General features: G+C 37.6%; 6 protein-coding genes across 6 annotated transcripts; 1 reads left to right on the top strand and 5 right to left on the bottom strand.

Annotated features, from left to right (window-relative positions):
- Nucleotides 1-5,345: 5,345 nt before the first annotated feature.
- Nucleotides 5,346-14,703, bottom strand: LOC131940628 (uncharacterized). Its single transcript, XM_059299335.1, has 3 exons — nt 14,626-14,703; nt 6,214-6,326; nt 5,346-5,582 (listed from the first exon to the last, which is right to left on the bottom strand). The coding sequence occupies exons 1-3, from the start codon at nt 14,657-14,659 to the stop codon at nt 5,427-5,429; spliced, it is 303 nt and encodes a 100-aa protein (XP_059155318.1). The 5' UTR covers nt 14,660-14,703; the 3' UTR covers nt 5,346-5,426.
- Nucleotides 14,704-16,146: 1,443 nt separating this feature from the next.
- Nucleotides 16,147-23,135, bottom strand: LOC131940632 (angiotensin-converting enzyme). The gene is made up of 6 exons (XM_059299339.1): nt 23,050-23,135; nt 21,893-21,976; nt 20,758-20,863; nt 20,383-20,505; nt 19,308-19,657; nt 16,147-17,330 (listed from the first exon to the last, which is right to left on the bottom strand). The coding sequence occupies exons 2-6, from the start codon at nt 21,948-21,950 to the stop codon at nt 17,071-17,073; spliced, it is 897 nt and encodes a 298-aa protein (XP_059155322.1). The 5' UTR covers nt 21,951-21,976; nt 23,050-23,135; the 3' UTR covers nt 16,147-17,070.
- An 8,530-nt stretch (nt 23,136-31,665) lies between these two features.
- On the bottom strand, nt 31,666-74,479 carry LOC131940626 (angiotensin-converting enzyme). The gene is made up of 38 exons (XM_059299334.1): nt 74,418-74,479; nt 73,027-73,303; nt 71,960-72,121; nt 70,352-70,439; nt 69,589-69,732; nt 67,187-67,378; nt 66,589-66,686; nt 65,012-65,184; nt 63,440-63,564; nt 60,387-60,485; nt 58,863-59,007; nt 58,491-58,589; nt 58,005-58,127; nt 56,406-56,745; nt 55,946-56,104; nt 53,156-53,243; nt 52,652-52,789; nt 52,163-52,351; nt 51,590-51,681; nt 51,235-51,392; nt 50,738-50,862; nt 50,205-50,297; nt 49,675-49,813; nt 49,281-49,379; nt 48,575-48,697; nt 47,667-48,003; nt 46,283-46,435; nt 45,453-45,540; nt 43,987-44,130; nt 42,824-43,015; nt 41,864-41,961; nt 41,406-41,578; nt 40,748-40,872; nt 40,093-40,191; nt 38,054-38,198; nt 34,362-34,460; nt 33,117-33,239; nt 31,666-32,478 (listed from the first exon to the last, which is right to left on the bottom strand). The coding sequence occupies exons 2-38, from the start codon at nt 73,294-73,296 to the stop codon at nt 32,178-32,180; spliced, it is 5,538 nt and encodes a 1,845-aa protein (XP_059155317.1). The 5' UTR covers nt 73,297-73,303; nt 74,418-74,479; the 3' UTR covers nt 31,666-32,177.
- An 11,360-nt stretch (nt 74,480-85,839) lies between these two features.
- LOC131940644 (large ribosomal subunit protein eL33-like) lies at nt 85,840-89,700 on the bottom strand. The gene is made up of 5 exons (XM_059299354.1): nt 89,618-89,700; nt 89,004-89,058; nt 87,608-87,760; nt 87,369-87,516; nt 85,840-85,895 (listed from the first exon to the last, which is right to left on the bottom strand). The coding sequence occupies exons 2-5, from the start codon at nt 89,048-89,050 to the stop codon at nt 85,872-85,874; spliced, it is 372 nt and encodes a 123-aa protein (XP_059155337.1). The 5' UTR covers nt 89,051-89,058; nt 89,618-89,700; the 3' UTR covers nt 85,840-85,871.
- LOC131940643 (dynein regulatory complex protein 9) lies at nt 89,666-97,693 on the top strand. The gene is made up of 10 exons (XM_059299353.1): nt 89,666-89,799; nt 91,983-92,117; nt 92,947-93,191; nt 93,882-94,010; nt 94,781-94,904; nt 95,488-95,607; nt 95,789-95,863; nt 96,402-96,533; nt 96,981-97,082; nt 97,267-97,693. The coding sequence occupies exons 2-10, from the start codon at nt 91,983-91,985 to the stop codon at nt 97,399-97,401; spliced, it is 1,197 nt and encodes a 398-aa protein (XP_059155336.1). The 5' UTR covers nt 89,666-89,799; the 3' UTR covers nt 97,402-97,693.
- A 4,526-nt stretch (nt 97,694-102,219) lies between these two features.
- On the bottom strand, nt 102,220-105,639 carry LOC131940649 (uncharacterized). The gene is made up of 5 exons (XM_059299367.1): nt 105,516-105,639; nt 104,304-104,480; nt 103,688-103,879; nt 102,899-103,030; nt 102,220-102,464 (listed from the first exon to the last, which is right to left on the bottom strand). The coding sequence occupies exons 1-5, from the start codon at nt 105,565-105,567 to the stop codon at nt 102,352-102,354; spliced, it is 666 nt and encodes a 221-aa protein (XP_059155350.1). The 5' UTR covers nt 105,568-105,639; the 3' UTR covers nt 102,220-102,351.
- Between the last annotated feature and the right edge of the window lie 6,437 nt (nt 105,640-112,076).

The following is a 112,076-nucleotide window of genomic DNA, read 5'->3' on the forward strand; positions in this document are numbered from 1 at the left end:
GTTCATAATTACAAACTTTTAAAAATGCACTAAAAAGAGGATATTAATACAATTTTTATTAACAATAAAATAATTTTTAAAAATATAATAAATCTGCGGTTAATTTAAATATAAAAAAATACTTTCTTTAAATATAATAATAAGTATTTAAACAAGCGGCCCACGCTTTTATTTATAGTAATATAATTAGTAGTGCATTAATATATTTAAAGAAAGTAATTATTTTATATTTAAAGTAACCGCAGATTTATTATATTTTTAAAAATTATTTTTTATTTAATAAAAATTGTATTATTTTCTTCTTTTTATTGCATTTATAAAAGCTTGTAATTATAAACGTTTATGTATTTATTATTACATTTCGTTTAAATTCTATCAGTCAGTCAATCATCCCTAAACCCAACGGGGTAGTTGGGCCACCACAGTTGATTTTTAAATAATTTTCTGTCGTCTGTCTCGGTCTTCTGCTGCTATGGTCAGCCCAGTCCAATCTCTGCTGCTCTGAGTAGTTCTGCTATGGTCAGCCCAGTCCAATCTCTGAGTAGTTCTGCTATGGTCAGCCCAGTCCAATCTCTGAGTTGTTCTGCTATGGTCAGCCCAGTTCAATCTCTGAGTAGTTCTGCTATGGTCAGCCCAGTTCAATCTCTGCTGCTCTGAGTAGTTCTGCTATGGTCAGCCCAGTCCAATCTCTGAGTAGTTCTGCTATGGTCAGCCCAGTTCAATCTCTGCTGCTCTGAGTAGTTCTGCTATGGTCAGCCCAGTCCAATCTCTGAGTAGTTCTGCTATGGTCAGCCCAGTCCAATCTCTGAGTAGTTCTGCTATGGTCAGCCCAGTTCAATCTCTGAGTAGTTCTGCTATGGTCAGCCCAGTTCAATCTCTGCTGCTCTAAGTAGTTCTGCTATGGTCAGCCCAGTCCAATCTCTGAGTAGTTCTGCTATGGTCAGCCCAGTCCAATCTCTGCTGCTCTGAGTAGTTCTGCTATGGTCAGCCCAGTTCAATCTCTGCTGCTCTGAGTAGTTCTGCTATGGTCAGCCCAGTTCAATCTCTGCTGCTCTGAGTAGTTCTGCTATGGTCAGCCCAGTTCAATCTCTGCTGCTCTGAGTAGTTCTGCTATGGTCAGCCCAGTCCAATCTCTGCTGCTCTGAGTAGTTCTGCTATGGTCAGCCCAGTTCAATCTCTGCTGCTCTGAGTAGTTCTGCTATGGTCAGCCCAGTTCAATCTCTGCTGCTCTAGTTCTGCTCTGGTCAGCCCAGTCCAATCTCTGCTGCTCTGGTCAGCCCAGTTCAATCTCTGCTGCTCTGAGTATTTCTGCTATGGTCAGCCCAGTCCAGTTTTGATGTTCTCCACTATCTACTGACGTTGTTGCCTTCCCCTTCTTCTCCCTTCTGGCACAGTGCCCTGCAGTACAGTTTCGGATAGGCCTATGGTTTGTGACATGGTCATACCATTTTAATGTTCTTGTTTTGACAATGCTCAGTAGACTCTCAAATGACCAGTGACGGCCAGACATGACCAGTGACCGAAAGCATGAGTTTGAACTTTTGACTTCTTGAAAGTATTTCTTCTTTCGTTCCCGCAAAAGACAGTATGGCGACAAGAAACTTGATGGAGTGAGCTTCGCCCAGTCCTTGGCCATTTACCTGTCTGTCTGCTACTATGCCATTTGGGTTTTTTGTGATCATTGTCTTGTCGGCATGCAATGTCTCGTGGATGTTCTATCCAATAGATCTACTAATTCTATCTATGTCATCAGCGATGGTAGATTAGTAGGTAGATTTTGAAAAAGGCCTCATCAGCCCGAGGGTTCGAACTCGAGACTTTTCGGTTAAGCAACCATGAGCTTTACCGACTCTACCGAATCCCTAGTTTCGTACAATTTATGATAATTTCGCATTTTTGCATTTCGTTTTAATTGGTTTGTTAATTAAGATCCCAATAACTATATAATTTCAAGAATATTGGTGCGTTTCAGCTTGTAAGCACACTACTTAACGTTATATGAATCATTTGATGTACTACATGTAACAAAACCAAAATATACAATCCAATTTTAAATAATTTATACATAACAAAACAAATTTCAAACAAAAGTTGAAAATTACGCGCATGGAAAGATTCTTACATGTCTAAAAATAGATTTTTATTTGTTATCACTAGGTGGCTTAGCGATAGCACACCTCTAGTACGCCATTCTGATGTAATACTGTCATAAAATTGTCAGCAGTTAGCTCAGTTTGGTTCATATCACTCAGGAACTTTAGTTTGTATCGGCCTGGGTCCTGTAGATTTTTGAAGTCGAGAATTCTTTGCTTGATCTGGAATTAGACAAAAATAAATATTCACACCTTCATTTACTTAGGTCTAGAATTTTCGTCTAGAATAAGACTTCCGAATTTTATAAATTTAAACCATTACTAGTTTTGAAAATCACAAAGGTAACATACAAGATTATACCACAAATATGTGTTGCTTTAAGGTTTTACAGTGGGGAAATGAGCAAGGCTTCGGTGGGGATAGCTACTGCAATTACAGATAAAAAGATAAACAGATACATGTTATAACTGATCAGAAAATTAGATAGATTTTGGACAAAAGCGATAAATTGAAAAAAAAATTCAATGATAACTTTAGAACATGTTAATTAATTTTAATTAAATTGTTTACCACTCCAAATTATAAATGTTCTCCATCGTCATCAGTGATTAGGATAATCTCACAAATCTCATCAGATATATAGAACGTGCTAATTAAATTTTAATAATTTAATTACCACATCAAATTCTAGATTGTCCCCGTCGTCATCAGTGATGGGGATAATCTTCTCCTTAGGTTTCACGTCCCCTGGGTACAGGACCTTGACCGCTATACCCCCGGGAACAGCCTCTACATGTAGAAATATAACATAAAAATTAACACATGACAGCAATACTTTTATGCACTAACTGTTATTCAACAACAACATATTCAATACATATGGGCCTATAAATTAAGTCCGTGTAAACCTCACTACATATAAGTTTAGGTTGAACCTAGGGTTAACATCACCTGGTTACCTAGATAACTTAACCTCACTACATACAACTTTAGGTTAAACCTAGGGGTCATCCATAAATGACGTCACACTCGTAGGGGGGAGGGAGGGTCCGTAATTTTGTGACGATGTGTGATGAGGGGGAGGGGGGGGGGGGTTCAGATGTTACGACGTCACATTTTTGCATTATAAAAAAGCAATGTTAGAAAACGAATTTTAGACGTTATTTCGCGTTTTAGATAACTGTTTTAATAAATTGTAATAGTTTAGACAAGATTTTGGAAAAATATCGATGTTTTAACAAAATTCAACTGCAATTTTGAGGGGGGTTTTAGGTTGAGGTGTGACGTCATTTTAGGGGGGGGAGGTCTGACTTTTTGTGAAGACGTGTGACGGAGGGGAGGGGGGGAGGTAAAAATCGTCAAAAAAAGCGTGACGTCATTTATGGATGACCCCCTAGGGTTAACATCACCTGGTTACCTAGATAACTTAACCTCACTACATATAAGTTTAGGTTAAACCTAGAGTTAACATCAACTGGTTACCTAAATAACTTGGTTTAACATCCGACATGTCAACAGTTCAACCTGTGATGTAAAAATATTTTTTAAAAATGAGCTGAAAATGTACAGTTCTTTTTATTAACTCAAAATATCTAGTTTTTTATTACTAATTAGTAATTTTAATTACTAAATTAGACTATAGATTTTTATTACTAATTAGACTTCTTAGTTTTTAAATTGTTCTATAGAACGAGGTACAACAATTTTATAGCTCGGCATAATTAAAAAAAATTATAAGCGTTTTGTTCTATTTAGGCTAATTAAATCAATTTTTTTTTAATTAGAACAAATCTGATACTAGACTTACGTTCGATTGTAAAATTAATTTAAAATCGGGGAAACCCGCGAATTAATAGAAAAAAAAATTTAAAAAAAAAGAACCTTGCATTGAATATTGTGCAACAAATGTATGTTAGAAGATAATTTTATAAATTAACTTTTGAAAGCAAGTCGACATGAAAGTAGGTCTATTTTGTATTACTATTTTTTTATATATTTATTGTTATTAGTGTTATTCATTAAATAGCGGTTAGAATTTAAAAGATGATTTATAAATTTTAGGGCTTAGAATCTGTACTGTAGGCCTATCTTTAAACTTTAAAAATCCCCAATGTATTTTTTTCGATCACTGCACCCACCACTAGACTCCCAAATAGTAGAATACACCTACGTCATTTTATTAAAGAATGTCTAATTAAAATTCGGTAATTTTAATACCTTAGGCAGCTTTTTAATGTATTTCACTGTCACAAGAATCGCTATTTCAGCCTACTTATTGGCCAAAAGAAATAAAGTTTATCTGGACACACTTTTTTTCAAAACCAGGTCAAACTAAAAATTCTGCATGTTCGACGTTAAATGTTACCTCGTCAGACATCTTGATCAAACTTTTAATTTGTGATTCGTTTTTTATAAAATTAATCGGTAACAAAAAAAAAAATTTCAAAAAATTAAATATAAATGCTAACCACTCACCAACTATTCTTTAAAAGATTTGAAAAACTGGGCTCTGTTGTAAATTAGATGTTATTTAAGACACCAGGAAAACCCAATCATTATTCAAACTATTTTAAGCAACGGAAATTTTTAACGTTTCATAAAATCACAATTTTTTAAATTTTTTTTTAAATATTTAAAAATTATTACAGTAGATTTAACTAACTAAATATTGCATGTAATACAGTCAAGAAATTTATCTGTAACGCTTTTGGACAGCTATACATAATTAATAAACACTTGTAATGAATTATTTAAATTATGCAACTGTTTTCTTTAGTTTAGTTAGATCTAGATCTAGTAATTGACTAATTGTAGTAAATATATTTTTGTTATTTATTACAATAATTACATGTAATCAAAACTCATTTGTAATCATTCAACAAACGAGTGACAAAAAATTCAAAGACAATGTTAATTAAATACATAAAACTTTTATTCTCCAACCTTACAAAATTTTAAAAAAAATTAATAAAAAATGAATTCAACACAACACCAACAAAACCACATTTTTTTAGTCTAATATCAGCTGACAAAATGAGAGGATAACACAGCTTTAGTTAAAGTTGCTGACACGCTTGAAATCATTTCCTTCTACACACAAGTAAACTTATCAACACCAAGCAAGTTGTTAACACGCTTGAAACCATTTCCTTCTACACACAAGTAAACTTAACCTATCAACACCATGCAAGTTGTTAACACGCTTGAAACCATTTCCTTCTACACACAAGTAAACTTAACCTATCAACACCATGCAAGTTGTTAACACGCTTGAAACCATTTCCTTCTACACACGAGTAAACAAATCAACACCGTGCAAGCTGTCAGTAGAACTAGTTGGCGTGATAGACCTCTAGTACGCCCGGCTGTTGTAAAATGTCGATGATGTTGTCTTGAGTTAGCTCAGTTTTATCTTTGCCGATGTAGTACCTCAGCTTGTAGTTATGGACGTCAGTTAGACCTTTCGCGACCAGAATACGACGTTTGATCTGCGACCAGACGAGAAAAGTTCAATTTAACTGTATAAAATAATTGTAAAAAGGTGTGTGACATCGCCAACCATCAATACATTAAAATTAAGCAACGACAACATTAAAAATATAAATATTTTGGATTAAATAAATGTTTTGTTTCGTATTATTTATTTACCTTTTTAAAAAATCTAACACAGAAATGTCTTGTGTGATTTTCTTTTATTTAAATCTTAGAAAAAAAGAAGGATGGGTTATGGTGTTTGTGTGTTGCGGAGGGGGGGGGGGGGGTAGTTATAATACTAGCTTTTATAACTTATAAATTACGGTAAAGTATATATATATAAATATATATATATATATATATTTATTATATATATATATATATATATATATATATATATATATATATATATATATATATATATATATATATATATATATATATATATATATATATATATATATATATATATATATATATATATATATATATATATATATATATATATATATATATATATATATATATATATATATATATTGTTTCTTTTGGGGGGGGGCTGACATCACGAAATGCCGCACCGTTGTGACACCCGACCTAGCGATGCCTCTGCCACTTTCTAAGCATCAAACAAGCATTGTGTACCTCATCAAAATCCAGATCATCTCCGTCTTCGTCTGAGATTTCAACTTTTTTATTCACGGGTTGAAGGTCGCCAGGGTAGAGAATCTTGACCGCCAGCCCGTCTCGACCAGCTTCTACATGGAGGCAAAAGTAAAGTTCAATTTCAGACCTTCGTGATCAATGGGGCAGGTGGAATAGAGTTCATCTGCTTTCGCGACAACGACATATGGAAAACATTGTGGGTCCCTGACAATGTCCAACCGCATTTACTTTCCCTAACTGGAGTCGGGAACTCATTACGGCTGGGTTAGGGCTCTATTCCCGAGTTTCTACACAACATGCGGATTTCATGAGCATAGCGTGCGGATCTTTGTTAGCTTGCGCAAAGTACTGACGAGTTTGTCTACAGCAGTTTTTTCTGATTTTTCTCGGGGGGGGGGGGGGCGTATGTGTGTAAATCATACGTTTGCCAACCCCCTCCCGGACTAATTTATATATAAAATATGTAGTGTAACGAGTTCCCTACCCCCCCCCCCTCATTTTTATATTTCGTCCCCGAGAAAAATGTCTGAAAGAAACCATGATTTTCAACCCAATGGAAGCCAACTTAACGAAGAACCCGCCAGGTAACGAATTTATAACGAAGAACCCTCCTTCTGTGTGTATTGTGGGCTTAAAGGTGAAGCCCATATGCGCTACAAAAGCTGGTCTAAAATTTCATACGACATGTTGAGACCCGAATAAAAACTACAGCATTCATGTGAAATGTGACACCTAAAACTATATATTTATTTATATATATATATATATATATATATATATATATATGTAACTGGGGTAGGCCTAACTACCAGTTACAAATGATAACGAACGAGAAGCCGAGACACAGTGTTGGTCTGATGCAACCGATAACAGGTGGCTTATTGGGTCGGGCTGATAACAACCTCAAAGCCGGCGCGTGCTATTTTGGGAAACGGTATTCAGACGGCCTGTCAACTTTGATGGATAGGACGCAGATGTTATTTTACGGTCTGTACGTTTGAACTACGCAACTGGTGGTCGGAGATCGAGTACAAGTATCGATTACGGAGGAATACAAGTACAGAGACGAGTACGGATACAAGGCATAAATAGGAGGGCACGGCAGGACTCGTTCTCTCTCTCTCTCTTCCCGTTTCGAGGCTCCTGCCTCCTTCATCGCTCGCTTAGATCAGTCAGTCTGTGTGACTATGTCAAGTCGGTTATAGAACGGGTTAGCCGTATTGTGTTAAGAAGGATTATAGACATGTGGATTCAGTTATATAAAGCCTAGTGAAGGACTGTTAGGGGTCAGTTGATTCAGACTATTATTGAGAAGCATTCCTGTTGATTTATTGTGTTATTATGAAGCATTTCTTGATTCATGTAATAAAGGATCAATAGCGAACCTGCATCTTGAGTATCTATACTGTGGTCAATGTTGTCTAGAATGAGTGGTTAAACTCGTTAACACGTGGCACTACAGGCAATTAGGTCTCATTACATGTGGCGTTGCGAGCATGGTAACTGTTGGCTCGTTACAATTGGCGTTGTCGGCAGGATAAATGTTCGCTCGTCACAATTGGCGCTGCGATCAGGATGAATTCAACTAGACTTGCCGTTTAAGGCACCTATAGTCAACCTTGTGCATAACTGTGTTTAGTGTGTGTGTGAATTCGGACATTCAGGAACTGTGAAAATTGAGGAACGAGGAAAAATTTTTCATACACACACGGTAAGAAAGAACTCTTTTTTTTTAGTACTTAAGGAAGAAAATGTCTACTCTGGACGAGAAGCAGACCCATATAGTGGTCCTACCCAGAGAGTCCCATATTAACAAATTTTACGGGGACGGAGATCCAACTTTAACCAACAGGTTCAGTGAAGAGGTCAAAGCGGCCTGGGCCTCGAGACATATGTCACCAGAGGAAAGATTAAGACTGCTGATGGGCAGTATAGGTGAAACGGTTAGGGCAGAGGTTAAGTGCCACGATAGGACCGTCCAATCAGATCCAGATAAGGTGCTAGATCTGATTATGGAGACCTTTGGGGAGAGACGGTCGGGAGTGCAACTGCTATCGGGATTCGTGGGCTTAAAGCAGAGAATGGCGGAGAGTGTGATGGAGTACTCACACAGGATGAACAGGGCCTTTGATTTGGTAAAGGGCAAATCACCGGACATTGATGTACGCCTACTGAGGGACCATTTCATCGAGGGGCTAGCAACCCCGATCTTAAGAAGAGAGTTGAAAGAGGAGGTCCACAGAGACCAGCAGTTGACCTTCCTTCAGGTCAGGAACTCAGCGATCCGCAGGTCCGAGGATGAGGACCAATCGAACTGTTCGGTGGACAAAGTCTCTGTGCCTCAACAGAGACAATCCCCACCCACAGGGGCCGACACGATGGAGACCATGATGGCTCAACTGTTGGCCCACCTAGAGAAGGTTGACCAACGCTTGAAGTGGTTGGAAAGCAGGTCAACAGCTGAGAATCAGGAAAAGAACGGTACAAAACAGGGACGGGTTGGACGGCCGCGTCCTGCCAAGCCATCACTCCAATGGACGGCAGACGGTCGACCAATTTGTTGGTCTTGTTCACAACCCGGACATATGGCACGGTACTGCCAGGGAAACGGTCGTCCTCTGTAAGGCAGGGCCAAGCTACAGAGGGGCGAGGTTATGGCCCAAGAAACAAAATGATGGGAGTCTGTCCCGAAATGGTGATTACGATTGGGGACATCGCGGTGAAGGCAATTGTGGATACAGGCTCCCAGGTGACGACAATCACGGAAAATTTTTACACCAAATGGATGAAAGGAAAAGACCATAGGTTGAGGTCTGACACAGGCATGCGCCTAACGGCAGCTAATGGACTAACCATTCCATACTGTGGTTATTTTCTGACGGATGTCGTGGTGGCGGGACATAAGTTGAAGCAGGTTGGGGTGTTCGTTACGAAACACAACCTAGAGACAAATGTGTCAAACATACCTTGCCTATTGGGCATGAATATTCTTGGTCAGTTGCCAGAATTTCCTACAAATATTGTCGGATCGACCACACCAGGTCGGGGATCCAAGTTGGCCAGGTTTGCCAAGACCAGAGGAAGGACAGCAGTCCCGGCAAACACGGTCAAGGCAATCACATTACAAATTGGTGATAGAAGCGTGAATGGTGATGTGATGATAGAACCATGTGGCGCCGCACTGAGGGCAGGCGTCGTGTTACTGCGGACATACACATCAGCGGAAAACGGACTAGTTCAAGGGTTGGTAGCAAATGTTTTGGATGAAGAAATTTTTATACCGCCTAATACTCTGGTAGGAGTGCCACAGAACGTCGAGGTACAAAGGTCGGCACAGTGCATCGAACTGATCAATACCAGCAGTAATGAAGTAACAATTAGGTCGGTCAATGTGACGGCCGAGGTGAAGAAAAAGGGTGGCCGATCATATATATTCCCGGAAACTGAAGACCCAAAATTAAATGAATTACTGAATAAATACAGGGATGTATTTGCCTCGTATGAGGGTGATTTGGGGTACACGGAAGTAATCAAACACCAGATACCCTTACTACAAGACAAGCCGGTGGCGCAACCTTATCGAAGATTGCCACCAAGTCACTACTCGGCGGTGAAAGCACACCTGAATGATCTACTAGAAAAGGGAATTATTACAACTAGTACAAGCCCGTATGCGGCACCGATTGTAGTGGTAAAAAAGAAGTCAGGGGAGATAAGACTGTGTTGTGATTACCGGAAATTGAACAATATCACAAGAAGGGATGCATTCCCCTTGCCTCGTATTGATGAATGTCTTGATGCGTTGGGGGGAGCAAGATTTTTTTCTACCTTGGATTTGGCTAGTGGCTACCACCAAGTGGCCATGCACCCCAACGATCAACATAAAACTGCATTTATTTCTCCACTGGGACTGTACGAGTGGACCCGTATGCCGTTTGGTCTAACTAATGCACCGGCTACATTCCAGCGAGTAATGCAGAGTGCTATGAGTGACTTTCTATTTCAAATAATGTTGGTGTATTTGGATGATATTCTAGTTTACTCAAAAACTTGGGAGGACCATCTAAAAAGATTAGAACAAGTGTTTCTCCGTCTTAGGGAGATAGGAGTAAGGCTGAACCCAGACAAATGCTGCTTCGGTCTGAAATCGGTACATTTTTTGGGTTACGTGATTTCGTCGGATGGCATCGCCACTGACCCAGATAAAATTGCAGCTGTTAAAGAATGGCAACAACCAACAACTACGGTAGAGGTCAGATCATTCTTGGGCTTTGCTTCCTATTATAGAAAATTTGTGCCGGGTTTTGCAAAAATTGCCGCACCATTGCATGACTTGGTAAACAAAATGACAAAGAAACACAGTAAGGAGAAAAAGAAAGGTAAAACACAACTGATAGGTGAATTATGGACTGATGAATGCCTGAACTCGTTTAAGCTCTTGAAAAAGGCTTTGACAGAGGCACCGATATTGGGATACGCGGACTTTGACAAACCATTTCGGTTAGAAATTGACGCCAGCTCTAAAGGTCTGGGAGCTGTGCTATCACAACAACAAAAGCAAGGTTTCAGGGTTATTGCGTATGCCAGTCGAGCTCTGAAGGAATCAGAGAAGAACATGACAAATTACAGCGCCATGAAACTAGAACTTTTGACATTAAAATGGGCTGTGACGGAAAAATTCAGGGACTATTTATTAGGTGCTAAATGTGTGGTATACACTGACAATAACCCCTTGAGCCACCTAAAGACAGCAAAGCTAGGATCCATCGAACAGCGATGGGCAGCAGAATTGGCACTCTTTGACCTGGAGATAAAATATCGCCCGGGGCGGTCCAATGGCAATGCGGACGCTTTATCAAGGAATCCTTACGAGAAACCGGGTAATGAGGAAGAAACGCTGACAGGAATATGTGAGGTCAGAGCGTCAACAGATATCCCTCATGGGGTACAAGTGATGCAGAACGGGCAGACCGGGGTGGAGCACATATCCACGGAACCCGAACATATGGACAGTAGTGATTTTAATTGCCTTAATCACCAAAAGATAAGAGATGCCCAGAGAACGGATAGTGGCTTACAACCGCTATTGAAACACGTCCAGGAACAAAAATTCCCAGGAAGGAGGGAAAGAGAACAATTTGGTCGAGAAACAAAGAAAATACTGAGTCAGTGGAACCGTCTCAGTATAAAGGATGGTGTTCTCATGCGGAGAATTCATGACCAAATTGATGGCACAATACACCAGGTGGTGGTGCCGGGACAATTACGAGGAGAAGTGCTAAGGTTGGCACATGACAGGGCAGGACACCAGGGTCAGGACAGAACCCACAAAATATTACGACGGAGGTGTTACTGGCCCAATATGGAAATGGAGGTCAAACGCCATTGTGAGGCTTGTGTGAGGTGTCAGCATGCGAAAATGCCAGTTGTCAAAATGAGACAGCCATCAGGACACCTACTAGCGACAAAACCACTAGAGATTGTGGCTATGGACTTTACGTCGTTGGAGCAATCATCGGATGGGACGGAACATGTGTTGGTAATGACTGATGTATTCACCAAATGGACGGTGGCGGTGCCCACGCGAGATCAGACCGCCAAAACAGTGGCAAAGGTCTTATTACAACATTGGTTCATCGAATATGGCATACCAAGACAATTACACTCTGACCAAGGAAGGGCTTTCGAGTCAGAAGTAATTAACCAACTGTGCAGCCACTACGGGATCAACAAATCTAGAACAACCACATTTAATCCGAAGGGAAACGGACAGTGTGAACGGTTCAACCGCAGCATGCATGATTTGCTGCGTACGCTAGAACCTGAACAGAAAAAACGTTGGCCTGATTTTCTCCCAGAGTTGGTATATCTATACAACTGCACACCACATGCCACAACCGGCTTTTCGCCATACATGTTGCTGTTCGGACGAGAGGCTCGACTCCCTCTTGATTTGTTCCTAGGAAAAAGGGAGAGTATGACTGGCTCATACACCGCACTGGAATATGTGAATGAACATATGAGAAGAATTAGAGAAATGTACAGGGTAGTACAGGAAAGACTAGAACATGAATCTCGGCGAAGGGAACCGCCGATACAGACGAAGGACCCGCCACTCAAACTGAATGACAGGGTATTACTGCGTAGCCACCCGTTAGGCAGAAACAAAATCCACGATCTCTGGGGACAGGAGATATGGCAAGTCGTGGAGATGCCTAAAGTAGCAGGTGGCCCCTTTAAGATAAGACCCATCGATCACGCCAAACCGGATCGGTGGGCGAATATTGCTCAATTAAAGAAATATTGGAATAGGCAAGAAGAGCAGTTACACACAGAGAAACCCAAGACAATTAGGGAACCGGAAGTTATAACGGAAATTCACATACCCATTCCGGAACCATATCACCATCAACAGAACAAACGCGATATACAAGTGGAGGATACCGGCAACAATGAGGATCCCGGTCCCTCCAGAAGCAGAGAGACAGTAGACCATCAGATAAGTGGTCCGCGGAGAAGTTTAAGGAACAGAAGGAATACGAAATTTTTTGTCAGCAACCATCAATTCTTTCATGGTCGCGCTGGTATGAAAACAGACTGTTCAAAGAGCTATAGAAGTGAACTGGTGAAGGCACCAAATGGAAAGGGTGGATGTGAATTCTAGAACTGTTTTGTGTCTCAGGAAGATGATGTAGACACAGTTGATATGTGAAATAGGTAGAACTGTCAATCGTATACGAATGGAACGTCGTGGACAGTGAGTGGAACAATAAATTTTTTTTTCTACGATTATGCGATTGACTTTGCAGGAGTGCACCTGCCAGGCGTTGTTTGTGGTTGAAAACACACAAAAAAAGCAGGGGTGGATGTAACTGGGGTAGGCCTAACTACCAGTTACAAATGATAACGAACGAGAAGCCGAGACACAGTGTTGGTCTGATGCAACCGATAACAGGTGGCTTATTGGGTCGGGCTGATAACAACCTCAAAGCCGGCGCGTGCTATTTTGGGAAACGGTATTCAGACGGCCTGTCAACTTTGATGGATAGGACGCAGATGTTATTTTACGGTCTGTACGTTTGAACTACGCAACTGGTGGTCGGAGATCGAGTACAAGTATCGATTACGGAGGAATACAAGTACAGAGACGAGTACGGATACAAGGCATAAATAGGAGGGCACGGCAGGACTCGTTCTCTCTCTCTCTCTTCCCGTTTCGAGGCTCCTGCCTCCTTCATCGCTCGCTTAGATCAGTCAGTCTGTGTGACTATGTCAAGTCGGTTATAGAACGGGTTAGCCGTATTGTGTTAAGAAGGATTATAGACATGTGGATTCAGTTATATAAAGCCTAGTGAAGGACTGTTAGGGGTCAGTTGATTCAGACTATTATTGAGAAGCATTCCTGTTGATTTATTGTGTTATTATGAAGCATTTCTTGATTCATGTAATAAAGGATCAATAGCGAACCTGCATCTTGAGTATCTATACTGTGGTCAATGTTGTCTAGAATGAGTGGTTAAACTCGTTAACACGTGGCACTACAGGCAATTAGGTCTCATTACATGTGGCGTTGCGAGCATGGTAACTGTTGGCTCGTTACAATTGGCGTTGTCGGCAGGATAAATGTTCGCTCGTCACATATATATATATATATATATATATATATATATATATATATATATATATATATATATATATATATATATATATATATATATATAAAAAGATGCTAACTATATATATATATATATATATATATAAATAAATAAATAAATAAATATATATATATATATATATATATATATATATATATATATATATATATATATATATATATATATATATATTTATATATATATATATATATATATATATATATATATATATATATATATATATATATATATATATATATATATATATATATATATATATAAAGAGAGAGAAGGAGAGAGAGTTTTAGGCGTCATATTTCATTTGAAAAACCTTGGCAAAGTATGTAGTAGCGAAGGTTTTCATCCTTTGTCTAAAATCCACAACCATTCAAAAGTAGGTCAGGTTAACCGTTTTCAAATTTTTTAGGGAAAAAATGGTTAATATAACTCAAATTTGTTATCTAATGATATTATCTATTGACATTATCTAATGACATTATCTAATGACATCATCTAATGGCATTATCTAATGACATTATTTAATGACATTATCTGATGAATTCATTTATTGACATGATTCAACTAGATTACTTCAACTAGATTCAACTAGATTATTAAATACAATTATTTAAAGACATTATTTAATGAGATTATAAAAATGAAATGGTATTATTCAATGACTAAAATAAAGTTAATACGCCTACAGTTTAGTGTAGGTAGGCCAACATGAAATTACCTAAGCTAGTTGGTACAGCCCCCGACATGTTCATCCACTGATCTGAAATGGAAAAGCTGACGTCATGGTATCAAGTAGTTAATTTTAACAGCTAACTTTCATTATCGATTTTTTTTAGTCACTATAGTAAGCCCTTCAATAAAATTCAGTGACTAAATAATATAACAACTAGATTTAGTAAAGATTACTGTAAAATGTGCCTTACTTTAAATATTTGTTCTGATGGCTAGGCAGCTTAACACGGTTTTAGAATTGTTAACCTGCTTTGTGCACGGTAGTGTAGCTAATTAGTGTTAGCTTTTACACACCTTGTGGAATAATATACTCCAATCATTTACAACAAATCTGGCAGATTTTAAAAATTATTGACACGTATAAATGAACAAGATCTAGGTTGAAAATGTAATTCGATGTACAGTTAGGGATAGTATTTTCTAAAAAAAAAAAAACAAGACAAAATAAAATAAAATCGGAAAAATCCAGAATGTTTAAAACAAAAATCCCACATAGCTAAGAGGAAATAGAAAAAAACCCACAACAAATAAAATATTCGGCGTCTTTCTAATTATTAAAAATAATAATTAAAAGAGACTAAACTTGGTCAATATATTTAATTCATAATTGACTCCTAAGGGATGTAATATTAAAAAGCATACATAAGCTTACACATACACATACGCATACAGATTAAATTGCTCCTGGGCCATTACAACTCCGGGTTGTGTGTTTGCTGCTGAAATCTGTTGCTCCATAGTGAGGAGTGGTCTAAATATGATGTTCTAGGCCCCGAAGGGCAAGTTTTAGTACAATGAACACAATAAACACTATGAACCTTTTTTTTTTGCTTCTGATGAACGGTTGGATGAACGGTTAGGTAACTGTGTGATTCTGATTCTATAAAGTTTTGTTCGAAAAACATATACATATACATTGTACATATACATATACATGTACACGTACACGTACACGTACATGTGTATGTATATATATATATATATTGTATATATAGATCTGTATATATAGACATGTATAGTCAAAAGTTGACATTGTGGCTACCCATGGCCAGAAACAAAAACGACCGCTTGAGAATAGTTGCTGTTATACTCATACTGATCTATCGTTCCATTTTCATAACGAACACAAACATTATAGGGAAAAACACAAAGAAAATACTTCATACTCTGGTCAAACAAAAACTACAATCACTACACAATAGAATAAAATGGGCAGAGAACACAACACAACATACATTGGTCACACCTTTAGAAACTTACATACACATCACACCCAAGGGACGTAGGTTACAGGTTTATCTACAATACAACACCCATCTCAACAATCACAAGGGCAAACTGAAACAACAATATAACATGGAAAATATGTAGAATATACAAGTTACAGAAAAACACATTTTTATAGTACCCAGCACAATACAGCACGCTAAACAAATCTAAGCAACAATTCTTACGATGAAAGAGCTTTTTTATTTATTTTTCTGATGGTTAAAATGTATTATTTATACAAATTTACATCTTTAAATAATAATACAAATAATAATAGAAATAATAATAGAAATGTTCAACCCATGTGAATTAAATATAAATACTCATATTCATGATTCAGTGAAAAGGGTAAAAAAAAAAATTATTATGACAAATTTTACCTCAATGTTTAATATTACAGAAGGCAATGCAGTAAAAATTTAAAATGTTCTCTACAAAAAAGTTTCGATTGATTTTATTAAGTGCTCATTCAAATAACAAATGTTAAGATTTATTCTTCATTCATCTTTACAAATGATACAACTTATCCATGCCATACTTGATGTTAGGAAACCGTTGTCAGGTAAATCAAAAATTTAGAATAACTTGTCACAAGATTAGCAAGAAATTTACTGCTGATACATTTTTAAAATGTATGACTCATGATGCAGTATTAATACCATTAAAAAATAGTAGGTGTAAAATTTGGAGAAGTTAATGTGACCCCAATTAAAATTCATGGAACGTTACAAAAATTCAATAAAAATAAGCAAGGCAAAACAGAGTTGTGCTTTTTTTGTGTGCCTTATTATGATTTGAATAAACAGAGAATGACTAAATTAATACCTTTATATTTATTGAAAGACACCACATGAATATTTTACAACCTGCTTATCTAACTGTTATTAAAACATGGCATAAGATAATTATCTTACCCATATTAAAAAGCTTAACTGATATCTTTGCCATTCTTTTAAAGAAATGCAAAGAATTTTAAGAAATATCAAACAATCTACTAAAAGTCTCTATACACAGCAACGTTATACCCTGCATGAGATTTAAAAATTTACATTTCATAAAACTGTTTCTAAATTTATTTATTTTTATTTTAAGATTCATACATGAATCATTTTACGTAGTTGTAGCAATTGCAGGAACAATACGGCTTGCTATTCTTTTGATTTTAAACATGTCTCGTATGTTTATGTGCATGAAGGTTTGCAGTGAAGGTTATGTAATAAATCTGACCATTGCTGTCATCTTTTTCAAATTCCAAAGCATCAAATGGAATTGTGTTTAGTTGGCTTTCTTGTAATTTCCTCAATCTTAATTCAGCCTCGTTGACACCATCTCCAGAGAGGTGTTGGGGAGGTGAATTATCTATCTTAACTGATTTATCAGTCTCAACGGCCTTGTTTGATGGCTTAAATTCTGGAACAGTAACTGTTGACAAAATGTCAATGATGTTTTTCAACTCAGAATCCTCTTGACTTTTACATCTGCTATCAATCCCGCTGTAACAACCTTATCCCACCCACCTGTCTAACCCACCCACCTGTCTAACCCACCCACCTATCTAACCCACCCACCTGTCTAACCCACCCACCTGTCATAACCTTAACCCACCCACCTGTCATAACCTTATCCCACCCACCTGTCTAACCCACCCACCTATCTAACCCACCCACCTGTCTAACCCACCCACCTGTCTAACCCACCCACCTGTCATAACCTTAACCCACCCACCTGTCATAACCTTAACCCACCCACCTGTCTAACCCACCCACCTGTCCTACCTTAACCCACCCACCTGTCTAACCCACCCACCTCTCTAACCCACCCACCTGCCATAACCTTAACCCACCCACCTGTCATAACCTTAACCCACCCACCTGTCATAACCTTAACCCACCCACCTATCTAACCCACCCACCTGTCTAACCCACCCACCTGTCATAACCTTAACCCACCCACCTGTCATAACCTTAACCCACCCACCTGTCATAACCTTAACCCACCCACCTGTCTAACCTACCCACCTGTCTAACCCACCCACCTGTCCTACCTTAACCCACCCACCTGTCTAACCCACCCACCTCTCTAACCCACCCACCTGCCATAACCTTAACCCACCCACCTGTCATGACCTTAACCCACCCACCTGTCTAACCTACCCACCTGTCATAACCTTAACCCACCCACCTGTCTAACCCACCCACCTGTCATAACCTTAACCCACCCACCTGTCTAACCTACCCACCTGTCATAACCTTAACCCACCCACCTGTCATAACCTTAACCCACCCACCTGCCATAACCTTAACCCACCCACCTGTCATAACCTTAACCCACCCACCTGTCTAACCCACCCACCTGTCTAACCCACCCACCTGTCATAACCTTAACCCACCCACCTGTCTAACCCACCCACCTCTCTAACCCACCCACCTGTCATAACCTTAACCCACCCACCTGTCCTACCTTAACCCACCCACCTGTCTAACCCACCCACCTCTCTAACCCACCCACCTGCCATAACCTTAACCCACCCACCTGTCATGACCTTAACCCACCCACCTGTCTAACCTACCCACCTGTCATAACCTTAACCCACCCACCTGTCTAACCCACCCACCTGTCATAACCTTAACCCACCCACCTGTCTAACCTACCCACCTGTCATAACCTTAACCCACCCACCTGTCATAACCTTAACCCACCCACCTGCCATAACCTTAACCCACCCACCTGTCATAACCTTAACCCACCCACCTGTCTAACCCACCCACCTCTCTAACCCACCCACCTGTCTAACCCACCCACCTGTCTAACCTACCCACCTGTCATAACCTTAACCCACCCACCTGTCTAACCTACCCACCTGTCATAACCTTAACCCACCCACCTGTCATAACCTTAACCCACCCACCTGTCTAACCCACCCACCTGTCCTACCTAACCCACCCACCTGTCTAACCCACCCACCTCTCTAACCCACCCACCTGCCATAACCTTAACCCACCCACCTGTCATGACCTTAACCCACCCACCTGTCTAACCCACCCACCTGTCTAACCCACCCACCTGTCTAACCTACCCACCTGTCATAACCTTAACCTACCCACCTGTCATAACCTTAACCCACCCACCTGTCTAACCTACCCACCTATCTAACCCACCCACCTGTCTAACCCACCCACCTGTCTAACCCACCCACCTGCCATAACCTTAACCCACCCACCTGCCATAAACTTTACCCACCCACCTGTCATAACCTTAACCCACCCACCTGTCATAACCTTAACCCACCCACCTGTCTAACCTACCCACCTATCTAACCCACCCACCTGTCTAACCCCCCCCCCCCCCCACCTGCCATAAACTTTACCCACCCACCTGTCATTACCTGACCCCACCCACCTTGTAACTTAACGGCTTCCGTCTGCAGCTCCACAAACTCAGCATACATGTCCTTCATCTTGGGTCCCGTGGCGTCTCGCCATCCCTCCCACGCCCTCAACAGCTCCTCGTAGTCCCTGGACTCAGCCATGCCGACTTCAGTCTCGTTGAAATCTCGCGCCAAGTTGAACCTCTCGTCCATCTTGGAGCACGGGGGCGTCCAGCCGAAGCTGTAGCCGTTGGGAAACTGTAGGGTCGCGTACAGCTGCTGGAAGAACTCGAGCAGAGGCCCAGCGTCCAACGTCCTTGAACCTGTCAGCATCTCCAATATATCTGGCCAGGGACGTGAGTTGCCAAGTTGGAGCATTTTTCTGCCAAATTAAATTTTAATTTTGTTTCATCTATCAATCAAAACGATATTTATTTAAACTTTTAAAGAAATCCACAGTTGTCTGTTAAATAAATACACAACTAATGGGTTGTGTTTGTCTAAAAAAGAGCATTGGTTTGATTTTCGAGGTCATATTATCAAAATTGCTTTTGTGTTGTTTTTTTTTTAACTAAAACTTATTTTTATCTAATTTGTGTATTCAAAATGATAAATAATGGTGTAAACCTACAAACCCCCCCCCCCCCCCCGAAGAAAAGTCTACCGCCCCCCCCCCCCCCCCCCCCCCTCCGCGCAATGAAATGGAATTTATATAGAAAACATACACTTTTACCAGTGTCCGCCTCCCCCCCTCCCCACCCCCAGGAAAAATGTTGTTTGCCCCCCCCCCCCCCCTCTCAAAATAATATCAAGTGCAACCCTGAAGAAAAGAGTCTGGAAGAAACACTGATTTTGTGTGCTGACAGTTTTGTCCTGTAATAAAATAAACATTTTCTTCTTTCTTGTATACGTCGTACATTTAGTATATTGTTCTCCCCTTCCCCCTCCCTACCCCCAAAAAAACTATTACAGTAAATATCATGTCTACGCCCCTGGTGGGTGTACTTAATTCACTCCTCTTGTTTTGATCCACCCTAACCAGGGCCGACTACTCAAACTTGTACATGTTTTAAATAACAGAGTTGTCCGACCATAGCGTGAACTTACTTGAGCTTGTTGCCGAGCTCTAGGCTGCCGTCCAAGTGACAGGTATGGAGCTGACCTTGGTGACCGGACATCTGACAGGCGGCCTTGAAGATCTGGAACTGTGCGACCACGGCCACAAGATGCCTGGGGGAGGGGGAGAACAATGTTTAGATCGGTTATAAACAAATGTTTAGGTCATTCAAAAATTGTTTGATTAGTAAAAAAAAGTTTAGGTCAAAAGACAAAAATTAATGTTCAGGTCTCTTAAAGTCTGTTCGATAATTTAAAAAAAAAACGTATTTAGATAGGTGGGCAAAAACTAATGTTTAGGACAGTTAAAAAGAATTGCTCTAATCTTTGATCGTCAAGTTATTGTCCAAGGTCACGGTGACCTACCTGGTGGCGGGAAGGTCAGAGATCACGTGGTACTTGGAGGCAGCATCCAAGTTCATGGAAATTTCTGGAACCTTCCTCAAGGCCAGGTCAAGCAGCGGTTGAAAGTCTGTTGATTAGAAAGTCAGGGTTGATTGAGGCGTGCCTAGCTAGGCGTTTATATAGTTAGTACTGTTTGTATGTAGGTATGTGTTTAATCCTAAGTTATGTGCCCCAGTTCTGATATGAGTGTATTACATGTGTAAGACATACATAGATACATAGTGGTGTGTACTTTTCGTTGATATAGCCTTGCAGTATATGTATAAAGCATGCATGTATACATGATGTATGTCCAGATGTGAGCTTGTATATGACGTATACCGTTGTCTGTTGCCGAGTGACAAGGCAATGACGTTACCGACAACCCGCCCCAGTAGTGTTTCTTCCAGACTTTTTTCTCCGGGGGGGGGGGGGCTTACAATTTTCGGGGAGGGGGCGCTAGACTTACTTCGGGGGAGGGGCGGACACTGTTAAATGTATTATTTTCTATATAAATTCCATTTCGTTCGGGGGTTCGGTAGAGATGCCTGGAAGAAACTCTGCGCCCCATCCCTGAAACATGAAACGACTTTTGAAGCCAAAGTGTCTGACATTTCATGGAGTCTGGTCTTATTTTTCAACACGTGTAAGGGTTGTTCATATATGACATCACATGACATACTCTTGCTGGCACGGTGTTCATATATGACATCACATTGATGGGACGGTGTTCATATATGACATCACATTGATGAGACGGTGTTCATATATGACATCACATTGCTGGCACGGTGTTCATATATGACATCACATTGTTGGGACGGGTGGCAGGGTTTCCTTCAGATAAGGGGCTCTTGAAACTTCGAGGGGGGGGGATGGTTAGAGAAATATTTTCTATATCAATTTAAATATTGTTTTATTTCGTCGTGGTTACGTACGCTGAATTGTTGAGTACGGCCAGTCTGCTGTATGACAGCATGCTGTACGACAGGTTGCTGTACGACAACCAGCTGTATGACTGCTTGCTTTATAATTTGCTGTACGACAGACTGATGTATCACAGCCTGCTGTATGTCAGGTTAGTGTAGATGACAGTTTAGATGACCCAGGTACTCACCAGGTAAAGCTTCCTGCCGGTACAAATAGGGCCAATCTGTGAAGTACATCTCTCCCATCCCAACAGCCTCTTGTCTGGTTTAACCTGATAGATATAGGACTTAGTTGCCGTTTGTACTGACCGATGCATGTGTATGGGTTGGTTTGGTCAGCATTATGTCAAACACAACTCAGATCTTCTTCTAAGATCTTCTTCGTTCTTAATTTTTAGTGTTGGAACTCGAGACTTTTTTTCGAATTTAGCAACCATGAACTTTTGCCGACTCGACCACGCCTCCATCACAATTAAGGATACTGGTTATGCGCCATTGAGGCCATTGACTCCGATTTCAGCCTGCTTTTCTTTTTGGATTTTGCTTCCATGGCCTTTGTCCAACCAAGAACAAACTACAAGGCAGCAGTTGTTTTGAAGTTGTCTCTCCTAGAAGAGTGGCTGTCCCCAGCTAACGAGCCTCATCTGCCCGAGGGTTCGAACTCGAGACTTTTCGGTTTAGCAACCATGAGCTTTACCGACTCGACCACGCCGACCCTTATACTAAGATCTGAAAACCATCAGTTGAATTTGAAACTGAGTAATCGTGCGCTCTACCACTTAACCACACTAACAGTTGTAATTTTTTTTAAATTAATCTTGTTGACGGAGCTACAACACGTTAAAATGAAGAACGGACAAAAAGAATCAGGCTCTTCAGTGTTTTGTGGGAATTGTTAACAGATTTTTGAGTGTGTGACGTCCTTTTGGATTTTTGTTTAGAGTTTTTGGGAACATGTGTGGCAGTGGGGGGAGGGAGGGGGGAGATAAAAATAGGTAATCAAACGTGACCTGTCGTAATTTACGAATGACCCCGAAACCCAGTTATCCAAGGATAACGCCTAGGCTAGTTCGCTAGGATCCGTGGTCATTCGCAACTGGGACATTTGGCGGACACGGTCGTTTGTGGCTGGGGGGGGGGGGGGGGGGGGGGTTCAGCTTCCCGATATTGTCAGCTTTGTACGTGAAGGCAACTACGTGTCCCAAGCCTTTTTTTTTTAGATCCGAACACCTCCCACGATCTGGCCGAGTTCCAGACGGTAGGACACGGCGTCCCGCGTCCGGTGGGGTGGAAGATAAGCCTGGTGAGAACCTACGGATAAAAAGCAACCAACGATAATACTTACTATAAATCACTTAAACACTCAGATCGCTGTCGCTGACGCGGCAGCAGCAGCAGCATTCGCCCTCTTCATCCTCTTTTTTCACACATACTATTTGATAACATGGTTCTTGACAACCTGTTCAAGAGAGAAAAAAAAGGGATAAACTGGGAGTGATCACTCCTTAACTTTCTCGAATATTCTTATATAACACTACAGGGGATGGCAACTCGGAATATAGACATGATTTTTAATTACTTAAACTTTTTAAAATAGAATATAATCTCGTAAAAAAAGAATTGTGCACCAAGTGAACGCCAAAATAAATGTATATAATAGTGAGGAACGTTATAAGTACGTTATAAATTCACATGCGTTTTTTGAGAAATCGGAAATTACTATTTCCGGTCAACGAAAATTACTCAAAATTCGACAGAAGGCAGAAAAGTAGATCTTTTACCTATATGTGACACTTCGTTCATCTAACCTAAACAGTACTCATGTTATAGGCTTTTATAATTATTTAGAATACATAATATTATTCAGAGTTTAAAGTTAGCATTAGGGTTATGTGTGATATTCTCAAACGTCCATATTTGCATTAAATTATTTGATTGGAAAAGTAACATATTTCCTAAACTCGGGCAATGCCGGATCCATGATGATTAATTAACGCAAAAGTCACGGTCGTTGACAGATAGGTTTTTCACAGAGGCCATTACAGGGCCTGGCCGAGACGGCTAGTACCCACAATATAACATAACAATGACTAAAATGTGCTCATAGAGAGAGTTATAAAGTTGAACAAATTAATTAACTGCTTTTTGATATTAAAAAAACTCACATCTTGAGAACAGCCCACAACACAATAAAACCGTAGTGATTGAAAAAAAGATCATAAAAAGAATGAGGATGGCTAAATCTGTGCTGTGTAAATGAAAATATCAGTTCAGTGATAAAAGCATATAAATTAACACTCCATAAATAGTTCTTTTATAAATAGTATATATATATATATATATATATATATATATATATATATATATATATATATATATATATATGTGTGTGTGTAAATAATTGAATGTATCTACTATGTAGCCTATGTGTTTGTCTGACTATTATGGAGCACATTAGCATGTATGATTATGCTATGGGATTGAGCGTGTGATAGTGTGTATATAAAAATATGTGCATACGTGTGTATGTTTGTCTGTGTGCTTATGGGTATGAGAGAATTAGTGCATGTATGAGTGTGTGTGTGTAAGTGTATTTATAAGTTTATTTATGGGTCAGTGTGTGTGTATGGAGGTGAATTTATGTGCAAGAGTGTGCGTATAAGGAAGTGTGTTACGGCCACTAATATCTCTTATATATATATATATATATATATATATATATATATATATATATATATATATATATATATATATATATATATATATATATATGCATATATATTTATTTATTTTTTAATAATAAAAATTAAAGCTTAAACCTGCAAAAATTCGGAAATTAAATATGTTTATTGAAGGTTCAAATCCAGAGAACTTTAAAATATGACTTTAGTTCTTTGGTTCAAATGATAACTAGACGTAATCTTAATACTTTATATATATATATATATATATATATATATATATATATATATATATATATATATATATATATATGAAAAGCACTATTTTTTTTTATAAATGACAATAATTACTCATTTCGGACTGATATTCCAACTTTGAATAACGAAAAATGTATGCCCATCTTTTAATATCCTGTTGCTGTGCAAGTCAGTACCACGTTATTCTGAAATGGTGCTTGCTGTGTTCTCTTCATGGCGCGCAATTTTAAACAAGCATATTTAAAGATTTTAAGTGCCTAATTTCGTAATTTTACTTTCTCGTATAGAATATACGAAGTATAGAGATAGTCTTTATAATCGTGCAAAAAAAATGAGATTTTTGCAAATCTCCACGTTTTATACCTCCCTGATTCGGAAAAACATAGTTTTGCAATCGTTTGTGTGTGTGTGTGTAAGTGTGTATGTGTGTGTGAGTGTGTGTATGTCTGTAAATGTGTGTGTAAGTGTGTATGTGAGTGTGTAAATGTGTGTAAATGTGTGTGTGTAAGTGTGTGTGTAAGTGTGTATTTGTGTGTGAGTGTGTGTGTGTAAGTGTGTGTGTGAGTGTGTGTGTGTGTAAGTTTGTATTACTGCCCCTCTCCCGCCGGTCAAATTTATATCGAAAATATGTAGTTAAACGAGTCCACCCCCCCCCCACCCCCCCCCCCCCCCCCTCCGTCCGCGAGAAAAATGTCTGAAAGAATGAAAGAAACCATGATTTTTAATAAATTTAAAGCCAAGGTAACGACATGTTTAACGAATAACCCTCCTTTGTGTGTTTTGAGGGCGTTAAGGAATGCAATGGATCGCTTAATGCTTCAAGTGCTGGTCTAAAATTTCATACGATCTGTTGAAATCCGAATAAAAACTAATGCGTTGGAGGTTTGTTTTAGCGTTAGTATATATATATATATATATATATATATATATATATATATATATATATATATGTGTGTGTGTGTATGTATATATATATAAATACTTGTATGTATATAGATCGTTATATATAAATCTTCATATAAATGTTATTATATATTATATATATATATATGTACATAAATATATATGTATATATACGTGTATATATATATATATATATATATATATATATATATATATATATATATATATATATATATATTTATTTATTTATATATATATATATATATATATATATATATAAATAGAAATGTAATAAATATGTGCATTATATAGTTTGCCTAGACATTACGTGGAATATTTGTCGTTTCTGGCAAAGTACGAAATTTGTAGAATACTGTTTTTGAGATATATTTTCCATACGCAAGTTATTCTGTTGTCCAGATTTTCTATCGAATGACAGATGCCAGCCTGGTTATAATGTTTACTGAGTTGTTTGGGGAGAGATCCGATAACAAATAGATAAAAAATAAAAGCATGGCTGTTTTCTCTGCAGTATTATAACAATAGTTACAAAATGATGAAAATAGAAGGCAAGGTGATTTTTTTCTCTAATTTTATATTTGTAAAAACAAATTTAAAATGTATTTACTAATGAAAAGACATCTAAACTATAGAACTAATAAAGAAGAATGAAACAGATATTTACAAAGTTTGAATATACCCATATATTATGTATTCATCACGACGTATCAGTTGCTAAGCATACGTATCTTTATACATCGTTACAAAAAATATCGTGACGAGAATCGTCTCAAATTGAATGACTTCATTTATGGACTTATAGGAACATTTTATTACATCAAATTTCAACGGAGTCTAACTTTTAAGAGCTCCAATGGAAGCAGACGTGAATAGACTCGAACACTGTATAACATTTTTTTAAATTGCGTGAGGTGTTTTGATAGGGGTAGGCTACGGTAAAAAAAACTTTTTTATACTTTATTATATCCATCGACTAGGATTCAAGTGTTAGATTATTAAAGCGCTCACAGTCTAAACTTTTAATTTAAAAAATTACTATTGAAAGTCTTTAAAACCAATTTTCATTTCATATACTTAGAATAATAATTTTCAATTATGAACATTACATAAAATTTTAAAAAAAGTGTATCAACGTTTCTAAAATTTCTAAAATTGTGTCTGAAATGTATTTGCATTTTGTCCTTTAGTTCTCATAACGTCCCGTGATTTGGAAAACACAGTTACTTCCCTTTAAAAACCCATTAAATCTGGGGAAGAAAGAATTTACTTTTTGTTACTTTGTTTTGGTGTTAGGAAAAAGAAAATTACTTAATTAGCGGGGATTGATTAAGTGCAATGTCGTTGGTATTTTTAATACTGCCTTTTAATTATTCTATACACTGAACATACAGTTTACTATTAATTTTTTAGCGCAATTTCCATACTGGCAATTGCGTTTAATAATGCGTCATTTCTGGATGGATGGATGGATGTATGGATGTATGGATGTGTGTCCGCAGCTTTAAGTCGTATCTCCTCCTCAACGAAGCAATATCGAGGACTAGTTCCAAAGCAAATATGTTAAGCAAGTTCCGAGGATGATTGTGGGCCAAAAAAATTCCCGGAATTCTTTCCTGGATTTCCCGGAAAAGCCAAAAAACCTCGAAAAAAATGCAGTTTTTGACCCATATCTCGGCAACCAGACCACTTAGCGACTTGAAACATTTACCAATCGATTCCTGACATAATTTAGAACAATATTGCCGAAAAAAGTTTTCAAAAATATCCTTTCGTTCGGTCACAAATTTTTTTTAAAATTACATAAACACCTACAAACCGATCGTTCTCCTAGCTTGAACGCACCCCATATCTATTTTTAGATAACATAAGGAAATTGCGTTTAAATTGTCACTAGACTTTTTATTAACTTGTTTAAATCAATAACATTTAATAAGCCAGGTCCTACAAATCCTATATGTTTATTTCTTCCATTTACGGATAAGCTTGGAGTATAATAATTTTGTTCACTAAATTGAAACAGGCGCGCCCGCCGGCGCCCCTGCACGGTTCGACTAGGCGCCCTGGGCTATCATGTGAGCGCTATGCTGCATAATTTCGTTTTAAACAGTGCGATAGACTATGGATAAGAAAGGTTACTATAGTCCAGAGGGCATCTCTTCGAGGGGGGCGAAGCCCCCCCCCCCCGAAATTTTTTTACCGCCCCCCCCCCTGCTATAGTCTTTAAGTTAATCAAATCCGGGCGTCCTCCGGCACCCCGACAGGGTGCTATTTGGCGCCCCGGGCCTTTTCCGTGTTCGCAATGGTACCTACGTTCGCGTGAGTTCAAAAGACAATGAATAAGTTGGGTACTATAGGCGTTTACTAAGTTGAATCAGGCGGTTACGCCGCACGTCGTCATGGTGCGATTTGGCGCCCCGGACTAGACTGTGGATACTTTGAGTTTATATTTGCGTTTGTGTTTTCTTTGTGTTTGAGTTTCGGTTTGCGTTTGTGGTTGTTTTCGTGTTTACGTTTGTGTTTGTATTTGTGTTTGTCTTATGTTTCCGTTGGTTTTTTTTTGTGTGTTTTGGTTTCGTTTGGTTGTGGTTGGGTTTGTGTTTGGATTTGTTTTCGTTTGCACTTTTGTTTGCGTTAGTGTTTGTGTTTTCTTTTCGTTTGTGTTTCGTTTGCTTTTTTCTTTGCGTTTGTGTTTTCTTTGTGTTTGTGTTTGCGTTTGTTTTCGTGTTTACGTTTGTGTTTGTATTTGTGTTTGTCTTATGTTTGCGTTGTTTTTTTTTTCGTGTGTTTTGGTTTCGTTTGGTTGTAGTTGGGTTTGTGTTTGGATTTGTTTTCGTTTGCACTTTTGTTTGCTTTAGTGTTTGTGTTTTCTTTGTGTTTGTGGTTGGGTTTGTCTTTGCGTTTGTTTTTGTGTTTTCGTTTGTGTTTGTTTTGTGTAAGTGTTATGTTTGCGTTTTTTGTGTGTTTTGGTTGGTTGTGTTTAGGGTGGGCAATGCGGGTTTTTTCTGATTACTAAATACACAAGTTAGGGTCCTTTACAGATACGTTTTTCAGAGATGCCAGTGCAGGGCCTGGCCGGGACGGCTAGTCTAATATATAAAGTTCAATTCTGTATGTTTGTTTGTAAAATGTTTGTAATTGAGGATTATAAAAGAATATAAGAAAAAGCAAACGCCAAAACAGAATGTGCAAAATAGTGCGGAATATTATTAGTACTTTATAAATTTACAAGCGTTTTTGAGAAATCGGAAATAGCGTAAATTACTACTTCCGGTCAATTGAAATTACTCAAAATTAGATAGAAGGTAGAGGATTAGAACTTTTACTTACGTGTGAAATTTCATTTATCTATCTGAAATAGTACTCAAGTTATAGGCTTTTGAAAAATTCAAAGTGAAAAAAGTACCACTTCCGGTTATCGGAAATCGCTCAAAAGTAGATACGGATCTACGATTTTGATAAAATACTTATAAATGAAATTTCATCAACCTAGCTGTAACGGTACTCAAGTTATCGTGTTTACACACACACAGACAGACACACAGACATACGGACAAGATTGCAAAATTATGTTTTTCCGTATCAGTGAGGTGTAAAACGTCGAGATTTTTTGCACGATTACAAGACTTTCTCTATACTTCGTATATACGAGAAAGTAAAAATGGTGTGAAAATCTTGGTAACTATGACAATGGCGGCCATTTCGAACAATTAACCTATTCGTAGGATTTCCACCATTCATAAACTATTATATTTTAAGCCCAATAAAGAATGGATTCGAAATCTCCTACCATATTTTGGGGTACTCAGCTAAAAATTGTATGTGCTGATCTTCAAACTTATTTATTACGAGATAAATGGCCCGTTGAGGAAGGATACAACGGGCTCTATGTTGATAGTGTTGTCTCTTTTCTTTAAACAAAACAAAAGCAAACACCTTTACTTCAAATTGAACTGGAAACGACATTGAAAACGGATTTTTAGCCAAAATCGGCAATTTAATCGGATTTAAGCTTGATCTACACGTAGTTAATGCACATTGATACTAAATATAGTCGTAGCCATACCCCTAAACCGAAACATTCAACAAAATATAATTATATACTTTTTCCAGTGTCCGTCCCTCCCAGAAAATTTAGTCCAACCCTGCCTCCGAAAACTTCAAGTACCCCCCCCCCCTCTCCGGGGAGGAAAAAGTTTGAAAGAAACACTGGTCGCATTTGTAGATCATACAAACTTAAGGTAGAGCCTGGGTGGGGCTTGGACCCTACCCCAAGAAATGTATGAAATAAACTGTGTACGCAATCAACTTTTAAGATTAGACAAAATTGGCTTTTTAATTCAAAGTTTACTCGAGAATCAATGACGTCATATTATTGTGTGCACTTCCCGGACTTTGGACTATTTCCCACTATATGCTCCATGTGACGTCATATTTCGTTTACGTTTTACTATGAAAGTTTTCATTTTGCATGTGTTTTCTCTATAGCGTTCGTCAAAAAAATCCAGACCCCCCCCCCCTAAAATGACGTCACACCTCAGCCTACATCCCCCCCCCCCCTCAAAATTGCAGTTGAATTTTTCTTAAAAGATCGATATTTTTCCGAAATCGTTTCTGAACTCTGTCAAAATAGAGTATTTTAATCAATTCCTGTTACAATTTATTAAACAGTTATCTAAAACGCGAAATAACGTCTAAAATTCGTTTTCTTAGATTGCTTATTTATAATGCAAAAGTGTGACGTCGCACCATCTGAACCCCCCCCCCCCCCCCCCCCCCCACTCCCCCTCATCACACATCGTCACAAAATTACGGACCTCTATTTTGAAAATTTTGTCGGACTTTACCTAAGATTGGATGTATTTGGTGTTTCTAGAATTTTCGTTTCTTTAACACAATTTTTATAAATAAAAAAAAGCCGAAACCGATGCATTTGTTACAAGCTTTTATTTTACCTGCTTGCTTTGTCGTCAGTTGTCATTCTGTCGTCATAGATTGGAACGCTCTAGCGGAATTTCGGGCACTTCTAACTTTAAATGACTTTAAGAAAAGCGCGGGTCTCTTCCTAAATATTAGTAAAGATATCTAAAAGATAATAAGGTTACCCACGCTTTTATTTATAGTAATTTAAATAGTAGTTTATTGTATATTTAAAGAAAATCATTTATTTTCTATTTCTTAGTACATAATTACATAAAAGGTTGTTATTAAAACGTTTTTTATGACAATATTTTTTTTTCATTTTATCATAGAAAATGACAACAAACATAGCTTAAAAAACTTTTATCGACAATGTTTTGAGTAAAAATGACTAAGAATTGGGGTTTTCAGAAGATCGATCACGGAGTTCTTGTACAGACAATCAAAGTTTGTCTTACTACAGTGAAACTTCAGGTTGTAATTTAGGTTTGATGAAAATAAATAGAGACGTAGCCTTAAAGTACAAAAAACTTCAAGTTCTTTGGATTTGCAGTCTTTATTATATTGTTTGTAAAAATATTAATTTTCTTAATTGTTTTTAGGTATAAGATGATTTTTTAATATATTTTTACGACCGCTTTGATGGCAAAATCTAAAAAAAAAAACGTTTTTTAATCCATGTCGAGAATAACGATCCAACCCAACTCGTCGAACTCGTTGCAGATGAAAATTATTAATATGATTATTTTGTAAATGAAATTAAGCGTTCAAATTTAGCGCACTTAGAATTTTTTTTAAAAATTCGAGAAACTGCTTGGACCAAAATATTGTTTATTTGAATAATTTGTCGCCGCGTTGGGATGAGGAAAAACCTTAAAGGACTACCAAGTTATTTTTAGAAACGGATTCTTTAAGTAAATCACTGTGAAATGTTTGAAAGTTAATGGCCTACATTCACTTAGTTAATTACTACTCGTAATAAATAAACTAGATCTATATATGTAGTAAATACAGCATAAGAAGTCAATTATCATTTTTTATTGCCTGTTATTTTTTTGCTAATAGTTATCAAAAAAAAATCCCAGGTTTATCTATCGACCATCGTTTGACAAAATTATCCGTCATTAATGATGTAGTAGTTAATTACAAAGTGCATACAACAAGAGGAAACAGAGAGAAAGTAAAAGTAAAAACAAAAGTAAATATAATTTATTCTCTTGTAAACATAGGCCTACACATTTGAACTAGAGCGTTAGAAGTGCTAAAGAAACATCAAGTAGCTTCGTGTTTTTAAAGAGGCAGTTGTCCTTCACTACGTTTAAAATGCTCAACTTGCATTGTAGTTTTAAATTTTATACATTGTAGAAAATCAATATTTTGCATGCACTTTGTTGGGAATTGTCATCTTTCTTGCATTTGGCTGAACATGTTCATCTGTTATGCACTTTGCAGTAAGTTTTTTTTTTAATCTTCGATGCAGTATTTGTAAAATTCTCATCTTTCATGCACTACATATAAATTTCTCATTTTTCATGCACTACATATGAAATTCTCATCTTTCGTGAACTACAAATTAAATTCTCATCGTTCATGCACCACGAATGATATTCTCATCTTTCATGCACTAAGAATAAAATTATCATCTTTCATGCACTACGAATGAAATTCTCATATTTCAAGCACTACGGGGAAACTACCGACTTGTACACATGAATACAACGACAAAAAACACAGCATACAGAGCCAGTGTAGAAACCCCGTGTTTCAGGGCGCCGTTGTCTTTTTTTACATGCGTGGGGACCGGGGTGTTGGGCGCGGGGGTCAAGGTAGGGCACGCTGGGTCCCACCCGTAATCGTTCCCGTTTTCCTTCCGTAGGTAGGCGAGCAGAGGCTGGAAGTACTCGAGGAGTGGAGCAACGTCGATCTTGGACTGACCGGTCAAGGTTTCCATGGCGTAGGGCCAAGGTCTAGAGGCACCGAGACTCAGCATCTTCCTGCAGTGGGGGGAAAAGTCAGGTGGGGGGTGTGAAAGGTTTGGTGTGGGGGGCTGAAAGTCAGGTTTGGTGTGTGTGTGGGGGGGGGGGTGAAAGTCAGGTTTGGTGTGTGTGTGTGGGGGGGGTGAAAGTCAGGTTTGGTGTGTGTGTGTGGGGGGGTGAAAGTCAGGTTTGGTGTGGGAGGGTGAAAGTCAGGTTTGGTGTGGGAGGGTGAAAGGTTTGATGTGGGGGGGGGGGGTGGTGAAAGTCAGGTTTGGTGTGGGGGGTTGAGTGAGGTTTGGTGTGGGGGGTGAAAGTCTGGTTTGGTGTGGGGGGGTGAAAGGTTTGGTGTGTGGGGGGGGGTGAAAGTCAGGTTTGGTGTGGGGGGAGTGAAAGTCAGGTTTGGTGTGAGGGGAGTGAAAGTCAGGTTTGGTGTGGGGGGGTGAAAGTCAGGTTTGGTGTGGGGGGAGTGAAAGTCAGGTTTGGTGTGAGGGGAGTGAAAGTCAGGTTTGGTGTGGGGGGGGGGGTGAAAGTCAGGTTTGGTGTGTAGGAGCTATTCGGATGACAAGAGTGATTTGTGTGAGGGGGGCGGAGTAAAAAAATATTATTTTACCCCCTCCTCCCACCTCACCCCATAAATTTGAGAAGCGTGTCCTCACCTGATCTTAGCCCCCGCCTCCTTACTTCCGTAGATGTCACACCTATGGAGGGGGCCCTTGTACCCCGCCGCCTGGCAGGCCGCCTTGTGGAACTGGAACTGGATGACGAAGCTGATGAAGTACCTGCAACAGCAGACCCAGACAGGTAAACCAACAGCAGACCCAACCAGGTGAAACAAGTGAACCAACAGCAGACCCAACCAGGTGAAACAAGTGAACCAACAGCAGACCCAGTCAGGTGAACCAACAGCAGACCCAATCAGGTGAAACAAGTGAACCAACAGCAGACCCAGTCAGGTGAACCAACAGCAGACCCAACCAGGTGAAACAAGTGAACCAACAGCAGACCCAACCAGGTGAAACAAGTGAACCAACAGCAAACCCAACCAGGTGAACAAGCCCACTAAGCCCAACACGCTTCCTTAGATAGTAGGGTAGAACAAGACACTTATTGGCTGATACTAGATAAACACGCCCAAAGTTTAAAGTGGATACAAACGCTCAATTTAAAGACTTACGAGACAAAAAGCCAACCTAACATAAAGACTGACAAAACCAAACCAAAAGCCCACCTAACATAAAGACTGACAAGACAAAAGCCCACCTAACATAAAGACTGACAAAACCAAACCAAAAGCCCACCTAACATAAAGACTGACAAGACAAAAGCCCACCTAACATAAAGACTGACAAGACCAAAAGCCCACCTAACATAAAGACTGACAAGACCAAAAGCCCACCTAACATAAAGACTGACAAGGCCAAACCAAAAGAACACCTAACATAAAGACTGACAAGGCCAAACCAAAAGCACACCTAACATAAAGACTAACAAGACCAAACCAAAAGCACACCTAACATAAAGACTGACAAGACAAAAGCCCACCTAACATAAACACTGACAAAACCAAAAGCCCACCTAACATAAAGACTGACAAGACAAAAGCCCACCTAACATAAAGACTGACAAGACAAAAGCCCACCTAACATAAAGACTGACAAGACAAAAGCCCACCTAACATAAAGACTGACAAGACCAAAAGCCCACCTAACATAAAGACTGACAAGACCAAAAGCCCACCTAACATAAAGACTGACAAGATAAAAGCCCACCTAACATAAAGACTGACAAGACCAAAAGCCCACCTAACATAAAGACTGACAAGACCAAAAGCCCACCTAACATAAAGACTGACAAGACCAAAAGCCCACCTAACATAAAGACTGACAAGACAAAAAGCCCACCTCATGTAAGGGACGTTGTACGGTACATGGAACTTGGCCCCAGGGTCAAAGTCTGTGGCCTTCCTCTCTATGGGCGAGAAAATCCCTTGGTAGCGGCACCTGGAACAATTACAAGTTTAGAAGCTGTTATTTAGACCATTCTCTCTTTCGTTGTCTGGCCTACATACTCAGTAGAATTAATAACAAACAGAACAATTTTAGATTGATTGAAACCACGTGACAGTTATTCTTCTAATGCCACGATTGTCTGGTCACTGTACAATTTTAGTGGTGTCAAAAAAAACGAGAGCTTTTGTTTTTGTTCAGACATGTAATTTACAGCGTCAGTTTGCATTGCATGTTCGCTTTAGCAGAGGCGTAGCGAGGGGGGTGGTGGGGGTGGACCGAACCGGGTGACACCATTTGGGGGGGGGGGGTGACACCAAGGCAAAAAATAGCAAAATATATAGAGAAAAATTTGAGGGGGGTGCAAATCGAAAGTTTGAGGGGGGGGGGGTGCAAATCGAAAGTTTGAAAGTTTGTCCCCGGGAAGGGTCGCTACGCCCCTGTTGTGACACCATTAAGTGCCGCACCGGGTGACACCCGACCTCGCTACGCCACTGCGCTTTAGTATTACTGTTTTCATCGTCGGCTTGTGAGGACAAATACAGATTTACAATAGCAATACTTATTTCTTGCATGAGTCTACTTTCATTCATTTAAGATGGTTTACTTATACATAGATCTAATACAAAACGTCGAATTATAATTATTATTTTTTTAAATCTGAAAGTGCAAAAGTCTAATTAAATGGTGATTCCACAACCTAAATAATAAATTTATTTTAAACATTTAAATTAATAATTATTATTTATTTAGTAGTTTCATACAGTTTCAAAGACATGATCATAAAGTGTATGTTTGGTAACTAAATGAAGAAAGTAAAATGGCATAAGAACTAGACTAAAATAGTGTGTAACTCTCTTGACTTAGTTTACTGTGCTCCATCTTCAGCTGTGAAGTCAAAAGTTGACATTGTGGCTAACCATGGCAAGAAACAAAAACAACCACGGGAGAATGGTCGCTGTAACACTCATACTGACCTATCATTTCATTTTCAAAACTAACTAAAACAGTATAGTGGAAAATACAAAGAAAATACAAGACACTCTGGTCAAACAAAAACTACAACCACTACACAATAAAATAAAATGGGCAGAGAACACTACAGACATTGATGACACCTTTAGAAACTTACATAGTAAACACATAGTAAACACATCACACACAAAGAAGGAGAAGTAGGTTACAGACTTATATGCAATATAACACCCTTCTCAACAATCACAAGGGCAAACAGAAACATAAATATAAAGTGCCAAATGTGTAGGACGAATACCAAAGTTACGGGAAAACACATGTTCTTAGTACCCAGCACAATAAAGCAAGCTAAACAAATCTTATTTTTTTTTTTTTTTTTTTTTTTACAAATCTTAGCAACAATTCTTACAAAGAATGCGTGAAATAAACCGGTAGTGATCTCCCCTAAACTTTCTCGAACATTCTTATATAAAACAACAGGGGATGGTAACTGGGGATATAGTTATGATTTTTAATCCATTTTAAATACTTAAACTTTTAAAAATAGAATAGAATCTCAGTAAAAAACAATTGCGCACCAAGCGAACGCCTAATAAAGGTGTGTATAATAGTGCGCAATAGTATTAGTACTTAATAAATTTACATTAGTTTTTTGAGAAATCGGAAGTAGCGTAAATTACTACTTCCGTTCAACGGAAATTACTCACAATTTGAGAGGAGGTAGAGAATTAGATCTTTTACTTACATGTGAAATTTCATTTATCTATCTGAAATAGTACTCAAGTTATATGCTTTTGAAAAATTCAAAGTAGAAAAAGTACCACTTCCGGTTATCGGAAATCGCTCAAAAGTTGATACGGATCTACGATTTTGATAAAATACTTATATATGAAATTTCATCAACCTAGCTGTAACGGTACTCAAGTTATCGTGTTTACACACGGACACACACACACACACAGACACACAGACATACGGACAGAATTGCAAAGCCCAGTTTTTCAGACTGGATTACGCATAAAACCTCTTAATTTTGATAAATCTGGATTGATAATTTTTGCCCGATTAAAATAAGTCCTCTATACTTCGGATGTGATGAAGGACTGAGGTGTAATACGGTGAAACTTGTTAAAATTTCAAGTGATTTTTGTGCACGATTACAATACTTTCTCTATACTTCGTATATACGAGAAAGTAAAAAGGGAGAAGAACATAGAATTAAAATCTGTTTTCAATATTTTAGATTGGGTGTTTAATAATGCTAGCAGGTTTCTATTTAGACTATAATAAAAAAAATAATCCAATATTCCATCCAATGTAAAGGTGAAGCAAAATGTTTAATAAAAAACTTTACTATTCATATCTAATGAAACAATAACAATAAATGACACAAACTATACTGTTACTAATTAATATTGTTATATTTTAAAGACTTTATTATAAGTTGTCTCCCATGTCAATCTCTAAAGTTGAAAAAACTTGTAGGAACTAACACATTAATCATCATTATTTTCCGTTCGAGTCCAAGGCACACGCGACAGATGAAGTAGAGTTTATCTATTTCAATGACCTCGGCATACAGGGTGGTAGTGTATTCACTACTATGTCCAGCCGCCTTAGTTTCACTAAAAAGAGTCAGATACCCATCAGAGCTGGGTGGACTCAGAAACGTCCTACACATTACAACCCGAACACATTAATATTTAATGTCAGACTTTTATATTGCAAAAAAACCAATATACATATACTAATAAATAAATAAATAATACATATGTATATATATATGTATATATAGCCCTATATATATAAATATTTTATATATATATATATATATATATATATATATATATATATATATATATATATATATATTTATATATATATATATATATATATGTATATATATATATATATATATATATATATATATATATATATATATATATATATATATATATATATATATATATATATATATATATATATATATATAGGCACAAATATATCATATCTATGTGCTGTTGCGGATTTGTTATCAATGCTTTTTTTTATACACAAAGCGGGCTGGATATTGTGGATTTTATTGTGAGTTTTTTGTATGGGTTTAATGGTGGATTTTATAGTGGATTTTATAGTGGATTTTATAGTGGATTTTATAGTGGATTTTATAGTGGATTTTTATAATGGATTTCATTGAAACTACAGCTGACAAGAGTATTTTCTGTTTTATAAGAATTTATTATTCTAACTAATGGAAGCAGTAATTGCATGCTTTTGTTTATAATCCGTCTGACTGTCAGCCTGTCCGTCAGAGTTTCTTCCAGGCATTGTTTCGGGGGAGGGGAGGGGGCTAAGCCTTTTTTTCTTTCTTCGAAATGACTGAAGTATACATACAATCAAGTTTTAATTAACAATTAACTGCCTAAAAAATACCCAACAATCAGTTTCTACTTTTTCAAACACGGCTGACTTGATTAATGTGCAATATATTCGGTTTTGTATCTTATCTAAAAACTAGCTATGATGTACCAAATTATAACTTGCAATATGTTCTCACCAAAAAAAAACTATTTATGGTATACCAAATTACAACTTTCCATATTTCTCAGTACCTGAGATTCCACCAATCTCTGTTGTAATGTTCTGGTTTCGTATCTCCTCTGAAGACTGACCATCTCCACATGTCAATCAAGTAGCCAAAGGGCAGGAATGCCACTCTGTTCAGTGCCATGCTCATCAGGAAGTTAATGTCAGCCTCTGAAATTTGAGAATTTGAGAATTTGAGAATTTGAGAATTTGAGAATTTGAGAATTTGAGAATTTGAGAATTTGAGAATTTGAGAATTTGAGAATTTGAGAATTTGAGAATTTGAGAATTTGAGAATTTGAGAATTTGAGAATTTGAGAATTTGAGAATTTGAGAATTTGAGAATTTGAGAATTTGAGAATTTGAGAATTTGAGAATTTGAGAATTTGAGAATTTGAGAATTTGAGAATTTGAGAATTTGAGAATTTGAGAATTTGAGAATTTGAGAATTTGAGAATTTGAGAATTTGAGAATTTGAGAATTTGAGAATTTGAGAATTTGAGAATTTGAGAATTTGAGAATTTGAGAATTTGAGAATTTGAGAATTTGAGAATTTGAGAATTTGAGAATTTGAGAAGTTGAGAAGTTGAGAAGTTGAGAAGTTGAGAAGTTGAGAAGTTAAGAATTTGAGAATTTGAGAATTTGAGAATTTGAGAATTTGAGAATTTGAGAATTTGAGAAGTTGAGAAGTTGAGAAGTTGAGAAGTTGAGAATTTTTTAATTTTTTAATTTTTTAATTTTTGAATTTTTGAATTTTTGAATTTTTGAATTTTTGAATTTTTGAATTTTTGAATTTTTGAATTTTTGAATTTTTGAATTTTTGAATTTTTGAATTTTTGAATTTTTGAATTTTTGAATTTTTGAATTTTTGAATTTTCGAATTTTTGAATTTTTGAATTTTTGAATTTTTGAGTTTTAAAACAAAACTGTTTTAAAATTCGGATCTTGACAATTTGCGGACGGGGCACCAAAAATGATATTCTAGCTCCATTGACTTTTTATAAAAGCTTGTTTTAATTCACCGTTATGTAACCTTGTGAAAAAAAAATGTGTTTTAAAACATGGGTGTTGTTTATGGCTAGCTTGTTACACAATCAACATTAAGCCAGATTTACGCATCTCTTAAATTCTCTTTTCTGACAGTGCAATACATGTTCAAGTAAACTTTGGACTTTTAGAGTTTAGTTACATTTTTACTTTTAAAAAGCTAACGTTTGGCCATTACAACCTCCTATAAAACTGACCTGTCCATGATAACTTCCTGTAAAACTGACCTGTCCATGATATCTTCCTATAAAACTGACCTGTCCATGATATCTTCCTATAAAACTGACCTGTCCATGACAACTTCCTATAAAACTGACCTTTCCATAACTTCCTATAAAACTGACCTGTCCATGACTTCCTATAAAACTAACCTGTCCATAACTTCCTATAAAACTGACCTGTCCATGACAACTTCCTATAAAACTGACCTGTATCGTTGGAAAGTTTGTCCATGATAACTTCCTATAAAACTGACCTGTATCGTTGGAAAGTTTGTCCATGATAACTTCCTATAAAACTGACCTGTCCATAACTTCATATAAAACTGACCTGTCCATGACAACTTCCTATAAAACTGACCTGTCCATGACAACTTCCTATAAAACTGACCTGTATCGTTAGAAAGTTTGTCCATGATAACTTCCTATAAAACTGACCTGTATCGTTGGAAAGTTTGTCCATGATAACTTCCTATAAAACTGACCTGTCCATAACTTCATATAAAACTGACCTGTCCATGACAACTTCCTATAAAACTGACCTGTCCATGACAACTTCCTATAAAACTGACCTGTATCGTTAGAACGTTTGTCCATGATAACTTCCTATAAAACTGACCTGTATCGTTGGAAAGTTTGTCCATGATAACTTCCTATAAAACTGACCTGTATCGTTGGAAAGTTTGTCCATGATAACTTCCTATAAAACTGACCTGTCCATAACTTCATATAAAACTGACCTGTCCATGACAACTTCCTATAAAACTGACCTGTCCATGACAACTTCCTATAAAACTGACCTGTATCGTTGGAAAGTTTGTCCAAGAGTTTGATTAGAACCAGATGTTCCGGTGTCTGAACAGACAGGGCCATGACGTCACCAACGGCTTCGTGGAACCCTGAAAAAAGGCGTGGTCTGTAGCTAAGCGTCTAAAGAGTATTAAGTCATGGTTTCATTTCTAAAGTGTCATGTTGTGGTCGAGCTCGGAAATCTAATACATTTCCTCTTTAAAATCTACTTTGGGTTTTAAAATGTTGACCTTTACTAAACCTCAGGCGTAAATATTACACGAGCTCCAGCGTTTCTTTCAGGCTTTTTTTCTCCGGGGGGGGGGCACTGGATATTTTCGGGGGGGGGGGGGGGGGGCGGACAACATTTTCCGGGGGGGGGGGGGGCGGATACTGGTAAAAGTAAGTATGTTTTCTATATAAATTCCATTTCTTTCGGGGGGGGGAGAGGCGGTAGACCTTCTTCGAGCGGCTGCCCCCCCCCCCCCTCCGAAGAGATGCCTGAAAGAAACTCTGACGAGCTCTCATTGTTTCTACCAGGCAAGACAACAAGACACATACGCTCAACTAGACATACGTCCTGCACTCATTATAAATAAATAACCTATAACCACCACTATGTAAATCTAGCCGGCACTTAACCGGCTACTGTCACAGATGACCCACCGTCATTAGCCCCGCTCCGGTAGAGAACCGGCTGGTTCTGGTACTGCATGTAGTACTGGACATGTCCCATCTCGTGGTGGACGGTGATCAGGTCCTTGTGACGGATACTGGTGCACATCTTAATCCTGCCGGCACATCATACAATCATCACACCAATCATAACATACGGTCATCACACCAATCACAACATACGGTCATCACACCAATCATAACATACAATCATCACAACAAATACATCATACAATCATCACAACAATCACAACATACAATCATCACACCAATCATAACATACGGTCATCACACCAATCACAACATACAATCATCACACCAATCATAACATACAATCATCACAACAAGCGCATCATACAATCATCACAACAATCACATCATGCAATCATCATAACAATCACAACATACAGCTATCACACCAATCACAACATACAATCATCACACCAATCACAACATACAACCATCAGACCAATCACAGTCAGTCATATCATCAATCATTAAATCATTCACATCATCAATCATTCCATACTGACATCACTATAAAAAAGCATCCAATCTTCTCATCATTTTACCTTTAAAAAATTAACATTGTAGCAACTTAGCTGTAAAATAAATGTAGTAAATAAAAGTAGTGCCAAGAAAATAGTACCTGAAATCATCGCGCGAAAACATGTCGAATGCTGTGCCCTGGCAGACGAACCCGCGGCCATCTTGTGGTTTCTGGACTTGCGAGAAGTTCCAGAACTTTTCAGTCATCTTGTCGAAGCCCAGGGAAACAAAGAAGTTCTCTGCTAGTCGGAACATTCTTTCCACGGTGTAGTTCTAGGGGAGAACATTCAAATGGAGAACATTCAAGGGGAGAACATTTAATTAGTTCTAGGGGAGAATATTCAAAAGGAGAACATTCAATTAGTTCTAGGGGAGAACATTCAATTAGTTCTATGGGAGAATATTTAATTATTCTTGGTGCAAAAAGTATAAAGCTTAATCGATTTGTTTTAGGGGTTTTCGACCCCCCCCCTCAAATCTACCAGCTTCCACGCCCTCCAAACTTTCACCCTCCCCCCTCCAATCTTTCACCCTCCCCCCTCCAATCTTCCAACTGACCTGATTTTTCATCTCTTTAGTTATATCCGGTGAGGTTTTGTCGGGGTAGGGCGTTACTATCGGGTAGACGTCAGACCATTTCTGGGCCCACATATCGCCTGTAACAAATGGTAAGGACTCGAAATTATGTTCGGCTCGCAAAAACAGGAAATCAAGTTTAGCAACACATAAGATAAACACTAGTTAGTATTAAACAATGTAATTATGAGTTTCAAGGAGTTTTGCGGGGTACAAAATGTGACGCCCGGCTTAATTAACCCAATTGTAATAAATACCAAACATTTTTTTTAAATAATTGAGGAAGTGGCTGTTGTGAGACTGGTTTGAATATGGAAAGTTAGTTACCAGAAGTGAGACCTTACCTAAAATATGTGCCGGTATATGGCCGGAAGAGAAACCTTACCTAAAATATGTGCCGGTATATGGCCGGCAGTCAAATCTTACCTAAAATATGTGCCGGTATATGGCCGGAAGTGAAACCTTACCTAAAATATGTGCCGGTATATGACCGGCAGTGAAACCTTACCTAAAATATGTGCCGGTATGTGACCTAAAATATGTGCCGGTATAAGGCCGGAAGAGAGACCTTACCTAAAATATGTGCCGGTATATGGCCGGCAGTCAAATCTTACCTAAAATATGTGCCGGTATATGGCCGGAAGTGAAACCTTACCTAAAATATGTGCCGGTATATGGCCGGAAGTGAAACCTTACCTAAAATATGTGCCGGTATATGGCCGGCAGTCAAATCTTACCTAAAATATGTGCCGGTATATGGCCGGCAGTCAAATCTTACCTAAAATATGTGCCGGTATATGGCCGGAAGTCAAATCTTACCTAAAATATGTGCCGGTATATGGCCGGAAGTGAAACCTTACCTAAAATATGTGCCGGTATATGGCCGGAAGTGAAACCTTACCTAAAATATGTGCCGGTATATGACCGGAAGAGAGACCTTACCTAAAATATGTGCCGGTATATGACCGGAAGCCGGAAACCTGTCAGCGCCGTAGATTTTCTTCAGTTTTCGCCGGACGTACGCGTGGAGCTGCTCGTAGAGGGGGCGAACCTGGGCGAACGTCGCCGCAATGTCCTCTTCGAAGGTGGGCGATTCGTACACGGCTCGCCAAGACTCGCCGATGTCTTTTCGCCCTGTTGTAGATGGGTAGACTTTAAAAGAGATCAGGTAAAGTAGAGTAGGTTTGAAAAAAACAACCAAATCACGTTCTTATAAGCTATAGTCCAAGCATTTGATAGTGTTGAAATTAATTTACATATACATCTGAAACCTCAAAACAATAAACCTTAATTTAGTATCTTTATAATTTTATGAAACTTATCCTTATAATTTTCACCTGTTCATTTGCTTATTGTTAATCATTAACTTGTTTACCTTAATCTGCATGTCAATGCATGTCAATACAATATTAAAAGTTTTTAACTTGAACCTTAACATACCCACCTATTCAGCGCCAGAATATAACCTTAACCTAGCCAGATATTACACTTAACCCTAACTTAACGCAAACACATTATAACCTTAACCCACCCACCTGTCTAACCCACCCACCTGTCATAACCTGAACCTACCCACGTGTCATAACCTGAACCCACCCACCTGTCTAACCCACCCACCTGTCATAACCTTAAGCCACCCACCTGTCATAACCTGAACCCACTCACCTGTCGAAACCTTAACCCACCCACCTGTCTAACCCACCCACCTATCATTACCTTAACCCACCCACCTGTCGAAACCTTAACCCACCCACCTGTCATAACCTTAACCCACCCACCTGTCATAACCTTAACCCACCCACCTGTCATAACCTTAACCCACCCACCTGTCATAACCTTAAGCCACCCACCTGTCTTACCTTAAGCCACCCACCTGTCATAACCTTAACCCACCCACCTCTCTAACCCACCCACCTGTCGAAACCTTAACCCACCCACCTGTCATAACCTTAACCCACCCACCTGGCATAACCTGACCCCACCCACCTGTCATAACCTTAAGCCACCCACCTGTCATAACCTTAACCCACCCACCTGGCATAACCTGACCCCACCCACCTGTCATAACCTGACCCCACCCACCTGTCTAACCTGACCCCACCCACCTTGTAACCTAACGGCTTCCGTCTGCAGCTCCACAAACTCAGCATACATGTCCTTCATCTTGGGTCCCGTGGCGTCTCGCCATCCCTGCCACGCCCTTAACAGCTCCTCGTAGTCCCTGGACTCGGCCATGAGAACTGACAGATCTGGGGGAGGGGGGGGGGGGGGAGGGGGGGGCGGGAATTGGAGAAACCGTGCTTCGTTAGTTATTGGACATGTCAGATCCAGGCAATGAAATGTCATGTCCGAAATATGTCATGGAATGACCAGATATTCATGTCAGGTATTAATAATGACATATCCAATCATAGCAATACAATGTACAATGGCATATCATAGCAAGAAATGTCATGACATCTTATGACAGACATTCAAAAGTCAAGTACTTGTGATTATTGTATGATTCAAATGATTTCCATATCAGACATTTAAATCATCCAGAAAGTAACACATCAAATCGGAACAGTGACATATCATAACATGTCATTCAAATGTCAATTCTTCAAACATAAACTAAACAACACAAAAAGACAAAATAGTAAGATCTCATTTTTATGATATTTTTTTGTGTTTCCGACATTTAATAATTGTAATTTTAGAATGAATAGAATAAATAAATGTCTTAATGTTTTTTACCAGGTAGAAAGAATAAAATAAATACTTGTCTTTAGGTGTTTTACCAGGTAGAAAGAATAAAATAAATAAATGTCTTAAGGTATTTTACCAGGTAGAAAGAATAAAATAAATAAATGTCTTAAGGTGTTTTACCAGGTAGAAAGAATAAAATAAATAAATGTCTTAAGGTGTTTTACCAGGTAGAAAGAATAAAATAATTAAATGTCTTAAGGTGGTTTACCAGGTAAAAAGAATAAAATAAATAAATTTCTTAAGGTGTTTTACCAGGTAGAAAGAACAAAATAAATGTCTTAAGGTGTTTTACACAGGTAGAAAGAATAAAATAAATAAATGTCTTTAGGTATTTTACCAGGTAGAAAGAATAAAATAAATAAATGTCTTAAGGTGTTTTACCAGGTAGAAAGAATAAAATAAATAAATGTCTTAAGGTGTTTTACCAGGTAGAAAGAATAAAACAAATAAATGTCTTAAGGTGTTTCACCATGTAGAAAGAATAAAATAAATAAATGTCTTAAGGTGTTTCACCAGGTAGAAAGAATAAAATAAATAAATGTCTTAAGGTGTTTTACCAGGTGAAAGAATAAAATAAATAAATGTCTTAAGGTGTTTTACCAGGTAAAAAGAATAAAATAAATAAATGTCTTAAGGTGTTTTACCAGGTAGAAAGAATAAAATAAATAAATGTCTTAAGGTGTTTTACCAGGTGGAAAGAATAAAATAAATAAATGTCTTAAGTTGTTTTACCAGGTAGAAAGAATAAAATAAATAAATGTCTTAAGTTGTTTTACCAGGTAGAAAGAATAAAATAAATAAATGTCTTAAGTTGTTTTACCTGGTTCCAGATCAAGACACCTGTCTTTAGAAAGACAGGCTTTGGCTTCACTGTAGATCTTTTCCATTTGAGACTTCAGGTGATTGACCTGTAAACATGAACGGTTCAACTGACGAGAGTTAGACTTGTGGTTTTCGGTTTTTTAATATCAATAAAATGTACAGTCTGCTTCCTTTAGGCTTGTGTTTTTCTGTCTTTTAATCTATGTAGAGCCAATCTCTTTTAGGCTAGAATAGGCTTTAGCTGCCTGATGTGTAAACCCCAGGACGAGATAAAGCAGTTCAGGGGTTCCTGTAAGTTAACTGGATCCCATTGGCATTATTTGGGTCCTACGACAATTATTAGGGTCCCGTTAAATAATAAGGTCAAGTGAACATAGTTTTGGGCTGTAGGCTGAAAATTCTTTTGACGAGCTGACAAAATGAAGTTTCAAGGATTAGACAATTGAAATCTTGAACCTATTTCACAAAATTGCATGTTATCAAATTCAGGGCCCCATACTAAGCCCAGCTAGCCCGTCTCTTTTATCCTCCACTGTTCTACTCCTGTAGCTCAGCACTAATGAAGTGGTAAAGTGAGTATGGATGTTCTAGTTACACGCAAAGGAGGAATTTGTCTTCAAAAACATTTTATCACAAAAACAAGTTTATTTAATCTACACTAAACTTAGTGTAATAAAAACATCTAGCTACATCATCACCTTTCCATACACCCTCCTCCTCTTGCCCATTGAAAACGTGCCCTTTTAATTTGGTAATTTTTTTGCTACCCCCCCCCCCCCAACCCCTCCCTTTTTCCAAATCCCCCCCCCCCCCCCATTGAAAACTTGCCCTTGTAATCTTGGTGACATTGGGCTGTGCTGATGAACCGGCGATACTGGAAAGCTGTCTTTTAAGGTCATAGGTCATTCTGGACAGGTTAAAGATGGCGGCTTCTTCGGCCATCCGCTGTGCGAACTCAGTTCTACGGAGTGATGCATTCAGCTGGAGATGACATGAGGTTAAAGGTTAAAGTTCAGCTGTGTTGTATTCAGCTGGAGATGGTGGGACACATGAGGTTCAAGGTTCAAGGTCAGGATAAAGTTGCTAGATGCTACCTCACATAACGTCTTCTATATTCTATGTGGCTACACCCCGAAACATCTTTGCTATTAGCTACCGGCTTTTAACGTTTATGGGAGTAGCTACCCCCCCCTTCCCCATGTAAGCTAGCATTTACCCTCTAATATTTAAGCTGGTGGCTACTCCTCTAAAGAATGTATGCTACTAGCTACCTCTCTAGCTACCCCCTCCATGTAAGTGTAACACATATGGTTACCAGCCAAGGGGGATAACAAATAAAGTTTTAATTCATTGAGTTGCGGCCCCTGTGGGGCCGTAGCCCTGTTGACGTAGTTATGTTGCATGCTCTTGTGAGCGATGCTACCTGTGTCCCATGTCGTGTGACATGGGACTATGAGTAGTTGCGTACCTAGCCGTGTCAGTCACACGCAAGGCTGCTGTCTGTGGACACGGTGACGGTACCAAGCTGTAGACCTAATGAAGGTAGTGTGGGTATATAAATTATGTTTATTGTTAAAATACTTATTTGTGTATTCCTGCTAGTGCTGCATGTGCACACTAGTTAGGTTGAGTATTTATATAAGTATTTATTTGTAGTACTACTTATTGGTACTTGTTGGCAGTACTGTGTAGCCTACTGGCCGAAACATATTTTATTGTACCCGTGTATATTGTAGCCTACACGTGGTGTTGTCATGAATGTAACTTTTTTTTACATTTGTTTTAGGGCTACAGTTTTTTGTCTTTCTTCAGTTTTTTCTCTCTGTTTTGTAATCGTCGTACTACTGTGTTATGCATCGCCGTCATGGCTCGATGCTGTAAATAAAGCCAGTACTTGACAACAACTGTCGGTGTTAGTTTGTCCTAAATCTCAGGGTCAGCCCGTCTTAACCTCAACACCTCAGTGGGTAAAAGCATCCCCACTGAGTGAGGGTTACATAAGCTAGCATCTGCCCTCTAATATTTAAGCTGGTAGCTACTCCCTTCAAGAATGTATGCTACTATCTACCTCTCTAACATGTAAACTTTTAGCTACCACCATTAAGTATGTATGCTACTAGCTACCCCTCTAAAGAGTGTATGCTACTAGCTACCCCTCTAAAGTGTGTATGCTACTACTAGCTACCCCTATACCATGTATGCTCGTAGCTACCTTTCTCTCCTCATTCTCTGACGTAATATTGGTCTCATATTCCCAGGTAGCCAACATGGCAGCATTCTTTATCAGCAGAGATTCTTCATTGTACCTGGCCAAAAACTTCTCGGCCATGTCTATTTCCGTCTCGTTGAAATCTCGCACCAAGTTGAACCTCTCGTCCATCTTAGGGCAGGTGGGCGTCCAGCCGAAGCTATAGCCGTTCTGAAGCTGTAGGGACGCGTACAGCGGCTGGAAGAACTCCAGCAGAGGCCCAGCGTCTAACGTCCTTGAACCTGTCATCATCTCCAATATATCTGGCCAGGGACGTGAGTTGCCAAGTTGGAGCATTTTTCTGACAAATTAAATTTTTAATTTTGCTTTATCTAATCAAATAAAACGGAAGTTATTTTAACTTTTAAAAAATCCACAGTTGTGTGTTAAATAAATCCACAACTAATGAAATATGTTTTTTCTAAAATAAAGCATTGGTTTGATTATCAAAGTCATATTATCATCAAAATTGCTTTAGTGTTGTTGTTTGTTTTTTAAATAAAATTTATTTTTATCTGATTTGTGTATTCAAACTAATACATAGCGGTGTAGGCCTACACATAGCACACAACACATATACACATATGACTAGAGATAACTAATATGATGGTGTATGCTGACTGCTGTGTCCTGTAATAAAATACACATATATTTCTTCTTGTATAGGTCCTACATTTAGTATAGCGTCCCCCCCCAATCTATCACAGTTAAAAATCCTGTCTACGCCCCTGGTGTGTGTACTTAATTCACTTCTCTTGTTTTGATCCAGCCTAACCAGGCCCGACCACTCAACGTGTACAGGTTTTAAACAACAGAGTTGTCCCGCCATAGCGTGAACTTACTTGAGCTTGTTGCCGAGCTCTAGAACTTACTTGAGCTTGTTGCCGAGCTCTAGGCTGCCGTCAAAGTGGCAGGTATGGAGCTGACCTTGGTGACCGGACAGCTGACAGGCGGCCTTGAAGATCTGGAACTGTACTACCACGGCCACAAGTTGTCTGGGGGGGGGGGAGGGGGGGGGGAGACCAATGTTTAGGTCGGTTATAAACAAATCTTTAGGTCAGTTAAAAACAATTTTTTAGAAAAGTGATTAAATCACTATAAAAAAAAAACAAATGCGTAGGGCACTTAAAAAATAGCTTGATTAGTAAAAAATAAGAATGATAAAACGTTCAGGTCAAATAACAAAAACAAATGTTTAGGAAAGTTTGACAAAAACAAATGTTTAGGAAAGTTTGACAAAAACAAATGTTTAGGAAAGTTTGACAAAAACAAATGTTTAGGAAAGTTTGACAAAAACAAATGTTTAGGAAAGTTTGAAAAAAACAAATGTTTAGGAAAGTTGACAAAAACTAATGTTCAGGTTTCTTAAAATTTGTTTGATAATTTTAAAAAAGCATCTTTAGGTGAGATAACAAAAACTAATGTTCAGGTTTCTTAAAATTTGTTTGATAATTTTAAAAAAGCATATTTAGGTGAGATAACAAAAGTTTATGTTCAGGAAAGTTTAAAACAGCTGCCTAATCTTCGATCGCTGATGACCTCTGGTCAAGTTATTGTCTAAAGGTCACGGTGACCTACCTGGTGGCTGGAAGGTCAGAGATCACGTGGTACTTGGAGGCAGCATCCAAGTTCATGGTCGACCTTGGCACCGGTGGAGAGAGACCTTGATAGCGGCATCTGAGGTCACATTGGAGGTCAAGGTCATATATTACTTTTTACCATGATACTGATACCAGGATTCTACATTAGCAAGTATTACCGAACCGGCTAAGTAAGTAACTTCCGGCCAGACCGGCAAAGTGAGATACCGCCGGCTCGACCGGCTCATTAAGTTGGTTTTTTAGCAAAATTTTAAAAAAATGAAACATGGAGAAAACTTCTTAATTTATCATTTTTTTAAGTAAAAGAAAATCACAACAATCCTGTATTTCTCCAGTTAAGAATCTTCAAGTGAACATACGTCATCAGGTACCTTAAGTCCCACCAGAGTCTGTTGATCTCAGGCAAGTCTTGACCACCCCTGGCAACTGACCAGCGCCATTTGTCCTGCACGAATGAGGAAACAATTTCTGGAACCTTCCTCAAGGCCAGGTCTAGCAGCGGTTGAAAGTCTGTAGATTAGAAGGTCAAGGTTGATTGAGTCCAGCTAGGTGTCAAGTCGTGGAGTGTCTAGTTAGTGATTTGTGTGTTTGTGTGTGTGTGTGTGTGTGTGTGCTTGTATGTGTGTGTGGAGGTATTTGTTTATTCCGTTGTGTGTCCATATGGTATGTGCGCAAAGTTCTCAGATGTGTGTATGATATGTGTAAGACATACATATGTGTGTGTACTTTGCGTTTATATAGTGTTATAGTGTATGTATGAAGCATGCATGTTTATATGACGTATGCCAAGATGTATCACGTATGAATTCAAACGTGAGCTTGTAGGTGACGTATATGCCTTTAGTGAGACGTGCGGAACGTGTATGACGTGTGATGCATGTATGACGTATGCACATCCCACCTCGTGTTTGGTTCCACTCCGCCATTTTGTTCCCATACCGTTGTCTGTTGCTGAGTGACAGGGCGATGACGTCACCGATAGCCCGCCCCATCCCTGAAACATGAAACGACTTTTAATCTGGTGCCAGCCAAATTGTCTGACATTTCATGGAGTCTGGTTTTATTTCTCGGCATGTTTAGGGGCTGCCCTTTTATGACATCATATTGCTGGGACGGCGGGCAGGGTTACCTTCAGACCCCCCCCCCCAGGTGATACTTCCGTGGGGTCACTTAAAACTTTGAGGGTGGGGAGGGGCACTTGAAATTTCAATGGGTGGGGGAGGGGGAAAAAGTTATATACTTATAAATATTGTTTTATATCAATTTAATATTTTTCTATTTTAGATCTGGTTACGCACACGGTATTGTTGAGCATTGTCTGTGTGCTTTATGACAGCCTGCTGTATGACAGCCTGCTGTATGGTAGCTTACTCTATGACAGCCTGCTGTATGAATACCTGCTGTATGACAGGTTTAGATGACCCAGGTACTCACCAGGTAACGCTTCCAGTCTGTACAGGTAAGGCTGGTCTCTGGCGTACATCGAGTACAGGATCTCTCCCATCTGACTGTAAGTTTCCAGAAGCTTCTCGTCTGTCAGGCTCTCGTTTTGGTTTAACCTGGTGGATATAGGACTTAGTTACCGTTTGTTCTGACCTATGTGTGGGATGGTATGGTCCGGCCGCAGTTAATTTTCCCAACACAACTCAGGCACTCATAAAGTGCTGAGTAAACTCAGGAACATACTAAGATCCCAAATCCCTGACTTGAATTTGAAACTTTCGGGGTTAGAAATCGTGTGCTCTACCGGTCACCCACATTTAAAGTTGTAATTGTTGACTTTAAACTTGTTGACGGAGCTACAACACGATGAAATGAAGAGCGGACAAAACGATCAGGATCTTTAGTGTTTTTGTCGGCAATGTTAACAGATATAGGTTTATACACCTGGTTAAGTGGCCGACTAATGTTAACAGATATAGATTTTTCACCTGCTTAATGCGGAAGTTACAAAGTTCTGGGTAGTTGCTGGACACTTGCTGATGTTTGATTGGATGAGAAATTCGGTCAAGGTCGACCCGACCTCGATGAGTCCAAGAGAGGAGAGGTGGTCGAGGTAAGGCTGGAGGAGTGTGGCCGGGGTTCGATCCTGGGAGAGAGAGAGAGATCAGCTGACTTAAATATTCGTGAGGATGGCTGATGGTGAGTGGGGGAGAGAGGGAGCACAGATGTGGGATGCCGGTAAGGTTTGTGTGCGTACATTTATGTGTGTGTGTGTGTGTTTCTGTGTGTCTGTGTGTTTTCTTATGTGGGAGTTATGAGAAATCTATAAAATTAGTAAATTACCTTCGAAGTGACGTCAGTCGAGAGGTCAGGTTGTTCTTCGGCTGTTTCCTGGCTCTTGATAACCTTGACCCAGTTTTCTTCCCACAAATCACCTGGATATTTTTTTAAATCTCAAAATTAATAAACACTTTCAAAATTTTAATTTGTAATAATTTAAAGAATTTTTTTAGTGGTTAGTATCTGATGATTTTTAAAAAGGTCCTATTTTTTTAAATTTTTAATGAAATAACTTCTAATAAATAACATATTACCCGAAAAAAAATATATAAATGAGCTGAGGGAGAACAGTGTTTCTTCCAGACTTTTTTCTCCGGGGGGAAACCTTGATATTTTCAGGGGGGGGGGGGGTGGACAACTTTTCCCTCGGGGCGGACACGTAAAAGTATGTTTTCTATATAAATTCCATTCTCTCTTTTTTTGGGGGGGGGGGGGGGGTGGTAGACTTTTTTCGGGGAGAAGAACCCTCCCCCCCCTCCACCCAGACCCCCGAAGAGATGCCTGGAAGAAACTCTGTGGGAGAAACACAAATTCTGCATGACAAATTTCAGAATTCGAAACGACAAATGTATGTACCGATGAGGTGGGCGGGGATGTGGCCTGTCTCAGGGAGGTTATCACCCCTGTAGACTCCCCTCAGCTCCTGTAGGGTGTAGGCCTGAAGCTGGACGTACAGAGGCGTCACCTGCTCCAGGAGCTGCTCGAAGTCGGCTTCAAAGCTGGAGGATTCGTACGCAGAGTTCCAGAAATCCGCAACATTGGAGCCTGACAATAGAGGAAATTTAAATTTATTGGTTGTTAAAATATTTAATTATCCCAATTATCCCAATTACCCCAATTATCCCAATTATTCCAATTAGTCCAATTATCCCTATTATCCTAATTATCCCTATTATCCCTATTATCCCTATTATCCCAATCATTCATATTATCCCAATTATCCCTATTATCCCAATTATCCCAATTATCCCAATCATCCCAATTATCCCAATTATCCCAATTATTCCAATTATCCCAATTATCCCAAGAGAATTTTCAACTGATGAATGTTCTGGTCCAACCTACCCGATTCTCTGGCCAACTGAGTATACTGCAAGTAGTTCTGCTTGATCTTCCGTCCTGTGACGTCATGCCAGGCTGTCCAGACGTCCAGCCGCTGATTGTAGTCTTGTGGGAGGTCAAGGTCACGGATGTCACTCACGTCTGCCGGAAGAAAGGCCACATGTGTGTTACCTAACATCATTAGCCGTCTTCAAGATGTTAATTAAAAAAAATTAAAATGTGTATCGTATTCATGTGAGACATTTTTTTACGTGGAGCAACTAATACGATCACCATACACTGGTCAAAAGTTTCCATTGTCTTTTATAAATCTCTAGACTTGTTCGAGAAAAAAAAAACTTTTTTTTAAAATTTCTATCCAGATGTGAGATTAAAAGAGGAATAGGGTGTAGAGAGGACCTTTGTTGCCTTAACTCGACTTTCATCAGAGAAACTTAAATTAAACAAGTGCCACTAATCCCTTTGGTTTAATCTCCTTTAATCTTAACCAAACAGTGGCTTAAGTACCTGATCCTAATCCCCAGCATTGGCTGTCAGCCAGACAGACCTTGGCATTGAGGTACGTGTACAACAGGTTGGCCTTGACCTCCTGCAGCTGAAGTTGACAAGAAATTATTGAGATAAGCTCTTAATTCATAATGTGTAAACAGATGAGTACTTAAGTCATAACTTGTAACAAGATGAGCACTTAAGTCATGTTGTAACAAGATGAGCACTGAAGTCATAACTTGTAAAAAGATTAGCACTGAAGTCATAACTTCTAAAAAGATTAGCACTGAAGTCATAACTTGTAAAAAAGATGAGCACTTAAGTCATAACTTGTAAAAAGATGAGCACTGAAGTCATAACTTGTAAAAAGATGAGCACTGAAGTCATAACTTGTAAAAAGATGAGCACTTAAGTCATAACTTGTAAAAAAGATGAGCACTTAAGTCATAACTTCTAAAAAGATGAGCACTTAAGTCATAACTTCTAAAAAGATGAGCACTGAAGTCATAACTTGTAAAAAGATGAGCACTTAAGTCATAACTTGTAAAAAAGATGAGCACTTAAGTCATAACTTGTAAAAAGATGAGCACTGAAGTCATAACTTGTAAAAAGATGAGCACTGAAGTCATAACTTGTAAAAAGATGAGCACTTAAGTCATAACTTCTAAAAAGATGAGCACTGAAGTCATAACTTGTAAAAAGATGAGCACTGAAGTCATAACTTGTAAGAACATGAGCACTGAAGTCATAACTTCTAAAAAGATGAGCACTGAAGTCATAACTTGCAAAAAGATGAGCACTGAAGTCATAACTTGTAAAAAGATGAGCACTGAAGTCATAACTTGTAAAAAGATGAGCACTTAAGTCATAACTTCTAAAAAGATGAGCACTGAAGTCATAACTTGTAAAAAGATGAGCACTGAAGTCATAACTTGTAAGAACATGAGCACTGAAGTCATAACTTCTAAAAAGATGAGCACTGAAGTCATAACTTGCAAAAAGATGAGCACTGAAGTCATAACTTGTAACAAGATGAGCACTTAAGTCATGTTGCAACAAGATGAGCACTTAAATCATGTTGCAACAAGATGAGCACTTAAGTCATGTTGCAACAAGATGAGCACTTAAGTCATGTTGCAACAAGATGAGCACTTAAATCATGTTGCAACAAGATGAGCACTTAAGTCATGTTGCAACAAGATGAGCACTTAAGTAATGTTGTAACAAGATGAGCACTTAAGTCATAACTTGTAACAAGATGAGCACTGAAGTCATGTTGCAACAAGATGAGCACTGAAGTCATGTTGCAACAAGATGAGCACTTAAGTCATGTTGTAACAAGATGAGCACTGAAGTCATGTTGCAACAAGATGAGCACTTAAGTCATGTTGTAACAAGATGAGCACTTAAGTCATGTTGTAACACGATGAGCACTTAAGTCATGTTGTAACAAGATGAGCACTTAAGTCATGCTGCAACAAGATGAGCACTGAAGTCATGTTGTAACAAGATGAGCACTGAAGTCATGTTGTAAAGAGATGAGCACTGAAGTCATGTTGTAACAAGATGTGCACTGAAGTCATGTTATAACAAGATGAGCACTTAAGTCATGTTGTAACAAGATGTGCACTGAAGTCATGTTGTAACAAGATGAGCACTTAAGTCATGTTGTAACAAGATGAGCACTGAAGTCATGTTGTAACAAGATGTGCACTGAAGTCATGTTATAACAAGATGAGCACTTAAGTCATGTTGTAACAAGATGAGCACTTAAGTCATGTTGTAACAAGATGAGCACTTAGGTCATGTTGTAAAGAGATGAGCACTTAAGTCATGTTGTAACAAGATGAGCACTTAGGTCATGTTGTAAAGAGATGAGCACTTAAGTCATGTTGTAACAAGATGAGCACTTAAGTCATAACGAGTAAAAAGATGAGCACTTAAGTCAAGTTGCAACAAGATGAGCACTTAAGTCATGTTGCAACAAGATGAGCACTTAAGTCATGTTGTAACAAGATGAGCACTTAAGTCATAACGAGTAAAAAGATGAGCACTTAAGTCAAGTTGCAACAAGATGAGCACTTAAGTCATGTTGCAACAAGATGAGCACTTAAGTCATAACTTGTAACAAGATGAGCACATAAGTCATGTTGCAACAAGATGAGCACTTAAGTCATGTTGCAACAAGATGAGCACTTAAGTCATAACTTGTAACAAGATGAGCACTTAAGTCATGTTGCAACAAGATGAGCACTTAAGTCATGTTGCAACAAGATGAGCACTTAAGTCATAACTTGTAACAAGATGAGCACTGAAGTCAAGTTGCAACAAGATGAGCACTTAAGTCATGTTGCAACAAGATGAGCACTTAAGTCATGTTGCAACAAGATGAGCACTTAAGTCATAACTTGTAACAAGATGAGCACTTAAGTCATGTTGTAACAAGATGAGCACTTAAGTCATGTTGTAACAAGATGAGCACTGAAGTCATGTTGTAACAAGATGAGCACTGAAGTCATGTTGCAACAAGATGAGCACTTAAGTCATGTTGTAACAAGAAAAGCACTTAAGTCATGTTTTAACAAGATGAGCACTTAAGTCATAACTTGTAAAAAGATGAGCACTTAAGTCATGTTGTAACAAGAAAAGCACTTAAGTCATGATACAACAACATGAGCACTTAAGTCATGTTGCAACAAGATGAGCACTGAAGTCATAACTTTCAACAGCACTAAAGTTATACCAACAAGATGAGCACTTTTGTAAAAAGTTGCACTGAAAGTCTAAACAAAAATCTTGGCGACTTACCTGAGTGTAGGTGATGTTGTTGAGATCTCGCTGTGTGTCGCGAGAAACGACGAGATGAAGTTGCCTGGTGATGTCATGGGGCATTACTGACGTGTTGAATTGTTTGGCTTGTTCGGCTTGCTGTCTGTAAAACTGTCCTAGTTTGATCTCTGATGATACCTTCAGTAAACAGTGTCAAAGTTGTTCAAGTAATAGGTAACTTATGGGTTACTGAAAGTTCTTTAAGTAATAGGTAACTGACTTACTTATGGACTGCTAATTCATAAGTGACTAACTCATGGGCCACTGGCCAACTTTGGCCCTCTGTGTTTCTCTTAAACCATTGGCTAACTCATTAACCATTAACTCATAGATCAATGAACATCTCATTGTTCAGTGACCCACTCATATATCACACCTAGAACTTTTGATATATCACTTTCAGTAAATCTATCACTAATTTAAAAAACAAAAACTCTACCCAAATATTTTTGTTGTCATCCGTCATATCGTCACGGAAAGCCCCAAACGCCCCATCTCTGTCACAGTTTGAGACCCGCGCCTGTGTGGTGTGTGCCTCTATAAACGACAGAACCGCTGTAATCTCTGCGTCATTGAACGTGACGTTGGTGTTGAGGTACTTGGGCAGAGGCGTGGGACAATGGGGGTCCCAGCCGTAGTCGTCTCCGTTTTGTTTCTCCAGGAATTCCAGGAGGGGTTGGAAATATTCCATCAGCGCTGAGGCGTCCATCTTGTCTTGGCCAGTAATCGCTCGCATAGCCTCTGGCCATTTCTTAGAACTCCCCATCTCTAGCATGGCCCTGTTGTTTTAAAATTCTTAATTCAGACAGGATATTGGATGATGTTGAAACGTTTTTAGTTGTTTATTTTTTAATCGGCTGTTAAAAAATGCAAATATTATTTCTTTTCAGTTTATCATTTTTAGAGCAACTTGTTCTGTCTTTGATAGGCATGCACCTGGATAAGTTACCTGCAAGTGGTACCAAGACCCACCTTGTGCTGTTATGTTACCTGACTATGTCACTTGGTTGGGTACCTAGTCGGGTCACCTATATAGTCACCCGGCTGTGCAATCTCTCATTGTCATGTTAACTGGTTGCGTCACCTGGTTGAGTCACCTGGTTGGGTCACGTAGTTGGGTCGCCTGGTTATGCCACCTACTCTAGCACCAAGACTCGCCTGATCAAGTCCCCCCCCCCTCCCCAACCTTGCTCCCATAGATGTTACACCTGTGTAGTGGCCCCGTGTGGCACCAAGACTCACCTGATCCTGGCCCCAGCAGCCTTGCTCCCATAGATGTTACACCTGTGGCCCCGTGTGGCACCAAGACTCACCTGATCCTGTCCCCAGCAGCCTTACTCCCATAGATGTTACACCTGTGTAGTGGCACCAAGACTCACCTGATCCTGTCCCCAGCAGCCTTACTCCCATAGATGTTACACCAGTGTAGTGGCCCCGTGTGGCACCAAGACTCACCTGATCCTGTCCCCAGCAGCCTTGCTCCCATAGATGTTACACCTGTGTAGTGGCCCCGTGTGGCACCAAGACTCACCTGATCCTGTCCCCAGCAGCCTTACTCCCATAGATGTTACACCAGTGTAGTGGCCCCGTGTGGCACCAAGACTCACCTGATCCTGTCCCCAGCAGCCTTACTCCCATAGATGTTACACCTGTGTAGTGGCCCCGTGTGGCACCAAGACTCACCTGATCCTGTCCCCAGCAGCCTTGCTTCCATAGATGTTACACCTGTGTAGTGGCACCAAGACTCACCTGATCCTGTCCCCAGCGGCCTTGCTCCCATAGATGTTACACCTGTGGCCCCGTGTGGCACCAAGACTCACCTGATCCTGGCCCCAGCATCCTTGCTCCCATAGATGTTACACCTGTGTAGTGGCACCAAGACTCACCTGATCCTGTCCCCAGCGGCCTTGCTCCCATAGATGTTACACCTGTGTAGTGGCCCCGTGTGGCACCAAGACTCACCTGATCCTGTCCCCAGCATCCTTGCTCCCATAGATGTTACACCTGTGTAGTGGCCCCGTGTGGCACCAAGACTCACCTGATCCTGTCCCCAGCGGCCTTGCTCCCATAGATGTTACACCTGTGTAGTGGCCCCGTGTGGCCAGCAGCCTGACATGCAGCCTTGTGGAACTGGAACTGGATGACGACACTGACAAAGTACCTGGGGACGGGGAGAGTAAAATGTGTTTACACCTACGTCCGCACGCACTATGCCACTAGTTATGTTCGTACCCGTCGTAACCCCGACCCACTAGTTAGGTCCTTACACCCATGTATCAACCCTTGTAGCCCCACTATAAGAATGGGCTACAGGGGGCCTCGCCTCTCTTATATCCTAATAATAATTATTATTTCGCAACAAATTTTATATAGAATCACACATAGTCTACGATAAAATAAATGTTTAAAAAAATAGTTCTTAGAATAATATATAAAATCTAAACGTGTTTCTTCCAGGAAATATTTTAATGGTCTTGAGTCTATATATTTATCTGGCATGTTTGTCTATTTATAGGCTACTAACCGGATGTAAGCGGTGTTAGCTGCGACGTGGTACTTGGCCCCTGGGTCAAAGTCTGCTTCAGATCGTGGGACGGGGGGTGACAGGCCCTGGTAGCGACACCTGGAGACAGTATGAGGCGATGAGGTTAAACCACTCAGAAAAAAAAAATAGTCCTGGAATTTATCTCTGGTTCATTATCTTAGAATTAGTTCACCACTTTTCATTGCTTGAATTTTGTGAACATATCGGTACACGATTTAGTTTATACGCAACTTTTAATAGTAAATGCAGATGGCCAAGTCTAATTTCTCTGATCCTCTCCATGCTTATATTCACCGTATTGACTATCTCCTATCTCCCCCCCCCCCCCCCCGCCCACATATAAAAACTTACTTCAGGTTCCACCAATCACGGTTGTAGTTTTCTGGACTCGTGTCATTTCTAAAAATAGACCATCGCCAGAGGTCAATGATGTAACCAAAGGGAAGGAAGGCGACCTTCTGGAGCGCCATCTCCAACAGGAAGTTAATGTCCGCCTCTGGAAATCAAAGTACTGCTCTAATACAGACTTAATACAGACTTATTACAGTCTTAAAACAGACTTATTACAGGCTTATTACAGACTTAATACAGACGTAATACAGTCTTAATACAGACTTAATACAGACTTATTACAGACTTAAAACAGACAATACAGACTTAATACAGACTTAATACAGACTTAATACAGACTTCATACAGACTTAATACAGACTTATTACAGACTTAATACAGACTTAATACAGACTTATTACAGACTTAATACAGACTTAACACAGACTTATTACAGACTTAATACAGAATTAATACAGACTTAATACAGACTTATTACAGACTTATTACAGACTTATTACAGACTTATTACAGGCTTATTACAGACTTATTACAGGCTTATTACAGACTTAATACAGACTTAATACAGACTTATTACAGACTTATTACAGGCTTATTACAGACTTAATACAGACTTAATACAGACTTAATACAGACTTAATACAGACTTATTACAGACTTATTACAGGCTTATTACAGGCTTATTACAGACTTAATACAGACTTAATACAGACTTATTACAGACTTATTACAGGCTTATTACAGACTTAAGACAGACTTAATACAGACTGAATACAGACTTACTACAGATATAATACAGACTTAATACAGACACCCTTACCTGTGCTGGTGACGTCATGTGGCAGAAGACCGATCTGATGGAGATAGCTGGGGGGGGGGGGGCTAGACAACCTTACCTGTGCTGGTGACGTCATGTGGCAGAAGACCGATCTGATGGAGATAGCTGGGGGGGGGGGGCTAGACACCCTTACCTGTGCTGGTGACGTCATGTAGCAGTAGACCGATCTGATGGAGATAGCTGGGTGGGGGGGGGGGGGGAAGGGGCTAGACAACCTTACCTGTGCTTGTGACGTCATGTTGCAGAAGACCGATCTGATGGAGATAGCTGGGGGGGGGGGGGGCTAGACAACCTTACCTGTGCTTGTGACGTCATGTGGCAGAAGACCGATCTGATGGAGATAGCTGGGGGGGGGGGCTAGACACCCTTACCTGTGCTGGTGACGTCATGTGGCAGATGACCGATATGATGGAGATAGCTGGGGGGGGGGGGGAAGGGGCTAGACACCCTTACCTGTGCTGGTGACGTCATGTAGCAGTAGACCGATCTGATGGAGATAGCTGGGGGGGGGGGGGGCTAGACAACCTTACCTGTGCTGGTGACGTCATGTGGCAGAAGACCGATCTGATGGAGATAGCTGGGGGGGGGGGGGGGGGGCTAGACACCCTTACCTGTGCTGGTGACGTCATGTTGCAGAAGACCGATCTGATGGAGATAGCTGGGGGGGGGGGGCTAGACAACCTTACCTGTGCTGGTGACGTCATGTGGCAGAAGACCGATCTGATGGAGATAGCTGGGAGTCTGGACGGACAAGGAAATGAGGTCACCCACGGCCTCATGGAACCCTAAGATAGAAATGTCTGGAGGTTAAAGTGACCTTTGGGTGACCTGGAAATGGGCAACGTTCTGGTCTAGCGTTAAAGTGTCAAGGCTAGTTGTTGTTTTTTTTTTTTTTTTTTTTTTTTTTTTTTTTTTTTTTTTTTAAACAAAGGCTTAGATTCAGGACCGGCGCTACCTTTAAGGCGAACTAGGCGGTCCCCTATGGCCAGATCACTAGAGGGGCGCAAAAGGTGTAATCGCCATTATCAAAAAGTACCTAATGATAAATAACTTTGATTATCTTTTATTAACTATAAATTGTGATATAAAAATGCGTAGCAATCTATTTCAGCGCCTAGGACGAACTATCAATTTTGCGCCCCCACCCCCAAATTAGGTCTATATAGGCTTGCATTTATTCGCGATGGTGAAAATGCAACTCCACCTCCCTAATTTGGAAAGGGAGGTGCGCTTTTTAATTTGGTATCACATAATTGATGTAGGAAGTCCGTAATTTAAATTTCGAACATTTCAAACCGTTATCTTCTTTCTTCTTTTTCGTTCTTAACTTTTAGTGTTGGAAGGGGTCGAGCCTTATCTTCTAGAGGGTTTTAACTCGAAACTTTCTTTTTCGAATTTTATCAACCATGAGCTTTGCTGACTCGACCACGCCTCCATCACAATTAAGCGTTACGTGACAACTGGTTATGCAGTTGCTGCAGTTATGCTAAAGAGTGGCTGTCCCCAGCTAACGAGCCTCATCTGCCCGAGGGTTCGAACTCGAGACTTTTCGCTCTAGCAACCATGAGCTTTACCGACTCGACCACGCCGACCCCTAACCGTTATCTAATTTTAATGTTGATTTGGTGATCGCTCCAGCGCATGACGGGGCGTTCCAAAATACGTGCAATTTTGGTTTTTAATAGGGCTTGTAAGTCTCGTTTTCTCTGACTTTGAATTAGAAATCTGTTCTGGTGTAGGCCTATAGATTTATGTAATGACGAGGTGTTCAAAGTATGTTATTTGTTAATTGGCTGTTATCGTGTAGTTGTAGGTCTAGTCTATTCTGATTGCTAGTAGAGAAATAAGAATGTAGGTGATGAAGTATCGTTGTTCTGAAGTCCGGGAGTATCGAACATTGCGATATTAAGGTATCGAAGTGTGTTGAACATTATCGTCCAATTAAATCGTTGTTGATTGGGAGTATCGTTTGTAGAGCATGGTGAACTTAAGCGAGGTGGTATCGTAGTTCTGGAGCATCGAGTCTAGTTATGTTTAAGTTTAAGTATCGAAGTTTGATATGCGTTGTTAGAGTAGTCGAGCTTATCATACGTTGGACGGAACACACTACAAAGAAAGGTAGGCGTCCTTTAGCTAAAAAATCTTGAGTTGTATGGGGTTTTTTTTTATATCTATAATACCACTCTTAAAATATTGATATAAAAATATTATACAGGCTGGACATTTTAACAAGCCATTAACTTTTTTTTTTAAATTATTATTTTTTAATATTTAAACAATATTTATTGCAATTTGTTAAACAGTAACTCGTATTTGAAATGTTTTTAAGGCGTCCCATAATTTATAGAGATCCAAAATAAAATTTGCAATTTCCGTTAACGCAAAGTCAAGTAATGGCATGTCATCGCAATTGACTAGAAGTGTGTTATTATAAAGCTACTGTTTATACTTTCTAACAACCTACAGTTAAGTAGTCAATTGGTAAAATATATTGTTTTGACAATGTTTTATAATTAAAACAAACAAAAAATTAGGTATAATGATTATGTAATGAAATTTAAAAGAGTTTTATTGTGTTTTTCAAGCATTTTCTTAATTTAGCTATTCTTGTCAAAGTTATTTCCCTTGAATAAAATTTTGGTATTTGGATTTACACATGACAGATAATTCGTTGCTTAACTCTACATTCGTTTCAAATTCCTCACCTTTAGGTTGACCGCCTTCTTATTAATACAACTTCAAGTCATTATTTGCTTTTGTAATAATTATATAGAGCTTAAATTCTAAACAAAATAGTTTGAAAGGTTTTTTTAGCATTATCAAGTTGAAAAAAAAATGCATCAGTAGCCGTTGTAGACTAATATTTCATGTTAGTAGACACACAGCAGGAGATGGGGGGGGGGGGGGGTATGTCGTAAAGTACACGCTTGGACTTGGCAACAATTTTAATAGAATGTAATTACGCTTTCACACTGGAATTGAAGGAATTAGTACAAACTTTTGCGACGAAGGAGGCAAGTAAAATTTGATTTTGGTGTCTACATATACCGTTTATACAATTTATAATAAATTAATATTGATTAATTTGTTGTGAAAGGGGGCGCTTTAATAAGTTTTGCCTAGGGCGCTAAATAACCTGGCGCCGGCACTGCTTTGATTGAAATTTAATTGTCAGGTGATCGGGTTCGGGTAAATGTTAAAATTTAATTAAACTAAAATATTCTTGTCAGGCCTTCTATTTATAGAACAAATAAAGTAAAATTTATCTATTTCTTTGACCTCAGTTTATACAAGTTACATAGTCAACACTTTGTCCAGCTGCCTTTACTATATATGACTTGGGTCAGGTACTCATTTGAGCTGGGTGAACACGTCCGAGATTTACAGACTCGAGTACGGGATTCAAACTCGCGACTTTTGATTTAGCGACATTGTGCTCTATCTCTTAACCACATGGTCGAAAGGCATTCATCGTGAATCATCGTGAATCATCGTGAATCATCGTGAATCATCGTGCATCATCGTGAATCATCGTAAATCATCGTGAATCATCGTGAATCATCGTGAATCATCGTAAATCACCGTGAATCATCGTGAATCATCGTGAATCATCGTAAATCATCGCGAATCATCATGAATCATCGTGAATCATCGCGATCAAATTGTAAAATATACATATCCTCACGTTAGCCTCAACCAAAAAAAAAAACGTAACCCTAATCCCCGATGTTAATCCGACCTGGATTAGCGCCGTGCCTGAATGTGGAGGGCTGGTTGCTGTAGTGCATGTAGTACTCGATGTGTCCCATCTCGTGGTGAGCCGTCACCAGGTCCGCCTTGTTGATGTCTGTGCACATCTTTATCCTGGTCAGCACATCACACATCAGAAAAAAAAACATCAACAAAAAAAACTTAATCAACCACAAAAATAAACAATTTGGCTTTAAACTCTTTCAGTCAGTTTGTCATGATTCGCGATTTCTTCTTATTGGTATAAATTTTTTAAATCTCTTGGCCAACAAATTTAAATACCCAGTTAAGCGTTAAGCTGGAGTATCAAATCTCTCCGCATATTTCTCTGTTGCCCACCATGATTAAATAAACCGGGAGTGATCTCCCCTAAAATTTCTCGGATATTCTAATATAAAACTACGAGGGATGGCAACTCAGGACATAGACAATATTTGTAATCCATTTTTAATAATTACTTAAACTTTTTATAATAGAATGGAATCTCGTAAAAAAAAGAATTGCACACTAAGTGAACGCCTAATAAAATGTGCATAATAGTGCGCAATATTATTAGTACTTTAAAAATTTACGTGCGTTTTTTGAGAAATCGGAAATAGCGTAAAATAGTACTTCCGGTCAACGGAAATTACTCAAAATTTGACAGAAGGTAGAGAATTAGATCTTTTACTTACATGTGAAATTTCATTTATCTATCTGAAATAGTACTCAAGTTATAGGCTTTTGAAAAATTCAAAGTAGAAAAAGTACCACTTCCGGTTATTGGAAATCGCTCAAAAGTTGATACGGATCTACGATTTTGATAAAATACTTATATATGAAATTTCATCAATCTAGCTGTAACGGTACTCAAGTAATCGTGTTTACACACAGACACACACACACAGACACACATACAGACACACAGACATACGGACAAGATTGCAAAATTATGTTTTTCCGTATCAGTGAGGTGTAAAACGTCGAGATTTGAAAACATCTCGATTTTTTTTCCACGATTACAATACTTTCTCTATACTTCGTATATACGAGAAAGTAAAAATGATTCTTCAGCCATATTACAGGTAAAAGTTGAAAGTCGTCGTCGTCTTTACTTTTCAACAAGTTACTACAAGCGACTACAAGAAATCTGTTTTTGTGACACCAAAAACTCATTTCTAACCATCCATCCCTACAGATACACGATAGTTTCGGGTGAGCAAGTGTGCTCTGCCAATCCCCAATCCTTCCTCTTTCCATGAGATACAAACAAACCATCACTATGACATCATAGCTGCCTTTATTTCTTCACCAAGATCAATCAGGTCAGTGCACTGTCCTACCCCTTCAAATCTTGACGATCCATGAGGCAGCTGAAGTAGAGTTCACCTGTTTCTGTGATCTCTGCATATGACTGGACAGTGGCCAGTACTATGCTCAACGTGAGGCAGGTACCATCACACCTGCATGGACATATACATTATACCGAGTCGGGCCTGGTATCCGAACTCGAGACTATCGGATTAGCAGTCGTGCGCTCTACCGTCCGACCATCCCGTCCCCTACTCTCACAGCAACTGACCTGTAATCGTCTGTCTTAGAAAAGTCCCAGGCCGACCCATGACACACAAACTTGCGGCCGTCTGCTGGCTTGACTAGCTCCGATTTGTTCCAGAAGGTTCCTGTCATGTTTTTTAGACCGATGGAAGAGAAGAAGCTCTCAGCGAGGTGAAAGATTTTATCCACTGTGTAGTTCTGTGGATAAGTCAAAAATATTTTATCCACTGTAGATAAGTCAAGAAAATATTGTATCCCCTATTTATGGATTTCTTACAGTTATTAATAAACCGGGAGTGATCTCCCCTAAACTTTCTCGAATATTCTTATATAAAATAACAGGGGATGGGAACTCGGGCTATAGACATGATTTTTAATCCATTTTAAATACTTAAAGTTTTAAAAATAGAATAAAATCTCGTAGACAAATTAATTGCACAACAATTGAACGCCAAATAAAAAGGCGCATAATAGTGCGCAATATTATTAGTACTTTTAAAATTTAAATTAGTTTTTTGAGAAATCGGAAGTAGCGTAAATTACTATTTCCGGTCAATGTAAATTACTCAAAATTTAACAGAAGGTAGAGAATTAGATCTTTTACTTACATGTAAAATTTCATTTATCTATCTGAAATAGTACTCAAATTATAGGCTTTTGAAAAATTCAAAGTAGGAAAAGTACCACTTCCGGTTATCGGAAATCGCTCAAAAGTTGATACGGATCTACGATTTTGATAAAATACTTATATATGAAATTTCATCAACCTAGCTGTAACGGTACTCAAGTTATCGTGTTTACACACAGGCACACACACACAGACAGACAGACAGACACACAGACATACGGACAAGATTGCAAAATTATGTTTTTCCGTATCAGTGAGGTGTAAAACGTCGAGATTTGTAAAAATCTCGATTTTTTTTTTTGCACGATTACAAGACTTTCTCTATACTTCATATATCCGAGAAAGTAAAAAAACGTGTTTTTAAAAAAACAGAAGATGTATCATAATAAACATTAGTAAGGTCTGTTTGTGAGGGGGGGGGGGGGGCTCTGGTTCTTTGTTTATAACTTTCTACCAAGCACACAATTCCCTGTCACAACAAAGTTAACTGTCACACCAGAATTCCCTGTCACAAAACAGTTACCTGTCACAAAACAGTTACCTGTCACAAAACAGTTACCTGTCACAAAACAGTTACCTGTCACAAAACAGTTACCTGTCACAAAACAGTTACCTGTCACAAAACAGTTACCTGTCACAAAACAGTTACCTGTCACAAAACAGTTACCTGTCACAAAACAGTTACCTGTCACAAAACAGTTACCTGTCACAAAACAGTTACCTGTCACAAAACAGTTACCTGTCACAAAACAGTTACCTGTCACAAAACAGTTACCTGTCACAAAACAGTTACCTGTCACAAAACAGTTACCTGTCACAAAACAGTTACCTGTCACAAAACAGTTACCTGTCACAAAACAGTTACCTGTCACAAAACAGTTACCTGTCACAAAACAGTTACCTGTCACAAAACAGTTAACTGTCACACCACTATTCCCCCGGTACAACCCCCCCCCCCCCCCCAGCCTTCTCACCTGAGCCAGCATCTCCCCTGTGATATCTGGTGACGTCACTTTCTCAAACGGTTTGACCCGCGCCATGATGGGGTCCCAATGGCGGGCCCACATCTCGCCTAGTCAGGGGATAATTGCAAAACATACGATTGTGTACATGGATTGTGTACATGGATTGTGTACCTAAGATATGATTGTGTACATGGATTGTGTACATGGATTGTGTACCTAAGATATGATTGTGTACCTAAGATATGATTGTGTACCTCAGATATGATTGTGTACCTAGGATATGATTGCGTACCTAAGATGTGATTGTGTACCTAGGATATGATCGTGATACAAATTATGATTGTGTACGTAAGATATCATTGTGTACCTAGGATATGATTGTGATACAAGATATGATTGTATGCCTAAGAAATGATTGTGTACCTTGGATAGGATTCTGTACCTAAGATATGATTGTATACCTAATATATGATTGTGTACCTAATATATGATTGAGTACCTAAGATATGATTGTGTACCTGAATTGTGTACCTAAGATATGATTGTGTACCTAAGATATGATTGTGTACCTAAGATATGATTGTGTACCTAAGATATGATTGTGTACCTAAAAGCTGTGCAGGAATATGTCCTGAGGCGGGAAACTTCTCCTCCCCATAAATGACCTTGAGATGTCTGCGCACATGCGCGTGTAGCTGCTCATACAGAGGTCGGACCTGGGCGAACAGATTAGCCACGTCTGCTTCAAAGCTCTCACTCTCATAGCTGGACCTCCACGCCTCCCCCGCGTCGGTGTATCCTGGGTCATGTGACACGTATTTATAGATTAGATGTGGTAGGTTATGTGTTCTTAAAATACTTTAATTAGTGAGGTTCTTAGTAAAATTGGGATAATTCAAATGTGGATATTATATTGTATGGTTGACAACCTGTAGTCTTAAATACCTTAGATGACAACTCACGTTAAATCTTAAACACATCAGATGGCCAGCACACCTGAAATGGCCAACACACCTTAGATGGCCAACACACCTGAGGTGGCCAACACACCTGAGATGGCCAACACACCTGAGATGGCCAACACACCTGAGGTGGCCAACACACCTGAGATGGCCAACACACCTGAGATGGCCAACACACCTGAGATGGCCAACACACCTAAGATGGCCAACACACCTGAGCTGGCCAACACCTGAGATGGCCAACAAATCTGAGATGGCCAACACCTGAGATGGCCAACACCATAGATGGCCAACACCTGAGATGGCCAACACACCTGAGATGGCCAACACACCTGAGATGGCCAACACACCTTAGATGGCCAACACCTGACAAGTGTATGACACCTAAGATGGCCAACACACCTGAGATGGCCAACACACCTTAGATGGCCAACACACCTTAGATGGCCAACACACCTTAGATGGCCAACACAACTGGGATGGCCAACACACCTTAGCTGGCCAACACACCTGAGATGGCCAACACACCTAAGATGGCCAACACACCTGAGCTGGCCAACACCTGAGATGGCCAACAAATCTGAGATGGCCAACACCTGAGATGGCCAACACCATAGATGGCCAACACCTGAGATGGCCAACACACCTGAGATGGCCAACACACCTGAGATGGCCAACACACCTTAGATGGCCAACACCTGACAAGTGTATGACACCTAAGATGGCCAACACACCTGAGATGGCCAACACACCTGAGATGGCCAACACACCTGAGATGGCCAACACACCTTAGATGGCCAACACCTGACAAGTGTATGACACCTAAGATGGCCAACACACCTGAGATGGCCAACACACCTGAGATGGCCAACACACCTGAGATGGCCAACACACCTGAGATGGCCAACACACCTGAGATGGCCAACACACCTGAGATGGCCAACACACCTGAGATGGCCAACACACCTTAGATGGCCAACACCTGACAAGTGTATGACACCTAAGATGGCCAACACACCTGAGATGGCCAACACACCTGAGATGGCCAACACACCTGAGCTGGCCAACACACCTGAGATGGCCGACACACCTGAGATGGCCAACACACCTTAGATGGCCAACACACCTTAGCTGGCCAACACAACTGGGATGGCCAACACACCTTAGCTGGCCAACACACCTGAGATGGCCAACACACCTAAGATGGCCAACACACCTGAGCTGGCCAACACCTGAGATGGCCAACAAATCTGAGATGGCCAACACCTGAGATGGCCAACACCATAGATGGCCAACACCTGAGATGGCCAACACACCTGAGATGGCCAACACACCTGAGATGGCCAACACACCTTAGATGGCCAACACCTGACAAGTGTATGACACCTAAGATGGCCAACACACCTGAGATGGCCAACACACCTTAGATGGCCAACACACCTTAGATGGCCAACACACCTTAGATGGCCAACACAACTGGGATGGCCAACACACCTTAGCTGGCCAACACACCTGAGATGGCCAACACACCTAAGATGGCCAACACACCTGAGCTGGCCAACACCTGAGATGGCCAACAAATCTGAGATGGCCAACACCTGAGATGGCCAACACCATAGATGGCCAACACCTGAGATGGCCAACACACCTGAGATGGCCAACACACCTGAGATGGCCAACACACCTTAGATGGCCAACACCTGACAAGTGTATGACACCTAAGATGGCCAACACACCTGAGATGGCCAACACACCTGAGATGGCCAACACACCTGAGATGGCCAACACACCTTAGATGGCCAACACCTGACAAGTGTATGACACCTAAGATGGCCAACACACCTGAGATGGCCAACACACCTGAGATGGCCAACACACCTGAGATGGCCAACACACCTGAGATGGCCAACACACCTGAGATGGCCAACACACCTGAGATGGCCAACACACCTGAGATGGCCAACACACCTGGGATGGCCAACACCTGAGATGGCCAACACACCTGAGATGGCCAACCAACCTACCCACCAGTCCCTGACAAACTGACCTGCCATCCTATACGCTTCATTGAGCAGCGTGACGTACTCAGTAAAGAGCGGCTTGACCCTGGGGCCGACAGCCTCCCTCCAGCCCAGCCAGACGGCCGTCAGTCTGTCGTAGTCCATCGACTCGGCCATCACCTGGGACATGTCTAAACACAACACGTGAACACGTCAAGAATAAAACGTAAACATTAACACGTGACCATGAGAACAAAACGTAAACATAAACACGTGACCAGAAGAACAAAACGTAAACATAAACACGTGACCATAAGAATAAAACGTAAACATTAACACGTGACCATAAGAAAAAAAACGTAAACATGAACGCGTGGCCATAAGAAGAACAAAACGTAAACATGAACACGTGACCATAAGAAGAACAAAACGTAAACATTAACACGTGACCATAAGAAGAACAAAACGTAAACATTAACACGTGACCATAAGAACAAAACGTAAACATGAACACGTGACCATAAGAACAAAACGTAAACATGAACATGTGACCATAAGAAGAACAAAACGTAAACATGAACACGTGACTATGAGAAAAACCAAGCGTAAACATTAAAACGGTATTATTTTGTGAACCAAACATAAACAAGAACACGTGACCATTTTGGGCACCAAACGTAAACAAGAACACGTGACCATTTTGGGCACCAAACGTGACAGGTACAACACTGGTCACGATTTTTTTCACGGCACTAAATATTCTCAGCTCTACTTCACCTGCGCCAACTCATCTCGATGACCCGGACTCACCAGGATCAAGGTCCATGTAGCCTCTACCGTTGAAGTAAACTTTTGTCGTGGAATGGATGGCCAGCATCTCAGATTCGATTTCCTTCAGCTGTGGGAGAAACATTTGTCTGGTTACATTTCCGGAGGTCATTTTAGCAAAACTTAACCATGATAAAGATACTTTTCCGTGAGGTTATTTTAGAGAAACTAAACCAAGATCAAGATACATTTCCGTTGAAAATTTCAGACAAAAACTAAACCAAGATCAAGATACATTTCCGTTGAAAATTTCAGAAAAAAACTAAACCAAGATCAAGATACATTTCCGTTGAAAATTTAAAAAAAAAACTAAACCAAAAGCTATGTTGCCGTTTGCTTGACCTTCAGTAACCATGGGGAAACAAAGCGAGGTCAATTCTGTCAATTCAAAGATGTTTGCTAAATGTTATTTAAATGCTGCCGTGGCGTGTCTAGGGGGTGTGAAGGGGGTTTGTCGCCCCGGGTCATGTCCACCATTAAGTAAAATGGCAGAAATACGAATGTTTATATTCTGTTCTTCACTTATAATCGGCCTATAACACATTATGTAGAATTTACATTTTGAATTGATTTTTTAAAAACTGTGTAACAAGGTACTGACGTAGTACCTCAGTGTACTAAAGTATATTTTCAAAACTGTTCTCTAAAGATTTTATTTCCTATCGACTACTTAAGATTTGATAAATATCAGTAGGTAAACTTAACGAAGGTATGTTTGATATAGTTCAACACTTCTCGATCTTACCCTTGCCCCACATAATTTTGGTGGGGTGTTCTTGAACCGGGGCTACACCTAACTTTGTTAAGTGGACTTAACAAAGAACTAAACCTACCAATTGTTTAGGTGTTAGCCTACTTAACTTAGGCCAGTAATAAACCTAACACTTGAACTATTAGAAGACATATTGAACAAGCCACGTGCTGTGGAACGATGTAAACTTCGTGACAGAAGAGTGCTCCAACAGCTGGGGACGGCACACTTGAACATTGTGTGGGAAAGATAAAAAAAAAATAAGGTTTGTGGGGGGGGGAGGGGGATAAGACGAAAAGTGGGGGGTATCCGTGGTGAGATAACGGATATTGGTCGTAGAATGGGGGTGGGGGATGAGACGGTGCACTTATTTGAATAGAAGAGTGTGGGGGGTAGGATGGATAATATGAGTTCTGGGGAAGATTGGACTTGGGGGGGGGGGGTAACTTTCTGTTCCATTGAGTTGAGTTAGTTAATGTTATATTTTACCAAGCCGCTAATCTAATGACATCAGATGTGTATCTATGTTATCAAACCGGACGTTAGCCCGAAAGACACTTGTCCGAATGTAGTTTACCCATATGTCGTTTTTAAGAATGGACATTTGCCCAAATACGACAAATAACAAGTTCCATCGCAGCTATAAAGAACTGGGGTTCGATACTAGAATATTCGGTTCAGGGGCAGTTTCTTCCAGACTTTTTTCTCCAGGGGGAGGTGCACATGAAATTTTCAGGGGGGGGGGGACGACTAAAATTTTCAGGGCCGAAGAGCTCTGGGCTTAATCTAGGACAACGATTCCTGAAGTCTACGACACAACCGACTTGGTCGGCACCTACCCTGTTGTACTTGGTCATGTCGGTCAGTGCCGCCTCCCCCAGCTGACCAATGGCCGAGATCTGACGGGCCAGGCTGCTGTTGCTGATCTGGCTGAGGTTGAAGGTGATGGCGTTGTCGTGCATGTGTTGGTAAAATATCGCGTTTTCCAGGCTGACGTTTCTCTGTTCGGGCAAGGTGAATGAATGTGTACATTAGGCAAGGTGAATGAATGTGTACATCAGGCAAGGTGAAGGAATGTGTACATTAGGCAAAGTAAATTATGTGTACATTAGGCAAGATGAAGGAATGTGTACATTAGGCAAGGTGAAGGAAAGTGTACATCAGGCAAGGTGAATGAATATGTACATCAGGCAAGGTGAAGGAATGTGTACATTAGGCAAGGTGAAGGAATGTGTACATTATGAAAGGTGAAGGAATGTGTACATTAGGCAAGGTGAAGGAATGTGTACATTAGGCAAGGTGAAGGAATGTGTACATCAGGAAAGGTGAAGGAATGTGAGTACAAATTGTGAGTACAGAATATACATGTTCATAAACCGACCTAATTCGTGTACCTTAAAATTCTAACCCTAATTCGACTGGAAAAAAACGTGTTTCAAACAATCATATTCTGTCCAGTTCAGCACCTGAAAATTCCTGAACACAGTTTAATAACAATCATCATCATGATTTCCCTTTTGTGCCCAAGGTACATGGGGCAAATGAAGTAGAGCTAATCGGCTTCACTGAGTTCCATATATGATGGGATAGAGGGGTCAGCACTAAGCCCATCCCGCCTTTGTTTCCCTAACGTTGCTGATTCGAACTCGAGACTCTCGGATAAGTAGTCTAGCTCTCAACCGCTGAGCCACGCTATCCCAGTTAATACTAATAATTCACTTAATAATCTACCGACTCGACCACGCCAACCCCCGTACCCACTTATAATCTCATTTATCTAAAGTATCTTTTTTATAACAACTATATTCAAAATATTAATTGAGTTGTCTCCTTTAATAAAGGGATATTACCAATAAATTCAAGCTATTATTATTAAATTTACAGTAACTCTTGGATTAGCCGTTACCTCAAACTGGCTGTTGTAGTCTGTGATGTTGGTCTCCATGTTCCAACTGGCTTGTGATGCCAGATTTAGACGCCTCAGGGCCTCGTCCTCGTAGCTCTTCAGGAACTCTTTCACCAGCTCGTCCACTGTTTTTTCAGCGGCGTTGACTGTGTCCGTGGTAGTGGGGGTAACGGTGGTGGTGGTGGTGGTTTTCTTGGTGTGGCCAACAACGTGGGTCATCGCTAGGGTCAGGATGACCCACGCTAGAAGTAGGACGCTGGACTTCCTCATGATTCAGCTGTATGTCAGTTAATGAGGTTAAATTCATCAATTCTCATTGTTGTTATGTACTGAGGTGGGAAGGGCAGGGCTTCAACTTCTCATTCTTGTTATGTATTTAGAGAGGGAGGGGGGTGTCGGGCTTCAACTGTACGTCAGTTAATTAGATTAAATTCATCAATTCTCATTGTTGTTATGTAATGAGGTAGGGGGTCGGGCTTCAACTGTACGTCAGTTAATTAGATTAAATTCATCAATTCTCATTGTTGTTATGTAATGAGGTGGGGGAGAAGGGGGGACAAATAGTTGCAGCTAGAGGATTTGGAGGGGCGCTAAATGGGATAATAGCACCAATTATGTGATAGCTTGAAGACGTACGGAGATTGTGATAAAAAATTGTGATTGTGATTGTTGTAAGTGTCAAAGATTAATAAGCGTTAGTGGATAGGGCGCCACATGGTGGAGTGGATAGGGCGCCACATGGTGGAGTGGATAGGGCGCCACATGGCGGATCGAACCATTTTACATTGCCTTCTGTTAAACGCAACCCTTATGGAGTCATCAATATTTAAAACAGTTCTGTAGCAGATATTTTATAACCAATACATAATTATCTTGGCATGAGTTATAAGTTGAATCCCAATTAAAAATTACGTAATTAGTCAAACTGGGCTTTCAAATTTTATAAGAATATCGAAACTAAAACTCTGATTGCTTAGAAATAAAAACAGGCTTATAAAGTATAAAAATATCCTTTAGAACAGACATTACTATGAACTAAAGATAACTCTTTTTTTTTTATCTCCCTATGAAAGATTTCTGCGTCCGCACAAGTTCCAGCCTCCTTTATTTTTCCCATTTTTAATCAGGTTCAGGTAAGCGCTGAATACAGTTGGAATACTCCAGCAAACTCAAAGATGTGAACTAACTCAAGACGTTCGATTTAGTGAGTCGAGCGCTCGGCCACATCCCTCCAACAGATGTTGCGTAGTCAGAAAAATTTCTCGGCAAGTATGTATCCCTTAAACATTGCGTAATTAACGATGTTCGTGTGTCTTTCAAACACAATTTGCAACAAATAGCTGAACAAAATGTAACGTTCTACATCTATTTCAAGCCTTAGAGAAACGTACCTGACTCCACTAGAAGTTCCATGAGGGGCGAATGACTGACTTGATAGATTTGTGTAACTGGGGGCCGGATAAGATTGCTGCATCTGAAGAAAAAAAGGACCACAGCACACCATTGTGAGATGTAGTTCAAGTGGGTGCAGGGGTGTGGACATGTTGAATTGTTGGGTGGGAGGGGCCAATACAATGTGAGAATCATATAAGTCTAATCACTCCCCACCCGCCCGTGGCGACCGATATATATATATATATATATATATATATATATATATATATATATATATATATATATATATATATATATATATATATATATATATATATATATATATATATATATATATATATATATATATATATATATATATATATATATATATGTGTGTGTGTGTGTGTGTGGGTGGGTGGGTGGGTGGGTGGGTGTCTATATTTATATATATATATATATGTGTGTGTCTATATATATATATATATATATATATGTCATATTTCTTTTTTTTAATACTCATAGATCCAATACAAATATTTGGTTCATTTTATTTCCTTGTTTAACTATTGGGTAATGTCCTATTGTTTAACATTTGGGTAATGTCCTATTGTTTAACTGTTGGGTAATGTCCTAATTTTTAACTATTGAGTAATGTCCTATTGTTTAACTATTGGGTAATGTCCCAGATCCTATTGTTTGTGTTTTGTGTTACGATAATGTTTAATCCCTTTCAACAACTAATTAACTATCATATAATTAGACACATTACGGGGTTAAAAAATATGACATCTTGCTTGTTTGTTACCCGCGTATTATGTGCGCCCACAACATGGGGATAAACTTCGCTTTAATACATTACAGTGACGTGGTACTTATACAGCCATCGTTTTTTTTCACTGGTTTCAGTCTAGTTTGTAGATTACAATAAGATAAAGTGCCATGTTTTCTAGAATGTAATAAAACGCATGTACAGAGGTGTGTCCAAGGGTTGAGGGAGGGGGGGGGCATGCACAACCTGAAGATATTTTTAGAGCAGTTGCGCATTTGTTTTGGAAAATAAAAATGAACTCAAGCTAGCAAGAAGAGCGGTGTGTAATCAAATTCACTAAAGCTAGCAAGTACAGCGGTATGTAATCAAATGCACTAAAGCTAGCAAGTACAGCGGTGTGTAATCAAATGCACTAAAGCTAGCAAGTACAGCGGTGTGTAATCAAATGTACTAAAGCTAGCAAGTACAGCGGTGTGTAATCAAATGCACTAAAGCTAGCAAGAAGAGCGATATGTAATCAAATGCACTAAAGCTAGCAAGAAGAGCGATATGTAATCAAATGCACTAAAGCTAGCAAGTAGAGCGATATGTAATCAAATGCACTAAAGCTAGCAAGTAGAGCGATATGTAATCAAATGCACTAAAGCTAGCAAGTACAGCGGTGTGTAATCAAATGCACTAAAGCTAGCAAGTAGAGAGATATGTAATCAAATGCACTAAAGCTAGCAAGTAGAGAGATATGTAATCAAATGCACTAAAGCTAGCAAGTAGAGCGGTATGTAATCAAATGCACTAAAGCTAGCAAGTACAGCGGTGTGTAATCAAATGCACTAAAGCTAGCAAGTAGAGAGATATGTAATCAAATGCACTAAAGCTAGCAAGTAGAGAGATATGTAATCAAATGCACTAAAGCTAGCAAGTAGAGAGATATGTAATCAAATGCACTAAAGCTAGCAAGTAGAGCGATATGTAATGAAATGCACTAAAGCTAGCAAGTAGAGCGGTATGTAATCAAATGCACTAAAGCTAGCAAGTACAGCGGTGTGTAATCAAATGCACTAAAGCTAGCAAGTAGAGAGATATGTAATCAAATGCACTAAAGCTAGCAAGTAGAGCGATATGTAATCAAATGCACTAAAGCTAGCAAGTACAGCGGTATGAATTCAAATGCACTAAAGCTAGCAAGGAGAGCGATATGTAATCAAATGCACTAAAGCTAGCAAGTAGAGCGATATGTAATCAAATGCACTAAAGCTAGCAAGTAGAGCGATATGTAATCAAATGCACTAAAGCTAGCAAGTAGAGCGATATGTAATCAAATGCACTAAAGCTAGCAAGTAGAGCGATATGTAATCAAATAAATGTAAATGTAATGGATGAAACTGTACTCCTCTATTGGCTGATAAAGGCGCGAATCTTGTGTCTGCGTATGTACTCAACTGTTAGTTGAGTGGTTAGGGCCCCTCGTCATGGACTCTGCGACGATTACAAGCAATTTTTATTACACCATGATAGTAGGCTATATATAATTCAACTAATTTTTTTGTTTCTGCGACTGTCGATGTCCCGGGTAAAAATTAACACTTTGTAGTACGATATGAATGAGAATTTTACATAAAGGATATTGATAAAGGTAAATCAGCACAAAAATCTTGATATATATGTATATGTATATGTATATATATATATATATATATATATATATATATATATGTGACTAGGGTAGGCCTAGCCACTAGTTACAAATCTGATAACGAACGATAAGCCGAGACGCAGTATTACAGTCTGATGCAACATAGCAGGTGGCTTATTGGATCGGACTGATAACAATCTCAAAGCCAACGCGTGCTATTTTGGGAAACGGTACGAGGGGATTCAGACAGCCTGTCAACTTTGATTGATAGGATGCAGATGTTATTTCACGGACTGTACGTTAGAACTGCGCAACTAGTGGTCGGAGACATCGAGTACAAGTATCGATTACGGAGGAATACAAGTACGAAGACGAGTACGGATACAAGGGATAAATAGGAGGGGACGGCTGAACTCGTTCTCTTCCCTCTTCATCGCTCGCTTTAGATCAGTCAGTCTGTGTGACATATCAAGTTGGTTATATTGTGTTAAGAAGGACAATAGACATGTGGATTCAGTTATATGAAGCCTAGTGAGGACTGTTAGGGGTCAGTTGATTCAGACTATTATTGTGAAACATTCCTGTTGATTCATTGTGTTATATTGAAGCATTTCTTGATTCATGTAATAAAAGGATCAATAGCGAACCTGCATCTTCGAGTCTTTCTACTGTAGTCGATGTTGTGTAGCATGAGTGGTTCAACTCGTTACAATTGGCGTTGTCGGGCAGGATAGACTCGGGGAAGGTCACATTTGGCGCTGCGAGCAGGGTGAATTCAACTAGACTTGCCGGTTGAGGCACCCATAGTCAACCTTGTGCATAACTGTGTTTTGTGTGTATGTGAATTCGGACATTCAGGAACTGTGAAAATTGAGGAAAATTTTTTCATACACACACGGTAAGAAAGAACTCTTTTGTTTTACTTACGGGATAAAATGTCTACTCTGGACGAGAAGCTGACCCATATAGTGGTCCTACCCAGAGAGTCCCACATTAACAAATTTTACGGGGACGGGGATCCAACTTTAACCAACAGGTTCAGTGAAGAGGTCAAAGCGGCCTGGGCCTCAAGATATATGTCACCAGAGGAAAGATTAAGACTGCTGATGGGAAGTATAGGAGAGACGGTCAGGGCAGAGGTAAAATGCCACGATAAAACCACCCAATCAGATCCAGATAAGGTGCTGGATCTGATTATGGAGACCTTTGGGGAGAGACGGTCGGGATCGCAACTGCTGGCAGGGTTCGTAGGCTTAAGGCAGAGAATGGCGGAGAGTGTGATGGAGTACTCACACCGGATGAACAGGGCCTTTGATTCGGTAAAGGTCAAAACACCTGACATTGATGTGCGCCTACTGAGGGACCATTTCATTGAGGGGCTGGCAACCCCGATCCTAAGAAGAGAGTTGAAAGAGGAGGTCCACAAAGACCCGCAGTTGACCTTCCTTCAGGTCAGGAACTCAGCGATCCGCAGGTCCGAGGATGAGGACCAATCGAACTGTTCGGTGGACAAAGTCTCGGTGCCTGAACAGAGACAATCCCCACCCACAGGGGCCGACACGATGGAGACCATGATGGCTCAACTGTTGGCCCACCTGGTTAAGGTTGACCAACGATTGGAGAGGTTAGAGAGCAGGTCAACAGCTGAGAATCAGGGCAAAAACGGGACAAAACAGAGACGGGTTGGACGGCCGCGTCCTGCCAAGCCATCACTCCAATGGACGGCCGACGGTCGACCAATTTGCTTGTCCTGTTCACAACCCGGACATATGGCACGGTACTGTCCGGTGAAACGATCGCCCTCTGTACGGCAGGTCAAGGCTACAGAGCGGCGAGGTAATGACTTAGTAAACAAAATGACAAAGAAACACAGTAAGGAGAAAAAGAAAGGCAAAACACAACTAATGGAAAAAATGAACTGTGAAATGAACTGGGATGTTGAAAAGTTTCAAGTGAACAATTCGTTGGTAGAGAAAAATGATGATAAGAAGAAAATTGGTAGACTTAATAAAGGAATTCAAAGTCTAACCAGGAAACTGGATAGGGAAAGGTCATGCAAATTAAAAGCACAGGAGAAATGTTCATCTTTAGAGTGTCTGTTATCGGAAGAAGTAAATAAAAATAGTAGACAACAGAACAGTGTTGGCAAACTAGAAGAAATGAAAGAGTCTCAAACAAGACTTGAAGAGAAATTATCCGATATTGAAAAAGAACTTCAAAGTACAGCAAGGCTGGGATCCATCGAACAGCGATGGGCAGCAGAATTGGCACTCGTTGACCTAGAGAGAAAACATCGCCCGGGGCGGTCCAATGTCAATGCGGACGCCTTATCAAGGAATCCTTACGAGAGACCGGGCGATGAGGAAGAAACGCTGACAGGAATATGTGAGGTCAGAGCGTCAACAGATATCCCTCATGGGGTACAAGTGATGCAAAACGGGCAGACCGGGGTGGAGCACATATCCACAGAGCCCGGAGATATGGACAGTAGTGATTTTAATTGCCTTAATCACAAAAAGATAAGAGATGCCCAGAGAACGGATAGTGGCTTACAGCCGCTGTTGAAACACGTCCAGGAACAAAAATTCCCAGGAAGAAGGGAAAGAGAACAATTTGGTCGAGAAACAAAGAAAATACTGAGTCAGTGGGACCGTCTCAGTATAGAGGATGGTGTTCTCATGCGGAGAATTCATGACCAAATTGATGGGACAATACACCAGGTGGTGGTGCCTGGACAGTTACGAGAAGAAGTGCTAAGGTTGGCACATGACAGGGCAGGACACCAGGGTCAGGACAGGACGCACAAGATATTACGACGGAGGTGTTACTGGCCCAATATGGAAATGGAGGTCAAACGCCATTGTGAGGCTTGTGTGAGGTGTCAGCATGCGAAAATGCCAGTTGTCAAATTGAGACAGCCATCAGGACACCTACTAGCGACAAAACCACTAGAGATTGTGGCTATGGACTTTACGTCGTTGGAGCAATCATCGGATGGGACGGAACATGTGTTGGTAATGACTGATGTATTCACCAAATGGACGGTGGCGGTGCCCACGCGAGATCAGACTGCCAAAACAGTGGCGAAGGTCTTAATAGAACATTGGTTCATCAAATATGGCATACCAAGACAATTACACTCTGACCAAGGAAGGGCTTTCGAGTCAGAAGTAATTAACCAACTGTGCAGCCACTACGGGATCAACAAATCTAGAACAACCACATTTAATCCGAAAGGAAACGGACAGTGTGAACGGTTCAACCGCAGCATGCATGATTTGCTGCGTACGCTAGAACCTGAACAGAAAAAACGTTGGCCTGATTTTCTCCCAGAGTTGGTATATCTATACAACTGCACACCCCATGCCACAACCGGCTTTGCGCCATACATGTTGCTGTTCGGACGGGAGGGTCGACTCCCTCTTGATTTGTTCCTAGGAAAAAGGGAGAGTATGACTGGCTCATACACTGTACTGGAATATGTGAATGAACATATGAGACGAATTAGAGAAATGTACAGGGTAGTACAGGAAAGACTAGAACATGAAGCACGGCGAAGGGAACCGCCGGTACAGACAAAGGACCCGCCACTCAAACTGAATGACAGGGTATTACTGCGTAGCCACCCGTTAGGCAGAAACAAAATCCACGATCTCTGGGGACAGGAGATATGGCAAGTCGTGGAGATGCCTAAAGGAGCAGGTGGCCCCTTTAAGATAAGACCCATCGATCACGCCAAACCGGATCGGTGGGCGAATATTGCTCAATTAAAGAAATATTGGAATAGGCAAGAAGAGCAGTTACACACAAGGAAATCCAAGACAATTAGGGAACCGGAAACTATAACGGAAATTCACATACCCATCCCGGAACCATATCACCATCAACAGAACAACCGCGATACACAAGTGGAGGATAACGGCAACAAAGAGGATCCCGTTCCTTCCAGAAGCAGAGAGACAGTAGACCATCAGATAAGTGGTCCGCGGAGAAGTTTGAGGAACAGAAGGAAGACGAAATTTTTTGTCAGCAACCATCAAGTCTTTCATGGTCGCGCTGGTATGAGAACAGACGGTTCAAAAAGCTATAAAAGTGAACTGGTGAAGGCACCAAACGAAAAGGGTGGATGTGAATTCTAGAACTGTTTTGTGTCTCAGGAAGATGATGTAGACACAGTTGATATGTGAAATAGGTATAACTGTCAATCGTATACGAATGGGACGTCGTGGACAGTGAGTGGAATAATAAAAATTTTTTTTTTACGATTGTGCGATTGACTTTGGAGGAGTGCACCTGCCAGGCGTTGTTTGTGGTTGAAAACACACAAAAAAAGGCAGGGGTGGATGTGACTAGGGTAGGCCTAGCCACTAGTTACAAATCTGATAACGAACGATAAGCCGAGACGCAGTATTACAGTCTGATGCAACATAGCAGGTGGCTTATTGGATCGGACTGATAACAATCTCAAAGCCAACGCGTGCTATTTTGGGAAACGGTACGAGGGGATTCAGACAGCCTGTCAACTTTGATTGATAGGATGCAGATGTTATTTCACGGACTGTACGTTAGAACTGCGCAACTAGTGGTCGGAGACATCGAGTACAAGTATCGATTACGGAGGAATACAAGTACGAAGACGAGTACGGATACAAGGGATAAATAGGAGGGGACGGCTGAACTCGTTCTCTTCCCTCTTCATCGCTCGCTTTAGATCAGTCAGTCTGTGTGACATATCAAGTTGGTTATATTGTGTTAAGAAGGACAATAGACATGTGGATTCAGTTATATGAAGCCTAGTGAGGACTGTTAGGGGTCAGTTGATTCAGACTATTATTGTGAAACATTCCTGTTGATTCATTGTGTTATATTGAAGCATTTCTTGATTCATGTAATAAAAGGATCAATAGCGAACCTGCATCTTCGAGTCTTTCTACTGTAGTCGATGTTGTGTAGCATGAGTGGTTCAACTCGTTACAATTGGCGTTGTCGGGCAGGATAGACTCGGGGAAGGTCACATTTATATGTATATATATATATATATATATATATATATATATATAATTTATTTAAACATGCATATATTTATTTATTTATTTATAATTTATTTAAATATATACATATATTTATGTCATCAGAAATAAAGGTCATAAGCTTGAGGTGGCCTTAAGACTTATCTTAATTACGTAATGACACATACGCCTACATAATACTTTTAAAACTTGTATTTCCTGACTCAAAAACAAGTTTAATGTAGTTAAACCCTGCAACATTTTGTGGGGTGTTTTTTTTTTGGGGGGGGGGGGGAGGGGGGCAACTTTTTAAAAATAAGCGTTCCTTATATATTTGTTTTAAAACAATTTCTCCACATAAATCAACACATTCTAGATACTGTCACCAAAAGCGGTCTTATATTATACTTGTATTATCCTATATTATACTTGTATTATCCTATATTATACTTGTATATCCTGCATCTAATATATTTCAATAAGCACAAAACTTGACTTATATGGACATTGTTCTATTATTTGTCTAGGTATTTTCCCGACGCAAAACTTTATAGGGAACTGTTGTTCTGTCGTCTGAGGTCTTTGGGACTTTATCATTTCATTGTGATTTGGTCAATCCGATTGACGGGGAAATGCATGCTCGGATATAGATATAGACTCCTACACAAAAAATTCGATCAAATGTTAAAAAAAAAAAAAAAAAAACAAACTAAAAACACATGGTGGCACTAGCCGGGATGGCGTCACCACACCTAGTGACGTCACTGCCCGAATTACTACCTAGCTTTCTCCCCTGTTGTTATGGAATCTATTAATATTTCTTTTTAAACATTAGTTTTACATCTAAAAAGGCTGATATTGAGATGATATATTGTATTGTCGGATGATACTAAAATGCACCTTTTTAAATTTTCATTTAAAAAAACGACCCCCATTGTGGGAAAATTGAGATAGTAAATTTAAACATAACCCTAAGCCAGACAGTGACTTAAATTAGTTTGTATAATGGTGCTTTGGGCTTTAAATAAAAACAACTGAGCATCCATACTCCGAGTAGTAAAATGATAATGTTGCCAACTGTATAGCTCTAAAACTGCAAGTTTGTAGTACTTGTTTTTAAATGAATTTAGTTAATTTTATTTATTTTTTAATTCCAATTTCGTAACAATATTCATGCTTTGATGACTATCCCGCGATGATCTAAAATAGATTTCGGCCATTCGTTAAAAAATTACTTGATTGCATTAGCCAAGGTTTGCCTAATTTTTGTCTATTTTCAGCTCGATGATTTGTATCAACATAAAGTACGCAATTAAGGAGAGAGAATGTTGTCGATTTAGTAAATAAAATCTGCTTCTAACACGAAGTAACAGTGGATAACCAGCACACATGATGTACATTTTCTGATTTTCTATGTCATACCATGTTTAATTTGGTAGGCCTACAGAAATGAAGAAACTCTTGTCTAATAATGTTTGCTTCAGCTCAGTTGTCTTCAAACTTTTCAGCCCGAGGGCCGCATTAACTATCAAATAGCCGTTCGGGGGCCGAGAAAACACTATATAGAGGTCCAAATAAAAACATGGATGTTTTTAATTATGTATTTATTACGAGCCGACCCGCGGCGTATCATATGCCGCTATTTAATTGTTTTATTTTCTACTTTTCAGTAATTGAATGTTGTATGTTGTTTCGAAAATTTAAAGTACCTTGATGCAAAAGTTTTGGCATTTGGAAAATCGTCGGGCAAAATCTTGTTTTGACTTTTCTGGGCAAAGTTCCTCAGCCACCTCCAACAAACAATTCCTTGACCACTTCACCACCAGTAAACAATACGTTTTTGGAATGTTGAGATCGGCTGGAAGACTTACCGCACTACTGTCCGCCTCTATTTTAATTCGGTAAGGGCATAACGTCCACGTAAGCGGCGACTGATCTTGGCAGGATACATATACATTTACTCTAGACAAAAAGATCATGGGTCGTATGGGTAAACGGAAAAAAAGTCACAGGAAAAAAAAACACAGAAAAAAAGTCACAGTTTTTGCTAGGAAAAAAAGTCACAGAAAAAAAGTCACAGTGAAAAATTTTTATCGGAAAAAAAGTCACAGAAATAAAGTCACAGAAAAAAAGTCACAAAAATCTTTTTAGAAATATTTTTATTAATTTGTTAAGAATTGTAAAACTTTGTGTGTTTATTGTTGTGGGTTGTATTTTTTGATAGCATAAATTATTTATAGACGTTAAAAGCATTATGCTTATAACAATTGTAAGTAAAAATACTCTAAGATAATTAACACAACAATCTCAACTTTTGTTACATATTTAGTTAAATACGCGGTAGAAATGTTAATTATAAAAGAAATTTAGGCACATTTGCCGTAGGCTATTCTCTGGTCGGCCTCTCCTCAGTAGTCATTGTCCGAACATATTTTGTGTTGTTGATGTTATGCGTCAATGACAGCCTTTGGACCTTGTCGGCTTTCTGTTTTGATCCTAAGTTTTGTCATGTAATGAGCGTGATAAATGTGGGCAGTAAAGGTGGTTGAACTAAATATAGCTATTGTTGCCATGAGTTGAGGGCAGCAAGTCAGATGAACTTACCATTTCACGGTAATTTAATATTGGTATTAAAAAAAACACGATGAAAAACGTGGACTTTGGGGCATTCTATTAAATGCTACTAATCTTAAGTTTAAAATAATTACAATCTACATACTTCATAATAAATATTTTCAGATGAATTATAAAAATTCCTATGCGTATACAGCCTACACACATTACATTTAATTAATCCTAAGTTAATTTGCACTTTCTCAATATTTAATACATAAAAGTATTAACAAATATCATGCAAATATATATTTGTGACTTTTTTTCTGTGTTTTTTTTTCCTGTGTTTTTTTTTCCTGTGACTTTTTTTCCTACAATCGTCGTATGAGGGGCCTCGCGGGCTGCAGTTTGGAGACCCCAGTTTTAGGTGGACCATATAGTTATAGGTTAAAAAAACTATTGACACAAGTTAAGTATTACGTGGCAACCAGATATACATCACGTTGACTCTTTTTTTTCCAGTCCGCCTTTCTTTTTACTAATTTTAGTTTTAGATTCGATTCTGTAGAACAAACTACAGTGTAGCGGTTGTCTGATTATGGAGCTTTCTCTCCTGGATGGGTTGCTATCCCCAGCCAGATCTGCCCGGGGTTCGAAACAAATAGTAATAAAATATACTTGTGGAGCATAGAAACAAAACCACACCTCTCCATCGTACTCAGTTTCGACAGATACCTCAAAGTTGCGTTCACTTTTTTTAGTTGATTTTGCTTGTTTTGGTCTACCTACTTCACTCTTTCTGATGAAGTTTTAGATGCCTTCCACTTCCTGTTGATGTTGCTAGTTCGTAAACGCTAGGCGTGTCCAATCAATCCCCATTTGAGATTTTTTTTTAACAGACTAACTCATGTTCCATGATGTATTCAGAGGCACACAACCCCCCACAATGTATTTTTTGTTTGTAATTCAGATCTGCAGCTAAAATGAGCTTTAATTTTTTTTTTTCAACCCAATTTGGCACCCTTAGAGTCGGCGCCGGGGACATATGTACCCACCTGACCCTGAATGTATTCAATGTCTGTAACTATTATTTACTTTCACTAGATATGTAAAACGATCAACCTCTAAAATTATTTAATTCTATTGAATCCTGGTTAAAGTCTGTACAGTATCCCTTATTCCACCTAGCCATGATGGGTACCTAAGTTAGAGAAAGTAAAAGCGCTCCACTCTTATGCCGAGGTAACAGAAATTACATAGGCAAATTCTACTTGTTTAGCTTGCTTTGCTCGGACAGAGGATATGCAAAATATACATCATCCACCTGTCAAGTAAGAGTCGATTGATTTCAATCCGATTTGCTTACTTAAAAGTCAGAAGTCAAAGAGCAAAATTTTACCATACTGCGGAGATGGCCACAACACCTAAAGACTGACTCAAACAACAGACAGCAATAATAAATCAATTCAAAGTAATGTTATAACATTTTAATCTGGAACTCATTCTATACTCTTGATGGGTACATCATCTGTAAAAGAAAAATAAATATATGAATTAATACTCTGTTGACAAATACCAGTCCAATGAACTAGAAATGTGTGTGGTACAGTCACATCATGTCCTAACATTTTCTTACTTCTACATAGTGACTCGTAAAAAGATTTAAAAAGGACACTATATTCTATTCAAGTCAATGTTTTCTAATATTTTCCCGAAAGTGAAGGCACATAAAGACAGGTGCCATTATAAAACCACACAAAAAAAAGTAACCTTGCCCTTAAAGAAATTATTTTGGCAAAAAAAAAAAAGGGGATCAAAATGAATGGTGGAAAATTATCAGAATGGTTAGTCAGCAAAACATTTTCTAAATGGAAAAGGCATATTTTCTCAGTACAATAGTGAAAATCTATGTATCATGAAAATACCGTACATGTATTTATAGACTAAGCAACATATTAACTCATGACAAAAACCTTCCCCTGAACCAAAGGACGGAAAAATAACAACTTTGAAAATTATTTTTAAAAATTGTTTACTGTTTACGTTAAAATGCAATATAAACATTAGAAACAGACTTGAGCAAAAGTAGAATGTGCATACGGATACTACTTTGTTAAGCAGAAAATAAATACTTAAAATACACAGGGCATTAGGTCCCATACTCAGCAGATACAAGTATTATGAAAAGGTTAAGTAATGTTATCTTAACATAATATACCATAATCTACATACTACTACTTCATTTCAACCTACTTTAATAAATAATAAAACCACAACTGTAGCTGTTACACAACATTTATGCCATTAATACAGACCAGAATAAATGATGTAACAACAATTTAACACTATTTTGGATTCTTTGGTTTGCTTTCCAAGCTCATGTGTTCCTGACAAGTTATATACTAGGCCATAGAACAACAAATGCTAAATCAGTGGGATAATAATTTAATTCAGTCTTAAATATAGTGCACATAATGGGTTGATCATATTCAATGTTACTCCATTTTACAAACACCAAAAAGAACATTTTTCAGCTTCATAAATGAAAAAATTCTCAGAACATTTTTTCCTAAAATATTGTTCATTTTTATAGCTCCTGCAATCCTTACAGCCGACATTTTTAAAATGAAAACATAGGCTTGAGATGATTAAGACCTACACATTGAATCAGAAACAAATGACTAAAGGAAATAATCACATTTTCATAGCTGCTTCAAAAGATATTTTCGCTTTTTTTTTTTTTAACTTAGATGAACAAATGTAGTGGAAAGGTAGAACGATTATTTTTCATTTAAAAAAAAAAAACATGGGACAATTCCAAGTATGACTGAGCTGAAGACTTATTAGCAACACTGGCAGTTGTGTAATGTCTCATTTGGCCACATTAGAAGCAAATAAGACTCTGGGCCACAAACTAACTCCACAGACATACTACTAAAGACAAATCTAAAACTCCACTGGGAAAAAAACCCACTATAGTTAGTAGAAAAAAAAAACCTACCACTCTGATTCTTCTGCCCATTGCTTTGCTTGGCAGGTTCTTCCTGAACTTGGCTCTAACAGCACCACTGTTACCATGGGGACGAGTTACTTTGCCCCAGATAACTCTAAGCCGACTTGGTTTATCATGACCAGGACAGGCTGTCAGCCTATTTTAACGAGAAATGTTTTGATGTAAATATGAATAATGGCATAAACAATTAAAAAAAACCACAGAGACAAAATAGAAAGTCTGCTAACCTCTTGGCCTTGTAGACATAAGCACACTTTTTTCCAAGGTAAAAATCTGTCTCATTCTTAGTGTTGACACCTTCAATTTTCAGAAGAGCAATAGATTCATGCTGGTTTCTGTGTCCTCTTTTGTAACCAGTGAATACAGCTTTACAGTATAACCTGAAAAATGTTATGTTTTTGAAAATGTAATTTTAAAAATTTAATTTAAAAACCTGTGCACAACAAAATCTTGGCTGTGAATATGACAAAAAGTGTAAGAGTAACAATCAGTAAAAGCTTTAATATAAACAAGCCGACTTGTGGCGCAGTATACACATCTATTTAGTTTTTATTTTCTACTTTTCTGTAATTCCAAATTCGTGTGAATTCAACACTACGAAAGCTGAGACTAAAAATATTTTGCTTGAAAACACTGTCAGTAGCTTGTAAAGGACAATTATCCTCACCCCCCCCCCGTGAAAGCAGCCGTCCATGACGAGTTTACAGACAATGAAAAGATCATGAAGAACTTGTTACCTCCCCTGAGTTTCAAATCGTTTAAAAACTAAATAATCTACCCTAACAGTCATGACGGATAATTTTAGATACCGGCCTGGATGAGTCGGTGCACACACGGTGGTGTCCCGCATGGTCTCACGTAGAGAATTATTTATGTAGTAGTTTTTCTTACTAAATCTAGAATTTACTCAAATTTCAAATTAAACATGACTACTGAATGATAGACATCCATATTTAATCCATTAGGCACTAATTTTGAAGTTTTTAGTTCATTTTAAACTAAATTACTTAATTTAATATTTATTGACACTCACTGCCATGGCCAACACACCTCTCCATGACAACTCTACTTAAGCTTGAACGTAAAGAAAACCACAAATAGGTTAGACTTTTTAAGTGGCCATGTACCCAGAGTTCCCCACTAGTGATCATCAAATAGCGGTCACGTGGTTTAAAAAAATAAATAAATTTGGTTGTCATTCAAAAGTCGTGTCTTATTTTAAAAAGTGCATGCAATATTTGATTTATTTCTTCATATAATGATAAAACTAATAATTCTACAACCTCCAATTCATTTTTGTGACCTCCGGGCTGATATTTTAGAAGTTCTATTAATTTGAATGAGACCGACTTTTGAATTTAGCCTCCGTTCTCCAAACCAAATTTTAAAATGCTTTTCTGGCATATCTAACCCTGCCACTTATGGTTTGTTGTTATGACACGGAAATCCCGCCATTTTGCGCGTGGTAAACATTTTTAAATGTAATTAGTTGAAGGCCTCTGGAATTTGGCCGTAAAATCGCCGGAAATCAAACGTCCGGTCCGGGCGCCATATTGTTGTTAGCAACCGACCACGCCTCCAAGTTAGCGAGAAATACTATTATGTAGCTAAAACAATACTCACCTTCCTGACTTTTTGGGAGCATTCGGCTGTGATTGTTTCTCGGCCATTGTGAAACCTGCAAATAAGCAATTTTTAGGTGCAGTGCAGCTTTATCCTCAATAAATCAAAAACCGTTCTAAAGAAATCGCAAGCTAGTTTATTTCCACACTAAACCCTCTTTCCCTACTACTAGAAATCGAGATTTAGAAATCTAGGTTCTAGACCAGGTCAAGAATCTTCAACGAGTCACTTCCGACGATTGCTAGTGTCAGTGAACACGAACTATCGAAAGGAGCCGTTTGAAAGAGTATGGAAAATATTTGATGATCTTAAATTCAACGGTGATAAGCTAAATTAGATCTACCATTAAAAATTTAGATGCATATGTTGATTATTTATCCAACACCCATCTTCATAATTCTAATCCTAGCTATTGTGTATCGATAACAGGTTTCTGTATTAAAACACAGAGCAATCCGAAAATATTACAGCTTTGTTTAACCATCGTGTCAAAATAATTAATCCGTTGTAACCTTTAATTAATTATTTTAAGGATATGTTGTTTGACAAATAGTATATTTGTTATTTCTTGGTAATAAAATATATTTCCAAAAATGCAACTTTAGTAAACCTACCCTATTCACGAACCGGAAATAGAAAGAAAGAGAGCTCTCTATTACCGGAAAGTCTTAACTTAACACGCATGCGTAGTATACGGTAACGAGGGTAAACAATGGAGCCTCCAAGTCTTGATCTTTTTTTTCGAGACTAGACAGATTAAAAAGTCAATATATAGTACTTGAATAAAGTTAAGAAAGTAAGATTAAGAATTGAAAAAAGTTATAAATTAAGCAACGTGTTTGATTAGTTTCGAGCCACCAAATGACGCAGTAAAATTGATATTCTAGTAGAATAAGACAATAAGTTAAGTAGAGTACTCGACGTAAAATGATAAAATCGGCCAAGGCTCGATGATTTAAATGTGTAAGAAAGGTGACTCATTGATATGACTTAAATTAATACAAGGAAATTGTAATATATTTGAATTATCTGTGTCAAAGATAATTAATAGGCTAAAGGCTAATTTATAAATTTAATAGATATTAGATAGGCCTAGGCCTAAAGTTAATAAAAAGTCTAGTGACAATTTAAGCGCAATTTCCTTATGCCTTATGTTATCCATAACAATTTTTAATTTTTTGTGACCGAACGAAAGGATATTTTTGAAAACTTTCTTCAGCAATATTGTTCTAAATTATGGCAGGAATAACCTATATCAACGGTAGGCCTATACGATGCTCAGTTTAAACAAGTAGACGTTACCTCACACTAGCGACTGCCTCAGCCGGTGTGCTTGGTTTGGAACTTCACCGCTTCGCTTCTTCTAGTGGTGAGAGGCGAAGGGATGAGGGTGGTAGAAATATTTGTATATTCTTAATAATCTTAGCCATTACAAATTAGAAGAAATTAATTTTTTGTGACCAAACGAAAGGATATTTTTGAAAACTTTCTTCTGCAATATTGTTCTAAATTATGACAGAAATCGATTGGTAAATGTTTCAAGTCGCTAAGTGGTCTGATTGCCGAGATATGGGCCAAAAACTGCATTTTTTTGAGGTTTTTTGGCTTTTCCGGGAAATCCAGGAAGGAATTCCGGAAATTTTTTTGGCCTATGTTCATCCTCGGAACTTGCTTAACATATTTGCTTTTGGAACTAGTCCTCGATATTGCTTCGTTGAGGAGAAGATACAACTTAAAGCTGCGGACACGCTGCGGACACACATCCATCCATCCATCCATCTATCCATCCATCCAGAAATGACGAGTTAATAATCGCAATTGTCCGTATGGAAATTGCGCTAAAAATACACCAACAGCAATGTCTATATAATAAATAAATATATTAATTCAAAATAGATCTAGATTCTTGGCCAGAAAGTAACTTAAAACTTAAAGTTAAAACTGCAGTGTGAGTATTTGAGAGCAAGATTTGCTTTATACTATATAGATCTATTAAATATATAAACAGCAGCCATCTGTTAATTTGAGTGGATTACCCTGAATCTCTATTTAATGATTATAATTATCTTGGTTGCAAAACTTGCATCTGATGAAAACATAGCTTATCTTTATTTCATACTAAAAAGTTTTAATAAAATTGTTTAAAAACATGTTCATGAAACATTTTTGTCACTATTAAAACCCAAATCCTCCAAAAAATGTTAAATTAATACCGAAATGTAAAGAGTCATTTTTCTTTCCCGTTACTAGTGGTGGATGATTTTATGTACATAAAATGATAGATTACCATAAAATTAATTAATTAGCAACCCCCCCAATTAATTTGTAATTTACTAGTAGCCTGTTACTTGACTTGCTTTTTTGCCTACAACAACAATACAGTGATTCCATTTTTCTAACGTTTCATGGTCATTTCAGATATATATACTCATAACCTTAAAAAAATAACTTGATCAAGACAACAGCTAAGTCCGCCTATTTTGCCTGCCGTGTATTTGAATGTGAAGAAATCTAGTAGACGACACATTTCTGCTAAATGGCAGTGAACGGTCAATTGCGTCACAACAACACTCCTTAAAATCTATCCCACCATATCAGTCATATCGTAGTTTTTAATTTTTAAAGTCATCTTGAACAATAATGAAGTTTAAAATTTTAGGTGCCACACTATTTACTAGCCGTAAGTACTAAAGTAGACTAATTAGCATACTAAAATAAAATACTTAAAATACTAAAACATTTATAGTAAATTCACTAAATTACCTAATTGCCTAATTCTAAAAATTAAATTAGTGAAAAAATGTGGACATTAGTAATTAGTAATAATTACTATTCCCATTGCAAAAGATTTTGATAAAACTAAACATAACTGTAAGTCATCATATTAAATTATTAAAACACATCTTAACACCACAAAATGCCACTAATCTCATGTATAATAATAATAATAATAATTTTCACTTTTCTATTACTTTTCAGATGGATTTTTCACCAACATTATCAGGCGTGGATGCCATCCACATAGCCACAGTTTTTGAAGATTGTGTAGACCAGTTATCTGTTCTAGGTCGGATTATGCCTACATCATATGAGGCTAAAACAGATGCTTTAGAGGTGAATTAATTCTGTTGACTCTTAAGTGTTCTTGCAAAATATGAAATGGTTAATTAACAAATAATCATTTAGTATTTTTTGTTATCTCCTTTGCAACAATATAGTCTACAGATAATTTGCTGCATTGGAAAGAAAATGTTTAATGAAGAAGAGCTTAGTATCTTATTATATGATTGTTTTTTTCATTGACAAAAAAGAATCGAATTTCGTTGTCACATCTTCAGTGTTCACGTCTTCAAATCAGATCGCTTCTACTGGGGAAAATTTTTCTGCTTGCCTATATTTATTTTTACTAAAAATATAGTGATAACATAATATAATATAAGGGTTAATGGGTGTTTAAGGGTGATTAAGGGAGTTAAATTGATATGAGTTTAGGGATATTGGTTGGAACTAGAGAGATGTAAAAATAAAAAAAGTAAAGAATCCATTTGGTAGATGAAATAGAGTTCATATGTTTCTTGACCTCCACATATGTAGGCAAGTTGTGATCAGCCGCCTTTACTTTCCTTATCCTTAACATGAGTTAGGTACTCTTCAGAGTTGGGTAGACTAAGGGACGTTCTACTGATCAACTTGAACCTGGATTCGAACTCAAGACTTGGGTTAGCAGCCTAGTGCTCTACTTCTTACACCCTGCTGTCCCATGAATAGATCCATGTAAGGGGAGTTATAACTAAAATTGGAGGTATAGGAATGTTGAGTTAAAAAAAAAATTTATGATGAAAAGAACAGTTTTGATGTTCTTTAATGTTAAGATATAAATAATATATTGCTGTTGTATAGTGTTTATAAACCCAAGACTTGATCTGGTAATGTAATATCACAGGTTGTTAGAGGAGAGCTTTTGCAGTTGGTTGATTGCCAAAACCAGCTGGAGAAGAAATATCAGTCTGTGCTTGCTAAGAAGATTGAACTGCTTGGTACCACCAAAAATGCTGGCAAACTTCTTTCAGTGGAGAAGGAAGTCATGGATGCTGGTGGAGACTTAAAAAATTCTGCTTATGTTTTTGGAAGAACTTTAAAACAGAACCCATTAACAGCTGATAATTTAATGAAGATTCAAGAAGATAGGTAATTTCTTTCTAAACAAAAATTGTAGCTCTCAAAATAAAATATGTAATTTTAAATGCACCTTGTGAACTAAAGTGTTCACTGTGTTATAAGGGGATAAAGTATATTTAATTGTTTCTAGCCAGGCTAGTACATTTTGCTAAGTTATAAGCTAGATACAGTTTACTTTACATGTAATAATTTCCAGTCTGTGTATCATTTATTCTTGTTAAGAAAATGTAGATTTTCCGTTTGAAATTTTAACACTAATACCCCAAAACTATAGTCTAAAAAGTTTGTAAATATTTTTACTGTTAAGTATTTCTATATAACTTTATAGTTAATTTTAAATTGACTTTAGTGTCTTAGCAATGCACAACACAGCAAGCATTAATTGATTATCAAAGCAGACTTAAAAATATAATGGCTATATTTATTTCAGAAAAGTGAAAAATGAAAAATAAACTAATCAGGTGATTTTAGCATAATTGTTTGTATTGGATTTTATTTGGTATTTTTTTTTTAAATTATTTTTCATTTAGCTTTTGTTTGTGATTATTTTGCTCATTGAAAAAAATCAAAATAATGCCTTTCATTATTTTGTGATGCTTCATACTTATTTTATTTATTTATTTTTTTTATAACACTACTTATAGAAAAGATGTATCGCTATTTATTTTGTTACTTAAATGTAAATGTTTCTTCTTCCAGGTCTTATGTTGAAAGAATAATAGCAGACACTATGACAGAGTTGGTGCAGAAATGTAGCTTTCAAACAATGGTAGAGGCTGTAAAGGCAGAGAGACACAGAAAAGCTTCTCTACAGAGTACCATACTCCAGTATGTATCTGTATATCTCTGTAGTAACCAGATATTCTACAGAGTACCATACTCCAGTATGTATCTGACCAGATAGTCTACAGAGTACCATACTCCAGTATGTATCTGTATATCTCTGTAGTAACCAGATATTCTACAGAGTACCATACTCCAGTATGTATCTGTATATCTCTGATATAACCAAATAGTCTACAGAGTACCATACTCCAGTATGTATCCGTATATCTCTGTTGTAACCAGATACCTACAGAGTACCATACTCCAGTATGTATATGCATACCAATGTAATACCATATGTAACCAAATAGGTTGTACATTGATCCTTGTGCAACAGTCATCCTTGATAAATCTGTTTTTGAAAGATTCGTAGCCTGTGTAGGCTTATTTTATAATCCAGCTTCCTGTGACTCACTGTTTTAAATACAACTAGATTACTTGTTACACTTGGATTACTGTGGATTTTGGGGGTCATATATAAATAACGTCACATTAGTTTGACAATTTTTATCTTTCCCCTCTCCCTCCCCACTGTCACACTTCGTCACAAAAAGCCAGACTCCACATTTAAAAGTCGGCACACCTCAGACAACATGTTTTTGTCTTATCAAAACACAGATTATGATTGAGCATGGGTCAGACCACACAATCCCTTCATATGTTGATTAAATAACTTATTAGCTTACTCTGCTATAGCATGGAATACCATTGGAATAAGTGTAATGTTAAGGTCTACATTTTGTTTTATATCAGCTTCTTTTTTTCCTCACCAGAGAACAGGAGGGCAGAAAAAGAGTTAAGGAACTTCAAAAGCAACTCATGGATGTTAAAAGGTCCAAGGAAACTGAGATTCAGCAGAGGAAAGAAATGATCTCTCATTTGAAAGATCAGCTACAGGTAACTCTTACTGTTTTAAAAAGAGACCAGTGTAAGTTACATAACTCTTAAGAGTCAAACTCTTATTGTTTTAAAAGAATGTTTTAGGCAACATCATTCTGTTCAAAAAATGATGCTTTGATTTTTTAAAACATATATAGACTTTGTTTGAAGGCATGAGTAAAGTCAATCTCAAACAGATCTTGACTTTAACATTTTAAAAACAAATACCCTTTCTCTTTAGCATAACAAGGTTAAATTGTAGGCTATTTGCTAACACTGTTTTAAAAAAAAAAAATAATTAACATCACTTACAGATATAATTTACCATTTTTATATGTATATACATAATATTAGTAATTTCCGTTTTATTATAATGATGTTTATCAGACCTTTTCGGAAACAGTTCTTTTTTATTATTTACTTAGTGCACTTTACAAATTACCAAAATTAGGAAGACACACACAGATTGAGAGGATTATAAAAAAGAGAAATGAAATTTTAAAAATATAATTGCTATAATATAAAACTTTGTTTATGATAATTATCATAAAACTTTGTTTATGTTAATTACTAAACTTTTATAAATTATTTTTAAAATTAGGAAATGAAAGCAAAAACAACAATGGAGGGAAAGTACATTAAAAAATGTGCAGATGTGGCTGTCGCACAGTCACAGAAAAGATGCAACATGACAGAAAAACAGATGAAAGATGAAATTGAGGTAATCTAATACAACTTCAACCTGTTAAGATTAAGTTAGACCAGAAAGTCACAACTCACTGCACAAAAACTGAACAGGGATGAACGGAACAGGGTACCCAGTACAAACAACATTCATCCCATTCATCCCACTTCACTTGTTCACTGCTGCATGAATGAGTTTATTTCTATTATTTAAACAGAGGTTACAACATACACTGGATGAGGAAAACAGAGCACATAAGGAGATTGTCAACTTTCTACAGGGGCATCAGACTGTAAGTATGTAGTTCAGATCATGCTTATACTAATGTGGGGTTCAGATCCTGTTTATAGGGTTCAGATCCTGCTTATAATAACATGGGGTTCAGTTTCTGCTTATATTAACATGAAATAAATTCAATTGAATCAAAGAATAGTTTACGTAACAACTTATATAAAATTGATTTTTTAAATAAAAAAAAAGATGTTTGAGCTATTAGTTTTGAAAATATTGCAGGGGAAGTAATTTAGTTAAATGCAAAATATATAATACAAACCATTTGCTGATAGATCTAGTAACTGTAATAGTTTTTCTGTTACAGATAGAGGAAATATACAACTTGTTAGTTCATACTGTAAAGATATATTTAAAGAAATATTGGGAAATATTTTTTGATATAAAGAAAGAGAAAATACCATTTTTTGTGAATAACTTTATTAGTTAAATCATTAAAATTACTTGTATTTTTAAAAATTTGTTTATGCTTAAAAGTTAATCCTAGTAAATGTTACTTCTTTTACTTAATCCTTGCAACACAACTGTTTCTAATCCAGGATTTGGAGAAAAAACTTGACTTCTGGATTGAGAAATATGAAACAGATAAAGAGGCTAAGCAAAAAGAGCTGGATACGTTGAAACAAACCAAAGCCAAGGACTTGGAAAAGTTGCAGGAACTCACTAAACTGGTAAAGTTAGTTGTTAGCCAGCCTCTCTTTCTTGGTCTTATATAAACCTACAACAGACCTTGGGAAAATAACATCAACAATTCTTTCTTTAGCATCAGAGTTTTGATGTTAACATTTTCTAACTTGGTAAGCCATAACAAACTACACAAACAACCATAAAAATTTCTGCCAAATTATTAAAAAAATTGTTTAAAAAAATTTGTAAAACGAGGTAAAATTATAATAATAACAACCATCGTAAGTTAATTTCCACCAGAATAAAGAGAAGAAAACAAGCTTTGAAGTAAATCTTTGAGGGCGGGTTGCTTGATGATGCGATTCCAAATTTATCTAAAAATTAGAAATTAAATATTTAAATGTATCAAAACCTGCTTTCTAATGTATTCCAAAAGAAAAACTGTTTTCTGAATTGTTTTAAAAGACATGTTTCTTGATCTCCATCTCTAGTACAAAGAATATGAGCAGATAGTTGTAGAGGACAGGATAGAGAAAGAGAAAGCTAGAAGAAAAACAGAACAAGAGGCAATTGAACTCAAGTCATCAATTAAGGTTTGTAATCAGTGATTTGTAGTTACAGACATAAAGTTCAGTAATTAGAGGGTAATAGCCAGTTTAAACTCACAAAAACAATCACCTATTCACTAAGTTTTTTATTTGAACCTAATTGCAGCTGTGTTTATTATTTTAAAATAATAGAAGTAGTAATGTTGTAATTTACTTTCTAAAAAAACAGTTACAAGCATGGTGGCGTGGTGTTATGGTGCGCAAAGGTTTTGGTCCATTTGGCAAAAAGAAAAAGAAAGGCAAGAAAGGTAAAGGTAAAGGAAAAAAGGGAAAAGGCAAAGGTAAAAAAGGAAAGAAGAAGTAAAGGATAAAATATTTTGTGTGACACTGATTAAGATTGATAAAAATAATTATTCTAACTGGTGTACATATAAATAATATAAGAAAGTGTAGCTTGATAAACAGATTGACAACTTCAATTGACCCATAAATAAACAGCCATATTGTTTTGATCATTTTAGTCTTTAGTAAAAGTAAATAAATTAATGTATTCTTACATATTTTCTCTAGTATTTATATTGATACTGTCATATAGTAAACAAAAACTGTATAAAGAAAAAAGATTTTTAAAAATTTATGAAAAATGGATTTTCAATGTTAGTTTGAAGAATGTGTAAAGATTTGAAAAATAAAAAAATCTGTTTTCATTTGGTGTCAGTTTTAAAAAAAAAATTTTCATGGTATATTAAATGTTTTTAAATCTGTTTTGGAAAAGCCTGTTATATCTTCAAGTTGTAGAATGCCTGGCCAAGAAAGGCTAAATGGGGAAGGGGTTTTCAAAAGTCTGCCTATAAGAAATGTAATTTTAAATGAATCTACAGAGCTATCAACTTAGTGTTATAAAAATTGTTACCAAGCATCTTTGTTGCGATTTAATTGAAACTAATTATACCAGAAGTTAATATACCAGAAGTCTACCTTTGTTAAAAATAAACCGGGAGTGATCTCCCCTAAACTTTCTCAAATATTCTTATATAAAACAACAGGGGATGGGAACTCGGGCTATAGACATGATTTTTAATCCATTTTAAATACTTAAAGTTATAAAAATAGAATAAAATCTCGTAGACAAAAGAATTGCACACCAAGTGAACGCCAAATAAAAAAGTGCATAATAGTGCGCTATATTATTAGTACTTTAAAAATTTACATTCGTTTTTTGAGAAATCGGAAGTAGCGTAAATTACTACTTCCGGTCAACGGAAATTACTCAAAATTTAACAGAAGGTAGAAAATTAGATCTTTTACTCACATGTGAAATTTCATTTATCTATCTGAAATAGTACTCAAGTTATAGGCTTTTGAAAAATTCAAAGTAGAAAAAGTACCACTTCCGGTTATCGGAAATCGCTCAAAAGTTGATACGGATCTACAATTTTGATAAAATACCTATATATGAAATTTCATCAACCTAGCTGTAACGGTACTAAAGTAATCGTGTTTACACACACACAGACACACAGACATATGGACAGGATTGCAAAGCCTAGTTTTTCAGAATGGATTATGTATAAAACCTCTTAATTTTGATAAATCTGGATTGATAATTTTTGCCCGATTAAAATAAGTCCTCTATACTTCGGATGTGATGAAGGACTGAGGTGTAATACGGTGAAAATTGTTAAAATTTCAAGAGATTTTTTTGCACGATTACAATACTTTCTCTATACTGCGTATAAACGAGAAAGTAAAAATGATGTGATGTACTCAGTTGTAAGTGCAAGCTCACAGAGTACTCAGAAAGTGCTTCCCAGGTGATCCTCTAACATTGCTCCTACCAATATTTTTAATTTTAAAGACTGATAATATTGTGTGCCTTACATTCTTCAATTTTGTATAATTTGCAACACCAGCTCATGTTCATGCAAAATCTACTATAAAATGGGAAACAAACACACACATTTAAATACTTTAAAAACTTTTATTAGCTTGAAACTTTTGATTATCTAAAGACAATATCTATACTTGATATAAAAATTTAAAAAGTATACATAAAAAAAAACAACCTGGAGACACATGCCAGGTGCCAGGAAATACTTTTGGACATTAAAAAGTTTAAATGTCCTGAAACAATATCTTCTGTACTGGAAATGAATATAACAAACCCAAGTCTGAACACGCTAACAGCTTTTTAAAACTGCAAAACAATAAAACTAAAAGTAATCTGAAATTTGTGCAAGACAATAAAACTAATTATCTGAAATTTTGTGACACTAATTGGTTATGAGTGTAATTTATTTTGATGCACATTCAGCATAATTTAGTGACCATTAACAAAAATTTCAACTGTTTAACTTCTCTTCTAAAACGTTGTATTATCCATGTTAGTATTTTTTAAATCTATTGTTAGTATTTTTATGATTTCATAATGTAATTATGTTCTCTGTGTCTTGATTAGAAGCTTGTTTGTGTAAGTACAAGCTATGAGATTCATAAGGTATTGGTACATTGAAAAATATCTCCCATTTGTAACAGTATCAGGGTGTGGAATGATAAACTATTGGAATGGTCAACTTTACAATTGATATGGATTTATTTTACTGAGACAAAAATAACCAACAAGATCCAATAGAACACACTGGCAGCAAACATCATAATACACTATCAAATGTATTCTCTACAACATAATTTACCTACACCAGTGCCCTGCATCAAAGAAAATTTTTGTAGGAATATACAGCAAGAAGGCAGAGCAATGGCTGTGGGATTCCCACCTGAGACAAACTGGGGGGGTGGGGGGTTTGGGGGAGCATTGTCTAGAACAGGAGTCTTCAAACTACGGCCCACGGGCCGGATGCGGCCCACGATGTCCTCTCATCCGGCCCGCGGAGATCTTTTTGTGATGGCTGAGGAACTTTGCCCAGAAAAATCAAAGACAAGCCTGGAATAAACTGGCCCCCGAACTGAAATTTGATTGTTAATGCGGCCCTCGGACTGAAAAGTTTGGAGACCCCTGGTCTAGAAAATAAATTTACAAACAGGGCATGGGTTCCAAAACCAGCAATTGACAGAGGTTCTATTCTCTGCCATGACATCTTATACTGAATTTTCAAAATTTAGTATTACTTTTGTATTAATTGAGACTCTTAGGGGATAAGTCTAATCCCCTGAGGCAAATCTAAGTCGTTATAATTAGTTATTTACTTTTCTTAATTAATAGTTGACAATTAGAATTGAAAGATAAAGAAGAGTAGTGGTGTGGAGTATTCTAACCTAAATTGTGCAGGTAAGTTGTACTTTCTAAAATAAATTTTAAATATTGTTCACAATAGGTTCACAACTATATTCAATATATAATTTAAAATGCGATATACAAAACATACATTAAAAGGCTAAGGCAGGTAATATAAACAGTTATTTAAAAACAAATCTGCATCCATGAAGTCATCTATCATATCTACAAACAGGCACTAAAGCCAACAAACACATTGAGAAAGATGGCCATTCTACTGAATGTTCAGGTCAGATCGCCATATAACTTATAAAGAAAATACATCTTTTGTTGTATGTAACATAACATTTTTAAGCTACTTTAACAAATGGCTTTTAAATGCACTAAAATTGAGAAAATAAGCACACTTTTGTTTAGCTATAACAGTAGAAGCACTGGTTGCTTGCCCCGACACAAAGAACAACTTTTCTGATCTCTTTCCAATGGCCCTGTCTGATACAATTCCATTTTTTAAATTCTATTCCCTCATGCATTTCTTTAAACAAGGGGTGCTACTTATCTCTCATAGCAACACCAGGCATAAAACTTACTAAAATACAAATAGCCTGATTCAGATTTATATTTAAATTTCTTTGTATTTTGTGCGGATCTGTAATTATTGACACGATGTGTTCAATAGGTTGATACAGATGGAACATTTTTGATAAAAATTTTGATAAAATCAAAAGTTTATTAGCATAAAATGAGTCTGATAATTAGTCAGACAATTGAAAAATGAACAGGATAGCTTTTAAATCTAGCTCAATATATAGAACCTCAAATCTCTGGAATTAAGTTCTGGGTCAAATATTTATAATCTGAATTGGACAGAAGAGTGACACACTACACACCTTGTTCTGACAGCCTGACACTGAGTTCAGTGGCAGACCTCATGCTCACAAAATGTTTGTAGTTCATCAATCCTAGTAGCAAAATTATTTTACAAATATCCAATCCTAATAAAATAATTCTTGACATGACAAAATCTATTTCTACTCAATTAAAAACAGTACATAAATTTACTTTAACCTTTAATGTTTTTGGAACATGGGAAAATAATCTCTGGAACTGAGGGAACAGAGAAAAAAGGTAAATTACGGTTGTAAGGGTTAATACATTTTACAAAACAAACTTTTTCGGTTATAGCTAAAGGAAATACCTTTTTTATAATATTCAGTGCATTTAAAAGATTGTTATCTAAAAGATTTTCAATTTTAATATATAGTCAAAATATAACAAAAGTGATATGTTATGTTTTAAAGAGTTACAACATTAGATCACAAACCCACAACCATTGTGACTTAATTTAGAGCTTGTAAAAATAAACAAAGCTGTGGCCAAATTATTTTGAACCCCAAGAGTTCTCTGATTCTTGTTAACAAAAACAATGAACCCTAAAAGTTCTCAGATTCTTGTTAACAGAAACAATGAACCCCAAAAGTTCTCAGATTCTTGTTAATAAAAACAATGAATCCCAGAGTTCTCTGATTCTTGTTAACAAAAACAATGAACCCCAAAAGTTCTCAGATTCTTGTTAACAAAAACAATGAACCCCAAAAGTTCTCAGATTATTGTTAACAAAAACAATGAATCCCAAGTTCTCTGCTTCTTAACAAAAACAATGAATCCCAAGTTCTCTGCTTCTTAACAAAAATAATGAATCCCAAGTTCTCTGATTCTTAACAAAAACAATAAATCCCAAGAGTTCTCAGATTCTTGTTAACAAAAACAACACACAAAAAAATAGTGTAAAGAATCTTATCAACATTATTTACAGTTGGGATAAGATGCTGGACAAAGCCTTCAGCAGTCGGGTATTCTTCATAAAATCAAACATCAGATGTAAACTATACTTATCTTTACAAATTCCTGCACAAAATATATTTCTAAGTATATTTTTTACATTGATTATGAAATCTGCATTAGATTTGGTTAGGTATGATAAATCATGTGCAAGTAGTTACAAAAAAAACTTCTGAAGAAAATAACTCTTCTCAATTAAAGATCTTGGCTCAAGCTCATCATGATCTGTTCAATAACCTCTCATATGTGTACGGACGGCGTGTCATCATTCTCTAAATCCACTTTGTACGTTGCTTGTGTCTTGCGGGGATTAGTGAAGTTTTTGTATGCCCATGGCACGTGCCGTAAGTAACCTGAAAAATAAACATTAAATTTGACGAAGCTGATGAAACCATCTTTTTAGGACAGACAGGTCATTATTCTTCGACTTATTGACTAATTTTTTATTTAAGTCAACTTTTAACTGATTTGTAAGTTAAATCTTAAAATTATAAGTCAACTGCTGATTTAGATCCAATTGTCATATTTATTCAACAGCTGATCAGTTTAAGTTAAAGTAATTTTATGGGCATTTTTTAGCTTGGCTAAGACATAAGAATGGACTGTGTGTGTAGTACGATGCTTATCAAAGTAAACTAGGTATCTCTTAGAGCTGCATGGACTCAACCTGCAGTTGCAACCCAAAAATATGACTTTAAGATTCTCTATTGCATGCTCTTACATTTAATTAACTTACTGTAGCCAGTCAAAAACCCACTAATGACTACTTTAGAAAGAGAAGAGTTACCTTTCTTGATGGCCCACCACATGATGACAGCAGCTATGACTGTGATTGTGACACCCATGGCTACTGGTATTCCTACAACCAAGCCATACTTCAGATGGGTGTTATATTCACGATCAATAACTAATGGGTAGCCTTCAGAAACATGAAAATAAATTTATCATATATATATATATATATATATCTATATATATCTATCTATATCTATATATATATCTATATATATATCTATATCTATCTATATATATATCTATATCTATATATATATATATATATATATATATATATATATATATATATATATATATATATGTATATATATACGTATAACATAAATGATTAGCTTTTGCAATATTAAGTTTTACAAAGTGCCCTTTCACACCAGACCATGCACACATAAGATTAATGAAGTCCATCTGTTTGTTTAGGTAGGACAGATGAAGAGATTGTATGGTAAAGAAATGTTCCCTTGCTTTTACTTCATCAAATTTGAGTCAGGTGTACTCATCAGAGCTGAGTGGGACTAGATTGGGAACCAAACTTTAGACTTTCCGGTCAGCAGTTGTGTGCTCTACCACATCATCCCAGAACCAATGTTAAATCAGTGATATCAACAGATGTATTACCTCACACCAACACTTTGTCAATTTTTAAAATTAAGTTTTACCATTTTACTGGTAAAAAAATCAATGTTAATAAGTAGTTTTAGAAAGGTGACTTAAAATTAACACAAGTATAAAACTTATTTTGAAAAGGCAGAGAACAAAAAAAACTTTAATAAAAGTATATTACCAGAAGGTGACAGCTTAACTACTCCCAGGGAGTCGAATGTATCTGAACTAACATTTCCCAGAAAATAATAGTTTTCTTCAGCAGGCAAAAACATCCCAACCACTTTCAAATTGGTGTCATTTTGAAACTGAGCCTGCTTGTGCCATGTGACATCTTCCGTGAAGATTACCGTTTTGTTGTCCACCGACGTTGCTGCAAGCAAGAAAAAAATAACTATTTTGAGCTGTACTAATTGGAAATACTAACAAATATCTCAAATTAGATTACTTAAACAACCATTGTTCTGGTAACCACTAGCATTAGCTCTAACATTAATTGAAGTGTTATTTTTAAGAGTAATAATTTGGCTTGGAAATAAAATTAGTATGTGCATTCTTTACATTACTGATTTTTACCGTATTAATTTGGGTATTTTTTATAAAGGTATAGAATTGTTTTAATTTCTGAAAATTCGATAATACTTTTAAACCTGAACATTTATATTAAAGTATATTTTCACCTAACTAGGTAATACACTTCCAATATAAAATATTTTATTGCTGCCTGGGTATTGAATAGTATTTGATCGTCTTGGAGGAAAAATGAGTTGAAGGTCAAAGGCCAATGTTTACATTACCTGCCATCTCAACATAGAAGTTCTCAGCACTAAATGCCACCAGAGCTATCCCATCGTTATCAAAATAAACAGAGTGGACCTCCAGCATACAATTGGATATTTCCCCATTATGTGTGATGCTGCCTTTCCATTCTTTATAGTGCAATAGTAGATTTTTCCACACTGGAATAATACCTCCTGTAGAAGATAAATTGCCAATTGTAAAAGGTTTTTTAAAACATTGAGCTATGTTTAAAATCACATAAATAAGAAACAGAGTATTAGCCTATTTGGGGTTAGCAAGTCATTTGTTATGTAGTATGTATAATGTAGGCCTGTGAGTATTTTAATACTTTGGTTAGTTAACTAGTAGGCCTAATTAGACGTTAATTGCTCTCTAATTTGAGCCTGAGGGAAAAACTCCATTTTAGCGTATTTAATACGCCGCTTCCCTTACACCTATGGTTGAGTGTATTTTATTAAAAACACAACCGAAACACAAAAAAACATTTAGAAAACACAAGGATTAGATATAGATCTACTTTTTTTTTATGAATATGTGTTTTAATTAGAAAAGGTAAAAAACATTATAAATTAGCATTAGGCCTACAGTTCCAATAAAATAGTGTGTGATTGTCGGTGTGAGAAAAATCTGTTCACGGTCGAGGGTTCACTGTGAGTTCACATTGACTTTAATTATCAGCATATGTCATAGCTTGGGCAATTGCTAGATCTATTTGAAATTGTGGTGGCCTCAGTTTTGGGAGCATTGTGAGTTCATATATGTTTATTTATAGTATCATGCTTGCGAGATACTTTTAACAATACAAACTTAACCGCTTTGCAATTATGAGTTTGGTACTTTACACATCGCCATGGAAATCTCAACTGACATGAACATATTTTCAGGAGTAAAAAAAAAAGCTAAATCTAGATCTAGAATCTGGATCCAAATAGTAACTAATAGTGCACATTCAATGATTCCAAATTTGGATTTTTCTCAAGTTTTGACCAAAGTAAATTATCTTCTAAAACTAAAATTCATAAAGAAATACTAAATTTAGTAAATAAATAGTAAAATAGGGCTAGGCTTTTTAATTTATAACGTTTGTGTGTGTTTTGGACGCTCAACTTGAGGAGAACGTGACGTGAAGCGGGGAATAAAATACGCTAAAATCAACTAGATCTAAAAATTATTTTATGGTAATCAAATCTAGATCTAGATCTACACACCTATGGTCAATGTACACATAAATAAAAGCAAAATAAGTGTCCTTAGAAGCATTTTTCAGCTTGTTTCTTTAATCTTTATTTTTAGGCCCTATTGTCAAAATCATGAGTTCCAGATAAATGTACAAAATATAAATCAAAAAAGTTTCTCCCAAAAATATATCCCTAAATTTGCGGTTTTGTGTTTATGTCAACCATGTATTGATTATAATATATCATACTCAAACAACTATTAGATCTAACTAATATTATTCGTTTTTCTAGCATGAATGGTACTTCTCGAAAGAAAACGAAAAGACAGATTTTTGTGTTTCTTAGGTAAATTGTGCCAATGTGGTACGCCTGCTAAACATTGGCCACCCTTTGTTTTGTGAAAATGTATGGGTCCCATTTCCTCATTCTTTGATACAATTCAAAGGAAAATATGAAAACATTTATTTGACAAAGCCGCGACCCCCAGCAACAGCGATCGGTTTTCTACAAGCTTTTAGAAATAGTTATTTACACGTCTGTCTTTTGGCTGGAATCATAGTTTTTATTTTATAGACGAGATCGTTATCTAAAACTAGCCAATGTAACAATATTTTGAGATGAAAGATTGTCCGTCTGTGTGTGTGTGTGTGTGTGTGTGTGTGTGTCCGTGTGTATCCTTTATGCATTAAGTCAACGTTCGTTCGAACGCTATGGGACTTTGGAATGTTATTGGGTATATTCCTAGGAAGGTTTCTGAAAGAAAAAAATCTTAGGGGTGGCGCCCTCGCAGTGAGCGATTTTTCCAATATACAGTTGATAGAAATAAAAGTCAGATGCGGTTTGACGCCCCAAATTCCCGAGCGGCTATCTTAGCATTTGATTTCTGTTGATTGTGCCTCTGCTTGATTCAACGTTAAAACTGCACCCCGGACTCCCCGTGAACACTATGGCGCCTACGTTCGTTTTAAGGGGGTATACTCTGAGGGGGAAAAACAATTCTTAATTAATAAGCATTTTTAATTTCTTTGTGTGTATCTAAGTTAGGGCACTTAAGGGAAAATATTTGCACGCATTAGGGACCCTTCTTAACAAATGATTGCCATAGCAACGCGGCGGCCATCTCGGAAAAACAACCTTTTGTGGAGGTATCAATGTTAAACAACGGTCATATATATTTATCATATAATCATTGATCCTTCTTTGTGTAACTCTATTGAGTTAGCTGGCTAGTTTTTGTAACAGAAAACTCTGTAGAAATATTTTTCTCAAATTTAAAAAATTTGGTATGGGGAATTTAGCATTAATTTTAATGGTATTTCAATATATCAAATTTTGTAAATTTGGACCTGGGAGACGTGACATGGAAGAACCACCAAGAAGATAGGATACACGTGGGGACAGTTGGAAAAACTTATAGCCCAGGACAGAGATGCGGAGGTCCCTGGTCTCAGGAGGGGAGACAGGCTAACCTAATCGATCTCTAGAAGTTTATTAACAGTAAAATATACTATACGATATCGTTTAAAAAAATTGAATACGCAATTTGCAAAATTATATTTACATTTCGAAATATGATGGTACATAGTTGTCAAAAAGGTGTTATACATTTTTTTCTAGAAGATAAATAACTAAATTTTAAAGGTCGTCATTTCCTTATCCCACTGATAGTTTTTCACCTAAACTCTATAGCCTAAGCAGACGCTATTTTCATTAGCCGTTTAAGTCTGATCGTGAATTCGATACATTCGCACCACTGCTTTGTGTATATGTAAGCCTTCATCACCAAGTCCGTGAGCTTAATTAAAAATCTGAACATCTGTCTAGTAATCGATGGGAATCACGTGACGACTAAACGCACTAGGACATTGTTGTACCTGGGTTGTGTGGGTGTATGAAGATGCGCCGTATGGAAAACATGTTGCCTGTTGAATTGTAGATGTATCTTTTACAGGGCTATGTGAGTATATGTAAACAGTATGCATGTTAGTTAAACATATGCGTGTCAGTTGAACATGCGTGCCAGTTAAAACCATATGTATGTCTGTTAAACATATGCATGTCAGTTAAGCCATATGTATGTCAGTTAAACCATATGTATGTCAGTTAAGCCATATGTATGTAGGTTAAACCATATGTATGTCAGTTAAACATATGTATGCCTGTTAAACATATGTATGTCAGTTAAACATGCGTGTCCGCTGAACATGGTTGTCAGTTAAACATATTTATGTCAATTAAACATATGTATGTCAGTTAAACATATGTATGTCAGTTAAACATATGTATGCCTGTTAAACATATGTATATCAGTTAAACATGCGTGTCAGTTAAACATATGTATGTCAGACATATGTTTGTCAGTTAAACATATGTATGCCAGTTAAACATATGTATGTCAGTTAAACATATGTATGTCAGTTAAACATGCGTGTCAGTTGAACATGCGTGTCGGTTAAACATATGTATGTCAATTAAACACATGTATGTTAGTTAAACATATGTATATCAGTTAAACATATGTATATCAGTTAAACATATGTATATCAATTATATCAGTTAAACCATATGTATGTCAGTTAAACCACACGTGTGTCTGTTAAACCATACCCGTTAAATCATATGTTAGTCAGCCATATAAACGTTATGTCTGAAATTAAATTTTCGTGCCTAAATCTGTTGTCAACATCATTAAAAAAGAATTAACTTTAAATTTTTTGAATAGCCAAGTAAACATCAATCCTCTCATACACACCATTTTCGCGATGAAATTATCAATACATTTTACTCTTATATATAGGTCTTATAGAACTAATTATTTTTATCTCTTTGATTGTTTTAATTTTCTTCAAAAGTTAAAATTAAAAAAACTTATTTAATGGTGGTATTTCTAAACAGTTGACTATCTTATAAAGCAAACAGGCAAGTTTCTGAAATATTTTCTTGTTTTGATTATGTTTGTGTTCCATGTTTTGCTACATTCAAAATGTTGAAGACGTTGGGGTAGAGGGAAATTCTGTCATAAACCATTTCCTTGTTTTGCAGAATTTGCAGAATTGCAATTATTAAACAACTATGCTTTAATTAGAGTTATTAATAAGCCAAGATTAATTAGAGTTGTTAATAAGCAAAGATTAATTCAGAACTCACACTTCTGTCAAATATAAATATCCGATCGTCCGGATGTGAAAAATAAAATTAAATGGCTAGAGTAATTTACTTCTCCGAGAATAATTCATTAACATGAATATTTAGTAATTTAGTTCATTTAATAATCTGAGAATAATTAACGATTTAATTTTTGGACAGCAGTGTATATGCATTATATATATATATTAATCTAAGTATATATATATATATATATATATATATATATATATATATATATATATATATATATATATATATATATATATATATATATATATATATATATACATTTAGATAGCTTCTAAATATATATCTATATCATATATATATATATATATATATATATATATATATATATATATATATATATATATATATATATATATAGTGCATATATATATATAGTGCATATATTTAAGTATATATAAGGCGTATATACATATATATATATATATATATATATATATATATATATATATATATATATATATATATATATATATATATATACGCCTTATATATACTTAAATATATGCACTATATATACATATATATAATATATATATATATATATATATATATATATATATATTTAGAAACTATCTAAATGTATATCAATATATATATATATATATATATATATATATATATATATATATATATATATATATATATATATATATATATATATATATATATATATACGCCTTATATATACTTAAATATATGCACTATATATACATATATATATAATATTATATATATATATATATATATATATATATATATATATATATATATATATATATATAGAAACTATCTAAATGTATATCAATATATATATATATATATATATATATATATATATATATATATATATATATATATATATATATATATATATATATATATATATATATATATATATATATATATGTATATATATATATATATATATATGTATATATATATATATATATATATATATGTATATATATATATATATATATATATATATATATATATATATATATATATATATATATATATATATATATATATATATATATATATGCGAGCCATCTCGACTAGCGTGAAACCCGGCTAGATATCTAGGGAGTAAGCAACAAAATGGAAATATGATAACAGATCTATTGCCCGAAATTCAATAAATCTGTTTATCTCGGTGAAAGCATTGAAAGCGACTTTACTCGTCAGAATGTGTTATGTAGCTTACTCCTAGCCTCGACTTAGATTATTTCCCCACCACACGCATAACGGGAATCCAATCTCAAATGTCTAAGCTGTCTCCGACTTTCAGAGAGACCCTCCCTCCCCGTGAAATAAACGCCTTAAAAATCCCCACCAAAGCCGACGACCCCGAGCGCCTGTACAGATGAGTAGAGACTGACGCACTACCTAGCGATCGTATACTACGGAAACCTACGAGTCCCCGAGTGAGCCGGAGTTATATCATATAATTTACTAGCCGTTCCGGCCAGGCCCTGCTCTGGCTTCTGTGAAAAACCTTTCTGTTAAAGACCATTACCTGTGTGTTTAGTAATCATCATAAACCCGGCACTGCCCACCCAAACCACAACCAACCAAAACAACAAAACGCAAACATAACGCTAACACAATTACAAATACAAACGAAAACAAAAACAAAAACCTAACAACAAACCCAACCACAAACACCAATACAAACACAAAGAAAAAACAAACAAAAAAGGAAACGAAAACACAAAAACCTAACAAAAAACACAACCACAACACCAATACGAACACAAAGAAAAAACAAACGAAAAAGCAAACGAAAACAAACCAAATCCAAACGCAAAACCAACCACAAACACAAACCCAAACAAAAAAACACAAACGAAAAAGCAAACGAAAACAAACCAAATCCAAACGCAAAACCAACCACAAACACAAATACAAACACAAACCCAAAGAAAAAAACGAAAACGAAAAAAGCTTAATAATCGACTATAGTACCCCAACTTATTCATAGTCTTTTTGCACTCACTTAAACGAACGTAGGTGCCAAACCAAACCAAATGAACAATTATAATACTCCAACCTTATTCGTAAAATACCTACAACATTTGCACTTGATCAATCCCCGCTAATTATGTAATTATTTTTTTCCCCAACACCAAAAACAAAGTAATAAAAAGTAAATTCTTTTCCACTAATGAAATGTTTTATAAAGGGAAGTAATTGTGTTTTCCTAATTTATCAAAGGGAAGTAAGTGCTAAAGGACTAAATATAAATAATTTTCAGACATAATTAGAACTTTTGTTATTTTTTTTAAATTGTGTTTAATGAACATGCCGACAATTATTACTATCAGTTTGAAAAATGAAAATTATTTCCCAACACTTTCAATAGTAATTTTTTAACTCATAAATTTAGACAAATGCGCACGATAATAGTCTAACACTTTAATCCATCTAAGTAAGTCAACGACAAACATTTATTTTTACATACATAATTGAGCTTTATATATTAGATAACAACCCCACTTGCCTACTTACTAGCATTAACAAAACGTGATAGTCCTTGATTGAGTTGATACATAACATTTGCTCTAATTATTCACCCAGTTTAAATGCAGGTGTTACTGAATGTCACAACTAGCGGCTTTTACATTTATCGAATTTATTCCCTCTTTTCAAGTTCTGTATTATTGGTTCTGGGTGTAGATGTAAGGGCCATTATCTGACGGCTTTAGATGGTTTTAAATACTTTTTTTTTCGTAAAGCTGAATTTGTGTCTTCTTCTTCTTCGTTCTTAGTTTCAGTGTTGGAAGAGATCCCCTTCAACACAATTAAGTATACGTATCAACTGGTTATGCGCCATTGAGGCTATTGACTCCGATTTCAGCCCGCTTTTCTTTTTTGAATTTGCTTCAAGAGCCTTTGTCAAACCAAAACCAAGAACAAACTACAAGGCAGCAGTTGTTTGATTTTGGAGTTGTCTATCCTAGAAGAGTGGCTGTCCCAGCTATCGAGCTTCATCCTCCCGAGGGTTCGAACTCGAGACTTTTCAGTTTAGCAACCATGAGCTTTACCGACTCGACCACAATTGCCCTATTCTTTTCTAAATGAGTGTTATTTATTATACAAATCAGTGTATTGAACGGCTGATCACAAAATTGTCTTGTTTAGAAACTTTACTGCAGTAGCGTAGCGGGGGGGGGGGGGGGGGGGGGGGGGGGGGAAGGGGCGGACATATGTCCCCGGGCGCCGACTTAAGGGGGCGCCAAAATGGGTTGGAAAAATAAATTGAAAGGTTGAGGGGGTGCAAATCGAAAGTTTGAGGGGGATGCAAAGCGGAATCTTGAGGGGGGGGGGGGTGCAAATCGAAAAGTTTGTCCCCGGGCGCCGGGAAGGGTCGCTACGCCTCTGCTTTACTGGGCGTCGTTTACAAACAGACAT

The sequence above is a fragment of the Physella acuta genome, unplaced genomic scaffold, assembly GCF_028476545.2.
Source record: "Physella acuta isolate Inbredline_101_S28 unplaced genomic scaffold, ASM2847654v3 ptg000324l, whole genome shotgun sequence".
In the NCBI taxonomy this organism is placed as follows: Eukaryota; Metazoa; Mollusca; class Gastropoda; family Physidae; genus Physella; species Physella acuta.

What these genes read in the sequence shown, in the direction of transcription:
- LOC131940628 (XM_059299335.1), bottom strand. Translation starts at nt 14,659, where the DNA reads ATGAACATGTCGGGGGCTGTACCAACTAGCTTAG. An exon ending in GGCTGTACCAACTAGCTTAG is followed by an intron (nt 6,327 to 14,625) that starts GTAATTTCATGT and finishes GCCTCCATGTAG; the next exon opens with AAGCTGGTCGAGACGGGCTG. An exon ending in ATGATCTGGATTTTGATGAG is followed by an intron (nt 5,583 to 6,213) that starts GTACACAATGCT and finishes GTCTGGTCGCAG; the next exon opens with ATCAAACGTCGTATTCTGGT.
- LOC131940632 (XM_059299339.1), bottom strand. Translation starts at nt 21,950, where the DNA reads ATGGGAGAGATGTACTTCACAGATTGGCCCTATTTGTACCGGCAGGAA. An exon ending in TCTGACCTTCCCGCCACCAG is followed by an intron (nt 20,506 to 20,757) that starts GTAGGTCACCGT and finishes CCCCTCCCCCAG; the next exon opens with GCATCTTGTGGCCGTGGTCG. An exon ending in GAGCTCGGCAACAAGCTCAA is followed by an intron (nt 19,658 to 20,382) that starts GTAAGTTCACGC and finishes TTAATTTGGCAG; the next exon opens with AAAAATGCTCCAACTTGGCA.
- LOC131940626 (XM_059299334.1), bottom strand. Translation starts at nt 73,296, where the DNA reads ATGAGGAAGTCCAGCGTCCTACTTCTAGCGTGGGTCATCCTGACCCTA. An exon ending in ATGTCACCAAGATTACAAGG is followed by an intron (nt 45,541 to 46,282) that starts GCAAGTTTTCAA and finishes TCATGTTTACAG; the next exon opens with GTCAATCACCTGAAGTCTCA. An exon ending in TATACCGGCACATATTTTAG is followed by an intron (nt 41,962 to 42,823) that starts GTAAGGTCTCTC and finishes CATTTGTTACAG; the next exon opens with GCGATATGTGGGCCCAGAAA.
- LOC131940644 (XM_059299354.1), bottom strand. Translation starts at nt 89,050, where the DNA reads ATGGCCGAGAAACAATCACAGCCGAATGCTCCCAAAAAGTCAGGAAG. An exon ending in GCTCCCAAAAAGTCAGGAAG is followed by an intron (nt 87,761 to 89,003) that starts GTGAGTATTGTT and finishes AACATTTTTCAG; the next exon opens with GTTATACTGTAAAGCTGTAT. An exon ending in TGGGCAGAAGAATCAGAGTG is followed by an intron (nt 85,896 to 87,368) that starts GTAGGTTTTTTT and finishes TTTCTTTTACAG; the next exon opens with ATGATGTACCCATCAAGAGT.
- LOC131940643 (XM_059299353.1), top strand. Translation starts at nt 91,983, where the DNA reads ATGGATTTTTCACCAACATTATCAGGCGTGGATGCCATCCACATAGCC. An exon ending in ATGAAGATTCAAGAAGATAG is followed by an intron (nt 93,192 to 93,881) that starts GTAATTTCTTTC and finishes TTCTTCTTCCAG; the next exon opens with GTCTTATGTTGAAAGAATAA. An exon ending in AGATGAAAGATGAAATTGAG is followed by an intron (nt 95,608 to 95,788) that starts GTAATCTAATAC and finishes TTATTTAAACAG; the next exon opens with AGGTTACAACATACACTGGA.
- LOC131940649 (XM_059299367.1), bottom strand. Translation starts at nt 105,567, where the DNA reads ATGCTTCTAAGGACACTTATTTTGCTTTTATTTATGTGTACATTGACC. An exon ending in TATGTGTACATTGACCATAG is followed by an intron (nt 104,481 to 105,515) that starts GTGTGTAGATCT and finishes TATCTTCTACAG; the next exon opens with GAGGTATTATTCCAGTGTGG. An exon ending in GTGGTGGGCCATCAAGAAAG is followed by an intron (nt 102,465 to 102,898) that starts GTAACTCTTCTC and finishes TTTATTTTTCAG; the next exon opens with GTTACTTACGGCACGTGCCA.